This window comes from Saimiri boliviensis, chromosome 20 (genome assembly GCF_048565385.1).
Source record: "Saimiri boliviensis isolate mSaiBol1 chromosome 20, mSaiBol1.pri, whole genome shotgun sequence".
NCBI lineage: Eukaryota > Metazoa > Chordata > Mammalia > Primates > Cebidae > Saimiri > Saimiri boliviensis.
The window spans coordinates 5,813,230-5,940,077 of record NC_133468.1 but is presented as its reverse complement, the minus strand read 5'-3'; the positions used below and the strand labels follow the sequence as shown (position 1 = coordinate 5,940,077).

At 45.9% G+C, this 126,848-nt stretch overlaps 3 protein-coding genes, 3 long non-coding RNA genes and 1 pseudogene across 6 annotated transcripts; 1 reads left to right on the top strand and 6 right to left on the bottom strand.

The window, feature by feature from the left end:
• The first annotated feature begins 6,249 nt into the window (after window positions 1-6,249).
• Window positions 6,250-10,928, top strand: PROP1 (PROP paired-like homeobox 1). Its single transcript, XM_003936084.2, has 3 exons — window positions 6,250-6,673; window positions 8,493-8,725; window positions 10,105-10,928. Exons 1-3 carry the CDS (start codon window positions 6,565-6,567, stop codon window positions 10,441-10,443), a joined length of 681 nt encoding a protein of 226 aa, XP_003936133.1. The 5' UTR covers window positions 6,250-6,564; the 3' UTR covers window positions 10,444-10,928.
• An 18,146-nt stretch (window positions 10,929-29,074) lies between these two features.
• On the bottom strand, window positions 29,075-31,953 carry LOC141582507 (putative protein SPATA31J1). The gene is made up of 6 exons (XM_074390713.1): window positions 31,874-31,953; window positions 31,608-31,740; window positions 30,842-30,899; window positions 30,283-30,343; window positions 29,738-30,073; window positions 29,075-29,303 (listed from the first exon to the last, which is right to left on the bottom strand). Exons 1-6 carry the CDS (start codon window positions 31,951-31,953, stop codon window positions 29,075-29,077), a joined length of 897 nt encoding a protein of 298 aa, XP_074246814.1.
• Window positions 31,954-53,854: 21,901 nt separating this feature from the next.
• LOC120360419 (heat shock protein beta-1 pseudogene) lies at window positions 53,855-54,963 on the bottom strand (annotated as a pseudogene).
• An 851-nt stretch (window positions 54,964-55,814) lies between these two features.
• Window positions 55,815-58,905, bottom strand: LOC120360391 (uncharacterized). The gene is made up of 3 exons (XR_005576902.2): window positions 58,353-58,905; window positions 57,997-58,153; window positions 55,815-56,355 (listed from the first exon to the last, which is right to left on the bottom strand). It is a non-coding gene; the product is annotated as an uncharacterized LOC120360391 (long non-coding RNA).
• Window positions 58,906-59,448: 543 nt separating this feature from the next.
• LOC120360390 (uncharacterized) lies at window positions 59,449-72,703 on the bottom strand. Its single transcript, XR_005576901.2, has 7 exons — window positions 72,363-72,703; window positions 70,373-70,499; window positions 67,967-68,843; window positions 67,581-67,651; window positions 67,248-67,329; window positions 61,365-61,507; window positions 59,449-60,788 (listed from the first exon to the last, which is right to left on the bottom strand). It is a non-coding gene; the product is annotated as an uncharacterized LOC120360390 (long non-coding RNA).
• An 18,093-nt stretch (window positions 72,704-90,796) lies between these two features.
• LOC141582506 (uncharacterized) lies at window positions 90,797-118,428 on the bottom strand. Its single transcript, XM_074390712.1, has 24 exons — window positions 118,398-118,428; window positions 116,471-116,535; window positions 115,984-116,008; window positions 114,057-114,121; window positions 113,570-113,594; window positions 111,637-111,701; window positions 111,150-111,174; window positions 109,212-109,276; window positions 108,744-108,768; window positions 106,804-106,868; window positions 106,318-106,342; window positions 104,362-104,426; window positions 103,875-103,899; window positions 101,940-102,004; window positions 101,453-101,477; window positions 99,516-99,580; window positions 99,029-99,053; window positions 97,091-97,155; window positions 96,604-96,628; window positions 94,667-94,734; window positions 94,178-94,202; window positions 92,520-92,619; window positions 91,242-91,369; window positions 90,797-90,948 (listed from the first exon to the last, which is right to left on the bottom strand). The coding sequence occupies exons 1-24, from the start codon at window positions 118,426-118,428 to the stop codon at window positions 90,797-90,799; spliced, it is 1,314 nt and encodes a 437-aa protein (XP_074246813.1).
• Window positions 118,429-118,880: 452 nt separating this feature from the next.
• On the bottom strand, window positions 118,881-126,487 carry LOC141582467 (uncharacterized). Its single transcript, XR_012515320.1, has 5 exons — window positions 126,319-126,487; window positions 122,366-122,390; window positions 121,303-121,367; window positions 120,812-120,836; window positions 118,881-118,946 (listed from the first exon to the last, which is right to left on the bottom strand). It is a non-coding gene; the product is annotated as an uncharacterized LOC141582467 (long non-coding RNA).
• Window positions 126,488-126,848: the final 361 nt, after the last annotated feature.

The window sequence follows — 126,848 nt, the reverse complement described above, 5'->3', positions numbered from 1 at the left end:
GCCCATGTAGTCATCATGCTACAGAGGGTCGGCCTACTTGGTTCTCAGATGCTGGGACTGAAGGCAGCATCCCTAAGTCTTTGACCTCAATTCAGCCAGCATGTCCTTGTCAATGGCAGGGAGTCAATGGCAATTGGGATGGGCTCTCATCTAAAAGTGCCGACAGTTAGGGAGGCAGAGCCTGGTGTGAAAAGATGTTGGTAAACCCTCCCAAAGTGTCATGATGGAAGATGCGGCCAGCATGTGAAGGCCTGGAGCAGGCTTTACTGGCCGGAAACCTGCAGACTGTGCTGCTCAGTTCTATGTATGAGCCTTTTTCTAGACTGTCTGGGTTTTGGCCACCAGAAAATGTATGTCCCACAGCCTGGAGATGCTGTTCCCAGCCTGGCCTTCCCCACTGACCAGCTGTGTGACCTTGTCCTGCTCCTTCTCTACTCTGGGCCTCACTGTGTTGTCTGCAAAAGCTTTGTATACAGTGACCCTCAAAGTCCCCAGAGAGCCAGGCCTTCAGACTTTCAGGATTCCATCCTATGAAACCCAACAGATCAACCTTGCATGACCCTTGTCTTACATAGCAGAGTTTCGAGAACGCCCAGAATTACATCTGTCCACTTTGGTCCAAGATATCAGTCTCTTTCACCCAGGACACTACAGACATTGTTTCCACCCATACCCGGCTACTGGCTTTCCTCCCTTCAGCAGCTGGCATCATCTGCTAAAAACACAAAGGTGGCTGGGCACAGTGGCTCACACCTGTAATCCCAGCACTTTGGGAGGCTGAGAAGGGCAGATCACCTGAGGTCAGGAGTTGGAGACCAGCCTGGCCAACATGGTGAAGCCCCATCTCTACTAAAAATACAAAAATTAGCCTTATGTGGTGATGCACATCTGTAATCCCAGCTACTTTGGATGCTGAGGCAGGAGAGTCACTTGAACCCAGGAGGCGGAGATTGCGGTGAGCTGAGATGATGCTACTGCACTCCAGCCTGGGCAAGGGAGCAAGACTCCATCTCAAAACAAAACAAAAAAACTACAGAAGGAACCTGACACTCTTCTGCTCAAAACTCCCCAGTAGAAGTTCATCACACTCAGACTAAAGCCCAGCCTCCTGACCCCAGCCAGGCGGTCCCTTCTTGGCTTGTTCCCATGTACTCTTCCGATTGTATCTCCTGCCAGCCATTTGGGACATCAATCCCTCACTGCCCCGGGCCTTTGCACGGGATGTTCTCTCAGCTGGCATTTCTCTGCTCGACCTTCACGGGGCTGCTGCCTCTTTCCATCTGCTTTCACTCAAATAGTGCCTCCTTGGAAAGGCCTCTCTGTCCAATTCTGAGTAGCCCCTCCTCCCATAAGTCTCCATGGATCCTGTTTTACTATGTTTGGAGCATGTATCTCTGTGCAAGGTAATCTTGTTCACTGATTCTTTTATGGCCTATTTCCCCCTTGATGCTGTGCTCTCCTGAGAACAGGATTGCATCAGTCTCATTCACTGTTGTGTCCTCAGTGACAGGAAAAATAGCTGGCACATAGTAGGTGCTCACTAAATCCATCGAATAAAATAATAAGCTATTACAAAGGCATTATATATCAAAATCTACTTGTGTAAGATGCAGACATGGTGTTCAATGAGAAATGTTTGGGGCCAGGTGTGGTGGCTCATGCCTGCCCAGCACTTTGGGAGGCTGAGGTGGACAGATCACCTGAGGTTAGGTGTTCAAGACCAACCTGGCCAACATGGTGAAACCCTGTCTCTACTAAAAATGCAAAAATTAGCCGGGTATGGTGGTGGGCACCTGTAGTACCAACTACTCGGGAGGCTGAGGCAGGAGAGTCACTTGAACCCGGGAGGCGGAGGTTGCAGTGAGCTGAGATTGTGCCATTGCACTCCAGCCTGGGCTCCGTCTCAAACACACACACACACACACACACACACACACACACACACAACCAGAAAAAGAAATGTTTGGAATGCATTTAAGAAAATGATCACTGAAAGCACAAAGTGCAGCCCTTTCTAAGTGCGCAGAGGAGAGGGAGGCACTGTGCAGTCAGTGTCAGTGTGAGGAAGCCTGTGGCCACGTCGACAGGAGCGTCCGCAGCTGTACCTATGGGGAGGATGACCTGTGGGCTCCATATGATCCAGCACCTGTGGCCAGTGTAGACCACAGGGGCAAACTGGCTCCTGTGAGCCAGCCCTCTCTTGCAGGTGTATTTAGTTTGGACCCTTCATGTTTTACAAAACATCTCACATGGGCTGACATTTTAAAAAGCAAAGATTCCAGATAAAATCTGCTTTGCTGATTCTTGGTAAATAGGCAGACCTAGTAACACTGGACTCCTTCCCGCGCTGCAGTCAGCTGGAAAATACCCACTGATCGCTCACTATGCAAAACACAAGTGCTGGGCTTAGCTCTGTACGGAGTCCCAGTGTATCCCTTGGAGCCAGCCTCTGTGGGAGGTTACGATGCCCTCATTTTGCACAAGGCAGTGGAGGCACAGCAGGGTCCAGGGACTCCCCAGGGTCTCAGAGCTGCCATCCTCTCCAGAGTACCTGTACCGGCAGATTTTTATCAACGTGGTTACCCCTGGAATCACCCAGAAAAAGTTGACTCACTTTCCACATGGCTTCCTTTCTGGGATCTACTGGAAGCTATCATTGATTTCTTGAAATTTCCTTATCCCCAGAAAGTCTAAACTCTGAAGGATTTTTTGAAAGCTAGAATGAAGAATTTGTAGAGTTCAGTAAGTCAGGGAAAGCTTACTTCGACTTTAGACATGGAGTTGTTGACATTTACAATTTTAAGCAAAAAAAATAAAATAAAATAAAATACTCACCTGGAACCTTAACCTACTGCTGTCAGCATTCTGCCCCGTCCTCTCCCTCCCTCCTGCCCTCCTGCACTCTGAGGCAGTTCTTCATGTAGTGGACGAGTCAGAGTAGTTCATTGACCTATTTTGCTTTGAATGGTTTTTTTCAACCAAACTCTTATATAGAAATGATTTCTCGGTTGGGTGTGGTGGCTCATGCCTGTAATCCCAGCACTTTGGGAGGGCGAAGTGGGCAGATCATGAGGTCAAGAGTTCGAGACTATCCTGGCCAGCATGGTGAAACCCCGTCTCTACTAAAAATACAAAAATTAGCTGGGCATGGTTGCACACACCTGTAATCCCAGCTACTCAGGAGGCTGCGGCAGGAGGATTGCTTGAACCTGGGAGGCAGAGGTTGCAGTGAGCCAAGTTTGCACCATTGCACTCCAGCCTGGTGCCTGGCGACAGAGAGAGACTCTGTCTCAAAAAAAAAAAAGAAAGAAATGATTTCTCAAGACTGGGTTTTGTCTTGTTATGATAAGTGGTAAAGACACAGGCCAGGTGTGGCAGCTCACACCTGTAATCCCAGCACTTTGGGAGGCCAAGGCAGGTGGATCACCTGAGGTCAGGAGTTCGAGACCAGCCTGACCAACGTGGTGAAACCCTGTCTCTACTAAAAATACAACAACAACAAAAATAGTGAGGTGTGGTGCCAGGCACCTGTAGTCCCAGCTACTTGGGAGCGTGAAGCAGGAGAATCACTTGAACCCAGGAGGTGGAGGTTGCAGTGAGCTGAGACTGCATCACTGCACTCCAGCCTGGATGGCAAAGCAAGACTCTGTTTCCAAAAAAAAAAAAAAAAACTTAAAGACATAGATGAATTTTGAAATAATAGAATTTACTTGAGACAACTGGATCACCAGGCAGTTTTTGGTATCATCATGCTCTACAGGTAATTTGTGTTCTAATTATGCTTTTTTAGTGTGGGATTTGATTGGCACCACAGTGTGAATTTTCTTTTTTCTTTTTAAACAGGGTCTTGCTCTGTTACTCAGACTAGAGTACAGTGGCACAATCATAGCTCACTGCAGCCTCCAACTCCTGGGCTCAAGCAATCCTCCTGCCTCAGCCTCCTGAGTAGCTGGGACTGCAAGGGTCCTACTGACAACTCGAGGGCTGAGACTTCCAGAGCACACTGGCAGGTTGGAGATTTCTGGCCTTAAGACATCCCATGTGTTAAAGGCATATCGGATGGTCAGAGTGCTTTGCTCGGCCAGGATACGTCTTTACTTGGTCAGCACGTCCTGCGGGTCAGGCGAGTGTGGTCAGGGTATTTCCTGGCTTGGGAAAAACCACACTGAGTGGTTTTTCAGTGTCAGTATTCACTCTGGAAGATTCAAACAAACTGGGGGCTCTGAATCGGCAGGAAGGCAAGATGCCCTTGACTGTCTAGATTCTGTAAAGTCAGGAATTCCTTAAACGGTTAGAATTTCCCAAATCTCACCATTTCCTTGTGGTCTGGGTGTCTTAGAGGGTCATGGAGTCCATGTGAGCCCAAGCTATCATGCTGACTGTAAGGTACTGAGGTCAGTGTCCCTTGGAGGGTCTGTGTGTCCTAGAGAGTGAATGCATCCTCAGTGCTCTTGGGATTCAAGGACCTGACAGGGCAGTAGGGTGCATTGTAATTCAGTTTTCTCTTGTGAGTCCGAGCTGACTGCATGTCACTGGGTCTTGCTAGATTAGGACTGCCGTGGGATTCAGGGTGCTCTAGGGGGTCATAGTGTGTCCTAGGGTAGGAGGAGAAGGATTGGTATTAGAGCAATGCTTTTCAACTTCACTGTTGGTATGGACTGAACATTTGTGTCCCTCCAAAATTCATGTTGAAGTCCTAACACCCAATGTGCTGGTATTTGAAGGTGGGGATTTGGGGAAGTGATTAGGTTTAGATGAGTTCGTGAGGGTGAGACCCCATGATGGGATTAGTGTCCTTGCAGACAGAGGAAGAGAAACCAGAACTGGTTCTTTCTCCACCATGTGAAGGCAAGTGAGAAGGCAGCTACCTGCAAGCCAGGAAGAGAGCCCTCATAGGTGAGCCTAATAGGCCGACCCCTTGATCTTAGACTTCCCAGCCTCCAGAACTGTGAGCAATAAGTCTACTGTTTCAGCCACACCGTCTGTGCTATTTTGTCAAGGCAGCCCCAGCTGACTAGGATCCACGTACACTCGGTTCTCCTGGAGATCGTGTTACAGTGCAGACTGTGACTCAGTGGAGGTGGGGCCCTGGGTTGTGCATTTCCAACATGCTCCCGTTGCTGCTGCTGCTGCTGCTGATCCATGGACCACACTGAAAGCACTGAGATCCTCAAGGATTATGATTTCCTGTCTTGAATCATCAGGATGTTTCTAAAGGACATATATGACAGCGTGACTGTGGGAATCAGCCTGTCCTGTGGGCACAGTGTGTTCCAGGGGGGTCCATTTGTCCTCATCAGGTCAGTGTGGCCTGAGATGTAGAGGTGAAGTGTTAGGGTGTCAGCGTGTCCTGGGGGATCCTAAGGTCCTGGGATGTCACACTGTTCTTAAATGGTCAGGGTGTCCTGGGGATGTCAGAATGTACTTCCTGGGTCTAAGTAACCTCAAGGGGCAGAGGACTATGGGACTGAGCCATCCTGACTGCTCAGGGATTCCCGGTGTCAGGATTTCCTTGAAGAATCAGAATGTAGTGTGTCACGGGAATCTCAGTCTCTTCCCAAGTCCTGAAGTCTGAGGTGGGGTGGGGGTCAGGATGCATCTGGAATGCAGCTGTTCCTTAGGTCAGGGTTTTCAGAGGGTCCGGGTGACCTTGGAAGGTCATGGTGTCCCGGGGGTCCTGGGTGAATGAGGAGGTGGTGTTTGAGGGAGGAAATCGGAGAGAACTTGCGAGCCGAGGTGTCCTGGAGGCCCATTCTCCAGCGTGGGTTCAGGTTGGCCTGACGGTGGCTGGTGCATTCTGAACTATCAGGGGATCTGAGAAGGGCCGGCATGCAGTGGTGACTTCTCCTTTCTTAATTTCCTGGAAACAGGTCCTGGGGTGTCACCCCATGCTGAGATGCCAGGCAGGCCCCGATCCTGGGTCCCCTTCCCCCACTCTTTGTTCCTCTCCCCACAGTGGGGTTCTGAGGAGGGGTCTCAGGAGGAATGCATTTTCTCCTCTCCCTGCCTGCTCCCAGAAGGGGATTTAACAGGACAAAAGAAGCCGGTCCTCTGGGAATACGAGCCCTTGGCCTCAGTCCCTGGACCCTCCGACAGAACACCTTCCCTCATCCGGCTTGTGATCCTCCCTGAGCTAGGGGGCTCTGGTGACCGCGTGGTGATTGGATGGGCCCACAGGGGCGAGGAGGAGGTCACTCCTCCAAGACTGAGGGGTGGCATGGGAAAACAGGCAGCTGACAGAACAGAGCAGCAAGCCAGTGGAGAGAAGGGGCAGGCAGAGAAAAGGAGAGTCAGAAACAGAGCAACCGGTGAGGCCGAGCCAGGAGAATGAGATGACACTCAAGCCAAGGAATGGGGAATTAGGACATAATTAGAAAAGAAGCAGAGACAGTAAAAAAGTCAGAGATCGCTACCTGCACCTACACACACATTCAGAGACAGAGACCCAGGGAGGGGCATACCCAGAGGGAGAAGTGGGGAGAGAACGGGTGGGGGGGGAGGACCTGCCGAGGCAGAGAAATCTCGAGTCACAGATTCAGGGACACTTGGTCCCGGCGGTGAGCCATGGAAGCAGAAAGGAGGAGCCAGCCAGGGAAGCCGAAGAAGGGGCGAGTCTGCAGCAGCCTCTTGCTGGAGAGACACCTGGCCGCCGGGCCCCTGACCACCATGGTGGGTGAGTGACTGTCCCGGGGTGCATGGGTCCCTGAGGAGGCAGCGGATATGAGGCTCAAAGCACAGGCTCCGTGAAGAAGGTTAGGAGGAGAAATCAAAGACAGAATCTAGGCCGGGCGTGGTGGCTCACGCCTGTAATCCTAGAACTTTGGGAGGCCGAGGTGGGCGGATCACAAGGTCAAGAGTTGAAGACCAGACTGGCCAACATGATGAAACCCTGTCTCTACTAAAAAACTGACAAATTAGCTGGGCATGGCGGCTCGTGCTGGTAATCCCAGTTACTTGGGAGGCTGAGGTAGGAGAATTGCTTGAACCAGGACCCAGGAGCTGGAGGTTGCCGTGAGCCAAGATTGCACCACTGCACTCCAGCCTGGGCTACAGAGCAAGACTCCATCTCAAAAACAAACCAACCAACCCAGAATCTAGCATGTGAAAACTGTGGGAACCTTTGAAAGTAAGGGGCTGGAGCACCCCTTGGCTTCATAGACTGGGGAACTGAGCCTCTGGCAGGAGGGCGGCCGAACAGCTCTCATCGCAGTGGGGGTGTGAGACAGCTGCCTCTGTGCCCTGACTCCTGACCTCAGAGTGGGCTAGCCCAGGGCACTACCTTCTCTGATGAAGGGAGCTGGAGGGGCCAGGGTTTGGGTCCAGGGAGAGCGGGCTCAGTGTGTGTCCGCCCATGGTGGACAGGGAGCTTTAGGAGGGGCCGCACCCTGGGGTCCCCATGGGGATAGTGCCTCAGCTCCAGACATCTTTTCTTGGTGTGCCCTCCAGGTGTGTCCTTCTCCCTCCCCATTCTCTCCTCCCAGCCGCTCTCAGACTAATTAATGTGGGGGCTTAGGGAGCCTGCAGGGAGGAGAGGCAAGCCTTTCCCACGAGCTCAGGTTCCTGCAGCCTGGTGGCTGGGCCAGGTCAGGGCTAGGGAGAAGATGAAAAGTAAGCAGGGAGGGTGTGTCCGGGCAGAAGAGGGGGGTGCTCATCTTCCCAGGTGAGGGGTGCGGGAGGATGGCAGCAGTCTGAAGAAGGCGCGAGTTGAACATGAGCCTCGCCAGCAGGGGACAAGCGCTGGTGTCTTCCGTGAGCAGCTGGGATGGTTGCTGCATGCAAATCCAGGCAGCAGACCCGCAGAGTGAGCCTCAGGTGGTCGTGTGTGTCCAGACAGGTGAATGCACATGGCGGGGCATGTGTCTGGAGGTGCAATAGGAAGTGGGCAGATGACAGAGTTGCCAGGTAGACAGGGCATGAGGCCCTGGGGTCAGGAATGAGTCTGAGGGCGTGCCCTATGTAGACAGCACGGCCTGGTATCAGGGACTAAGAGGCAACCAGGGGCCGAGGCTGAGCAGGGTGCAGGAACCAGGCTATGGCAGTTAAAAGATTCCCGGCGGGGCAAGGCAAACGTAGGTGAGGCAGGGCTGGGTGTGGTGGTTCAGGCCTTCATCCCAGCACTTTAAGAGGCCGACATGGGAGGTCTGCTTGAGGCCAGGAGTTTGAGACCAGCCTGGGCAACAGAGCAAGACCCCATTCTAAAAAAATTGTTTTTAGATTGGTTAGGTGTGTTGGTGCGCACCTGTCGTCCCAGCTCCTCGGGAGGCTAAGGCAGTGGGATCACTGGAGCCTAGGAGTCTGAGGCTGCAGTATGCTGTGATCACTTCACTGCACTCAAGCCTGGGTGACAGAGTGAGACTCAGTCCCCAAAAAAGAGAAAATAAGAAAGTGGAGCTGCACAGGCAGCACTGAGCGGAATCCAGGACCGGCTTGTGTGGTCCAGCACCGAGGAGCGTCTTCCTCAGGAGCCGCTTCTCCCTTCTCTCCCTCCTCAGAGTCGAGGGCTCCACCCTCCAGGAAGCTCCCCGGTGCAGGAGTCGGGAGAGCAAGGTTCTCCCCGCAGGGAGGACAGAGGGGCCGCCCACACTCCCGGCGTCGCCACCGCACCACCTTCAGCGCAGTGCAGCTGGAACAGCTGGAGTCAGCCTTTGGGAGGAACCAGTACCCGGATATCTGGGCCCGAGAGAGTCTCGCCCGGGACACCGGTCTCAGTGAGGCCCGAATCCAGGTGATGCTCAAGATCCCTCCTCCCTTGGGGAAGAAATGCAGATTTCTTTGGTGCTATCATAGAATGTTAGGCATTCTAACCCTAAGCTAAATGGTCACCAGAACACAGGCCTCATCTGACCACCAGCATCAGAGCATCTGCATCGAGAATATCCCTTGAGTTAACCCTAGCTGTAAGCTAATCTAACTTGAATTTCAACACCTTCCCCCTATTTTTTATTTTTATTTTTATTTTTTTTTTGAGACGGAGTTTCGCTCTTGTTACCCAGGCTAGAGTGCAATGGCGCGATCTCAGCTCACCGCAACCTCCGCCTCCTGGGTTCAGGCAATTCTCCTGCCTCAGCCTCCTGAGTAGTTGGGATTACAGGCACGCGCCACCACGCCCAGCTAATTTTTTGTATTTTTAGTAGAGACGGGGTTTCACCATGTTGGCCAGGATGGTCTCGATCTCCTGACTTCGTGATCCACCCACCTCGGCCTCCCAAAGTGCTGGGATTACAAACGTGAGCCACGCGCCCGCCCCCCACCCCCAATTTTTAATAGTGATGCCAATTCCGGCTGGGTGACGTGGCTCACGCCTGTAATCCCAGCACTTTGGGAGGCTAAGGTGGGTGGATCACCTGAGGCCAGGAGTTCGAGACCAGCCTGGCCAACATGGCGAAATTCCATCTCTACTAAAAATACAAAAAACATTAGCCGGGCTTGGTGGTGGGTGCCTGTAGCCCCAGCTACTCGGAGGGCTGAGGCAGGAGAATTGCTTGAACCCATGAGGCTGAGATTTCGGTGAGCCGAGATCACGCCACTGCACTCCAGGCTGGGCGACAAGAGCGAAACTTCGTCTCAAAAGAAAAAAAAGAACCACAATAATGATGCCAATTCCAACAGAAATTCAATCCTAACTGTTCACACATATGGAACCTTGTCTCTAACCATAGCCTTGAAACTCATCCGGCCCAATGCTCCCTCAATCCTAACCACAGAGTTGGTTAGCCCGGTAAACCCTACCCTAAATCCAAACTTGTCTATAATAATTAGATTTATCCACAGTCTTAATGGCTAAACCTAACCCTAGGGGAAACTTCCCATTCTCTGAGGAAGGGAAACGTCATTGTTACGATAGTCATCTCCTTGCTGGAAGCTGACATTTCTTATTCGCCCAGAGTGGTAGAAATGGGCACATTTGGACGTAGGTTGGGGATAAGTCTGTGGGTTCCTGAATCAGCAGACCGGGCTCAGCCAGGCCTTGTGGAAGGGCTTTACTTCCTCTGGCCATGCTGGAGAGGCCTGCTCCCTGTCCCTGCACCTCTAGTCATTGGAGCCGGGTGTCTGTCACCACCTGTTTGAGTCATGGGCTCTGATGTGTTTGCTCACCCCTTTCAGGTCTGGTTCCAGAATCGCAGAGCTAAGCAGCGGAAGCAAGAGCGTTCACTGCTCCAGCCCCTGGCCCATCTGTCTCCTGCCACGTTCTCTGGCTTCTTGCCAGAGTCCCCTGCTGGCCCCTACTCCTACACAACGCCACCTCCACCAGTGACCTGCTTCCCTCACCCCTACAGCCACGCCTTCCCCTCCCAGCCCTCCACAGGAGGCACCTTTGCTCTGCCACACCAGTCTGAGGACTGGTACCCTACCTTGAACCCAACCCCTGCCGGCCATCTGCCCTGCCCCCCGCCCCCTCCCATGCTCCCCCTCAGCCTTGAGCCATCCAAGTCCTGGAACTAAGGTCAAACAAGCACCACTAACGTGATCCCCAGCCTGTGGCTCTCGTGAAAAAAAACAAGAAAATGGGGTGGCTTCCTTTTCTTCTATGGGTGAAGCAGATGTATGGTGAGGGTCAGCTCAGCAATTGGAAATTTAAAAACGGGAGATCATGGTGAATTCTCACTGCAGTGATTAATGGAGGAAATCTGGGGAGGTGAGCTACTGGAAGAGGCAGGGAAAGATTTCTCCGTGGAGCTGCCTGGTGAAGGGTGATATTGATGGAGACAGTTGCTGGTGAGTGGAGATGATTGAAGGGCTAGAATGTGGGGCCTTCATTAATTGAGATCATGATTGAAGAACATCCCAGCTCTTTCTGGCTGATTTCAGTAAGGCTTTTGACTTAGAGTCTACCTATATATCCCTTCCCCATCGCCCACCGGCCATCCCAATCAGCGACTCACTTTTGTTTATTCATCTCTTGAGTGTCCCCTCCTTTCCATTCCAGCAGACCCTTGGCTTTTTCTGGCTCTATATTTTCTGACGTATTGTCTACATCGATTCCCTTAGCTCTAGTCTGTCCTACTTCCAACAAACCTGTGGAATTTCTGAACATCAAGGAATGCTCTCCAATGTCTTATAAAAAATACATAAATAAGATTTGATTAGTTTGGCCTGTAGAAGTCTTCAGCATCTGCCTTCGACTAACTTTTTAAATCAGCGGCACATTTTAACATATGTGGTTTCCGACAGAGAAGAAACCATTCTATTTAGGGCAAACATTTCTAAGACCAAACCATCTGAGGCTGATAAGGGGTCATTCCCAGGAAGGGACCTGCCTTGTCTGGAAATGCCTTGGTCTGAGCCTTCTCAAAAGAAACACCATGGAGCCTAGTTCATGGCACAATTTATATACCATCTTGCTTATGATGCTCTTATTTTACTCATTATTTAGTTATTTATATGTAGGCTTACTTCTCTTATTGGCAGGTTCACAGAAGAATATTTTTAACATTTTTTCTTTTTTCTTTTTGTTTTTGAAATAGAGTCTCACCCTGTCGCCCAGGCTGGAGTGCAGTGGCAAGATCTCAGCTCACTACAATCTTTGCCTCCTGGGTTCAAGCAATTCTTCTGCCTCAGCCTCCCGAGTAGCTGGGATTATAGGTGTGTGCCACCATGCCTGGCTAATTTTTGTAATTTTAGTAGAGACAGGGTTTCATCGTGTTGGCTAGGCTGGCCGAACTCCTGACTTTAGGTGATTCACTCACCTTGGCCTCACAAAGTGCTGGGATTACAGGCGTGAGCCACTGCACCTGGCCAATTTTTAAATTTTTAATGTTCATTTCTTGTGTCTCTAGATATGATTTTTATTCTTGGGTCTTTTCCCTCCCCCTTGCATCCTTCTCCTCTCTTCAACTCCTCACTCCTGTCCCATCCCTGCTACCCATTTACTGGGAAGGAAGTTTCCCTGTGCCTGCAGCCTGGCTTCCCAACCCTCAGCAGGGTTACCTTCTGCAGAAGCAGGGCAAGGGGTAGGGGACAAGGGACCAGAAGACAGCTTGAAGGAGCTGCAATGGCGTGATATCGGCTCAATGCAACCTCCACCTCCTGAGTTTAAGCAACTCTCCTGCCTCAGCCAACTGAGTAGCTGGGATTATAGGTGTGCACCACCACGCCCACATTATTTTTTTATTTTTTATTTTTTTTGAGATGAAGTCTGGCTCTGTCACCCAGGCTAGAGTGCAATGGTGCAATCTTGGCTCACTGCAACCTCTGTCTCCTGGGTTCAAGCAATTCTCCTGTCTCAGCCTCATAAGTAGTTGGGACTACAGGAGCCTGCCACCATGCCCAGTTAATTTTTGTATTTTTAGTAGATATGGAGTTTCACCATATTGGTCAGGCTGGTCTGAAACTAGTGACCCAAGGTGATCCACCCACCTAGGCCTCTGAAAGTTCTGGGATTACAGGCATGAGCCACTGAGCCCAGCTTCACCTAATTTTTGTATTTTTAGTAGAGATGGGGTTTGACCATGTTGGCCAAGCTGGTCTCAAACTCCTGACCTCAGGTGATCTACCTGCCTTGGCCTCCCAAAGTGATGAGAGTACAGGTGTGAGCCACCATGCCTGGCCAATAGAAGAATCTTTAAACAAGCCTTTAGTGATGGATACTCAAGTTGTGTGTAGTTTTTAAACATATATTATTAAAAAGTCTGGAGTCACAACCCCTGTATTATACATTTGCACTCATACCTAATTATCTCCTTGGGCCAGACTGCCTTCTAGAAAGATTACACTGGTTTAAATTCCACCAAAAGAACCTGAGTATTGGTTTCAGCATATCCTTGTTAACCTGTACCATTTTTGACAATTTGTTAACTGAGAGTAATGTCTTCTTGTTGTTTATTTTAAAATGTTCATTAATTTCTACAGAGAGTTAAAACAGTTCATGTTTATTGGCAATATACATTTTTTCTTTCCTGTATTGCTTCTGAGTTATTTGTTTATTTGTATATCGATATAGTCATTTTTTATTAGCATTTAAGAGCTCTGTAGATTAGGGATACGAATTCCTATTCATACCTGTTGCAATAGTCTTTTTTTTTTTTTTTTTTTTCTTTTGAGGCAATAGTCTTGCTCTGTCATCCAGGCTGGAGTGCAGTGGCACCATCTCGGCTCACCGCAACCTCTGCCTCCTTGGTTCAAGCGATTCTCCGGCTTCAATCTCCCTAGTAGCTGGGGCTACAGATGCATGCCATCATGCCCCACTAATTTTGTATCTTTAGTAGAGATGGGGTTTCGCTATGTGGGCCAGGCTGGTCTGGAACTTCTGAGCTCAAGCAATCCACCGGGCTTGGCCTCCCAAAGTGCTGGGACTACAGGCGTGAGCACCGAGCCCGGCCACATATTGCAACTATTTTTGACAGTTGGCTATTTGTCTTTTAGCCTTTCTCAATGAAGGTTTCCTGAGAGAATTAGCACTAATTCCCTACACCTGTTGTATGTAAGGAATTAAATTCTGTCTTAAACATCTAGAATCGTACCTGTTTTGTAGAACTGGTAGATGTTTTAGAAATTAGTCACTCAGTTCATTTTCTGTGTTGTTCGGTTCAGATGAGGACACCCAGGTGGGAAATCTGTTTTTAGTGGTTTCATCTATCCCACTTTATTATTTTTATTTTCTTTATTATTTGGATCAAAATGTTATGCTTTGAATCACCTGAAATTTATTTTGCTATGTGCAGCAAAATAGTCATGGAATTTCCTTCAATCAGCTAAATAGTTATTCCAGTGTCATTTACTTAATAGTCAGACGTCACCCCATTGATTCATAAAATCACAATTTTTCATATACTGAGTTCTTGTATGTATGTATATATGGGACAGCCGAGGACTCCTCATTCTTTTTCATCAATCAGTTTCTCCTTTCCAGTTCCAGCACCACAGTGTTTTAATGATTGAAATGTAAGAATTATAGATACCTTTAAAATGTCTAATTTTCTTATCCAAACACAAGATGTGTCTTGTCGTTTCTTCCAGAATTCTCTTATGTCCTTCAGGAATTGAAAAAAAAAAAAGATTTTTTTGAGATGGAATCTTGCTGTGTTGTCCAGGCTTGAGAGCAGTGGCAAGGTCAAGGCTCACTGCAACCTCCTCCTCCCAGGTTCAGGCAAGTCTCTTGTCTCAGCCTCTAGAGTAGCTGGGTGCATGCCACCATACTTGGCTAATTTTTGTATATATATATATATATATATATATTTTAGTAGAGATGGGTTTCACCATGTTGGCCAGGCTGATCTTGAACTCCTGACCTCAGGTGATCCACCCCCCTCAGTCTCCCAAAGTGCTAAGATTGCAGGCATGAGCCACCGTGCCTGGCCAAAAAAAAAAAAAAAAAAAAAAAAAACCACATGTTAATAGGCATTTTTATAAATTGCAAAAGTCATATACAATCTCTGTAACAAGTCAACTCAGGAAAAAAAAATCATACATACACACACCTGGATTAATCACAAAAACCGCATGTTGAGAAGAATTTTTCTTTTCTTTCTTTTTTTTTTTTGAGACAGGGTCTCACTCTGGTACAACCTTGGCTTACCGCAAACTCTGCTTCCCAAGCTCAAGCAATTCTTCTACCTCAGCCTCCTGAGTAGCTGGGATACAGGTGTGCGCCACCACATCCGGCTAATTTTTGTATTTTTAGTAGAGACAGGTTTTCACCATGTTGGCCAGGCTGGTCGAAAACTCCTGAACTCAAATGATCCACCTGCCTCAGCCTCCCAAAGTGCTGGGATTACAGGTGTGAGCCACGGTGCCTGGCCAGAATTTTTCTTTAAAAAGCAACTTCAATATATCATACCCTTTATATAAGGTGTTTAAATGTGCAAAATAAACATTATTTAAATGTTTAAAAATGATTATATGTTTACTTTTGCATGGTATTGTTAGAGTGCTGTTTTGAGGTGGGCAGGCCTATGCAAACCCACTCTAAAGTCCGAGGAAGCTGAGAGGCCAAAGAAAGAGGCTGACAAATCCAGTTTCTTAGAAAGAAACATTAAACAGGGCCTGACAGCAGAAGCCACATCTGTGCCCCGAGCTGTGGCCAGGCAAGACGGTGCCTGCTCCTCAAGACTCAGGAGTTCTATACTGGAGGGGAGGGGTTCCCGTGTTTCAGAGGGAATGGGTAGGACTTTGCCCTAAGTGCATATTTACAGTAAGTACCCACTTACCTACTCTTGCACAAGGAACCAGCTCGGAGGCATTCCCAGAACGGGGTTAATCCAAAGTTCACTTGGTGGCTTAGCATCCGAAAGAGAACGTCTAGCCCCTCATCTGAGATAGAATTCCTTTAGCCTCCACCAATGCATGCGTAGGAAGTAAACTCACAAGGCACGCGCACAAACGACAGCACGTTTTAGCAGTGGAGAGCACAACGTGACACAGGAGCTGAGCCCAGGGGCACTCAGTGCTATCTGGGTGGCTTCGTGTTTTTACACTAGCCCATGCTAATAGCTTTTTCCTTTTTAAAATTAAAAATGGGATCTTGCCGGGCGAGGTGACTCATGCCTGTAATCCCAACACTTTGGGAGGCTAAAGCAGGCAGATCGCGAGGTCAGATGATGGAGACCATCCTGGCCAACATGGTGAAACCCCATCTCTACTAAAAATACAAAAATTAGCCGGACGGGGTGGCGCTTGCCTGTGATCCCAGCTACTCGGGAGGCTGAGGCAGGAGAACTGCTTGAACCCAGGAGGTGGAGGTTGCAGTGGGCCAAGATTGAGCCACTGCACTCCAGCCTGGCCACAGCCTGAGACTCCGTCTCAAAAAATAAATAATAAATAAAAATGGGATCCGGCTATATATATTAACTCCTTAATGTCTTTTTAAAATAACAACCTATGGACATCTTGCAAGTGGATCACACAGATTTTACTGTTTTTGTTGCTAAGTGGCTGTTCCATGTGCTGCTCAGCCATTCCTCTGTCAATCGAGTCAGAGTTTTGTTTGGTGTTTTGTTTTGTGCCTCTGCAGTTGTATTGGTAAAGGACTGGTTTTTGTTTGTTTGTTTGTTTGTTTTGTTTTGTTTTTTTTGAGACACAGTATCGTTCTTGTTACCCAGGCTGGAGTGCAATGGTGAGATCTCGGCTCACCACAACCTCCGACACCCAGGTTCAAGCAATTCTCCTGCCTCAGCCTCCCAAGTAGCTGGGACTACAGGCACGCGCCACCATGCCCAGCTAATTTTTTTTGTATTTTCACTAGAGATGGGGTTTCACCATGTTGACCAGGATGGTCTCGATCTCTTGACCTTGTGATCCACCCACCTCAGCCTCCCAAAGAAGGATTGTTTTTTTAAGGTAAAATCATGACTCACCTAGAGATGTAAAATAATTGTGTACTAAATACTTTACTCAATTCATTGTTAACGAGGCAATAATGTTACAGAATATCCAAGAGACCAGAGAGACCAATGGGTGAAACAGGAATATTTTATTAAGGTGGCCACTGGCTCAGAGGATTAGCACCCAAGTCTGAGCTGCGGAGAAATAAAATGGGGTACTTTTATACATCAGGATGACGTAGCAGCTGACAGGTTTACAGAAGTCAGAAAAAGGAGCTGTTAATTAATTTGCAGCATGTCTTGTGATGTACATTACATCTGAAAAATAGCATTTTGAGAAACACATTGTACATTCTTTGGGTATTATCTTGCCCTGTGACCTTGCAGCCGGTTAGCAAGAAAAACAGGAGTCTTGAGATGCCTGGGAACTTTGCTGAGAATATGGGGAGAATAGATAAGGTAGGTTTTACAGGGAGTTAGTTAATTTCAAGCAGAGCTAGGGGTTAGGTTTTATATTAAACAGCACATAACAGCAACATTTTTTATTATATAGCAACTACAAATTATAAGGTTTTGTTCGTACTAATATTGCTATTATTTCATTCCTTTCTTCAATAATGAAGATGTTTAAACCAAAGACAATTCAAAGAACAGACGCATTTATAGATGAATATCAAACTGAACATGTAAATGGACACAAAACTGGCATCTTTCACAGGTGGGGAAAATAGTCAACTAAACCTCCAAGGAACAGAATGCATGTGCTATCTTCGCATTGCAATCAATTAGCTGTAATGTTGTAAAACAGCCCAAAAGCCAGGAAGGCCCCAGAGACCCCAGAGTATCAAAACTGGAAAGGAGGGCCTTAAACAGTGCGGTTTTCCATCAAAACTCTCCACTACAGGCGCTTTCCTCTTACACAGGCGCTTTTATGTTTGTGAGACAGCTGTCCCAAGGTAGGATTGCGTGTTAAATGTTACGTGCATTTAAAATAGTAAGAGATATTGCCTGATTAGCTTGCCAAAATTGTAGTTTAGGATGTTGTCTCATCCAATAATAATAAAGCCAGAAAAATGCCCCCTAATATTTCTTTAATGACTAAAAGTAAAGCGAAACAAAAAAACTATAATAAATCTTGAACCAATTTTGTGTATACCGAAAACCAGAGGACTGAGTTTCTTCTAGATCCACAGCTGTATTAGCACTATTTATTAAACAAACTACCATTCTCACATTGAATCAAATTGAGCCGTTCATCACATACATTAAATTTCCACAGGTGTTACAGTCTCCGGGCTCTATTTTGGGGCTCGTTCTCCTGGCAACTTTTCAGGCTCACGCAGACCTGGGGTCTCCCGCGCCCTCCCGACACTGGCCCCTGAGCTGGCCCAGAAAGCGGAGGTCAAATTCTCTGCGCCCTTCCCTTCTACATTCCCTAGTCCTCACCTACCTCCTCTCCTGCGTTCCCGACCCTCCCACCCAGGGGAGAGGGCTACAGAAAGGGAGGGGCGCGCACTAAAGGGCACTTCTCGACGCCCAGGCGCCGGAGTTCTGGTGCCTGCCGTGCCCTGGACTGAACAGGCGGGAGGTTTTGGAGCTGAACGCTGCAGCCTGGCGCCCCAGCAACCTAGCTTAGGCGATAGGGCAATGCGCACCCTACCAACTCCCCCGTCTTCCCTTCTCGGGAGAGGAGATACTTTTAAAGTTTAAAACTGGTAGAGGGTTCGAAGTCGTTGCCCCATTTGCGATTAAAAAAATAAAACGACTCTCCAAGCAGCTCCACCCTCGCTCCATCCCATTCCTGCCAAGGGGAGAACGCAGCTCGGTTGAAGGTGAAGTCATGAAATCGACTTTGCGCTGGGAAATCGCAATCCCGGGTGTTGCAGTTAGGGCCTTTCCCAGCAGGATCCAACTTGGAGTTTAGAAAAGGAAAGACTTGGAGCTGGAAGTGGGTGTGCGGGGCAGGGGCTCTGAGTGGTCTGGCCGAGGGCACAGGTCCAGGGGATGCAGCGATCTGGGTGCCCCTCACCACCGAAGACCCCTGGACTGGGGCGTGGAGACCTGGCGGGGAGACGCGGTCCCCTGCGCGACCCTGCGGGCAGAAACCCTCTCATCTCGCGTTGCCAGATGTACGTTTCACGAGGGCAAAGCGGAGCCTTAAAATAGGCAGCTTCTGTGCAAGACCTCGCTTGCCTGGAACGTTCCGTCGAGGGTCCGGCTGGAACCCGCGGAGCCCCTCCTGCAACCCAGGAGACACCGGGCCGGCTTTATTACCCGCTCATCTCCACGGAGCCGAGGGCAGCGCCTTGCTGTGTGCTCCAGGCACTTCTCGGTCCCGTACTCCGGCCCATCTCCGCGCCCTCGGCCCAATGAAAACCACCTGGCAGCCCGCAGCTGAGACGAGCTCTCCTGGGCCAGAGCTAGCCCGGCTCTAAGCCGGTGCCTCCTGGGTCTCCGGGGAGATGCTTCCCCAACGCGCCACGTCTGACGCCCAGGTGTCCAGCTCGGCTCCCTGTGGTACCAGGAGAGAGCTCTCCCAGCTCCAGGGCGGACGGCAGTTGCAAGTTCCACAGCAGTCTACACTGCCCACCTCCGCAAACCGTACCCCCACTTGGTTCCCTGGGGACCAAGGCTTGGCCTGCCCTTGGGAAGATGGACTCGGGGAACAGCTGGATGGGCTAGAAGCGAGACCCTGGGCTGGAAGTGGGAGAAGGGGCTGCGGCTCCGGTGGCTTGTGACCTGGACCCTGAGAACTACCCACCCTGCTCCGGGCACCTTCCACCCCGATCCCCAGATAGGAGCTACTGCAGGAGGCCCAGGGCTCTCCAAGGCTGGCCTCAGAGCAGGGGCTCTGCCTGCTTTTGGGTGGGCATGACAACGGCTCCTTTTTTCCGGGTTTTATTGAAATTATCTGAACCTCTCCCCCGATATCGGAGCACCCACACCCTCTCTTATTAGCTGGAAGAAGCTGAACTCAAGAGGCTCTCTGAGACTCCTCTTTTGAATTTGAGCAAAATTAGCCTGGAAGTCTTCCAAGTTCCCACTCCACCAAGATCACCCCTCTCTCCAGCCTGCCCCTCAACTCACCCCCTCACAACTAGCATCTGGATGGCCAGGGGGCGCCTTCCTGCTGTCCCAGCACCCCACAAGCAGCCCAAGGTGGAGGAGGGGAAAGGGTCATCTGCACAGAATGGCCATTGCCCAGGTGTGCGGTGTCAGGGAGGTTGGGGTGAGAATGACTGTGCGTGTTTGGGGGAGTCTTCAGTATCTGTGGCCAGCATTTTCTAGAGCATATGGGCCCATGTTGCCCCAGGGTAAGGACGACACAGGAACTCCGGGAACCAGGACCCGAGGCCTAAGCGCTGGCGAGGTGAAGGGGGACAGGGTGGTAACAGCCAGCTCCCGACCATATCGGCTGTCCAGTTTCAGGGAAGGGACCAGCACCAGGGTGAAAGAAGTCAGGTCACCTCAGCCATCTCCAGAAGACAAAACTGACCCTGGGAAAAGCTACCTACTTGAGCAGCCGTGGACGAACTGTTCAGACTCCAGGTTCACCTTCCCTCCCCTCTCTTAACGTCTTCCGATTTTCTTTTTTTCTTTCTTTCTTTTTTTTTTTTTTTTTTTTTTTTTTTTTTTTTTTTTGAGACGGAGTTTCGCTCTTGTTACCCAGGCTGGAGTACAATGGCGCGATCTCGGCTCACCGCAACCTCCGCCTCCTGGGTTCAGGCAATTCTCCTGCCTCAGCCTCCTGAGTAGCTGGGATGACAGGCACGTGCCACCATGCCCAGCTAAGTTTTTGTATTTTTAGTAGAGACGGGGTTTCACCATGTTGACCAGGTTGGTCTCGATCTCTTGACCTCGTGATCCACCCGCCTCGGCCTCCCAAAGTGCTGGGATTACAGGCTTGAGCCACCGCGCCCGGCCCCTCTTCCGCTTTTCTGTCGAACTCCTCAGATAGCACAACTGGAATTCTGATTCTTACAGAATCCTGCAGATACTTATCAGGCACCTACCTAGTGCCAAGCAAGGAGCCAGAAGCTGGAGATTTGTCTTGGATGCGAGAAGTCCCTGCTGGACACTGGAACACGGCAGGGCAGGATCACGTGAGCCCAGGCCAGGCTTCTAGAGGAGATCCTCTGCCTCTCTCCCGCGTCGGAGACTTGGCTCCACTCTGCGGAGGTCCGCTTCTGAGCACACCTGCAGACACCGTGTTTTGTACATTGCAGGGTGTTGGAGGGGAAGGGAATGTGAGGATCAGAGAAGCCCTGGCCCAGGGCACCTGCGGAAGCCCATGGTCCTGGAAGACCTCCTGCTACACACTAATGGGCAGGGGACTTTGTGTGCTGACCATCCACAGCCACCACTCTGCAGATCCAACTGTTTTCTGCTTCCTGAGACGACATCCCAGCCAAGCTAAGCGTCCCCAGCAGCCTCGCTGTCCCAGATCCAGGTGGAGGGCAGCAGCAATGGACCCGCCGGGGAACTCTCTTGGCTGCTACAGGCAGTCCCTCCTTGTAGCCTTGGGTGGGGCCGAGGGCGCTGGCAGCTGTCCTTCCCTTGCAAAACCTTAGATCTGTGGCGCCTCCTGGCTGCTTCTTCCTTGGAGGCTGTGCAAAAGGTCCCAGGCACGCTTTCTTCCCCTCTGGGGACCATGTCAAAGGTGAGGGGTCAGATCCCAGGGGAGGTCCTGTGCCCTCGGGGTGGGAAAGAGAGTGGTGGTGTTGGCAGGAGAAACGGTGTGGTGGGCCAGAGACTGGGCTACTGAGCCCCGGTGGGGCGGCGGCTGTACGTTTCCCCGGATGCCTGAACCCCTTGCTCGTGTGGGACGGGGTTCAGGTGTCAGGTGGTTCAGGGAGGGAAGGATGGCAGGGCTGCTGCTCCCACCCTCTGACTTCTCTGGCCTTTGAAGCAACTTGTCAAACTTCCCATTCCCCTGGCAGAGCCATCGATCCATCCATGCACCCGTTTGTCCATCCATCCACCATCCGCCTGTCCACCATCCATCTTTTTATCCATCCATTCTGCAAATATAAATCGAGCCCCTGCCCTGTGCCAGTGTTGTTCTAGGCACAAGAGATACTTTAGCGAGCCATTCATTCTGTTTGGAGGATAAACAATAACTAAGCAAATAATGAAACAAAATAACGATAATGCTGTGCTGCAATAAATAATGGATCCACATCGCCCCAGGACAGCGCCACCCACACCATGATGTACAAAAGTGACAGAGCCCTGGCCCCTCCCACGTTCTCAGCTGTCCCCATGCCAGCACTGACATCCCGCTACCCACTGAGCAGTCCAGAGACCTGGGAGTCCCTAGACTCCCTTCCTCCTCACATACCTGCATGACCTCAGCAAGTCCAGGGCAGGTGAGGTCACGTCACACACCCAGTCTTCCCACTTCTCTCCAGCCTTCCCACCATGCCCAGCCCATGCCATCATCATGCCCACTCCTGCCACAACAAAGCCCCCTAACATCCATCTGCTTCAACTCGAACTTGCCACGGCAGCTGCCCACGTTTCTCAAGTATGACCAGGTTACACTGCTCTTGGGATTAAAACCTGCAGCCGAACTGGAATCTGAAGTGGCCACCAGAGCCCATGAGGCCTGGCCTGACCGGGCCTCTGGTCCAGCCCCACCCTGCCCCACTTCTCTCCACCCCTGGTTCTCCTCTCTAAGCCCCACTGAGGGGCCGCCTTTCACTCTCGGGGCTCTGCACCTGCAGCCGCCTGTGCTACGAACACGCTCTGCCCGGTCCTTTCACAGCGGGCTCCCTTACTCGTCAGAGGCTCTGGCCTCCTCCTCTAAGAGATCCTGCCCCATCTCTCTCCCCTCCTCAACCAGGAGAGCCACCCCCTTTCCAGTCTGGCTTCCACCAGCCACTGAGTCTTGGCAAACCAGAAACTCCCCACTGGCTGGGGAAACTGACTGTCTGATTGGCTGGGGGCAGGCATAGCCTGGCTAAGGCCTGGCTAAGAGTTGAGGAGCGTGTGAGAAAGAATGCCTTCCAGTAAGTGCTGGGAAGCCTGTAGTTTGGGGCAGCAGCAAGCTGGGGACACGCCAAGGCTGAGAATGGGACCGTAGGTATTAGGACTCAGTTGTGCCAGAGAACTTGGGTCCTGCGTGATCTTGCGTGTCCTCATCCCCCATCTGGAACCAGGGAGAAATGAGCCCCCATGTGCCCTGTGTCTCTGTCTCTCTCTCTCACATGCACATGCACACGCACAGAGGTCCGGGACCTCCCATGAGACTGACAATGGCTCAGGGCAGTCGGCGAGGTGGGCAGGAGGGCAGGGCAGGCTAGCGCAGCCAGGGAGGTAGAAGAACAGAGAACCCGGCTTCCTGTGTGCTCTCTAAATGCTCTCGAGCCGGCCAGAGCTCTGTAGGTGTCTTAACCTGTTTAATCCTCACAGGCCCTCGATGATGACCCCAGAAACTGCCCTTTCCAGAGCATGAACTCTGTGCTCGGCTGTTCGAGGTGTCGTCTCAGATCTCCACGGGCACTCCACTGATGGCGACGTGGAGCGCAGGGGTGGAGTGCCAGGCGGGGCAGGCTTACCAGCTGCTGCTGAGTGCTCGCGGGGCCCTGTGCTTTCCTCGCCTCCTGCCCCACCTCCTGCCTCCTGAAAACACTTCCCGAAGAAACAGCCTCAGTCGACAGACGTTTCGGTACTTTCCACTTTTTGACAACTGAATGGTGATGCTAATGAACCACTGGGTACCAACTTTCGGGTGAAAGCATTTCACTTCTGTTACGTAGAACGGTTGGGCGGCATGGCAATTCTGCTGACTGTCTGAAGGACTGCCACACTGTTTTCCAAAGCAGCTGCACCAACGTCCATTCCCACCAGCAGCGAGAGGGCTTGGGTTTCACCACGTCCTTGCCATCCCTCGTTAGCCCAGTGTGTGGTTCCAGCCATCCTAGTGAATGGGAAGTGGTATCTCATTACACCTTGGATTTGCATTACTCTGGTGCCTAATGATGTCCAGTGTCTTTTCATGTGCTTACTATGTATATCTTCCCTGGAAGTGGACATAGACATAAATATAGATTGTGTGTGTGTGTGTGTGTGTGTGTGTGTGTGTGTGTGTGTGTATGTGTGTGTGTGTATCACATCATGTGATTGTGGGGGCTGGCAAGTCTGAATTATGTAGAGCAGACCTGCAGGCTAGAAATCCAGAGGAGAGTTGTAGTCTTTTTTTTTTTTTTTTTTTTTGAGTCGGAGTTTCGCTCTTGTTACCCAGGCTGGAGTGCAATGGCGCGATCTCGGCTCACTGCAACCTCCGCCTCCTGGGTTCAGGCAATTCTCCTGCCTCAGCCTCCTGAGTAGCTGGGATTACAGGCACGTGCCACCATGCCCAGCTAATTTTTTGTATTTTTAGTAGAGACGGGGTTTCACCATGTTGACCAGGATGGTCTCGATCTCCTGACCTCGTGATCCACCCGCCTCGGCCTCCCAAAGTGCTGGGATTACAGGCATGAGCCACCACACCCGACTGAGAAAAGTGGGGAGAGCAGGAGCAGGGGAAGGGCTGGAAAACTACTTGCTGGGTACTGTGTTCACTATTTGAGTGACAGGTTCACTAGAAGCCCAAACCTCAGCACCACACAGTTCATCCATGTAACAAACCTGCACAGGTACCCGCTGCATCTAAAATTAAAAAAAAAAAAAAAGTGGCCGGGTGCAGTGGCTCACGCCTGTAATCCCAGCACTTTGGGAGGCCAAGGCAGGGAGATCATGAGGTCAGGAGTTCAAGACCAGACTGTCCAACATGGTGAAACCCCGTTTCTACTCAAAAAAAAAACAAAAATTCGTGGGGGCATGGTGGCTTGTGCCTGTAATCCCAGCTACTTGGAAGACTGAGGTAGGAGAATTGTTTGATCTGGGACCTCGGAGGCGGAGGTTGCAGTGAGGAAGATTGCACCACTGCACTCCAGCCTGGGCTACAGAGCAAGACTCCATCTCAAAAAAAAAAAAAAAAAAAAAAAAAAAAGCGATAAGCCATGTTAATAGCAGATACCCTTGGTGTGATGTGATGTGGTAAGGATGACATTTTCCCTGTGGGCTTCCTCCCCATGACACAGGGGCCACCCCAGCCGTGTTACAGCCCTGGCCCTGGATAGTATTGAGTCCCCGAACCCCCAGCACTTGTGTGTACAGCCCCTGTCCCTGGCCCACCATACCTGGCCAGCTCACCTTATTTTGACATATAGCTGAGCACGGTGCTGGGAGGTAACCATTGTACAGCCTGTAAGTAGGGCTGTAAATAGTCACAATGGGCCTGTACATAGTCCAGCCCCAGCAGCACGTGCTGGTCCAGCCAGCTGGCTGCAGGCAAGTTGTTTCTAGAACCAGAGTTTATTTAATGAGAAAAAAAGAAGGGTTAGAGCAGTATGTTCCCAGAACACACCTGCAGCTCCCACAGGCTGGGGCGGGGTGTCCAGGGCCCAGCGCTGTTGGTTCTGTCACTTTGCGTCTCCTCAAGTTCCCTCTGTGGGACTGCAGGCCACCAGCACGTGCTGCTGCGGCTGGACTACGTACAGGGCCACTGTGACTATTTACAGCCCTACTTACCGGCTGCACCATGGCCACCTCCCAGCACGGTGCTCACCAAACCATCTGCTCTCACGTCCACGGGGTGTTGCTGTCGGTGATTCTGTGGCCTCTCCTCCTAAGCTTTGACTGATTCGTTGTTCTTTTGCTGTATTTTTCTTTGTAGGTTTCAGAATTTTCTATTTACTAATCATAATTGAGCGAAAATAAATGAAATGCTCAATCTGCCAAGTTTCACTGGAGGCTCCACGGATCCTTCCACCGTGCTCAAAGCCTGCAGGAAATCTGGGGAATCATCTTTCCTACCCTAAGACCGGCCCTGAGGCCCCTGACAGGCATAAACGAATCAGCAAAAGTGCAGGGAAAATGCGGGAGCTGCAAGATCAAAGTCGGATTCCCAGTCTCCCTAAAGGCCTGGATTCCCCTAGAAACCCGTGGCCCCACTGCCTCGAAGGAGGGATGAGGACCCAAGGGAACAGCTCTGGGCATTAACTGGTCCAGGCGGGAGGCGGCTCCCCATATCCCACCTTTCCAGTGCCCAAGGGAGCTTCTCAGGGGACCCTCATCACCTTCCCCCACCATCACAGAGCAGCCCGTACCTGGCCTGTATCAAAACACTCGGGGGCGGCTGCTCTGGCTGTGTTTCCCTTGCGCTGATGCTCCCTAGAACTCTGGCGAGAGAGGCTCACCAGGGTCACCCAGAGAGTCCCTGAACCCACACTGTCCCAACACATGAGGCTTCACTCCGGAGGAAATAGGAAAAGGGAGTGAATCCCATGGGTTCCCCTCACACAAGGAAAGCTGTATCTGTCGCTTGGGTGCAAGGTAGGCTGTGAGGCTGGAGAAAAGCTCCCAAGGACCACGCCTCCTGGAGTCTTTTTGAGATGGCATCTTGCTCTGTTGCCCAGGCTGGAGTGCAGTGCTGCAATCTCAGCTCAGTGGAACCTCCGCCTCCCGGGTTCAAGTAATTCTCCTGCCTCAGCCACCAGAGTACCTGGGATTACAGGCGCGTACCACCATGCCTGATTTTTAGTGGAGATGGGGTTTCACCATGTTGGCAAGGCTGGTCTTGAACTTCTGACCTCAGATGATCTGCCTGCCTTGGCCTCCCAAAATGCTGGGATTACAGACTTGAGCCACTGTGCCCGGCGGCCTCCTGAAGTCTTTGCTGTAGAGGGGTTCATCCTTTTGTGGAGCCAGGAGGAGGAGATTCTGCCCTCATCTGCTGGCCAGTGCTTCCACTTCATTTTACTCAGGGGACGACAGCCCAGCCGGGAGAGGCTGGCCTGGGATGTGCCCACCACCTGGGGTCCTGTTGGAGGTAGGCACTCCTTCCTGGCTGGGCTGAGTACCAGTCTAAAAGACTTGCCTTATGGCAATGGCACCCTCTGGCAGAGTGAGAAACACTGAAAACCAGGGGTCCTTTCACATCCTTGCAGCTGGATAGCACCGTTGCCTCCTGCAGCTCCCATGGGGACCTGGGAGGTGGGCATGAGGCCACCAGGAAGCTGCTCTCCATCTGGGAAGCTGAGGCTTTAGGGGTTTACTTCCTTGCCCCAAATGCAATACCAATGAGGGACACCATGAACCAGGCTTGGCCTCCCCACCTGCTGCACCCACACCCAATGGCCTCAGGGATTTAGTCCTGCCTGGCCCTTTCCATCACCATCTGAATGATGGGCCTCCTTAGCAGAAATATGCACCGCTCTGTGGTTGGGGAGCCCTGCTGGGTGGGCAGCAGGTGCAGGGGAGGGCAGCTGAAGGGGTGCAGGGCGCTGATGGCACACCACATAGAGACCCCTGCAGGGCTGGGTATGCCCAAGGTGGTCTCCTGAGGAGCCCGGGTCTCAGGGGGCTGTGTCCTCTGAGAGTCCTTGGGATTCCCACTTTCAGGTGACTTTCAGATGCTAGACAGATGTGGTATTGTGGACCAGGGACCTCTTGGCATGTGGCCCCGGGCTCTGGGCTCTTCAAGTTCAAGCCAGGCATGGGACAAACCTGGCCCTTTTGTGGAGGTCAGCTGTCTGCATTCCAGCTTTTCAGCCACCACCTGATATGAACTGTGTCAGCTACTGTGCTGGGTTCTTTAAACCTTGCGAGGAAACTGCTCTCACAGCCCTGTTCTGTGGGTGGTGGGGGGTACTGAGGCTCATGGAGCGTACATAGTTTGCCCCAGGCCACAGTTATTGGAGTGTCTGAGTCAGATTTACAACCCAATGGTTAGATCCCCAGCCCAGGGGCCCTCTCTCCATAGCGGTGCAGGCTGCAGGGTCAGCTCCCTCAGCCCACAGCTGCCGACCCCACAGACCCCAAGTGCCGGCCAAGGAAGCACAGCCATCCTGCTCTCCACGAGAGGCCCTGCCTGGAAGCACAAAGAATGCAGATCCTTCCTGGGTGCCGAGGCCTCAGGCCATGCCCCTGTTTCAGGCTCTGGATTAGTCAGGGTTTTCCAGAGGAACAGAATCCATAGGATGCATGCGTGTTTATAAAAGGAGATGGACGGTAAGGAATTGCTTCATGAGACAGTGGCACTGAGAAGTCCCCAGATCTGCAGCTGGCCAGGTGGAGCCCCAGGAGAGCTGATGGAGTTTCCCCCAGTCTAGAGGCCGAGGGCTCGACACCCATGAAGAGCCAGTGCCTTGGTTCAAGTCCAAAGCCTGGAAAAGACCAAGTCCCAGCTCAGGGGGGCCAGGCAGAATGAATTCTCTCCTATCCAGCTTTTGTGTTCTGTTCAGGTCTGCGGTGGATGGGGTGGGGCCACCCACACTTCGGAGGGCCGTCTGCTTTGCTGTCCACTGGCTCAAGTGTTAGTCTCACCCAGAACCCCTCAGGCACACCCAGAATAATGTTTGGCCGAACGTCTGCCCCTCGTGAGCCAGTCAAGCAGACCCGGGAAATTAACTAGCACAGGCTCTGAGGCTCCAGGCACAGGAGACCTTCATCCTGCAGCTCCCACTGATGTGGACCGGGGGTCCCTGGGGACAGGCTGTGGCTGGGTGGCCTGGATGGGGAGGGGGTTACTCAGCAGCGTGTCCCCTGTGCATGTCCTTCATGCCTGAGCCTCCCTCCTCCTCTGTAAGTGGGCTACACAGCCCATAACTGATGTACTGTATGGTATGCTTTGATGACCTGCCCCAGTGATGGACGTGACACCAAGACCCTGCCCAGATGTGTCCCCGTTAGCTGCTACCAGATGAGGGCACTGGGGCTGGGAGGGGTCAGCTAGCTGCCCAGGGTTCCATGGCTGGTCAGAGGCATGGCCCAGGCAGTCTGGCTCCAGAAGGTGCACTCCCACCCCTAGACCACCCCGCTGCCTGCCCTCACAGGGATGGTGTGGTTTTTCCGACTCCTGCTGGTTCCTGGCTGCTTCTGAAGGTGGTGGATGGGCCCAGCAGTCGGGGTCCTGGGATTAGTCTAGGCTTTGTACCACGAAATTGAGGCAAAGCGGAGACCTCAGGGTGGAGAGGATGACCCTCTGCCATCGGGAGAGGACGTTGTCCTTTGCCAGGGCCAAACCGGGGCTTGTCATGGGAGGGGGTGCCCATGGAATGAGGTTGGAGGGAGTTGGATGGCGTTGAAGAAAGAAGGCTCCCTACGGCCTGGTGAGAGAATCCCCCACACGGAGACCCCACACTTAGTGTAGGATTCCAGACCGAATGGCCTTCCCATGCGGTTGATACAGACTCTTAAATACTGAAATAGTTCTGGGGAGTACTGAGATTTGTTGGACTGCTTAAAATCCTGGAACGTGTGCATGGGTGCGTGCATGCTCTGTGTGTGTGTGTGTGTGTGTGTGTGTGTGTGCATGCGTGTGTGTGTATTTGGACTGCTTAAAATGCTGGAACGTGTGCATGGGTGTGTGCATGCTCCGCGTGCGTGTGTGTGTGTGTATGTGTGCGTGCGTGCGTGTGTGTGTATTCGTGTGTGTGCGTATGTGTGTCGGGGGGTGAGGGTGCTGGTGAACTTGAAGAGACTGTAGTCTTAAAAAGGGGACTGGCCCTGAGAAGCTCTCCGACTGCAAGGGAAAGCCTGCATGGGACCGGAGGGTGGGTCTGGGATTCCTGCTTCCTCAACAGTCCCTGAGGGCTCAGGATTGAGGGATGAAGGCTTCTGGAGCGGGGGAAACGCCATGTCCCTGGAAATAAGTGGCTGTTGCTGTGAACCCCCAGGCCTATGGTAGCTTGTTACAGCAGTCATAGGAAACTAACACAGAGGTCGTATTTTCTCTTTAACTTTAATAAACTGCCCTGAACACTTTATCATGTGCACCAGGACGGGCCCGCTCTTGGCTTAGATGCAGCCAGTGTCTCCACAGGTTCCTCTCCCAATCCATGAGAACATGAGCTTCCGGTATCAGCGGGGTGCCCACACCAGGAGGGGAACGTGCCTCCAGGTTGTCCTGGGGAGAGCCCCAATTGATGTGCGGTGTTCAGGGTGGTGTCTGGGATTTTGGTGCCTTGTGTGTCCAGCAGCTTTGGCACGTCCAGGCTGAGGAAAGTGGGACCCCTGCCTTCCCCTGCCTGCATGTGGGGTCTCCCTCGAGGGAAGCCTTTGGTAGGTGGGTGGGAAGATTAGGGCACTGGAATGGGCACTGTGAGGAGGTGCAGAGGCACCAGGCTCTGGCAGCCTCCTGGCTCCAGGAGAGGTCCAGGTCAGGATCACTGCAGCAACCAACGCCTCGGATCACTCGAGCGCTGGAAGGCAAAGGCACCCACCGGCTGTGTAGACAAGAGCGCTCAGGGGCGCTGCACATCGGGCATGTTGTGGCGTCAGTCTGAGAATCAGCTTGGGTGGAGTCGGAGCAGGACGCCCAGCTGGGGCTCCGATGTCGGGGAGCGGAACGCCTACATGGCTTGTGTGAAGGATGCTTCAGGGGACGCAAAGGCTCTGGTGGCCGGGAGGAGCTCAGGGATGGCAGAGACCCCAAGGATTCTACGGAGGTGGTCGGGTTTGGTAATAGGGTGCCGGCATGTGGCGGGTGTGAAGGGTGCTTCAGGGGACGCAAAGGCTCTGGTGGCTGGGAGGTGCTCAGGGTTGACAGGGACTCAAAGGACCCTATGGAGGTCTTCAGGTCTGGCGATGGCATGGAGGCCAGAGGAGCCAGAGGAGCCTGTGGGGACAAGCTGGTGGGAGAAGCTTTCCCACACCTCCCATGTGGCCGGTGAACGCTACCCGGGCCTCGTTTGAATGACTCCGTCAGGCGGTCTCGGTTTAGAAGGCAATGGAAGCTGCCGTCCCCAGGGAGCTTCCTCAGGCGCCTGCAGCAGACAGGAGGCACAGGCTGCAGCCGGGAGCACCGGGCACCCGAGGCCCACGCCCCTCCAGAGCCCCCACGCTGACTTCACAAAGCTCTGCCTACCCCTGCCCCAGGGCTTTAGTGACATCCTGGCTGTGACCTCCCTCTCCCAGATCCACCCCAGGCCCTGGTAGGAAGGAGGACAGGAGGGAGGAGGGGGAAGAGCCTCACTTTTCCAGTAGGAGAGTGTGGTCCCTAGCGTTCTCCAAGTTTTTCAAGAGACTTCGGCAAGCTGGAAAGCAAGAGTGGGTTATGGTGGCGACGGAGGGAACCGGGACTTACAGGAGGCTGAGTGCACGTGCTCTCAGGGGAGACCCCAGGGAGAGGGTTAGACCCTGGAGCCCCAGCATCGGCGTCAAAGGTCACGTGGCCCAAGTGTGATAGCCAGGTGCCCGGTGGGCAGTGCTTTGTCATTTACTAAGTGCTTCCCGACACACCTCTCGTGGGGGTCACGCCGACCTCCTGGGCAGAGAGGACAGGGGCAGTCTCAAAGAGGACTCAGCCTTAGCTGAGTTAAACAGCTGCCTGCGTGGACCTGGAGCCCTTTCTGCACGTCCAGGCGGTCACTGGTCCCCGCCCTCCCCCCCCCCCCCCCAGAGTCCCTCTTGGCCTCATCCCAGCAGGGAATTAGAGACAGATCCCGGGTGAATTCCTAGGAGACTTGGTGCTTGTTCCTAGGGACAGGTGAAGCTGCCACCTCTGGGGGCTTTTGGGACCCTCAGAGCCTTACCTTTCAAAGTGATCTTTTTATTTCTGATCCTGAGCCAGCTCCTCACTTCAGCTTGACCCTGAGAGACAAGAAAGAGTGAGGGCACAGCCGGGTCTCAGGCTCCTGTCCCCCACAGCTGCAGACCCACAGCACTTGTGAACGTCACACTTTCTCAGCTCACGGAGCCCTGTGTGCTCTTTCCTTTCACTCATTTCTAAAGTGCATAACCACATTTTCTGGTTTCCTTCTTGGAACAGCACAGAGGGGTTTTCTGCATGAGACCCGCCCTGGGCGTCCTCAGTGCCTGTCCGCTGCTCGGGAAACACACACCCTTGTGTCCTGCAGGAGCCTCTGAGCTGGCAGGGAGGATTCTGCTTCCGAGGAGGCCAGACGTGACTCCAGTCTCAGGTGGGAGGCTCTCAGGGGCTCCGCACAGCCCCCAGAGCACCCCACACAGAGGCTGGGCCCCGAGGCACCTGCCCAGGAAGGCGGCTGATGAGCTGGGGCTCAGGGCCTGTCCTCCTGGAGACCTCACCCCTCTCATGGTCGGGTCCTCGCCGTGGAGTCCCGGGGTTCGTTTTTGCCCTGACGCCTCCCGTGCACCCCCACAGATGGTGTGGGAGCTTGGGATGGATGCTGTACCCACTCCAAACCCTGCCTGTCCTGCTCTCCCTAGAGGGATGATGAGACTTCCCATCACAGAAGCGCCTCTGGTTGATTTGGAAAGCGGGAAAGAGCAGGACAAATAGAATCATTCTGTGCTGGGTGTGGGCTGAGGGCTCCTTACCTTCCTGCCGTTCCTCTTTCTGGGAGGCGCTGAGGATGGTTTCCTGAAAATGTAGGAGCATAAGAAGGCCAGGATCACCAGGCTACATGCAACAATTAGGATGAAATGCATCATCCAGAGCATGGGGCTGGAGCTCAGGAGTCAGAGTCAGCGTTCTGGGATAGTGGTTCCCATTGAGGCTGAGGGCTGGCTGCAACCTTGCCCTTCTTGGGTGAGGACAGCTGCTCCCTCTTTGGACTATGTAGTCCAATTATCTATTATTTTGCCTAAGCCTAATGCTTTCCGGAGGAAAGACAATATCTATGTCAACTGCACTGCTGCCCTCAGGCAACTGAGCCCTGGGCATCCCCTTTGGGACTAGTTATTGGAGCTTAGGCCCACATCACAGAGCTGGGGCCTCCCCCTCACAAAGGGCAGCTGAGGGTGGGATGGGCAGTCCCACCCAGTGGGAGGAGGAGGCCGAAGCCGGCCCCACCCACCACCACCCACCTCTGCAGTTCCCTGTTCCCTCCTGGCCTTCCGGATCACTCCTTCCCACTCCACATACTCAACCTGTCAGAGACAGACCTGATCTGTTTTCTTTTTTTCTTTTTTGAGATGGACTTTCACTCTTGTTTCCCAGGCTGGAGTGCAATGGCGCTATCTCAGCTCACCGCAACCTCCACCTCCCGGGTTCAAGGGATTCTCCTGCTGCAGTCTCCCAAGTAGCTGCGATTACAGGCATGCGCCACCATGCCTGGCTAATTTTGTATTTTCAGTAGAGACGAGGTTTCTCCATGTTGGTCAGGCTGGTCTCAAACTCCCGACCTCAAGTGATCCACCCTCCTTGGCCTCCCAAAGTGCTGGGATTACAGGTGTGAGCCACCGCGCCAGGTCGACCAGGTCCGTCTTCTATCCTCCCATCCTGGCACACAGATAGCACCTGGTTCCTTGGAGATCCCTGCTCAGGCTCCATCAATTTCACAGTTTTTGAAGATCTGGACTTGTCCCTGAAATTTCTGTTTTCCAGGATTATTGCTCTCAGTGTCTCTTCTGCCTGCAATTCTAACTTTTCCACATAATATGTTCTTGGCTTGCATCAACATAGAGCTTCCTTTTTTTTTTGAGACTGAGTCTCACTTTGTCGCCCAGGCTGGAGTGTGATGGTGCAATCTTGGCTCACTGTAATCTCTGCCCTCTTGGGTTCAAGCAGTTCTCCTGCCTCAGCCTCCCGAGCAGCTAGGACTACAGGCATGTACCACCATGCCCGGTTAATTTTTGTATTTTTGTAGAGCTGGGGCTTTGTCATGTTGGCCAGGCTAGTCTTGAACTCCTGACCTCACGTGATCTGCCCACCTAAACCTCCCAAAGTGCTAGGATTATAGGTGTGAGCCACTGTGCCCAGCCAAGCTTATATTTTTTATACTTATTTAGTATTGTGAATTTTGAATAAAACTTTTATAATTTTTATTTCAATTAATCTTTATGTAATCTTCAGCTAGAGAGACTTAATAAAAATTAACTCAGTTTTTATTATTAAAATGTATAGGGCTAAATAAGTCATTTTATAAAAATTGAAATAAAAATTTAAAAATCCTTCAAAAGATTTTTAAATATTTGCTATATTTTTACTTCTAAAATCAATTAAAGTGTATAAGAACTTTTGGAAAATTCAGTACACGCACACAAACACAGACACCCTGTGACAAATCAATCTGGTGCTTTTAAATTTAAAAATCAAGTATTTCTGTTTAAAAGCTTTCTTTTAGTATTTCTTGTAAGGTAGGAGTGCTGGCAGCAAACTTTCTATCTGTTTATCTGGGAATATCTTAATTTTTGAAGGAGAGACGGAGGTTGCAGTGAGCGGAGATCATGCCATTGCACTCTAGCCTGGGTGACAGAGCAAGACTCCACCTACAAGAAAAAGAATACCATGAGGATGATCAACACATACTACTCTCCTGGATGAGGATTATTACCATCAACTCCATTTTTCAGATGAGAAAACCGAGACTTAGAGAAGTGACATAATTTTCTAAAGGTCACTCCCTATTACATGTTGGAGCAGGGATCTGACAGCCACCTAATCGCACCCAAGAGCAGCATTCTCTGCTCCGCTCTCCTCCATGGCCGCCTCTGACTCCCAGGAGACCTCCCCAGCTCTGCGGTCCTCAGTGTCCATAACCCAAGAAAGGGGAAGGGGACATGAGATCTTGAGCTTTTCTCACTCGCTGAAAACGAGCAACTGAGAACGAGACTTCGTTTTGCTTAGAAGTAAAAATAAAAGTGACATGTATTGCCTATCGAATATTAGAAGCAATTTATCTATGTAACGTGCGTTAGTGTCAGTATCCCTTGCTATCCAAACTCTCCTTATTGAGCTCAAGAATCAAATAAAGTCAGATAACTTTGTCAATAAATCCCTTGCTCTGTACACCACCCTTGCTACTCACTGTCTCAAGACCCAAACTCACTGGGACAAGGTGCTGTCCCCTCCTGATTCAAGCCTGGTGTCTGAGTCTCACCATGAAAAGCAGGAGCCAGGAACCAGAAAGCAGAGGAGAGGGGCAGCTGTGAGTGCAGAGAGCATGCCCATCCTTCCAGTCCCCCCCACCCACCACCCCGTCCTCATTAGCTCTGTGGGTATGATGATGAGAAACTCACTTTTCTAGTAAATTACTGTGCTGCTTTGACTTTCACGAGCGTGTTGGCTTGATGGATTTTTGTAAATATAGTCATCAGTGGATGCCTCCTGTCCCCATCTCAGGAATCATAACCCAGATTCCTGAAGGGGAGCTTGCCCACATGGGTGGAAACTGAGGCCCTCAGAGATGCCATCAGCCTCGATTCCTTGCTCTGTTCAAAGATCTCAGCATTACGGAGCCTTCCTTGGGGCAGCTGGACATTCCTGTGTTGAGGAAGCATCCACTCACATGCCTTGGGAATTTTGTAGATTTTACTGTGATGCGAACAATTTCCTATGAGGCCCTCAGTGCCCCAGGGTTCATTGTTGGGTGCTTTTGAGGGTGGGAGCTGGAGGTGTTTCCATTTTGCTTGGGGGATCATCTGCCTTTCTTTCTCCTTTTCCTTTGAGCTGGTGCTCAGATGATGAGAGCACTGTGCTGATGAGGTAGGTGCTGGGGTGGTCTCCCAGGAGACCAGGCCGGCTGCAGCAACCTCCATCGATCAGCAGAGGGACAAGAGAGGAGCAGACGTGGAGGAGCAGACCTACTGGGGGGTCCTGGAGGAGTCGCTCCACCTGCGGACAGCAGCTCAGGGCTTCAGCTGCTTCTGGAGACGAAGAGCCTCTTTCTAGACTGAGGCATCGTTTTGGTAAAAGAAAAAATGTTTATTTTTACACCTTGGTGTAAATTTTTGTTTGTAACAATACGTTAGCTGTGACAGTTACCACTATTTGTTTTTCTTCTCTTTTCTTTTTGCATTTTAAAAAACTAGTCATAGATATGGGCTCTTGCTATGTTGCCCAGGATGGTCTCAGACTCCTGGCTTCAGTGATCCACCCACCTTGGCCCCCCAAAGTGCTGGGACTACAGGTTTGAGCTGTGGCACCTGGTCTGTTTTTCTTTATTACTACAGGTATTATCCGGAGCATTAAAGCCTCCTGGAGTGAGAAGCTAGTCCATAAACACGCTGTTTGGAGAGAAGGAAACTACCTGGAATTCCTGTTCTCTAAAGATGTGTAAGTATCATCCCAACAACAGCCATCCTTCGATCGGTCCTGGGCACACTCAGGTGTGGTCCATCCATCCACTAGTGTTTCCTTCTGTCCTGGGGACCCTCAGGTGTGGTCTATCCCCTTCGTGTTAACCTCCCACTCCATTTCCAATCTTCCCACACAGGTGGAGAGAGGAGGAGACCCCATTGCCTGTGAGGAGGACACGGCTGCTGAGTGGGCCCAAAGACGGTGAAGTTCAAGTCCCAGATCCTGGGAAGGTCCCTGTGTGTAAAGATCGTGGGGGCGAGACAGATGCAGGGACCACACTCTGCCCTGCCCCGCACCTCTGAGTCGTTTTAGCTGCCCTGTGACCAGGACGCTTAGAAGAACCATGAATCCTGCAAGAGGGCATGTTTGGAGAGAGAGATGAGCATGCTTGAGTGATTAAAGTGTAACGTGAACCCCTGCCTTTGCAAACTGCACCAGGGCATGCACGTGTGTGTCTGTGCGTGTGTGTGCTGGGAGGATGTTTAGCAGCCTCACAGAGGGATAGCGGACATACAGTAAGCTGCATAGACTGAAAAAAGACAACTTGATCAATCTTGACACACGCACACACCTGCAAAACCTTGACCATAGTCCAGACGGAGCATCACGACTCCCAAATCTTCCTGGTGTTTCTTTGGAATCCCTCCGTGCAGCCCCTCCAACCCCACCCCATCCCAAGAAGCCACTGATCTTCTTTCTGTCACAATCAGTAGATTTGAAGTTTCTTTAAAGCATTTCTGAGCCCAGGTGCTAACAGCTGGCCTCCTGGGGGCCAGCACAGCTGCCCACAGCTGGCCTCATCAGGGCCACCCCAGGTGTTCACAGCCATAGCCCATGGGCCAGCCCAGGTGTTACCAGCCATCCTCACCTGGGCCAGCCCAGGTGTCCACAACTGACTGTATCAGGGCCAGCCACGGTGTCTGCAGCCATTCTCACGGGGCTCGGCACAGGTGTTTGCAGCTGTCTTGGTGGAGGCCAGCCCAGGTGTTCACAGCCAGAGCCCATGGGCCAGCCCAGGTGTTCAAGTGCATCCTCATGGGGCAAAGACCAGGTGTTCACAGCTGTCCTTATGGGGCCAGCCCACTTGTTCACAGCTAGCCTCATGGGATACAGCCTTCACACAGCCATCCTAGGGGTCCAGCCCATGTGCTCACAGCGGTCCTCAAGGGCCCCAGCCCACACGCTCAGAGTTGTCCTCATGAGGACCAGCCCAGGTGCTCCCAGCCATCCTCATGGGGCCTAGACCAAGTGTTCACAGCCATTTTTCTGGGGCTCAGCCTAGGGGTTCACAGCTGTCCTCCTGGGGCCAGGCCGGGTTCTTACAGCCTTCCTCCTGGGTCTGAACCCAAGTGTTCATGATTTGGTGGTCGTGAGGTCCAGCATGGGGTTTCACAGCCATCCCTACGGGAGCCGGCCACGTGCTCACAGCCATCCTCTTACCGTCGTTTTCGTGGGGCCCAGCCCAGGTGGCCAGCCCCGTCCTCGTCTCTCCTTGAGGGGGAGGCCAGCCCGGGAGACCACGGAAAGGCAGAGCTTGCCGTCCCCTTCTTCGGGCGCATTCTGAGTGGCGGCTGTCATCTTTCTGCTTTTCTTACCACTGTGTCTCCCGCTGTTTCCTGTCCTCTAAAAATCTGTGATGAACTCTGGTCTCCTGATGGCATCCACCCTCCCTGCTCCCTTCTACCTCCTGTAGGCTTTTCCTCCCGGTCTCAATGCACAGAGTTGGAATTACTGCAGTCATTCATGACAACACGTTTCCATCATTGAGGATGCGATGAAATGGCCATTTATTTACTGGAATAATGTATAAAATCCCAAGACGAAGTTCAACAAGGAAGTGGAATTATAGCAACAATCCAGCCCAGCTGTATGATCCTCCCCCTCCCATCCCCTTTCCTCTTTCCCAAATTCATGTTTGCCATTTCCTTCTTTCATTTTGTGTATAGTTTTGCTTATCTGCATGTATTTCAAAAAAAGTATGCGTTTCTTTTTTTTTTTTTTTTTTTTTGCTTTAGTTTCAGTTTGAAATAATTATGGTTTCAGAGGAATTTTTAAAACAGAGCACAGAGACTTCCCATGTCATACCTTACAGCTCCAGTGGTAACAGCCTGAATAGAGTGCAACATCAAAACCAAGGAAGGGACATTGCTACAACCACAAGCTTTTTCAGATGGATGCAGTTTTACTTGTACTTGCACAGATGCATGCGTGAGAGTGTGTGTGTGTGTGTGTGTGTGTGTGTGTGTGTGTGTCTGGTTCTATGCAATTTGATCACGTGCAGGGCCAGGTGCTCACCAGCACAGTCAAGATACAGGACTGCCTCCACCGCCATGAAGACCCCTCAGGTTGCCTTTTATAGCCACACCCATATTCCTTTCTCCTCTCCTTCCTCCTTCCAACTCCCGTCTCCAATCCCTGGCAACCGCTAATCTGTTCTCCATTTCTATAATTTGGTCATTTCAAGAATGTTATATAGATAGGATCATACATTAAGTTGCCTTTTGGTATGGGCTTTTTTCACTTGGCATAATTTCCTTGCAATCCACTCAAGATATTAGGTACATCAAGAATTTGTGCTTTTCATTGTTAAGTCATATTTCACGGTGTGGATGCACAGTTTGTTTAACCATTCACTCATTGAAAGACACGTGGGTTGTATCTGGGTTTTGGCTATCAAAAATAAAGTTCCTACAAACATTGGTGTACAGATTCTTATATGAATATAAGTTCATTTCCCTGGGACAAATGCTCAAAAACGAAATGACTGGATTGCATGGTAACTGCATATTTGCCTTTCTAACATACGGGCAAACTGTTTTCTAGAGTGGTAGTGACATCATGTGTTACCACCAGCCATGTATAAAAGATCTCGTTACTTGGCATCTTTGCCAGAATTTGGTCTCATCATTCTTTTTTAACTGTTCTAGTACATGTATAATGATGACAAACATCTTTTTTATTAGCTTATGTGCAATCATAGACACTCTTGGCTGAAACATCTGTTCATATGTTTTCCATCTTTTTTTTTTTTTTGAGATGGAGTCTCCCTCTGTCACTACTAGGCTGGAGTGTGGTGGCGCAATCTCTGCTCACTGCAACCCCCACCTCCCAAGTTCAAGCAATTCTCCTGCCTCAGCCTCCCAAGTAGCTGGGATTATAAGTGCCCGCCACCACGTCCAGCTAATTTTTGGACTTTTAGTAGAGATCGGGTTTCACCATGTTGGCCAAGCTGGTCTTGAACTCCTGGCCTCAGGTGATCTGCCCGCCTCAGCTTTCCAAAGTGCTGGGATTACAGGCGTGAGCCACTGTGTCCAACCTTTCCCTCTTTCTAATTGGATTGTTTTATTATTTTTCAATTGTGGAATGTTCTTTATATATTCTGAACATAAATCCTTTATCATTAATCTACTGATAGATCTTATTGGCAATGCCATGCTGTCTTGATTACTGCAGTTTTATTAATTCTTGAAAAGGGAATGTTACTTCTTCAAAGTTACTCTCTTTCTGGCTAATTTTTTTCTTTTGTTTGTTTTGGGCTATTCTAGGGTCCTTTGCAGTTCTACAGAAATTTTCGAATTAGCTTGTCAATTTCCACCAAAAGGGTAGCCTGTTGGAATTTTCATTTGGGATTATATTGACTGTATATTGAAATTATATTTTGGGAGTATAACATCTTAACAAAAATAAGCCTTCTTTTTGTTTGCGTGTGTATGGCAGTTTCACTCTGTCACCCAGCTGGAGTTCAGTGGCATGATCTTGGCTCACTGCAACCTCTTCCTCCTGGGTTCAAGTGATTCTCATGCCTCAGCCTCCTGAATAGCTGAGATTATAGGCACACACCACCATGACTGGCTAATTTTTGTGTTTTTTAGTAGAGACAGGGTTTCACCATGTTGGCCAGGCTGTTCTCAAATTCCTGACCTCAGGTGATCCACCCACCTTGCCCTCCCAAAGTGCTGGGATTACAGGTGTGAGCCATCACTCCCAACCGAGTCTTCTGATCCACGAACAAGACGTATTTACCCATTTATTTAGGTCTTCCGTAATTTATTATAGCAACGGTTTGTAGTTTTCAGTGTACAGGCTTTTCACCATTTTTGTCAGATTTATTCCTAAATACTAAAACACTACATATTTTTATGGATTGTTAATGTTTTGATTTATTACAATTTCTAATTGTTCATTGCTAGCATATACATATACTACTGATTTTTGTTCATTGCTTTGTGTCCTGAAGCCTTGAGAAACTTGCTGACTAGCTTGTTTTTAGATTCCAATACGTTTTCTACATAGTCATTTAATCTGTGAATAAAGTTGTTTCCTTCTTTCCAGTCTGGATATCCTTTTACTTCTGTCTCTTGTCTAATTGCAGTCTAGCAATTCCAGTGCAATGTGGAATCGAAGTGCAGACAGCAGTCACCACTCATTTGTTCCCAACATTAGGGGAAAAGTATTTAGTCTTTTACAATTAAGCATGATGTTAGCTGTAAGGTTTTTGTAAATGCCCAATACAGAGTGAGGAAGTTCGCTCTATTCCTAGTATGCCTGAGTTTTTATCATAAATATTTGTTGGATTTTGTCAAATGCTTTTCCTGTATGGATTGAGATGATCATGTGATTTTTCTTTTTTAGTGTGTTTGTATGGTAAACTGCATTGATTGATTTTTTAATGTTAAACTGCACTCCTGGAATAAATCTCACTTGATGCCTTTTCATTATATTGTAAGATTCAATTTGTTTAACTTTTATTTAGAATTTTTGCATCTATATTCATGAAGAACGTTGGTCTATAGCTTTTCTTTCTCTTTTTTTTTTTTTAAGACAGAGTTTCACTCTTGTCGCCCAGGCTGGAAGTGCAATGGTGTGATCTCGGCTCACTGCAACCTCTGCCTCCCAGGTTCAAGTGACGTTCTTGCCTCAACCTCCCAAGTAGCTGGGAATACAGGTGCCCACCACCATACCCAGCTGATTTTTGTATTTTTAACTAGAGACAGGGTTTCACCATGTTGGCCAGGCTGGTTTTGAACTCCTGACCTCAGCTGACTCACCTGCCTTGGCCTCTCCCAAAGTGCTGGGACTAGAGTTGTGAGCCACTGTGCTCAGCCTATAGTTTTTCTTATACTATGTTGGTCTACCCAGGGTAATGGTAATTTTGGTACTGGAATAATGTTGACTTCATTGAATGAATTAGAAAGTATTCCCTCCTCTTCAATTTTTGGGAAGAATGTGTGAAGAATTGGTATTATTTCTTCCACAAGTATTTAGTAAAATTTACCTCTGAAGATTTTCTTTACAGGATGGTGTATTAACTGCAATTTCAATTTCTTTAATAGATACAGGACTATTCAGGCCATTTCTTCTTGAGTGAGCTTTGCCAATTTGTGCCTTTCCAGGCATGTGTTGATTTCAACTCTGCTGTTGAATTTATTGGTATAAAGGTGTTCTCTTTTTGTTATTTTTTGAGACGGAGTCTTGTTCTGTCACCAGGCTAGAGCACAGTGCTGTGATCTTGGCTCACTGCAACCTCTGCCTCCTGGGCTCAAGCAATTCTGCTGCCTCAGCCTCCCAAGTAGCTGAGACTACAGGTGCGTGCCACCACGCCCAGCTAATTTTCGTATTTTTAGTAGAGATGGGGTTTCACCATGTTGGCCAGGATAGCCTCGATCTCTTGACAATGTGATCCACCTACCTCAGCCTCCCAAAGTGCTGGCATTACAGGTGTGAGCCACCGCACCCTGCCCGTGTTCCTTTTAATAGCTGTAGAATCTTCAGTGATGGTACCTCTCTTATTCCTTACACTCGTAATTTATGTCTCCCTTTTTTTTTCTGATCAAGCCGGCTGGAAATTTGTCAATTTAATTAATTTTTTTCAGAGAACATGCTTTGGGATTCATTGATTTTTCTCTATTCTTTTTTTTTTTTTTTTTTGGTTTTTATTTCATTGATTCTCACTTTGATTTTATTATTACTTTTGTCCTGCTTACTTTGAATTTACTCTCTTTTTGTAGTTTCTTTTTTTGGGAACAGAGTTTCACTGTTGCACAGGCTGGAGTGCAGTGGCGCAATCTTGGCTCACTGCAACCTCTGCCTCCCGGGTTCAAGCGATTCTTCTGCCTCAGCCTCTTGATGAGCTGAATTACAGGTGCATACCACCACACCCAGCTAGTTTCTGGGCTTTTTGTTTGTTTGTTTGTTTGTTTGTTTTGAGGCAGAGTCTTACTTTGTCGCCAGGCACCAGGCTGGAGTACAGTGGCACAATCTCGGCTCACTGCAAACTCCATCCCTGCACTTCAAGCGATTCTCCTGCCTCAGCCTCCTGAGTAGCTGGGTTTACAGGCACCTGCCAGTGTGCCCGGCTAATTTTGATATTTTTAGTAGAGACGGGGTTTCAACATCTTGGCCAGGCTGGTCTTGAACTCCTGACCTCTTGATCCAACCACCTTGGTCTCCCAAAGTGCTGGGATTACAGGCATGAGCCACTGTGCCTGGCCAATTTCTGTATTTTTAGTAGAGACGAGGTTTTAATATTTTGGCCAGGCTGGTCTCAAAACTCCTGACCTCACAAGATCCGCCCACCTCAACCTCCCAAAGTGCTGGGATTACAGGGCACCAGGCCCGGCATTCTTTCTGTAGTTTCTTAAAGTGAAAACTAATGTGGCTGGTTTGAGGCTTTTCTTCTTTAAATATTTCTAATATAAGTGTTTGATGTTATATATCTCCCTCTCAGTACTGCTTTAGTGGCAACCTTATATATTTTTTTTCAATTTTCATTAATTTCAAATTTTTTAAAATTTTCCTTTAGATTTCTTCTTTTCTTCTTCTCCTCCTTCCCCTCCTCCTCCTTTTTTTTTTTTTTTTTTTGAGATGGAATCTTGCTCTGTCATCCAGGCTGGAGTGCAGTGGCTCTATCTCAGCTTACTGCAACCTCTGCATTCTGGATTCAAGTGATTCTCCTGCCTCACTCTCCCGAATAACTGGGATTACAGGCGTGTGCCACCACACCTGGATAATTGCTGTAATTTTTAGTAGAGATGGGGTTTTACCATGTTGACCAGGATGATCTCGAACTCCTGACCTCATGATCTGTCTGCCTTGGCCTCCCAAAGTGCTGGAATTACAGGCATGAGCCACTGTGCCTGGCTTAGGTTTCTTCTTTTACCTATGGGTAAATTAGAAGGGGGTTAATTTCCAAATATTTGGGGATTTTTAAAGATATTTTTAATTTTTTTTTCTAATTTAATTCCACTGTGGCCAGAGAATATACTTTATATGATAAATCCTTTTCAATGGATATTTTTAATGGTTCTTAATGTGACCTATCTTCACAAATGTTCCACATTCACTAGAGAAAAAAAATGTATTTTGTTGGTATCGGGTTGATGTTGATAAACATCAGTCAGGTCAAGTTGATTGATAGTGTCCCTGAAGTCTATTAAATTTTTGCTAATTCCCTGCCTACTTGTGCTAAGAAGTATTGAGAGAGGGCTATTAAGATATCTGATAATTATGCTTTTGTCTAATTTTCCTTGCAGTTCTATCAGTTTTTGATTCATGCATTCTGAAGTGTTATTAGGTGCACATTTAGAATTTTGTCTTCTTCATTAATTAACCACTTTGTCAGAATTAAAAAAAAAAACTTTGCTTAATACCTAGTATATGTTTTTTGCTCTGAAATCTATTTTAATATTAATATAGCTGCTCTAGCTATTTTTTGACTGGTGTTACAATGGTGTACCTTTTTCCATTATTTTACTTTTAGCCTATTTGTATTTTTATATTTAAAATTTTAAAATAAATTTATTTAATGAAAGATAAGAGATTTATACTCAATCTGTACTACAGGGCGGCAGCAACCAAAACAGCACCTTACTGGTATAAAAATAGACACATAGGCCAATAAAACAGAATAGAGAACCCAGAAATAATACTGCACACCTACAGCTGTCTAATCTTTAACAAGCCTGACAAAAACAAGCAATAGAGAAAGGAATCCCTATTCAGTAAATGATCCTAAGATAACTGGCTAGCCATATGCAGAAGATTGAAACTGGACCCCTTCTTTACACCATATACAAAAATTAACTCAAGATGGATTAGAGATTTACACACAAAACCCAAAACTATAAAAACCCTGGAAGACAACCTAGGCAGTACCATTCAGGACATAGTTACTGGTAAAGATTTCATGATGAAGATGCCAAAATCAAAGAACTTTTGCACAGCAAAAGAGTAAACAGACAACCTACAGAATGGGAGAAAATTTTTGCGAACTATGTATCTGACAAAAGTCTAATATCCAGCATCTATAAGAAACTTAAACAAATTTACAAGAAAAAAACAACCCCATTCAAACTGGGCAGTGGACACGAACAGACACTTTTTAAAAGAAGACATACATTCAGCCAACAATCATATTAAAAAAAAAGCTCAACATCACATTTCACACTAGTCAGGATGGCTATTCTTAAAAAGTCAAAAAACAACATGCTGGTGAGGTTGTGAAGAAAAAGGAATGCTTATACACTGTTGGTGGGAGTATAAATTAGTTCAGTCATTGTGGAAGACAGTGTGACAATTCCTCAAAGACATAAAGAAACATCATTCAACCCAGCAATCCCATCACTGGTATATGCCCAAAGGAATAGAAATCATTGCATTATATAGACACATGTACACATATGTTCATTGTAGCACTGTCCACAATAGCAAAGACATGGAATCAATCTAAATGCCCGTCAATGACAGACTGCATAAGAAAATGTGGTGGCCAGGTGCGGTGGCTCATGCCTGTAATCCCAGCATTTAGGGAGGCCAAGGCAGGAGGATCATGAGGTCAGGAGATCAAGAGCATCCTGGCTAACATGGTGAAACTCCATTTCTACAAAAAAATACAGAAAAAAACTAGCTGGGGCATTGTGGCATGTGCCTGTAGTCCCAGCTACTCAAGAGGCTGAGGCAGGATAATCATTTGAAACTGGGAGGCACAGGTTGCAGTAAGCCTAGAACGCACCACTGCACTCCAGCCTGGGTGACAAAGCAAGACTCTATCTCAAAAAAAGAAAAGAAAAGAAATGGTACCTATACACTATGGAATGCTATGCAGCCGTAAAAAGAACAAGATCATGTCCTCTGGAGGGGAAATGGATGGAATAGGAGGCCATTATCTTTCGCAAACTAACATAGGGACAGAAAAGCAAATCCTCCATGTTCTCACTTATAAGTGGGAGGTAAATGATGAGAACATACGCCCACATGCAGAAAACAACACTCACTGAGGCTTTTCAGAGGGTAAAGGGTGCGAGGAGGAAGAGGATCAGGAAAAACAACTAATGGGTACTAGGCTTACTGCCTGGGTGATGAAATAATCTATCCAATAAACCCCGTTGATGCAAGTTTACCTATGTAACAAATCTGCATGTGCACTCCTACACTTAAAAATTAAAAACGGATAAATGAAAGTGCACTTCCTGTATACAGGATGTAATTGTGGCTCAAAGTAAAGATGAGACCCTCACCACTCTGAGCACATCACTAATTTTCCCTCCTGCCTGCATAGTCCCAGGTGGAGGGAGATAGATCATGTCACAAGAGAATGATGAGATGGTCACAGCCAGGGGCTGGGCCCCCAAAACTGATTCCTTCTGTCTGACTGGCTGGCAGGAAGTACTGGGGATTTGCAGGCACTCAAGACCTAGGTTAGACTGCTACAGCCCTGTGTGTATGCAGGGTCATGTGTCCTTTCCTGGGGCCAAATCAACTCTGTCCAACACAGCAGTGTCTGCCCTCTCTGTTCCCTCTCAGCACAGCCCAAGTCAGCCAGGATGAGCTTTCCAATGTCCACTTCCCAGACATGGTTCGTTTCCTCTTTTTTTATTCGAAGTCACATCTGTCTCTTTCACACCCACATGAGATGTAGGTACATGCACGTATAGATATACCAAATATTTATGATTTTTCATTCATGCACATATACACATGCAAGCGTAATCTATTCCCATGTATGCTACTTGCTGAGCACCTACTGTCACCCAGGCTGGAGTGCAGTGGAGCCATTTTGGCTTACTGCACCCTCCGCCTCCCGGGTTCAAGAAGTTCTCTGCCTCAGCCTCCCGAGTAGCTGGGATTACAGGTGCCTGCCACCCCACCTGGCTAATTTTTGTATTTTCAGTAGAGACAGGGTTTCACTGTCTTGGCCAGGCTGGTCTTGAACTCTTGACTTTGTGATCCACGGCCTCAGTCTCCCAAAGTGCTGGGACTACAGGCGTGAACCACAATGCCCAGCCCTGTGCCCAGCTATTTAAAAAAAATGTTGTAGGCCAGGCATGGTGGCTCATGCCTGTAATCCCAGTAGTTTGGGGGCTGAGGTGGGTGGACCACCTGAGGTCAGGAGTTTGAGACCAGCCTGGCCAACATGGTGAAACCCTGTTTCTACTAAAACCACAAAAATGAGCCGGGCATGGTGGCACATGCCTGTCATCCCAGCTACTTGGGAAGCTGAGGCAAGAGAATTGCTTGAATCCAGGAGGCGGAGGTTGGAGTGAGCCAAAATCATACCATTGCACTCCAGCCTGGGCAACAAGAGTGAGACTCTGACTCACAAAAAAAAAAAAAAAAAAAAAAAAAAAAAAAAGAAAGAGAGAGAATAAGTCATGTTCCCTGGACTGCAGAAGCTTCTGCCAGGCTTTTTTTTTTTTTTTTAAATCACTTACTAATATCTTAATTAATTCTTTCTACTTCCCAGGGTACTCAAAGAGTAAAATGCATACATTAGCATTTCTTGCCAGTTTACTCAGCATTTTGGAATAGAGGGTCTTTAATTCTAACCTGTGCAAACTGACTTAGCTTCCTGCAAGCTACAAAAAAAAAAAAAAATTCTGCTTACTTTCTCATAAAAATAATTACTGATTAATAGATATAGTGTGTTGTTTATTTCCAATTGATGTACCATGCGCATTGCATTAGATAATTATTAATCAGTTTCTGACATTGGAACTGTTTTTATGAGTAGATATTCGGTCTTATAACTGAAGCTTTTGTGACTACAGATAGGTAGTGGCTTTCTCAGCATTTTACTAACATCATCATTAAGCATGGCATGGGCTCATGTGAGGCCAAGGAGACAGATTTTGTTTAGAAAACCAACAAACAGGCTGGGGGCGGTGGCTCACACCTGTAATCCCAGCACTTTGGGAGATCAAAGTGGGCAGATCGCAAGGTCACGAGTTTGAGACCAGCCTAGTCAACGTGGTGAAACCCCATTTCTACTAAAAATACAAAAAATTAGCTGGGTGTGGTGGTGAGTGTCTGTAATCCCAGCTACTCGGGAGGCTGAAACAGAATCACTTGAACCTGGGAGGCAGATATTGCAGTGAGTGGAGATTGCACCACTGCAGTCCAGCCTAGGGGGCAACAGAGCTAGACTCCATTTCAGAAGAGAGAGAGAGAGAGAAAAAGAGAGAGAGAGAGAGAGAGAGAGAGGGAGAGAGAAAGAGAATGCACATTCATATTACAGTCTTCATATTTTCTTATAAAATATTATGTGCATATATGGCCCAGTGCCAAGGAACACAAGTTTGGGAAACAGACTGCCAGGGTCCAATCATGGCTATACTACCTAATGGTATTGTGATCTTAAGCAAGTAACTTGAGTGTCTGTAAAATGAAGATAATTACTTTAGAGGATTGCTTTGAGGAGAAAATGAGATAAAAATGTGTGAAATGCTTAGAAGAAAACCTACCACACTAGTGATGCTTCAAAATATGTCAATGATTATTGGGGAGAATGTCCACCTAACCCCATAATTGGTCCTAGGTACTAGCCTTGTTATTATGATTTGCAGATAAGGAATAGGTACAGAGAGGATAGTATCTATGTGCTTTCCACATGTTACTTAATATTATTATTCTTTTTTTTTTTTTTTTTTTTTTGGTCAACCAAAGGGACACTTTACTGAGGGTCCAGGGCCATGGGGCCTGGGCTATTATTATTATTATTTTTTTTTTTGAGATGGACTCTTGCTCTGTCACCAGGTTGAAGTACAGTGGTGTAATTTTGGTTCACTGCAGTCTCCGCCTCCTGGGTTCAAGTGATTCTCTTGCCTCAGCTTCCCAAGTGGCTGGAATTACTGGTGCTCACCACCACACCCAGTTAATTTTTGTAGTTTTAGTAGAGACAGAGTTTCACCATGTTGGCCAGGATGGTCTTGATCTCCTGACCTCATGATCTGCCTTCCTTGGCCTCCCAAAGTGCTAGGATTACAGACGTGAGCCACAGCGCCCAACCATTTAATATTTTTAGGTAGGGTTTTTCAATTCGGACTGAGGTCTTCTTTCATTCAAAGCTCATACTCTTAATCTCCCTGCAATACTCTTTTCCTAAAGCATAACATCTTGAGGAAGGGAACGGGGACACAGGTTTCCACTCCCATTAAATTTTCCAGGGAAAATGCTTTCAATTGTCAAGAGCTTAATAGAACTGTCAAAACTACCTAATAGCAGCTCTGAAAATTGTATAATTCAGTATAAATCACAGGAATGTGTGTGTGTGTGTGCGTGTGTGTGTGTGTGTGTGTGTGTGTGTACATATATACATATACACATATGTACATACAGATACCATATATATAGTAAAGGAAAAGTTCAGTTTGGCTCCGTGTAGACAGTAGTGTCCTGGAATGAGAGAATGAACAATGGTGTTTCAGAACCATGGAGAGCAACACCACTCCCACGAATAAACATTCACATTTGCAGATTTTTCTGCCTTGGTAACCTTGTGCTGAATGTTAGTCATTTGTTGGTCCTTAATTGAGAAAACAGACAGGATGATAATTACAGAACTTGCTTGAATGAGCTTTTCTTCTAAACACTGATTTTTTTCTTTTGCCAGGAGCATTCTGGGATCTAATTGTTGGACCTGTGAAGGTTGGACTTGGGCCTTCTTTGTATGATTGCAGTTTGCCTATGGAACAGAGAGTTGCTTGGCTGGCAGTGACTGTCCCAAGATTACCTATGGAGTTCCCTCACTGTCTGTACTTGCCCGTCGTTCTCTCTCTCTCTCTTTTTTTGTTTTTGATCCATACTGGATATACAGGGAATTTTCCTTTTTTTTTTTTTTTTTTTTTTTTTGAGATGAAGTCTCACTCTGTTGCTCAAGCTGGAGTGCAGTGGCATGATCTCAGCTCACTCCACCTCTCAGATTCAAGCAATTCTCCTGCCTCAGCCCCCTGAGTGACTGGGACTACAGGCATGTGCCACTATGCCCAGCTAAATTTTTTTTTTTTTTGAGACAGAGTTTCACTCTTATTGCTCAGGCTGGAGTGCAATGATGTGATCTTGGCTCACTGCAACCTCTGCCTCCCAGGTTCAAGCAATTCTCCTGCCTCAGCCTCCCAAGTACCTGGGATCACAGGTGTGTGCCACCATGCCTGGCTAATTTTGTATTTTTAGTAGACAGGGTTTCACCATGGTGCCCAGGCTGGTCTCCAACTCCCAACCTCAGTTGATCTGCCTGCCTTGGCCTCCCAAAGTGCTGGAATTAGAGGCGTGAACCACTTTGCCCAGATGGTTATTCACCTTATTTCTTAATAATGGTTTAAAAATGTTCACTTTGATAGGAGGAGTCCTTTGACTCTCTTCTGCCTTTCCCTCCTCATTAAGCTAATATTTTTATTGGCATCTGTAAGACGCATGAGGGGAAGCTGACCCAGCAAATTTGATAAGGCTTCTTGGACTGTTCCCCAACTTTGCAGCAGTAAGTTAATGTGGGAAATCCCACTAAAGGGGTGCCCTTATTAACTGAATTTACCGTGACCTGGTTATGGGCATTTTCAGTGCGTGAATGTCCTGATTATCATAAAGCCAGTCCCACGTGTCTTGCATACAAAACATATCAGTTGCTTCATCTGGCCATTGATAGTGGGAGACAGGACCATCCTTCTCAGAGTAAACAGATCTTGCAGTAGCCTTCATCCAGTCCAGTCCTGTATTATGTTCAGTACCATGGAATCTGTCCATCGAAATGGATGCTTAACATTAAAGGTCCAATTAAAGTATTTCCAGAACTTAAAAAAGAAAACAAATATTTTTTTCTTGCAGTTAAGTTCTACAGTAGAAAAAAAGACAAATACAGTTAAATTTTAATGTATATAATGAAATAATGTGTTTATAGCATTATTTCAAACATACCATTGTCTAATAAAATGTTAATAATTGTGTAAGAGATTTTAGCTATTCTTGCACTTAGTCTCAGATTATTAAGATAAGCACTTTTTAGGTTTAATAAATAACATTAAGGAATGTCTGTAAGAACTTATTTTCAGAATTAATATAAATGATTTATATCACTTCCATGCTCATAAAATTAAGAAACTCTCAAATGTCAATTCTAATTAAATATCAAAAATTACTCATAAAAATGCCATAATTTGGAAACTGGGAAGTTACTGGATTTTATAACCAAAAAAAATAAGCTCCTCTTTAAAAATCAAAATAAAATATACTATACTTATTCCAGGGTATACTTAAAGAGCAATAAACTGAAGCAATATAATAGCAAATAAATTAGGAAGTCAAAACAAGACTATCTGGACATTATATTAAATTATGTGTCTATTATTTTAGCTCATTCAGAATACAGTAGTGCAGGCATTTTCTAGAAGCTGTATATAATACAATACGTTTCTGTTATTTTTCTGGACTAAATGGGATTTGCTAGTAGATGAATAATATTGACTTACTTTATATAATGACTCAAATATAATTTAATCTTTTATATTTAAAAATATAATTTTATATATAATTTTAACTTTACTATGTCTGAACACAGTGTACAAAATCTGCATAGGTAAAAATGATGCAGCTTAATTTTAAGTAGTGAAGCAAAGCTACCTGTATTCTGCTCGGAACAAAGTTGTTTTTCTTTAAATGCATTAAACATAAAGGAAATATTAGTAGGACTTGGTGAACAACAGTTGATAGTGATACTTGAAACCATCCAATCACCTACCCATATACTATATTACAGTATATGCCATTTATCATATAGGAAACGTCATCAAAGTGCTACACTGTGTAAAATAAAACATGCTGCCTGATTTCTTTAGGTCCCTTAATCTTTATGGAAGAATTTCAACCTAAACCAACATTTAGAAAATGAATTCTGTTGAAACTTGAAAAATTGTGAAATAGTTAGATCTCCCTAATCAGGAAGCAGGGATAGACACTTAGTTACCAACCGGCTTCCTACGGGCCAGGGCTGACAGGAAAGGCAAAGCCCTTTCTATATAATGGAGCTGATTTTACAACTCAGATTGTTACCCATCTTTCAGTAAGCTGGGAAGAAAGGCAAAGAAATATTCCTTTCTTTTTTAATGTTAAAAAATATTAAAATGGTATGTATTTACCATGTAGGACGTGATGCTTTGAAGTACACATACCTTGTGGAGTGACTACATCTAGCTAATTAGCATATGTGCTACTGCACGTTTGCATCATTTTTGTGGTTGAAACACTTAACATCTCTTAGCGTTTCTCCAAAGTACAACATGTTATTAAGTATAATTCACCGTGTAAGGCAGATCCACTGAACTTATTCCTTCTATCCACCTGGAATTTTATATCCTTTGATTAACACATATGCAGCCCTCCCCTATCTCAACCACCCCAGCCTCGGGTCACCATGATTCTACTCTCTGTTTCTTTAAGTTCCATCATTTTAGCTTCCACATGTAAGTGAGAATTGCGGTATTTGATTTTGTGCACCTGGCTTATTTCACTTATTATAACGTCCTGAAGGTTCATCCACGATGACAAGGATTTCCTTCATTTTATGGCTGGATGGTTCTCCATTGTGTATATTTACCACATTTTTTTTTAATAAACAAAAGAGGTTTAATTGAATCACAGTTCTTCATGGCTGGGAAGGCCTCAGGAAACTTATAATCATGGTGGGAGGTGAAGGGGAAGTAAGGTACATCTTACATGGCAGCAGGTGAGAGAGAGCGCACTGGGACGGAGGGGAACTGCCAAACACTTTTAAAAACCGCGAGATCTTATTCAAACTCACTGTCATGAGAACAGCATGGGGGAAACCATAATCCAGTCACCTCCCACCAAGTCCTTCCCTTAACATGTGGGGATTGCAATTCAAGGTGATATTTGGATGGGAACACAGAGTCTCACCACATCAACCCAGGGTTCATATGGGAATTATGTTTTTTGGGTTTTTGAGAAACATTCATATGATTTTCCATAATGGCTGTACTAATTTACATTCCTACCAACAGTATGCTAGTGTTCTTTTTTCTTTATATCCTCACCAACTATTTACCACATTTTTAATCCATTCATCTGTGGATGGGCACTTAGCTTGATTCCATATCTTGCTATTGTGAATAATGCTGAAATGAATATGGGAGTGAAAAATACTGATTTCACTTATTTCGGATATAGATCCAGTAAGAAAATTGCTGGATCACATGGTAGTTCTATGTTTAATTGTCTGAGGAACCTCCGTACTGTATTCCATGATGGCTGTACACATTACGTTCCCAAAACGCACAAGGGTCCCCTTTACTCCACATCCTCACCAACACGTATCTTTTGTGTTTTTGATAACAGCCATTCTAACAGGTATGAGGAGATACCTTGTGGTTTTGATTTGCATTCTCCTGATTAGTGATGTTGAGCATTTTTCCAGACATCCGTTGGTTATTTGCATGTTGTCTTTTGAGGAATGTCTATTCAAGTCCTTGCCCATTTTCTTTTTTTTTTTTTCCTTTTTTTATGAGGCAGAGTCTTACTCTGTTGCCAGGCTGGTGTACAGTGGCGCAATCTCGGCTCACTGTAACCTCCACCTTAGGCAATTCTCCTGGCTCAGCCTCCCGAGTAGCTGGGACTGCAGGTGCACACCACCATGCCCAGCTAATTTTTATATATTTAGTAGGGATGGGGTTTTGCCATGTTGGCCAAGCTGATCTCGATCTCTTGGCCTCATGATCCACCCACCTTGGCCTCCCAAAGTGCTGTGATTGTAAGTGTGAGCCACTGTGTCCAGCCTCAAATTTCTTTGTTTCTTGCTAGTGAGTTGTTTGAATTCTCTGTGTATTTTGGATAGTAGCCCTTTGTCAGATGTGTGATTTGCGAATATTTTCTCCCATTCTGTAGGTTGTCTCTCCACTCTGTTCACTGTATCCTTTGCTGTGCAGAAGCTTCTCAGTTTGCTGTAATATCGTTTGTTTATTTTTGCTTTTGTTGTCAGTGCTTTTGGGGTATAATCCAAAATGTCATTGCCCAGATCAATGTTATGGAGCTTGAGCTCAGGAGTTCGAGACCAGCCTAGGCAACACAGACCACGTCTCTACACACACACAAAATTTTAAAGCCATTCGTGGTGGCATATGCCTGTAGTTCTAGCTACTCAGGAGGCTGAGGCAGGAGGATCACTTGAGGCAGGGAGGTGGAGGCTGCAATAAGCCATGATCATGCCACTGTACTCCAGACTGGGTGACAGAGACTGTCTCAAGGGAAAAAAAACATGTCACCTGCAAATGGACAATTCAATGTTTTTCTTTCCAATTTGGATGCCCTTTGTTTCTGTTGCCTGATTGTTCTAAGACCTCCGGTACTATACTGAATAGAGGTGGTGAGAGTGGGCATCTTTGTCTTGTTCTGGATCTTTATCTGCTGATTATGATGCTAGCTGTGGCTCTGTCATATGCGGCCTTTATTGTGTAGTTGCACATTCTTTACATACCTAATTAGTTGCGAGTTTTTTATCATTAAAAGCTGTTGAATTTGTCAAATGCTTTTTTCTGCATATATGTGAAGGCTCACAGAGTCATGTGGTTTGATCTCTGTCTCCCTACCCAAACCTCACCTTCAATTGTAATCCCCGGTATTGGAGATGGGGCCTCCTGGGAGGTGATTGGGTCATGGGGGCAGTTTCTCATGGTTTAATGCCATCATGGCAATAGCAAGATATCGTGAGATCATGTTTAAAAGTGTGAGCACCTCCCCTCCCTCCTGCTCCAGCCATGTGAAGTGCCAGTTTTCCCTTCGCTGTCCACCGTCACTGAAGCTGAGCGGATGCTGCCATGCTTACTGTACACCCTACGGAACCATAAGCCAGTTAAACCTCCTTATTTTCTTTCTTTCTTTTTTGTTTTTGAGACAGAGTCTCACTCTGTCACCCAGGCTGGAGCGCAGTGGCATCCTGGGAGTTCACTGCAACCTCTGTCTCCTGGGTCCAAGCAATTCTCCTGCCTCGGCCTCCTGAGTAGTGGGATTACAGGTGCCTACCACCATGCCTTCCTGATTTTTAAAATTTTTTGGTAGAGGTGGGGTATTCCCATGTTGGTCAGGCTGGTCTCAAACGCCTGATCTCAGGTGATCTGCCCACCTCAGCCTCCCAAAGTGCTGGGATTACAGGCGTGAGTCACCATGCCCAGCCTAAACCTCTTTTCTTTGTAAATTAACCAGTCACAACCTTTTTTTTTTTTTTTTTTTTTGGTTGCTTAGAAATTTATTTGAGAAAAAAAACAGAAGATAAACGTATCAAAAGAACACACAGGTGGGTGGGTGGGGGCACGGCCAGCGGCGGCGGCAGGGGTGGGCATCCGGACTAAGGCTTTTACGTGGCTGCAGACTGGCCGGATTTCGCAGCTTCTGGGCCCCCGAGCTGGGCCCGCGACTCGAAGGTGACGGGGATGCTGACCTCGTGGGGCTGTGTGGCCGGCTTGGGCGTGGGGGCCTCCACGGTCAGTGTGCCCTCAGGGGACAGGGAGGAGGAGACCTGGGTGGGGTCCACGCCGGGGGGCAGCGCGTATTTCCGGGTGAAGCGCCGGGAGGTGAACCCGTGCTCATCCTGCCGCTCCTCGTGCTTGCCGGTGATCTCCGCCGCGCCGTCCTTGGTCTAGACCGTCAGCTCCTGGGGGCGAAGTGGTTGACGTCCGGGGACACGCGCCAGCGGCCCGCCGTGTGCCGGATCTCCGAGCCCCCGCTGCTGAGCGCGCGGCTGTAGGCGGGCGCGGCCACCTCGGGGCCCCGGACGGCGGCGGGGGCAGGGGGCGCACGGAGCCCGGCCAGCTGCTGGTGCCGAACCGCTGCGACCACTCCTCCGGCAGCCGGGGCGTCCCGAAGGCCCGGTGGAAGAGCCGGCTGTGCGGGGACCAGTCGCGGAAGGGGTCCCAGCTGGGGCTCCGCAGGAGCGAGAAGGGGACGCGGCGCTCGGTCATGCTGGCCGGCTCTGCTCGCGACGTCTGCTCGGAGAAGTGCCGGCATTTCTTTATAACAATGCAAGAATGAACTAGTACCAAAAATTGGTACTGGGAGTGGGACATTGCTATGAAGATACTTTAAATATGGAAGCAGCTTTGGGACTGGGTAGTGGTCAGAGGCTGTAACAGTTTGGAAGGCTCAGGAGACAGGAAGATGAGGAAACAATTCAAACTTCCTAGATGTTCCTTAAACTGTGATAGGTAAGTCATGTGGACAATCAAGTCCGGGCTGATAGATAGGCATGTGAACTAAACATGCAGACAGTCATGTGGACAATGAAGTCCAGGCTGAGCGGGTTTCATATGGAAATAAAAACCTTATTGGGAACCGCACTAAAGGTCACTCTTGTATGCGTCAGCAAAGAGACTGGTGGCATTGTGCTCCTGCTCTAAGAATCGGTGGAACTTTGAACTAGAGACAGTTTAGGGTATCTTGTGGAAGAAATTTCTAAGCAGCATAGTATTCAAGACTTGACCCAGTTGCTTCTAAAAGTCTATGTTCGTATGCCTGAGTAAAGAAATGGCCTGAAACTGGAACTGATATTTAAAAGAGAAGCAGAGCTTAAACATTTGAAAATTTTGCAGCCTGGCCATGCAGTAGGTAAGAAAAATCCGTTTTCAGGGGAGGTATTACAAGCAGGTTGCCGAAATTTGCCCCAGTAAAGAGGAGTCAATTGCTAATAGACAAGACAATGGGAAAAAGGCCTCAGAAGCGTTTCAGAGCCCACTGTGAGAGTCCCTCTCATCACGGGCCTGGAGGCCTGGGAAGACTGAAAGGCTTTATGGGCCAGGCTCAGGTCCCTGCTGCTCTGTGCAGCCTCAAGACAGGATGCCCTGCATTTTGGCCACTCCAGCTCCAGCCATGGCTAACAGTGGTGAAGGTACAACTTGGGCTGCTGCTTGCGAAGGTGCCAACTGTAAGCCCTGGCAACTTCCACCTGGTGTTAAGCCCGCAGGTGCACAAGGAGGCTTAGGAACCTCCACGTAGATTTCAGAAAATGTCTACAAAATCCAGAGAACCTGTAACTGGGATGGTGTGGAGGGGAGAAGGGGGGTTTGAGCCTCCATATAGAGTCCCCACTAGGGCACTGCTGTGAGAGGAGAGCTACCATCCTCCAGACCCCAGAATGGTAGAGCCACCTGATACCAGAAAGGAGTCCAAATCCAGAGCCCAAGAGAGGGTTCTTGGATCTCGTGCAAGGAAGAATTTGAAGCAAGTCCACAGTGCAAAATGGATGCAACTTTATTAAAGGGGTGCAGGAATAGCGACCCCATAGACAGGGTGGGGCATTTCCAAAAGTAAGAGGAGACAGGCATCCATCCTAGGTACAAAGCATATTTAAAGCTAGAAATGCTTTTGTTCTCAAGGTACCAGGAGATTCTGGGTCTGTCAAGGCAAGAGTCTGTTTAGGAAACATCATTAATCTGTTCCCTGAATGTTGACATCTGGAGGCTAGGAATGCTTGACCTCCTGGGAATGCAGCCCAGCAGGGCCCAGCTTCATTTTTCTTGGCCCATATTCGAAACAGAGTCACTCTGGTTTGAATGCTTCTAACCTATCCCCCCCACCCTTTTACAAGAGGACCCTTAATTCTAAGGGTTGCAGAAGGATGAAGGTCCGTCTTCTGTAACTTCTTCATGCTGAACAGGGGCGATGATATTTCCACGTATCTATTAGGGTCTCTTGTATTCAGGGTAGAGAGGAGTCAGTCAGAAAGCGTTGGTACATTAAGCGTCATTTGTACCTCTGTGTTCCAGCAAAAGGTGAAACCTGGAAGATTAAGAGGTGTCCAATTTAAGAAAGTATTGAGTAAGCTTACCCTGTGTTTCTACACAAAGAGTACAACAACAATATATTCAACAACAGCAAAGCAAAATAAGAAAGATGATCCCAGGTAAGCTAACAGGAAGGCTTTCCGAACACTGGGCAGTTGTTGGAGCCAAGCCACCATGGAGGTGCCTGCCAGTGCGTCGATGGCAGAGACAGGAGTGCCTCCAGCTTTCTCAGCTGGGGTAATGCTGTGTCAGTAGTCTGGAGCATGCAACATTTGGTTTTGATCAAAGCACAAGTTTCCCCTTGAGCTGCTGTTAAAATGGCTTTGCCATACAGTTTGTTAAGGCCACCTGCCTAATCTGAGAGGCGTCCTCAGGAGGGTAAGGGCATGGTGCGTGCTATTCAAAGCTGCAGCCGTGTGTATGGCCAAGGCTTCAACACTGATTGTGGCTGCCTGTGAAGAAAGTATAGCCATCTGGTAGAAGCAGATGGCTTCTAGAGTGAGCCCTTACAGTTTCCCAGTTAGATGAAGACAGTCCAATTTGGTGAGGATACATCCCAGAGGATAAAGATGACCCCACGTACACCTTCCAGTCCACTTATAAGATACATATGACCAGCTGAGTTCCACAAGGCCCTAACAACCTTGAAAAAGAAGAGACACTGTTTTTCTGTGAATTACATTGCCATCTCATCCACATTTTGTTCTTCTTTTAGAAGGGTCTTACTCGAATTTTGGGAAAATCAGCAGCTAATAAATTATTTAAGCTGTGTGTCCATGCCTCCTCTGCCTTGTATTAAAAGAGAAAGCTGAGACCCTTTGCTACTGGCATCTCTGGCAAAGCCTTCCACAGGTACAATGACTGGAAAAGACTTAACCTGAAAGAAACATTACTCACAGTTTTCATTTTTTTTTTTTTTTTTTTTTTTGAGATGGAGTTTTGCTCTTGTTACCCAGGCTGGAGTGCAATGGCGCGATCTCGGCTCACCGCAACCTCCGCCTCCTGGGTTCAGGCAATTCTCCTGCCTCAAGCCTCCTGAGTAGCTGGGACTACAGGCACGCGCCACCATGCCCAGCTAATTTTTTGTATTTTTAGTAGAGACAGGGTTTCACCACGTTGACCAGGATGGTCTCGATCTCTTGACCTCGTGATCCACCTGCCTCGGCCTCTCAAAGTGCTGGGATTACAGGCGTGAGCCACCGCGCCCGGCCCACAGTTTTCATTTTTATTTATTTACTTTTTACCAAGTAAAAAACTATGGTCATTATTTTAAAGTAGTAGCACTACCAAGTGGCAATGGGAGAGGCTGGGCTTCCGTAGAGTCAGATAACCAGTTAAACGCCCTCAGAGGTTAAGAACTAACTAGCTGCTGCTTGAGGGAAGGGGAACTATTCCTGCCACAGGCTTCTGAGAGCTGTTCCTTCCAGAGGTCCTTTTAAAGATGAATTTGTCTAATACGGGGAGTCTCAAAAGCCCAATTTTACAGTAAATACTAAATCCCATTTCCTAGGGTCTGCTCCTTTGAGGTGCTCCATCTGGTATGGTCAGGAAGTGTGACTCCTAAGGCTGGTGCCTCAAATTCACTTCTGTGGGTTTTGCTAACTCATGGGGTGACCGATTGAAAAATGTAGCTCACCGAGAGGCTGAATGGGCTGCATGTTTTCTGCACAGCTCTCTGCAAATCTTTCTCTTGGCTGGCTTTTGAAAATACCAAGTGGCCATGAGTTTGAGGTGATAAAACTCCCTCTTCAGCAGGCCCCGTGCTGTGGTCGTGTGTCAGGTGCTCTTTGCAGCTGGTGAAGGCAGAATCAGGATTGGAATATATGTTAAACAAAGGCCGAATCTAGACACGTGCACATCTAGAAGGCTTTCCCAGTTCTTTACAATGGAGCTTCATCAGTGTCTGTTACAACAAAATTGTCCTCCAAACATTAATCTGGGATCTTCTCCAGTACCTGTACAGAGTGGACTGTTCGTCTGTCCGACACTTACTGTGTTCCACCAGGAAGGACACCTTCCAAAGCAAGAAGCTGTTGGACAAAATCAACAGACTGTCCGGGCGTGATCCACGTGGCAGAGGTTTACTTCCCGAAGAACGGACTTCACCTTTTATCACCACTTCACACTGAGGTCCAAATGGCTGCACAGACATTTTTTAGATCCTAATAGAGAAAGAAAGTCTGAGTTGAAGATTCTAAATTCAATTCTTTTGTCAACTATTTCCTGTATTTCCTTTGTCCAAAAGACTAAGCTAGGGAATACAATGGTATCCCACCCTTAGAGCTTATGCTCCAGAGAAGAACGTAGGGAAGGAGAGAGACGATCACAATACCATCTGCACAGCGGGTGTGAGCAGCCCCGGTGCTACAGCATGCTACTCATGAGAAACCTGGGGAGAGGAGAGCAAAGCTTCCCAGAAGGAGCCAGCCCAGGGAAGTTGAGGACCAGCAGTCCAGGCACAGGTATTCACTCACGCTGGGGCAGGCAGGACTCTTGCCTCCTTCTGTTAGGTCCTAATAGCAGCCTGAGCACACAAGAGAGTTCTGTAACCCAGGCAGGAGGATTAGCCATGTGTGACTCAGAGGAGAGTGCCCTTTAAGCAAGGGTCACACAAGCAAGACTGATACTCTTGACAGGGGAACTCTGGCTGTCAAGTTGATATTCACTTAGGATTTGGAAGCCCAGAATTCATGGGCCCATAGAAGACATGAAGGAATATAGCTCAACAGCTGACAAAATCCACTAGTAGCTTCTGGAAGAATAAGAAAAGTGAATGAAAAGCCGGGCATGGTGGTTCGTGCCTGTAATCCCAGCACTTTGGTAGGCCAAGGCGGGTGGATTACGAGGTCAGGAGTTTGAGACCAGCCTGGCCAATATGTAAAACACCGTCTCTACTAAAAATACGGAAATTAGCTGGGTGTCGTGGCGTGCGCCTTTAGTCTCAGCTACTTGGGAGGCTGAGGCAGAAGAATTTTTGAACCCAGGAGGTGGAGGTTACCGTGAGCCGAGATCATGCCACTGCACTCAGCCTGGCCAGCAGAGTGAGACTCTGTCTCAAAAAAAAGAAAGAAAACGAAAAATGAATGAGAAAAATCAATATTGTTGTTTCATTATTTACTTTTGTCAGAATATACTTAAAAATAATGATTTCTTAATATATACTCAGCTGGTTTCAAAGGAGATTATCAGTCACAAAAAGAAGAAAATCTGAAGCTAAATTAAAGAGTTTACACTGATTCACAGCATCTATTCACGAAAGTAAGATGTGGACTTTGTCATTCAAATTGTGGATCTTGAAGCACATCCCAGCGAGTGGCTGTTTTGAGAGATGAGTAAAACCTTGTCATAATAAACGTATTTATGTTACCCTTCCTCCCAAACTTTGGATCCTTTGGAGAAAAAGAAAACTATAACCTCATGTTCCTCTCCAGGTTTCACAGATAGATTCTCTAGATCCACTGAGAGGGACGTCCTCATCCTGGAACCTAAACAGTCACGGAATCATAATGAAATGCTGACTCACAACATGCAGCTCTCGCTCAGCGACTCCTGCCTTTGGTTCCTTCCTCGTTTACTAGGAGAGGTGACTTTTCGTGTCTCCTAGTCCCTCACAGTCTCAGCTCATCCTGGTCCCTTGGAAAGCGCCTCTTTTCCGTCTTCTTCTTCCATAACAAACCTGACCTCCCACAAACTGCACCCCCAATTTCATGTCACTAACACCCTCTCATGCACCTTCACGTCACAGAAAGAGGTCAAAGTGTGTGGGTCACTCTTTTTCAACTCCAACCGCAGGCTGACACGCACATTTTTCAGAAATCAATTCAGCACTTGGTTTTCCTATTCAAGACATTGGGCTCTACACTGAGAGCACCACAGCATACATACACTTCAGGCTAGAGAAACATCCAGCTTTTCAAACTCTCAGCAATGCCACCAGCTGCTCCTCAGGGCACCCTGAAGGGACAGGCAGCACCAGGGCCCTGAGAAGGCAGGGAACTCTCACAGTCTCAGGAAAGATGAGTTGATGGTGCTCTGACAGAAATTCATAAAATCCATATGTTGATTATCTAAACTTCGATGTTCCCAGCATTTCTCGGAGGTAAGGGCAGCTTTATGGATGAGGCCACGATGGCCACCAAATGCATCATCCAGAAGATGGAGCGAGACAGACTTTCAACAATCTGTCACCATTAAAGTGACATCAGTCTGAATGCAAGACACTGACGGCAGAGGACAGGACTGAGAGGACCCGTAAGTGCCTGGGAGCATGAATTTTAACTCTTTCTGCGCGTTCTTGGATATCAACACTTCTCAGAACTGGCGTAGGCTTTGGGCCGTCAACTTCTATGTCAACTCTTGCCACGAAGTCTCCTCCTGAGTCTTGAACCTCTAAAATTAAAAAAGGCCATTCCTTCTGCCAATTTTTTTCTAGAAGAAAAAAAAAAAAAAGGTTATTCTTTTAGTTCAGAGACCAGAGCATCAGCACTCCAACACAATGCCCTTAGGGGCCACACAAAAATGTAGGCAAGAAGATTTTTTAAAGACTTAAAAGAGGACTGGAAATGAGTGCGGAAGCAGAAAAAGCAAGAGCACAGTCAGCTGGTAAGTGAGATGAGATCAGTGTAGAGAAAGTATCCCCATAGGCCCTCGGAGGTACTTGCTGTGGTCATGACCCAAAACAGTAAGCCCTCTACCTCACTGTCAGACCATTAGATACTTGACAGATGACTGGGAGTGTTCACACTCACTGACAGAGGAAATCAGTCTCAAATTTGTCGTGTATTCAGATATAGAGAAAAGCAATTTCCAGAAAATATTAACATGATATCTAAAGAGCCAAGCGGCTTCTGGAAAAGAACTGAAATTATCAGAAATTCTGGACCTTATGAGAAAAAAAATTAATATGTACTAGTATTGTTTCCAATATGAATGAAAGAAAAGCAGTTTGGAAAACCTTATCTTTTTTTGTTGTTGTTTTTTAATGGAAAGCCCACCCTATCCTACCTGTCCCTCATAAATGGCAGGTATCACGTGGTTGACCACAAAGCAGCCTGCCAGCCAAGGGACCACTCAGTGCAGGGAGCAGCTCCCACAGGAGCTCAGCCGGGTTCCTTGGAAAATGTCAGACTCTGCCAGACCACGGTGTTCTGTTCAGAAAGAGAAGACTCAGTTTCAGTAAAGCCAATAGCAGTAAGAATGTGAAATGTGTTAACAAATCTTTAACAAAAGCATTTCTGTTCATAGAAATGACATATTCTTGGAAGAGTATTTTTCGCTGTACATTTGTATTCACAACACTGAGAATCAGCTTGACTAGTACAGTGGTGTATATCTGGTTCATTGATTTTTTTTGGCAGGGACTTTCCAGACTTCACAACTTCAGTCACCAAAATCAAGAATGTCTTTCTGTTCTGTTTCTACCTAATTACAAAAAAGGAAGTGATTTATGAAAAGCAATATATTAATAAATAGCATTACTTATGTTCACATTACTGCCATTTCTAGCCACAAATTAAGAGTCAGGATTCAGGAGTTTAAGAGCAACCTGGCCAACCTGGTGAAACACAGTCTCTACTAAAAATACAAAAATTAGGTGGGCCTGGTGGTGTGTGCCTGTAACCCCAGCTACTCAGGAGGCTGATGCAGGAGAATCACTTAAACCCAGGAGGCGGAGGTTGCAGTGAGCTGAGGTCACACCATTGCACTCCAGCCTGGGCAACAGAATGAAGACGCCATCTCGAAAAAAAAAAAAAAAAAAAAAAAAAAAAAAAAGAAAAAAAAAAAAAGCGGATTAAGGAGAACTTTTCAATTGCTTTTCTACAAAGATAAATGTTAAATTCTTTTTGTGAGGTCATCTCTCTACCTAAATAGGCCAGAGAATTAAGCTGCTGCAGCCTGGAAGAGACTAATCTTCAGTTGAAGTGACAATCACATAAATCATACAGACCTCCTTTCTATTGTCAGGAAGTTTTAACAATAAGTTCTGCTATTAGAATAACGACTTCTCCATTCCCTTCAAAAAGTCACTAATATCTTGGCATTTTCAGATTTTATTTTAAAATGTTAAAAATTATATAAAGTTCACAACAAGTGTCTATGATCATGATGAACTGAATTCCTTCATCGGAGGCGACCAATATAACTGAGACCGCTGAGGCCCCCACGTGTGGAAATACTTGAAGCTATGGGAGTCCCACTGGACATCACCATCCGTGCAGGTCCCTGACATGACATGGCACCGTGCTTGCGTGCAGCCGAGGCACATCCTCCTTCATACTTCGAATCACTCCTAGATTACTCATAATACCAAACAGGGTATAAATGCTACGTAAATAGTTGTACATTATCAGGTAGAGAATAAGAACAAGGAAGAAACGCCTGCACACGTTCAGTACAAACGCAGCCGTCTTTTTTATGGGAGGGGCGTGGATATTTTTGATCCAAGCTTGGTAGAGCGTGAGGATGCAGGACGCACAGATACAGAGGGCTGCAGAGATTCCACACACACACACATTTTCCTTTGCCCTATTCAACCATAAAATGAAGGGAACTCAAAGGCCGCCTGGCAGGAGGGAGCTGACTTGCATGGCGGCCAGAAAAGTCTGGGGTCCAAATTCACCCTCAAGGTGGTAAAGCTTTAATGCCTTCCAGAGAACAACTGATGTGACTTCAAGTTTGTTGTGGACAGGACGAGGCTAAAATAAAACCTGAATTCTACACAAAGTCCAGAAATTCAAAGAAGTGCCCTTTCTAGAAATAAAAAGAAAACTGAAAAAAGTCTGACGGCATGTCTGTGAGGGTAACAACGAGCCTGTCCAGAGGTGGGTGGCATCGAAGACTGTTAATAGGAGCGGAAAGCCTGGGCCTAGGTCCCACCAGGCGTGAGAGCCCCAGGCTGAAAATCACCGAGGCTTTCAGTGCCTCCAGCATTTCTGCAAAAGGCTCTCTAGGGACATTTCCAAAGACAAGGACACATGGGATTCCTAGAGCAAAAAAGCCTCAGTCAATGTGCGCTTGCATGAAACAATTTTAAATATATATTTTAAAAAATGGAAACCACTCAAAGAAAGTCAGGACGAATCAACAAAAGTAACTGGTGGAAACATTAGTATCTCAAGAAACAGAAATCTGAAATAAACCACACAATGAGTTGGTTTTAAATACAGACCATGAAGTCTATAAACAGAGGAAAAGGCAAAATATTCATGAAGTAATGGTGAGCACCAAGAAGTATCAATAACTTGGTCAATCTCTAAAACCTTTTTAATGTTGGGGTTTCAAAAAATGTTTACAACTAAAATATCGGTCAAAGGTAATATGGAAGGAAAAGATGAGCATTTAAATGAAGAAAGCGACTGTGTTGCTTGAGAATCGAACAGAGCTCCTGATTCACTTTAGATTTGGGTAAGCAATATGTGATGAGTGGAAATGGAAACACAGGCGGGTGCAGTGGCTCAGGCCCGAAATCCCAGCATTTTGGGAGGCCGAGGCAGGTGGATCACCTGAGGTCAGGAGTTCGAGACCAGCCTGGCCAACATGGCAAAACCCGGTCTCTACTAAAAACACAAAAATTAGCCAGGCGTGGTGGGGAGCACTTGTAATGCCAGCTATTCAGGGGACTGAGGCAGAAGAATCACTTGAAACCGGGAGGCAGAAGTTGCAGCGAGCCGAGATCGCACCACTTCACTCCAGCCTGACAGAGTAAGACTCCGTCTCAAAAAAAAAAAAGTAATAAAATAAATAAAAAATAATTCTTTTTCTCTCTTTTGTCTTAGAGTCAATTTTGTCTGGTGTTAATATTGTGCATCATGTTTCTTTTGCTTTCTTTCTTTTTTTGGGGGGGGGATGGAGCCTTACTCTGTCACCCAGGCTGGAGTGCAGTGGCACAATCCCAACTCTCTGCAACCTCTACCTCCTGGGTTCAAGTGATTCTCGTGCCACCAAACCTGACTAATTTTTTATATTTTTAGTAGGGACGGGGTTTCACCATATTGGCAAGGCTGATCTTCAGCTCCTGACCTAGTGATCTGCTCACCTCAGCCTCCCAAAGTGCTGGGATTGCAGGCATGAGCCACGGCACTCAACCCTATTTTATGAGTTTTAAACTTTTTTAGGGTCAGAGTCTTGTTCCGTCACCATTCCTGGAGTGCAGCAGCACAATCATAGCTCACTCCAGCCTGGACCTCCCGGGCCACCACAACTGGCTGATTTTCCAAAACTTTTTTAGAGACAGAGTCTCACTGGGTTGCCCAGGCTGATCTAAAGCTCCTGGCCTGAATGAAGTGGTCCTCCCTACCAGGCCTCCCTAAGTGCTGGAATTACAGGCATGAGCCGCCAAGTCTGGCTAAGAATTCTTAAAACGAACCATTGCACATAGAAGACAAAACAATCTTAAGCCTAAACATATGTAACAATATAGCTGCGTAATACCCAAGAAAAAAATGATAGGATGTATAATTCCCCTTGTAAGAGAAATTTCAGATCTACAACCATCTCTCAGAAGCTGAAAGGCTAAGCAAAGAAAAATATGAGGAATGATTTCGAAGATTTGAACTACAGAGAAATAAACCAGAGCCGAGTACACGTAAGAGCGCTGCACCTGAGAGACAGTCCTTCTGAGCTCACAGGAGACGCCGACATCAGCTGAACACACCCTAGGCTACAGAATCAACCCACCTGCCTCCATCCCACACTCTGGCCGTGAAGGGGGATGTGGTTGCTGGGGAGAAAGCGGCCAAGTATGATAAAGACTCATTTACAAGTTCTCACCTTCATAACAGGACTCCCCACAGTAACAGAGTGACACTAAATGCTGGCTAGACCGGATTTAACCTTTTAACACCACTTCACACTGAAGTCCAAATGGCACAAATATTTTCCAGACCCTAACAGAGAAAGAAATCCCAATGGAAGGTCCTTGTATCTAATTATTTTGGCAAGTATTTTCTACATATTTCCTTTGTGCAAAAGACTGAGCCAGGTGCTGAGGATATGAAAGATATTCCCACCTTTAGAGCTTATGCTCCAAAGAATATAGACAAGGAGAGAGACGATCACAATGCCACGTGCACAGGGGGTGTGAGCAGCCATGGTGCTACCGGAACGCGGTTTATAGGAAGTCTGGGAAGAATGGAGGAAAGTGTCCCAGAAGGAGCCAGCCCAGGGAAGCTAAAGACAAGCAGTCCAGGCAGAGGCACTCACACTGGTGCGGGCAGGACTCGTCTTCTTCTGTACGGTCCTATGAGCAGACTGAGTACACAAGAGAGTTCTATAACCCAGGCGCGGGGAGAAGCCACGTGTGTCTCAGAGCAGACTGTGCTTCAAGCGAGGGTAATACAAGCAAACTCAACACCTTGGCAAGGGAGCTCTGGCTGTAAGTTGATATTCATTTATGGTTTGAGGGCCCAGAATTCACGGGGCTGGAGAAGAAATGAAGAAATATATCTTAACAGCTGACAAAGTCAACTAGTAGTTTCTGGGAGAAAAAGAAAAGGTGAATGAGAAACATCAATACACGGTGCGGTGGGAACAAAGAGCCAGGCTCATCACTGAGGTCCCGCAGCCCCACGCCACCCCGGCTGTGACGACAACTCTGGCCACCCCTCCCTTGTCACTCTCAGTGGGGATCTTCTCTTCTGCTCCCAACTTCCAAAGACATCACTGCTCCATTCACAGACTCCTGGACACCCCTAAAAAGTCTTCCCAGCCCACCTTTCACCTCAACCCTTTCCTTCAATCACCGGCTTTTCATCCAAGCTGAGGATCTGAAAGTAGAGGGGAAAAGCCAGGACAGGGGAGGTGGGGAGGGCAATCTGATTTTACCAGGTAAACAAGGGCCACTAAGAGGCACAGGCGAGGATTAAACCTCTCCACCAATGCTGGTTTGCAAGTAGCGGTCACGAAACTGGGACACTGAAAACCAGCAGCTGCTGACCCTGTTCCCTGCCCCGCTCCCTGCCATTCAGATGGTCGTCGTAACCAGGAAAGATGTGGAGTCTGGAATCACAGCAGCTGCAGTTGAGCATGTGGGAGACTCTTGCCTTCAGAGTTCATGCTAAAACTGCATTTCCAGGTATTTCAAAAGCTTATGTAAGGCAACTGTCAGATAAATGAGTAAAAAGGACTCCCCTTACCAAGTGAAGGCAGAGCCCCAAGATTGACTTGTTTCTCTCCTTCTTTCTTTTGATAAATGACAATAAGTTACATTCAGTCCCATTTTACAAAATTAATGAGTAGAGGGACCAGGATCTCTGAGCTTTCAGTGATTGTAATAATAGGGCTACAAACAAATTTTTATGATTTTATAAATAAATAACAATGAAATATAAATAATGACACAAAAAGTAAAATATTCAGATTTCAGTGTACACTGGAACATGTACTACGACAAAATGAGGAGAAGCTCCGTGGCGGTGCCGGTGTGAGGTGGAAAGGGGCAGGGAGCGCCGGGCCCTGAGAAAGGAGAAATCACGCGCTGATGCCCAGTGCAACTGTTACATCAAAGAAGGGCACCCGGGAAGGCTGCCTTCTCCCCACGGGCATGGAGCTGAGGACCTCGAGGCCAGCTGCACTGAGCACAGGAAGGCGGGTCTGGGAAGCTGTCCCAACACAACAGCCATGGGGAAGCGTCCCCTCCTCAGGCACTCGGACACTCCCTGGGTGAGAATAAGGCACAAAGATGCAAGTGACAGCAGACCTGACCAGAGCTCAATCGGTTCAATGACAACGAGTCTATGAGACGGCCTGTGTGTTGCTCAGAGCTACAGCTCAAAGTGCTCCAGAGGCAGGAGTCCTTGTCCCTGCCTGAGCCTCAGCAGAGACCTACCGACAATTTTTTCCTGCCTCCATCCAGCCCGGGAAAAACAAGTAAGATTACATCGAACTCACCATTATAGCTACTGAATTCTTCGGTGTCACTGCCAGTCATGTCTTCCTGTTTTCTCTCACAAATCCTAAGCCACTGCTTAACCTAAAAGAAAACCACAGAGGCTCTAACTTTCCAGATGTGGAGCCTATCCGACTCCAATACTACCACCCGTCTCTGCCCCATCCTCACGCAGTTGCTCTGGAGGGCAGAGAAGACAGCACCCCAGTAGCATGTGTGCCATGTCAGGAAAAGCACCACTCCCAGCTATGGGGGTGCGGTGCAAGAGAGCGGCTGCCCCACAGCTGCGCCCGAGGCGGCTGCCTCTCCACCGCGACAGCCACCCGGAGACTCACAGGGGGAAGCGCTCGCTCGCTCTGGGATTCAACTCTAAACGCGACGTCTCCTAGGTGAAATCATCACAAACCTGCAACAACAGAGCAAAAGAGAGGTGAGGAAGACAAAGCCACAGGCAGCCTGTCACCTGCACGGATGCTTGGGGTGTTCTAAGCCATCTTCAAGAACGCTTGCACACAAAAAAAAATAAAAATAAAAATAAAAAAATAAAAAAAAGAACGCTTGCACAAAAATATGTTGTGGTGCTCTCAGTTGAAGACAAAGCACAAAGCTTACAAGAAGTGAAGGCCAACCAGGAACTCCATGAAACAAACTAGCTTTGTGGGGTCATTTGAAAAAAATCCAACTATTAAATAACAACAACAACAGAGCAAAAGCATCTCACCCCATCCTGATGTCACTCTTGAATCCCGTGGTGCATTTCCGCAGTTTGAACCAACAGACTGCACAGGAAAGGGTTTCGCTGCACTCAGCGGGTTCCTATGTAAGGCATTAGAATCTGGGTTGCAGATGGAAGAGGAACCCGTCCATCCGGAGCCAGTATTTGGTCCCAGATTCCCAGCCACAGAGTTCTGCACATGTTCCCCCAGGACAGCTGGACAGAGACAGCCTCCTGAGAAGCCACAGACTGTGGCACTGCCAGCCTGGCACTGAGACAAGGTGACACTTTCAGCTGAAGGGAATGTTCTTAAATTCCTCTGAGTGAAGGAAGCTGTGCCGGGAGGGGTCACATCAAGAGTGCAGGCACCGCAGCGGGCAAGTTCCGCATCTCAGCTGCAGAGCCGTGAATGGTGCCGCTGGGAACAGGTCCTGGTCTCCGAGCTCACTACTTGCAGCTGACAGAGCTGTAAAGATGATTCCTTGATCTTCATCCACCGTCCCCCGGTAGGACACAGGGAGGTGTGAGTGGCTGATCCCGTCTGATGATTCAGACCTGACTTGCTCAGGAGAGCCAGCCTGACTGGGTCCACTTCCTTGAGGCAGGAGGTCAAGTCCACCTCACTGGGTTCCAACAGATGTCCACTTTTGGAGGAGGGATCTTCACATGATCGAAGGTTGGGCTCTCCATCTTTAGGCTGGCTACTCAGAGAAGCGGTTTGTCATTATTTCATAACAGAGTTGTTTGGATCATAGATGGCAATGTTCCTTTTCCTGTGTTCTGAAATCAAATCTTTTCTCTCAGTTTCTCCACAGCCTATTCCTCCGATGGGGCTGGGCTGGCTGGAACAATTGTGCTCGTCTCACTGGTGATATCACTCTGACTGTGACATTTTAAAAAATAATCAAGATAAACAGAATATCACAAATTCAAGTCATGCTGGTATAAACTCAGATAATGTAATAAAGAAATCTACATGGGTTATTTTTCTGAAATAGATGTGGTCTACACAAAAGAGTTATCTTGCAACTGGGAAAGCAGGCTATTAGAAAGTTTACATTTGTTTCTTTGCAAAAAATATATGAGGAAAATAAACAGGACATATACACCAGTTGCATCTGAAATTTACATAGATAAAGGATGAGAGGCAAGTAAGTTTTTGAAAATTTAAGAAACTTGTGTAAACTTTATAATGAAAATCTAAATACATTAGTCATGGGGGGAGTGGGGATCAGAGGGGCAGCTGGCTTGCGGCTTGCGGGGCCCGCCCGCCATCTGTCCCTGCTGCTGCCTGTGCTTGAGGGCACTCATCCCTCTCCTGTGTCTAAACGTGTGTGGCTCTATTAATGCATGACTTATCGCTGTAATTCCACACCACTGGACATTTGGGAGAAGCTTAGTACAAGCGGTGGATAGAATAATGTCTCCTCTGGCTCCTTCTAAGCCTGTTCGCGTTAAGGCTGGGCTTGGCATGAGCACCGTGGCTCCTTCCAGTTACGGAGGAGCCCAGGCCCTGGGGGTGGCAGCACAGCATCTTCACAGGCTGAGGCTCCAAACGCCGTGACCTGCCGCTCTGCAGACCGAAGTCAGGCTATACTTTCACCGTCAGAGGCTATGCTGATCAGCAAGCTCACTGCTTCCTTTAAATGCTCTTATTCCTTCAGATTTCATTTCTCTCTTTTGTCACTTTTCTTCCATCATTTCTATCACACTTCTTAGTCTTTACTCTCAAACAGGCTGGTATTTATCATGACTCATTTATCAGAACATTTCTTTTTTTTTTTTTTTTTTTTGAGACGGAGTTTCGCTCTTGTTACCCAGGCTGGAGTGCAATGGCGCGATCTCGGCTCACCGCAACCTCCGCCTCCTGGATTCAGGCAATTCTCCTGCCTCAGCCTCCTGAGTAGCTGGGACTACAGGCATGTGCCACCATGCCCAGCTAATTTTTTGTATTTTTAGTAGAGACGGGGTTTCACCATGTTGACCAGGATGGTCTCGATCTTTTGACCTTGTGATCCACCCGCCTCGGCCTCCCAAAGTGCTGGGATTACAGGCGTGAGCCACTGCACCCGGCCCTATCAGAACATTTCTTTTGCTCAGGACAGAATTTTTAAAGTGGACAAGCAAAGCCTAACATCCCTTCCAGCCCTGCAATACTATGCAGTCTACACAGAAGTAGAAGAGTGCTCTTCTCACTCATTGGCTTTGCTTCAAGAAATGGGCCGGCTTCTGTAATGATGAAGACCAGCTCACTCAAACCTTGGTTCCCATGAAATAACTGAAGAGCTTACAGAATACAATGATAGTCCCAAAGGGATCTGATGTGACTGACCAACATACACAAGGCAACCTCAGAAACACCATCAGGAACAATGAAAATGGTACAATCAATGTGCTCATCCATATACGTACAGCCAGATCTCAAGTTTCAGTCATCTCTTCACATTTTGTTTGCACGTAAAAGATGTGTCACAGGCAAGGTCCATGACCCCTCTGCCCTCCTCATTTTCATAAGCCACATTCCGTGTGAGATTCATTTCTAAAAAACAAAATTCCAAAACTATCCATTGACACATACAATGACTCAAATGATAAGACATTCTCACATAATTGTTTTATCTAGATGACTGCCTTAGTTATCAACAGTATTGAAGTCTGCCCAAAATTTGTTGGAAAAAGAAAAATCCATTTCCCCAAATAAAACCTCTCTTTGATGGCAGAGAAGCCAACCGTGCTCATAAAAACAAGTCAATAATTGAGAATGAGAAAGAAAGAAAAAGAATGCTAAGACATAGAAAGGTACATTTCTGCTAGAACTCTGATGAAAGATACTATTTCTGAGCAATTCTCCTTCCACTAGTATGTTTGAAATTTTGTTTGAACTATGGAACACATATTTTAACCTAAAAGATTGACAGAGGCCACATGAATATATATCCTATTCAAAATGTACAAATACTTCTTTTTTTTTAATAGTTATAATGACAGTTTATTATAAAGGATACAAGTGACCCGCCAGATGAAGATACACAGAGCAGCAAGGTGTGGAGGGGTGCTGGGTACAGAGCTTTCGTGCCCTCGCAAACTGGCCTTTCTAGTATTTCAATACATTCACCAAGCAGGAAGCTCTCCAAGCCTTATTGCTGAGAGATTTTATTTACGTTTCATTTTATAGGTATAATTGGTTAAATCAGTGGTCATGTAATTGGGCTCAATTCTAACCGCCTTCATCTCCCCAGAGATTGAGAGGGCAAAAGTTCCTACCCTCTAATTACATGATTGGTTTTTCTGGCAAACCTCCTTTATCCTGAAGCCATCCAGCCAGTCTTCCAGCCCCACATCCATGAACCGTCTTGCTGGCATAAATTCAGGTGTGGTCCAAAAGGGGTTGTATGAACAGCAAAAGACACTCTCATTCAGGAAATGCCTAGGGTTTGTGAAGCTCAGTGCCAGGAACTCGAGACAAAACCCAAATGTACTTTTAAATTATACCACAAACTTGGAATTTGAGAATGGTTAGTACCCATTGGAAGTGGCTGGTACCTATCTAAAAGCCTCAGTCCAAAGTGAGAGGTGAAGAATATTATTTTAACATCCTATTACAGAGTGAAGGTGCAGCAGAACTACTGCAACGTCACATGAGTTCAGATAGGACAAACATGGTCTTTAAATTGGGGTGTGATTAGTTTTAAATATTCTTAGATTTTTTTTCACCAAGTTAGGTCATTTTAAGTGAAAGAAAATGATGGAGATCAAAGAAATTGTCAAAACTTTGCCTCCCTGATAATTAGCGACACAGTTTTAATATTTGTTATAAACACCCCGTAGCGACTGCCTTTAGTGAACCAATTTAGATGAGATTCCCTGCGTTATCGAAGCCATGAGAACAATGGCATATAATGAGAAGGATATTTTCCTATTTTGAAAGGTTTGTGCTTAGAATCTATGTGCTTATAAATCTTAACAGAGGTTTGGAAAGGAATGATTTATCAGTTAAAAGGAATACTTGAGTCATCAGCGCTTCTGGTGGGGGAAAGGAAGTGACCAGAAAACCACTTAATAAAAGCGAAAAAACTAATACTGTTCCTCTGAGACACATTTTTACTAAAATTATATTTTCTTTTCATTTCAAGATCAGAATCAAAGGCAAATTTAACTACAGTGAAAATAGCTGTTTTCAATAATTGAGTCTCTCAAATATGATGTTATGCATGTAGATAACATAATACGGTTTCTTTAAAGTAATATAAACCTAACCATATTCACATAGTTACAGATGAGCAAAGGTGTTTTAGCATCTAGTGACACGTTTAGGTAGAAGGTACCTATTCTTTAACTGTATTACTTTAATTATGATCTAAATAAAAACGTTTCCTTTATTCTGTTTTTCAAGCCCACTTACCGTCTTTTTTCAATGGACTCATGACATTCACATGTTCTGTTTTCATAAGTTGGTGATGAAAGCGTATTAGGTGAAATTAATTCTATGGTCACTAATGGGATTCAGAGATGCTGTGTCCACAGTTTCTCAAAGGGACACTGTAGGAGTCTCAGTTTGTAAACATCCATCCGTGTAAAAAACTGTCTCTGCATCTGATGCCACATGCTCATGCTGATGAGGAGACTGTGCCTCCTCGTACAGGGTCAGTCAGGTCAAAACCACTTTTGTGGGCATTTGCATCATGAAAATTACAGAGATGAGTGTCACACTAGCAGCCTGAGGGTCTTCACTGGAACATCTTCTCTTTCATTTTCCTTTAAAAAAAATCAGTAACAGATTCAATAGTAAATTTTATGTTTCATAACTCATTATAACATTTATGGGAAAACTCAGTTGATATAAAAGGTTTCTTATATGAAGAAACAATATACAGTACTTACCGCATTCCAGACTACCTGTGAACCAAAGATAAGCAGTTGACCAAAACCAAAATCTGTGATGTGGTCAGGAGAAATACACAAATCAACAGATTCAGATACTCCTGGGCCCCAGACACCAACAGATTCAGAGATCAAAAGTGGGTCCTGTGTATCCATTACACGAGAGAATGATAGAAATGACAGCTTAACTTTTGTCATTACCAATCCATGTCTCCACAAGGGTGGCCAGCCCATTAGTGTGACCAGCTTCCTAAAATTAATATGGATAGCAGCCCCTGAAAACATAGATATCAGTACCTTTTAATAGGAGTAAAATAGTGGATACTACAAATGCCCCTGAAAAGTCCAGTAAAATTTGTATCAGACACAGCAAATTTATCCAGTGCCTTAACCTTATGGTCCCTGTCACATTTTTCAAAGTGGCACATCTTATTCTCTCCTAAAATTGTAACTGCTGAAAAGGGGCTCAGATGTCTTCAATACTGCTTGTGGACATTGGGCTGCCACCATGGTGTCGAGGACAATAAAACCCCAAAACAGCAGTTTCTTCTGCTGTAAGATGAGCAGCAAGGAGAGTAACCTGATGAGGCCCTGCTTTCTAAAGTTACAACACCAAATTTTTGAATAAAATATGCTGAAAGACTTAGATGGGAGGCTACTTGAGGTGGCTCACACCGGTAATCCCAGCACTTTGGGAGGCTGAGGCAGGCGGATCATGAGGTCAGGCGATCGAGACCATCCTGGTCAACATGGTGAAGCCCCGTCTCTACTAAAAACACAAAAATTAGCTGGGCATGGTGGCTCGTGCCTGTAATCCCAGCTACTCAGGAGGCTGAGGCAGGAGAATTGCCTGAACCCAGGAGGCGGAGGTTGCGGTGAGCCGAGATCGCTCCATTGCACTCCAGCCTGGGTAACAAGAGCAAAACTCCATCAAAAAAAAAAAAAAAAAAAAAATTGCAAACCTTGGAGGAAAGTAAGGATCTGACTTCCTGAGTTGCCACATTTTAACTTTAAAATGTCCAGTTTCCAACCAAAACCAATCCAAGGCATGCAAAGTAACCAGAAAGCACAACCTGTCAAAAAGAACTAAGTAAGTGAATACAAAATGTGCCTGAGGGCGGGGCGCGGTGGCCCTGCCTACAGTCCCAGCACTTTGGGGGCCCTGCCCAGCGGATCACAAGGCCAGGAGATCAAGACCATCCTGCTAACATGGTGAAACCCCATCTCTACTAAAAATATAAAAAATTAATAGCCGGGCGCGGTGGCTCAAGCCTGTAATCCCAGCACTTTGGGAGGCTGAGGCGGGTGGATCACAAGGTCAAGAGATCGAGACCATCCTGGTCAACATGGTGAAACCCCGTCTCTACTAAAAACACAAAAAATTAGCTGGGCATGGTGGCGCGTGCCTGTAATCCCAGCTACTCAGGAGGCTGAGGCAGGAGAATTGCCTGAACCCAGGAGGCGGAGGCTGCGGTGAGCCGAGATCGTGCCATTGCACTCCAGCCTGGGTAACAAGAGCGAAACTCCGTCTCAAAAAAAAAAAAAAAAAAAAAAATTAGCTGGGCGTGGTGGGATGTGCCTGTTGTCCCAGCTCCTCAGGAGGCTGAGGCAGGAGAATCGCTTGAACCTGGGAGGCAGAGGTTGCAGTGAGCCAAGATCAAGCCACTGCACTCTCCAGCCTGGTGACAGAGTGAGACTCTGCCTCAAAAAAAAAAAAAAAAAAAAAAAAAAAAAGCCTGAGGATGCCCAAACATGAGACTCACTAGACAAAACTCTGTAAAATGTGCAAAGAGCTAAAGGAAGAAACGGACAAGGATGGGAAAATGATCTTCGTCCAAAATGAGAATGTCAATGAAGAGGTAATAGTTAAAAGGAATCCCAAAGAAATTCTGCAACTGAAAAGTAGAATAACTGAAATCAAAATTTGCTAGAGAGATTTAAAAGCAAATTTGACTACATAGAGAAAAAAACTAGCAAATTTGAAGACAGAACACTTGAAATGATCGAATGTCCAGAAGAGAAAGAAAATGGCTAAAGAAAAATCAACAGAGAATGATGGTTTCCAGGTTCATCCATGTCCCTGTAAAGGACGTGAACTCATCGTTTTTGATGGCTGCATAATATTCCATGGTGTTTATGTACCACATTTTCCCTATCCAGTCTATCATCGTTGGGCATTTGGGTTGGTTCCAGGTCTTTGCTATTGTAAACAGTGCTGCAATGAACATTCGTGTGCACGTGTCCTTGTAGTAGAATGATTTATAATCCTTTGGATATATACCATCATTCTCAGCAAACTGACACAAGAGCAGAAAATCAAACACCGTATATTCTCGCTCATAGGCGGGTGTTGAACAATGAGAACACATGGACACAGGGAGGGGAGCACTACACACTGGGGTCTGTTGGGGGGAAATGGGGGAGGGGCGGGGGGGTGGGGAGGTGGGAAGAGATAGCATGGGGAGAAATGACAGATACAGGTGAGGGGACGGAAGGCAGCAAAGCACACTGCCATGTGTGTACCTATGCAACAATCTTGCATGTTCATCACATGTACCCCAAAACCTAAAATGCAATAAAAAAAAAAGAAAAAAAAAAAAAAAAAAAAAAGAAAAATCAACAGATCCTAAGGGACCCGTGGGACACCATGAAGTGGACCAACGACAGTTTGTGAGAATCACGGAAGAACAGACAAACAATGAATATTTCAAGAAATAATGAAAATTTCCCCAATTTTATTTAAAACATTAATATAAATATCCAAGCTGGGCACAGTGGCTCATGACTATAATCTCTGCACATTGAGAGGCTGATATAGGAGGTTTGCTTGAGGCCAAGGAATTTGAGATCAGCCTGAGTAACATAGAAAGACCCTGTCTAGACACACACACACACACACACACACACACAAACAAACACACAAACTAAAATTAAAAATTAGTGGCCAGGAGCGGTGGCTCACACCTGTAATCCCAGCACTTTGGGAGGCTGAGGCAGGCAGATCACCTGAGGTCAAGGGTTCTATACCAGCCTGGCCAACATGGTGAAACCCAGTCTCTATTGAAAATGCAAAAATTAGCTGGGCATGGTAGTGTGCACCTGTAATCCCAGCTACTCAGGAGGCTGAGTCAGATGAATCACTTGAACCAGGGAAGGGGAGGCTGCAGTGAGCCGAGATTGCTCCACTGCACTCCAGCCTGGGCAACAAGAGTGAAACTCCATCTCAGAAAAAAAAAAAAAAAAAAATTCTTGAAGCTGCTGAATAGGCAACTTCTAGATAAGTCATGCATTTCTGTCCACAATAAAGTACTATACTGTAGAATACAATTATTACAATAGGAGTCAGATATAGTCTAATATTAATAAAAAGTAACTCAGGACATGACCTAAGACTGGCAAGATGGTTATATTTTGGATAAGGGACAGAAGGGAAAAAATGTAGAAAGTAAATGAGACAGATAACATGGGCCAGATGATACGGTACCTTAAGAAGTATTAATTTGAAACATAGGAAGATAGAGAATATTACACACAAAGAAAGCCACTGTAACAAGATTAATCTGGTGGTTTCAGGCTTGACAGAAGTGAGATACTGTAGATGGGGCAATGAATCAGATGCAGTCATTAGCACCTTGAACTCGAATTGGTGTAAAAGAAATAAACAGGAAAGAACAAATCTAAGATCCAGGCTTGGTGCTGGATGGACAGGACTCAGGTCTCTGAACCTCATCTCCCCTAAGACGACAATCTCATCTCTTGCTGCTTTAGTACACTCACAAAATTTTTGTGAGGATGGAATGACTGTTTCCATAGCACACACACCCCTCCAAATAGTACCATTCCACAATCCTGAGTCATACGTTATTTACAAAGGGCATAATGAATCGGTAAGGGTCAGAAATGACAGCCACGTTTCAAACACAGAAAAAATGAGGTCCTACTAACAAACAGAAAAAAATAGAAACAACGAAAAACAAAGATGCTTGAGTGAGGTAAAAGGTCTGTTTGCTTTTTCTTTAATGACTTGACATTGAGCAAAACAACTTTCCACATGAATAATCTAAATGCAAGTCATTAAATATTCAAATGCAAGAAAATATATACAATTATATGAAAGATACTTACAAACATACAGAAGCATTATTGGTAGTAATTTTTATACATTTCTATATTTTTCAGATGTCACCAGTAATTGCTTCTATGGAAAAAAAAAACCTGATATACAAACACAAAAGTCTCCTTATTCCCTTTCATAGGACATCTAAGGAAAACACATAACGTACTCTGCTAAGATCTGGAAATACCCTTCACATTTTTCTGCCATTTCTTTCTCAATTCTCCAAGTACTAGAGGAAAATGGCATGATCTGTGTGCCTCCAGTACCTACAGAATTATCTGGAAATACAGTTAATGGAGCAGTATCTAATCTCGGCAATCTAATAACTGTATCTTGCTCATCAAATTATTATTTTATGTAAACTTAATACTTAGCATTTGCATGACAAATTTCACAATTTGCATAGAGAAAAAATGAGCAACAGTAAGTGACAATAATAAACATAAGAAGCTGCTACCAAATGAGAGCGTTCACATCTCATTTCCGATGTCTGGGTAGAATACAATCATTCATAATATTTAACCCAAGAAGTACATACTATGGGTTTTCTAATAACACCAATTTACTCAGGTATTATTAAAAGTTCTTTTGAAAAGCTTTAGACTTAAGGGACTGGAAAAGTTAATAGACACTAAATCATATCAAAGAAATAATTTTTTAAAGGTAAAGTCAAACTTAGAATTTAAGAACAAAAGAAACATTTCAGCACTTACTAGTCCCAGGGAGACGAATAACCTGGCCCCCATCTGAGTGAGAACCGCTTCCTCAGGCTCTCCGAGTTGTTTCAGAAGAGTGTGAGCCACAGAAAGCCGAGGGCTGTTGGCTTCTGATCGAAACTTAGTTGAAACTGTGGTTTTCATTTGCCTGTTGAAAGAGTATCTTGGCTGTATTAATCTTTCAAGTTAAAATCAAACATTTTGAAGAGGAAAATGGAGGGAACGGTCAATGTCTGCTTCAGTGAAAAACGCAGGCAAAGTCGAAGGAATCAGAGGAATCACCACTGCTACCGTGAATGTCATCAGTGCTCCCCAGGGGCTTCAGCGATGGCACTGAAAGCAGCTCTGAAGGGTCTTCAGGGAACAGGATGTTCACAGGGCCTAGACGTCTCATCCCACAGACGCCTGACCGATAACAAAGGGGAAAGGCCACCTTCACAAGGAGACGCCTCGCCGGCTCCACCTTAGCCAAAGTCACCAAATAGAGCATCACAAATCACAAGACAGACGGACTCGAACGTCTCCTGGTGTGAGGTCATGAGACACACATCACGCTGCCAGTGTGCAAACTGAATCCACTCATGAGAAAACAGTTTAATCTGTATTCTTGCAAAAACACTTAATCTAATCTAGTCACCCGGGGAGCAATCAGATGTATCTAGATTATGAGTCACTCTTAAAAAAACACAAAAAGCCTGGATTTTACAAAAGGATTCATGTCATGAAAGGAAGACTCCAAATTAAAAGAGCATGCAGAGCTATGACAACCCAAGGCAGGGCTGATCTTTAGACGGTGGCTCTAAAACAATAAAAACGAAGGACACTGGGGAGAGAACTGGGCCAATTTGAATGCGGATGTGCATTAATTCATTGTATCGAAGTTAGAGAGTAGAATTGGGATTATGTAGAAAACTGTCCTTACTCACAAGCAATAGATGCTGAAGTGTTGAGTAAAATGTCATGTTTCTGCAACGTACTTTCAAATGATTCAGGGAAGAATGTCTGAAGACGGAAAAAATGCAAAGATGGCAAACACCAGCAACCGGTTAACCTGGGTGAAGAATACGTGGTTCTCCATTGAGTTAGCCTTTTAATTTTCTGTAGGTGAGGGAGAGTTAGGAAGAAGGAAGGCGCTCCTCATCAATTCATACCTGGCAACAATGGAGTCCAGAGAAAACCAGAGGCTTAAATTTCATGTGAATATCCAATGACAACAATAGTAATTTTGTAATGTCAAATTTTGGAAAAGCCATGAAGACTGGAACATTGCTGACTAGGAGCACTTGCAGGTGACTTCCTATCCTTTTCTGGAGGCTCCAGTCCTTCTAGATCTTCATAGGTTTAGTTTCATCATTCTCGGAATTGTCAGTTGTTCAAAGTAAGCCTTCAAAGGATCACCATCAAACATTTCATCATCAATATCATGTATTGATAAAATTTAGGAAAAAATAGTCACATTTTAAAGTTGTGACTAAAACATGAATAATTTGTAATAAAAAAGTTGGAGACATAAATGAGTCAATGAACTATAAGATTTTGCTGTTATATTTGACATGAAAAACTTGTCAGTTATAACTCAATATGAAAAAAATATTTCTCTCCCTTTGAGAGAACAGTAAAAAATGATCCTGGCATGTTGTCAAAAGTTAGGATGCAACTGGGCAGAGTGGATCACATTTGTAATCCCAGTGCTTTGAAAGGCCGAGGAGAGTGGGTCACCTGAGGTCAGGAGTTTGAGACCAGCCTGGCCAACATGGAGAAACCCCGTCTCTACGAAAAATACAAAAATTAGCCAGGCATGGTAGCAAATGCCTATAATCCCAGCTACTCGGGAGAATTGTTTGAATCCAGGATGTGGAAGTGGCAGTGAGCAGAGATCGTGCTACTGCACTCCAGACATGGCAAACAGAGTCAAATTCTGTTAAAAAAAAAAAAAAAGTTAGGATGCAATACATGTGGCATCACAGATAAATGGGAAGAGAGTAGGAGGCTCTTTAAAAAATGATATATAAATATATACATAAATTTATATTTTTTATTTGTTTATATTTATATATTTTTAATATGTACTTTTAATTTTTATATATATTTTATTTTTATATATTTTTAAAAAATATATGAAAATATTTTTTAAATGATTTTTTGAAAATAAAATAAATATTTTATTTATATATTTTACATATATAAATATATAAAAATATATGTAAAATATATCATATATAAATATATTTCATTTATAAAATCTGTAATATATGATATATTTTACATATATCATGTATATGTAAAATATATCATATATAAACATTTTATATATAAAATATATTTTTTATTTTCATATATACTTTATTTTTATATATTTTTAAAAAATATATGCAAATATTTTAAAAATATTTTTTAAAATAAAATGTACATTATATTTATATATTTTACATATATATTCATATATATGTAAAATATATATGTATATATAAAATATATACATAAAATATACGTGTATATATAAAATATATACATAAAATATACGTGCATATTCTATATATATAAAATAGACGTGCATATTCTATATATATAAAATAGACGTGCATATTCTATATATATAAAATAGACGTGCATATTCTATATATATAAAATAGACGTGCATATTCTATATATATAAAATAGACGTGCATATTCTATATATATAAAATAGACGTGCATATTCTATATATATAAAATAGACGTGCATATTCTATATATATAAAATAGACGTGCATATTCTATATATATAAAATAGACGTGCATATTCTATATATATAAAATAGACGTGCATATTCTCTATATATAAAATAGACGTGCATATTTTATATATAAATATATAACAATATACACATTTATATTATATATTATATATAAAAATATATATTTTATGTATTTATATATTATATAAGCATATATTATAAATACATATTATAATATAAGCATATAATATAAATATATATTATGTAATACATATAATATATATTTATATATCATATATTACATATAATATAAATTATATATAATTATATATAATATCTCTATACAATATATATTATATATAATATACAATATATAATATTATGTATTATATAATATATAATTATATATTATATATTACATATTTATTATATATTATATAATTATATAATTATATTACTATTATAATTATATATTATATATATTATATAATATACAATATATGATATTATATTATATAATATATATACAATATATAATTATATAATATATATAATATATATAATATATAATATTATATATATATTATATAATTTAATATATATAATATATACAATATATAATATTATATATAATAATATTATATAATATATAATATACAATATATATAATATATATTATATAATATTATATAACATAATATATACAATACATATACAATATATATTATAATATATATACACTAATATATATACTATATATACACTAATATATATACTATATATATACACAATATATATACAATATATATACAACAATATATATACAATATATATACAATAATATATATACAATATATATATTATATTATATATAATATAATATTATATAACATAATATAATATATATATAATATTATATATTGTATATATATTAGATTATATTATATAATATTAATTATATAATTTTATATTATATAATATATAATAATAATATAATTATATAATATATAATAAATATATAATATATAATAAATATTATATAATATATTATATATTATATAATATATAATTATAAAATATATAATATATAATATATATTATATTATATATTATTACATAATATATAATATTAATATGTAATAATAATATATAATATATAACATAGAGATATTATATATGATATATTATATAATGTATAATATAATATATATATAATTTTATATATTGTATATATATTATATTATATTATATTATATTATATATTGTATATTATATAATATATAATATATAATAATAAAACTATAATTATATAATATATAATAAATATGTAATATATAATATATATTATATAATATATATTATATATTATATAATATATAATTATAAAATATATATTATATATTATATTATATATTATTACATAATATATAAATATATAATAATAATCATATATAATATATAACATAGAGATATTATATATGATATATTATATAATGTACTATATATGATATATCATATATTATGATATATTACCTATAATATATATCATATACATAATATATAATACTATATATGATATTATGTATGATATATAACATATATATCATATAATATAATATGTAATATTTTATATCATATATTATTATATATGATATATCATATACAATTCTATATATTATATGTCATATATGGTATATATAATATATATTTATATATATTATACATTATATATTATATATATAATAGATTATATAATATATAATAAATATATCAAATATCTATATATTATATATCATATCTGATATATATAATGTATATATATCAGATATGATATATATCTGATATATATAATGTATATTGTATAGATATACATTATATCTGATATATATAATGTATATTGTATAGATATTATATATAATTATATATTATATGTTATAGGTTATATATTATATATAAATATACATTATATTATATTACATATATTACATAATGTATATTTATATTATATGCTTATATTATCATATATATTTATAACATAAGCTTACCAAATATATTATTATATTTTATATATTATATATGATATATAATATATAATATATATTTATAATATATGCTTATCTAATATATTATATATTATATATTATATATGATGTATATGAAATATATAATATATAATATGAGTAACATATTATATTATATATAATATATATTATATATTACTCCTATTATATTACTCATATTATATATATCATATGAGTAATATATTATATATGTATTATACATAATATATGATATATATGATACATATATGATATATATGATATATATTACATATGTATATATGTATGTATATATCATATATGATATATCATATATGTATATATTTATATATTATACATTATATATTATAAATAATATATATTAAAATATATAATATGTATGATATATAATATATATTATACATAAATATATTATATATATAATTTTTATATTTATATATAGTTTTTATTTATTTTATATAAAACGCAAAGTATGTATTATATAAAATACATATGAAAATAAAGTATATATTATATATATTTCATATATTATATATAAAAACATAAAATATATGTAAATATATAAAATATATTTAAAAATATATAAAGTACATATATTATATATTTTATACATTTTTATATATAGTATGTATTAATTTTTATATATAATGTAGAAATATATAAACTATTGGTATATATATTTTATATATAGGTCATAGATTTTGATATATATTTTATATGTATTAATATTTATAGTATGTAAAATCGATATACATACTTATGTATTTTTATATAAAATACATATAAAATACATAAAGTATATAATATATATTATATGTTATATTACATACATTATATAAAATATATATTTTTCATATGTAAAATACATTATATATATTATATATTATATTATATATATGAACAATATATATTTTATAAATAATATATATGACATAATATATAATAGATATACTTTATGTATTTTATATGTATGTTATATAAAAATACATAAGTATATATCATAAGTATTTTACATATTATATGTAAATATTAATACACATAAAATATACATCAAAATTTATAACACATATAAAAAATACTACATATAGTTTATATATTTCTACCTTATATATAAAAATTAATATGTACAATATGTTAAAAATGTATAAAATATATATGTACTTTATATATTTTTAATATATTTTATATATTTATATATATTTTATAAGTTTTTATATATAATATATGAAACATATAATATATACTTTATTTTTATATGTATTTTATGTACTTTGTTTTTTATATAAAATAAACATAAAATTATATATAAAATAAACATAAAAATTATATATATTATATATGCTTTATGTATTTTATTAAAAATACATAAAACATATAATGTATATATATTATATATGGTTTTTATATTATATGTAAAATATATAAAAATATATAATACATATTTATATGTATTTTATATATTTATATATTTTTATATATATTAATTTTAATATACAATATATAAAGTATGTATTAAAATTTATAAAGTATATATTATATATGCTTTGTTTTTATTTATATATTGAGATATAATTATATATATTAATATATACCATATATACTTTAAATATGTATAATTATGTATATTAAGATATATAGTTTACATAAATATATATGATTATATATACTTATATAATATATACTTATCTAAATATATAATTATATAATATTAAATTATATAATATATATCTTATATAAATATATATAATATATAAATATATTATACTTCATATATTTTTTGTATTTTTATATAAAATGCATTTAAACATATGTATAAAGTATATATAATATATATTTTATTTTTATATGTATTTTATATATATACTTTAGATTTTTTAATATATATTATATGTAAAAATACATTTAAAAATATACATGTTATATGTATTTTTATATATAATATATTTATTATATATACATTAAAATCCATAAAGTATATGTTATATATATAATATGTATGCTTTATGGATTTTTTATGAAATACATATAAAAATATACACAGTATATATGTTATACATGTTTTATATATTATACATAAAAATTATATCTAAAATATATATAAATGTATAAAAAATATATAAAACTAATCCATATACTTTACTTTTTATATATTTTGTATATTTATATATATTTTAGATACATTAATTTTTATATATAATGTGTGTAAATATGTAATATATATTTTAAGTATTTTTTTATATTTATGCTATATATAATATATACTTTATGTATTTTACATAAAATAAACATATATGTTATACATATACTTTATATATTTTTATATAAAATACATAGAGTATATATATTTTATATAAAAACATATGTATATATAATAAATATACTTTATATATTGTACATATTTTTATATATTTCATATATTAATTTTTATATATAATATATAAAAATATATAATATATATACTTTATATTTTATTGTATTTTAGGTTTCGGGGTACATGCAAATAACATGTCAGATTGTTGCATAGCTACACACACGGCAGTGTGGTTTGCTGCCTTCTTCCCCGTCACCTATGTCTGTCATTTCTCCCCATGTTATTCCTCCAATTCCCTACTCCCCGCTGTGCCTCCCCTAGTTCTTCCCCATAGACCCCAGTGTTTGAATGATGGTTTCCAGGTTCATCCATGTCCCTTCAAGGAACACGAACTCATCATTTTTTATGGCTGCATAATATTCCCTGGTGTATATGTGCCACATTTTCCCTGTCCAGTCTATCATCGACGGGCATTTGGGTTCCTTCCAAGTCTTTGCTATTGTAAACTGTGCAGCAAGGAACATTCATGTGCATGTGTCCTTAGAACGATTTTTATTCCTTTGGATGTATACGCAGTAATGGGACTGCTGGGCCAAATGGAATTTCTATTTCCAGGTCCTCGAGGAATTGCTACACTGTCTTCTGTAATGATTGAACTGATTTACCCTGCCACCAACAGTGTAAAAGTGTTTCTATTTCTCCACATCCTCTCCAGCATCTGTTGTCTCCAGTTTTTTTAATGATGGCCATTCTAACTGGTGTGAGATGGTATCTCAATGTAGTCTTGATTTACATTTCTCTCTCTCTTTTTTTTAATAACTGCATTTCAGGGCATATGATGTGGTGCTCTAACAGATACAGATATAGCATTAGAGTTCAAAAGTAGGAATGGAGTTCTGGCTAGTGACAAGTGGGAGACTTCCTCTGCCTTCATACTTGATTCATTTCCAGGCAGTCATCTAGAAGGTTCCTAGTCATACTGGAGATGGCATACATTCTTCTAACAAGCAGATTGAAAATCTACATTTCTCTAATGACCAGTAATGATGAGCATTTTTTCATATGTTTGTTGGCCTCCTGTATGTCTTCTTTTGAAAAGTGTCTGTTCATATCCTTTGCCCACTTTTGAATGGGCTTGTTTTTTTTTTTTTTTTCCTGTAAATCTGTTTCCGTTCTTTGCAGATTCTGGATATCAGCCGTTTGTCAGATGGGTAGTTTGTAAAAATTTTTTCCCATTCTGTTGGTTGCCGATTCACTCCAAAGACTGTTTCTTTTGCTGTGCAGAAGTTGTGGAGTTTGATTGGGTCTCATTTGTCTATTTTGGCTTTTGTTTCCAATACTTCTGGTGTTTTGGTGATGAAGTCCTTGCCTATGCCTATATCCTGAATGGTTTTGCCTAGATTTTCTTCTAGGGTTTTTATGGTGTTAGGTCTTATGTTTAAGTCTTTAATCCATCTGGAGTTAATTTTAGTGTAAGGTGTCAGGAAGGGGTCCAGTTTCTGCTTTCTGTACATGGCTAGCCAGTTTCCCCAACACCATTTATTAAACAGGGAATCCTTTCCCCATTGCTTGTTTTTGTCAGGTTTGTCAAAGATCAGATGGTTATAGATGTGTGGCATTGCCTCTCAGGCCTCTGTTCTGTTCCATTGGTCGATAGCTCTGTTTTGGTACCAGTATCATGCTGTTTTGATTACTGTAGCCTTGTAGTATAGTTTGAAGTCAGGTAGCGTGATGCCTCCAGCTTTGTTCTTTTTGCTTAGAATTGACTTGGCGATGCAGGTGCTCTTTCGGTTCCATATGAAGTTTAAGGTGTTTTTTTCCAGTTCTGTGAAGAAAATTGTTGGTAGCTTGATGGGGATAGCGTTGAATCCGTAAATTGCTTTGGGCAGTATGGCCATTTTCACGATATTGATTCTTCCTAACCATGAGCATGGAATGTTTCTCCATCTGTTTGTGTCCTCTCTTATTTCGTCGAGCAGTGTCTTGTAGTTCTCCTTGAAGAGGTCCTTTACGTTCTTTGTTAGTTGTATTCCTTATTTTATCCTCTTTGTAGCAATTGCGAATGGCAGTTCATTCTTGATTTGGCTCTCTTTAAGTCTGTTATTGGTGTACAGGAATGCTTGTGATTTTTGCACATTGATTTTGTATCCTGAGACTTTGCTGAAGTTGCTTATCAGTTTCAGAAGATTTTGGGCTGATACGGTGGGGTCTTCCAGATATACAATCATGTCGTCTGCAAATAGAGACCATTTGATTTCCTCATTTCCTAATTGAATGCCCTTTATTTCTTTTTCTTGCCTGATTGCTCTGGCTGGAACTTCCAATACTATATTGAATAGGAGTGGTGAGAGAGGGCATCCTTGTCTAGTGCCAGATTTCAAAGGGAATGCTTCCAGTTTTTGCCCATTCAGTATGATATTGGCTGTTGGTTTGTTGTTAATAGTTTTTATTATTTTGAGACACGTTCCATCAATACCTAGTTTATTGAGGGTTTTTAGCATAAAGGGCTGTTGAATTTTGTCAAAGGCCTTCTCTGCATCAATTGAGATGATCACGTGGTTTTTGTCTCTGGTTCTGTTTATGTAGTGAATTACGTTTATGGACTTGCGTATGTTGAACCAGCCTTGCATCCCCGGCATGAATCCTACTTGATCATGGTGGATGAGCTTTTTGATACGCTGTTGCAATCGGCTTTATGTATCTGGGTGCTCCTGAATCGGGTGCGTATATATTTAGGATCATTAGCTCTTCTTGTGGCATTGATCCTTTTACCATTATGTAATGTCCTTCTTTGTCTCTTTTGATCTCTGTTGGTTTAAAGTCTATTTTATCAGAGATGAGAACTGCAACTCCTGTTTCTTGTTTTGTTTTGTTTCTCTCCATTTGCTTGGTAAATCTTCCTCCATCCCTTTACTTTGAGCCTTTGTTTATCTTTGCGTGTGAGATGGGTTTCCTGGATACAGCACACTGTGTTTTGGCTTTTTATCCAATTTGCCAGTCTGTGTCTTTTGATTGGGGCATTTAGCCCATTTACATTTAGGGTTAATATTGTTGTGTAAATCTGAGCCTGCCATTTTGATGCTAGCTGGGTTTTTTTTTTTTTTTTTTTTTTGCCTGTTTGTTGATGAAGTTTCTTCACTGTGTCGATGCACTTTACCATTTGGTATGATATTGGCTGATTTCCAATTCTTGGGCTCAAGTGATCCTCCTGTCTTGGCCTCCCAAAGGGCTGGGATTACAGGTGTGAGCCACCACGCTTGGCCACTGACACTTACATATGTGAAAATATGTACAGAATATAAATTACTAAAAAACATAAAAATACTGTGTCTTACTATAACTTACTGTACCATGGATTTGTTAAAAACTAAAGTAAAAGTCATTTAAGAAAATAATACAAAGTATAAAACATCTATCAAAATTACAAAAATTCCAGAAGAACTGGACAAAAATCCAAAAACACTAATAAAACAATTGAACAATTTCTTAAGCAATAAAATGTAAGCTACAATGACATAGTGACAGCTTGTGTCTTACAAAAAGCATATTAAAGTAGATTTTTTTTTTTTTTTTTCGAGATGAGAGTCTGGCTCTGTCATCAGGCTGGACAGCAATGATACCATCTGGGCTCACTGCAATCTCCATCACCAGGGTTCAAGTGATTCTCCAGTTTCAGTTTGCCGAATACTGGGATAACAGGTGCCTGCCACCACACCCAGTTAATTTTTGTATTTTTAGTACAGATGTGGTTTCACCATGTTGGCCAGAATGATCTCAATCTCTTGACTAGTAATATGCCTGCCTCAGCCTCCCAAAGTGCTGGGATTACAGGCATGAGCCACCATGCCCAGGTATGAGCCACTATGTCCGGCCTAAAGTAAGAATATTTTTTTTTCTTTTTTTTTTTTTTTTTGAATATTAAAAAAAAAATTAAATGGGAGAATATAGAAGTCCAAAGAGTGTAGCGCAATCCCCCAAACTCTCACGATCCAGATGGTCACTGGGCCATGGTGAGGTCTTGTGTCTTGGCCCTTCCAGATGTCCAAAAACTCTGCAACACAGACAGAGGTGTGAGGGTCACTGGGGGGCGCAGAGGAGGAGGGAGGAGGGGCTCCCTGGGGTGGGTGTGCAGGTCTCAGAGGGCTCCTCTGGCCCTGGAAGGTGACCTTGGGCCCCCGGTCTCCCCAGAGTCCGTCCACAGGGCTCTGAGGCCTGCGTGCTGCTCTCTGTGAGGGGGTTACCTGTGCACAGAGAGTGTCTATAAATGTCCTGCAGGAGGCACTGAGCCCAGGCACACACACAGGCACCTTTGGGGGCTGGACCCCTGATACTGAAACAGATGCAGAGGGACGGGGAGGCTCAAGGATCCACAGGCAGAGTCCCATGTCTCATGACACAGGGCGGGGTGGTGACCTGCCCCTCCCCCTGGACCCTCCGTGCCGTCCAGATGGAAGAACTGCATGTTAAATGCGTGCAGCTTCCTGGAGCACGTCACTGTTACTGCCTAAGAAGACTTGGTCCTTCCAACACCCCACCATCCCTGTCTGTGCATTTTCGTTTAGGAAATCATTAGGCTTTGGCAAACACACATTTCCCACTTAATACATTCCAGCATAAAAGGATTGCAGAAAACACTACTATTTAAAGAATAAAAAACGGTGTGTGTGTATAATGTATAATATTATATATATATGTAAAAAACACACATTCATATGTATATGTTAATTTGGAATAGGAAAATACATTTAAAACAGTGGCTCCCTGAATCGTGCCCCTCAACTCCTCCCAACTGACCACAGCCCTGACTTGTCTTCAGGGGTTTCTTTGGTTGGCATCTGACAGACACAGAACTATCGATGCCCAAGCCAGTGCTCTCTACACATAGAAGCCTCCAACCTCATCTTGAGAAATGGGGCCAGGAGGCCACCCCAGGCCCCAGGGCTGCATGGAGGCTGAGGGGCCGCTGGGACTGGGCACACCCCAGGGGGTCCTGGATCCTGGTTTTTCCCCTGCTTGACGTGAGGACCTACTGAGTGCCTGTGGGTGCCCAGTGCTGGGCTGGGTGGGCTGCCTGCTGGCATGGCAAAGCCGGGGGGTGCCTCCCTCCCTCTCACACCTTTCCCAGGAGGCGTGAAACGTGGGGGTTCATGGTCAACCCCAATGTCTGCTCATGACAAACTGGTGATGCTCCCTATTGGCTTCAGGGGGCTGGGAGGGCAGGGCTGGGTCCCCTCAAATGAGCTTCAGTGGCACTGCAGACAAGAACACGGTGTGTGGCCTGCACGTGGGAGCCTGACCAGCGCCTCAGCCTCTCCCTCGTGACAGCAGCCTGTGGAGGGCTGAGCCCGGCAGGCTCACGGGCTGCTGTGGACAGGGTGTGCTCCCTGGAGGATGTTCTCTGGGCATCCTTCACTTGCCTGCAGGGATTTCCAGCATGACACACAAAGGTCACAACAGGGCAGGCAAGCCTCTTCAGCATCCTCGTCCTCCTTGAACTCGTCGGATGTCCTGATGGGACAGCAAGAGAGTGGGGCAGACACGGGGACACAAGCACCGTCTGCCTTCCCCTGGTCACGCCGCCCCGGCACACTCACATTTCTTCTGCCTGTTCCGGCTTTGTCTCTATTGCTTTTTCCACAGGTGCCTGGAGAGGACTTGCTGGCATCTGAGAGAAAGAAAACAACTGTGCATGTCCAGAGTCCCCAGTGCAGCTTCGGGGGGTGGTCCCCAGAGCAGACCCAGATGTCACTGGGAACCCCTCCAGTAGGGTGGGGCCCCAGCCCGGCTTCCTGCCTGGACCCTGTGGGGTCGCTCAACAGGATTCAGCGCTGCAGCCTGGGGGCCAGGAGTCGGGGCAAGGGCGAGACCGTGGGCGGGAGGGCTGCAGACGGACTTTACAGGCACTGAAGACCCAGAACATGGACTGCCACGATGAGACCAGGTCCCTCAGGAGGATGATAAGAGAGGAGAAGGGGGAGAGGGCCGGAGCAAGAGGAGCTCAGGAGTCAGGGGTGAGAGGGGAGGAAGGAGACAATTACATGCTGATGGCCGTCTGCACTCTTGGACTCTTCCACATCTGCTCCAGAAGCTTCAGGGTGTTGGGAGCAGCAGCCGTGATGGGGCGGCCATGGGAAGGAAAGGGGAGAGTGAGAGTCGAGCAGGCACTGGGGCCCTGCCGTCCTGAGGCTGCGGAGCCAACCCCACAGGCTCCAGTGTGCTCATCTCCAGAGCTTCTCCGCAGCCCGGGTCACTTCCTACAGCGAGGGAGGAGCCCCCGTCTTCCACACACTTCCCCAGCCCTCACAGCCTGTAACTGTGCCCAGACAGGGAAGGCCAAGGCCGTGGCATCTCATTCCTCCAAGAGGCGGCCACCATCTCCAGGACGTCGTGCACAGCATGTGATTCCCTCCCTCCCTCCTCCTCCAGGGCCTGCCTCTGCTCTTCTGATGAATCCCGTGTCTTTTCTCCCTGTTGATCACCAATCCCGCTGCTCTCCAACAAAAAACACAGGAGGGAAGGGCAGGGCTGCGCCGCCAGGCCCTCCATAAACCCGTGGGTCGCACCCTCGGTCGGCGGCACCTGCCGCAGGCCTGGGGCCGAGTGGGGCCTGTGGGACAGGTTGACAACCGATGTCACAGATTGAGTGACTGCTGTATGCCTGGGCTGACCTTAGGGACCTGGAAAATGCTGAACCCTCACAAGAATCCCACAAGCTTCTGAAAGCTTAGAAACGCTGTCACGGGACTCCAGGGAAAGCCCCTTGTCCCACTGCCTTAATCCTCAAGTGAGGCTGCGGTTGTCAGCACGTGAATGAACGGGCCCTGCCAGGTTTTGCCTGAGCTGTGGGAGGACTGGGCGGGAGGGCATCTGGCAGGCCTGAGACAGGGAGCAAGCTGGGCCTGACTGCAGCGTGGGGTGCAGGACAAGGCTGTCAGGCCACAGCGGAGGGTGTGACAAGACAAGTGACCCCGATGCCAGCTGCCCAGCAGCTCTGTCCTGGGCCCAGTGGATTCCAGGAACCAGGTTATAAGGAGAGTAAGAGCCACTGCCCACAGCAACACAGCAGCCACTTCACACACACACCCTAGGATTCCTGTTGGACACCAAGAGTCTTGGTGACAACTGGATACTGAATTCTCAAAACCAATTCAGCTTCCATTCCTAGCTCAAGGATTTGGGACTGGGTGAGAAGTGGAGGCCAGAGCCGTGCTCGAGCATGAGATTCCCACTTGGGTCTCTAGGACGGGGGCACACAGTAATCCCAGAGGAGGATTCTCTGCCTCAGGAGACCCAGGGAGTGCCCTGTGACCAGGAGCAGATGCTGGACAGGAAGGTGCTGCTGCAGGTCCCCAGAGTGCAGAGGGAGAGGGTGGACTCCTGCCACCTTCTGGCACACGCATGAAGGACTCTGTGTCCAGGGTCACAGAGCAGCTGTGAGGGGCTGTGTCCCACCTCACTCCCCGTACAGCACTCAATGCCACACCTGCATACTCATCTCTTGTTCTCCATTCACAAAGGACACTACTCGCTCCCCTCAACACACACACAAAACCCAGGGCTTTGGTGTTCACTGTGGCGGCACAGGCAGGAGAGATCTGGTCTTCTGGAAAAGGTCATCTTGCCCATGGAAACAAAACTCCTTCCATTTCTCATTAACATGCAGAAAGAACAAACCACACCCCTACACCTATTTCCTTTTATATTTACTGACTTCGCAGCTCCCAGCCGAGGTGCAAAAACCACAGGTGTAACCCAACTGTCCCCAAGAACCCTGTGCCCCAGCCCCACCTGGAGTGTCTCCGCTGCTGGCAGAGTCTTTGTCATCACTGGTTTCAGGACTGCTGTCCTCAGAGCTACCTACAGAGACACAAACATCAGAGAAGGGTGACTTCAGAGTGACTGGAACAGCACTCCTGCTCCACGCACAGCCACACTGGGTGACACCAGGTGCCCTGCTCCACCCTCTGTGATCTCAGACTCTCCCTGCGCTCTGTGGACTCAGCTGGGAGCCTTCAGATGAGACAGAAAACCTGAAAAAAATCCCCCTTCACCCATTCACCTCAACTGGGCCATTATGGCTGTCAGCTCCCCTCTGAGAACCCTGAATTTCCAACACAGATGCACGCGTGTTGAGTTAGGTGAGTGCAGTGGACAGAACGTGGGACAGGCTCATGACGGCTGGCCCGGAGAACGTTCTGACAGGACGGCACTGCTCTCTGCAGTGTGAGCATTGAAATACTGGGTACTTGAAGCATGGCTCTTGAGAGGAGGTTCTGAATTGTTTACTTTTATTTCTTGAAATTAATTTAAATTAAATATAAATAAGCACAGATGCCTGCCAGGTGCCTTTCCACCCAATTGTGCCACAGCTCAGGCAAAACCTGGCAGGGCCCCTTCATTCACGTGCTGACAACCGCAGCCTCACCTGCGGATTAAGGCAGTGGGGCAAGGGGCTTTCCCTAGGGTCCCGTTACAGGGCACATAGATGGGTCGTGGAGGGTCAGTTCTGAAGGCTTTAGTAAGAAAGGCTTGTGGAGGAGGGAACTGAAAACACTGAGGTGTCAGGACCACTCCAATGGCAGGAGGAAAGAGGCAGGCCTGCTACCAGATGAGACTTATTAGAAAAACGAGGTTTAGAAGCGGATTCCCAGTGAAAACAAATGAGTTCGGAGAGATAATGGAAACAGTTTTGTTCTGTTACTACCCAGTGAACGTTTGCCCAGGCGTTGGCAGGATTTCCTTTAGGTTAACCAAAGTGTCCTTAGCGTGGAATCAACTGCATTCTTTGGTAAGATTATGCTTTCCTTTTTTTTTTTTTTTTTTTTTTTTTGAGACCCAGTCTGGGACTGCCGGCCAGCCTGGAGTGCAGTGGCCCAATCTTGGCTCACTACAACCTCCACCTCCCAGGTTCAAGCTATTCTCTTGCCTCAGCCTCCCAAGTAGTTGAGATTACAGGCACTCACCACCATGTGCAGCTAATTTTTGGTATTTTTTAGCGGAGACAGGTTTCACTATGTTAACCAGGATGCTCTCAAACCCCTAACCTCGTGATCCATCTGCCTGGTGCTCCCAATGTGCTGGGATTACAGGCATAAGCCACCATGCCGAGCCAAGATTGCACTTTCAGTGACAACTACCCCACACACACCCAGGCACACTGAGCACCACAGCATATGCATTTACACAGATGCACGCCAGCCCTGTGCACACAACTCCATCCCAACTACAGAACACAGAGCTGCTCCCAGGGACTGAAGAATGTGGCCATCGTCCCTTATCTCAAAACAATATTTCTCTCATTGACAAAAGGAAGCTCAATTCAGGCTTTCTGTCTACAAAAAAGCAAGTGAGACAGTACCACGTTCCTCATCATGTAAAATACTCATCCACACTGAGGAGGGTCCCCAATACGTACCGTTCTCCAAGACTCCTGAGGCCAACTGTAAGAAATGGAAACATATTGCTGTTAGCAACAGACCATGCTGGATCCTGTGTACACAGATGTCTTGTTCACTTACTGACATTAGAAAAGCAAATTGGAAAAAGGCAAAGTAACTCATAATGGAAACAGGACAAAAAACATCATGTGAAAAGCATAAGTCTTTCTTGGAGGATGTTTCCTCCAAGTTTATGTGGCTTGGCAGTTAAGTAATTTTGCTCCAAAAAGACAATCAAGCAACTGAGGAATAAAACAAGTGCCCCTCAGTGCATGGCTGGTGCTGCCATTTTCTCCTCCTGCCTTAAATCAAACCTCAGTGGGGAACAGACGCTCACTCAGAATTCTCCCCACCAAGGACACTGTATAAATCACCTATGATACATGGGGTCAGAGTCTCCTACCTTACTGAAATACGAAAGGAGAAAGTTAAGAAACGTTTTCTCCAACCAAACCAGGTGGACTGACCTTCCATTGCGGTGGCTCCTCCTCCTCATCAAAGGAACGGTGCGGGCTGACTTCCACCACCGCATATTCTGCAGAAAGTAGGGGAACACAGAGTGACCGTCAGCAGGTGCAGGGGAGCAGCAGGGAAGAGGGGTTTTCTAGCCCCAGGTCACCTCATCAACGTGAAATAGCCCATCTCAAACAGGGCACCCCACCCAGGGCCGGCTGTGTGTCCCGGCAGCCTCCTCAGGGCTCCTGTCCTGCCTCCTCATCTGACCTGAGCTCACTTGACCTCCCTTCCTGAGTCCTTCCAAGCTCATTTCCTCCCTAGAATCTACGTCTGGTGCTTCTGTGTGTGTCAGTCATTCTGCGATATGTTATACTCGGTAAAAAGCAACCTTTCTTCTGAGATATCTCGTTCTAGCCAAAATATATGGAATATTCACTAATCTTTTGTGTTGAGGACAACACATTTTTGAAAATACTTAGTTATCCTCTCCTTTCAAGGTAGCCCCTATGCAGCAAGTGCGATCTGTCCTTGCACTCGACCTTCCCAACGCAATGTCTGCGTGTGTCGGGAGTCCTTGCTGCTCACACTGACACTGGCTCTGACACTGGAACAGCCCATCATGGGGGCAGCAGGCGGGCACTGACCCTCTCCATCCCAGATGTGCCGGAGGTTCCCGCAGGGAAAGTGGGTGGCGGCCCAAAACCCAAGTGGTTCTTTGAGATCATAGTCAGTGCTGTGTCTTGACTGTGTTCACTACTCAACTAAAGCATTTTTCCACTTATTCCTTTTATTTCTTCATTTGGCAGATAGCCAGTGTTACCGAAGCTGGAGTGGTGTGACATGATCTCTGCTCACTGGAACCTGCACCTCCAGGGATCAAGTGATCTTCCCCACTCTGTCATCCAGGTAGCTTGCACAACAGGTGTGCCACCACACCCAGGTACTTTTTGTATTTTTAATCGATATGAACTTTCACCACGTTGCCTAGGCTGATCTCCAACTCCTGGACTCAAGCAATGCACTGGCCTTGGCCTCTCAGAGTGCTAGGATTAGAGGCATGAGCCACGCACCCGGCGCACCTCAGCACGTCAAATGCTGGTGAAAATCCGGTTATAAAACACAATAGAGTACGTGCCTGATTATCTCTCTGCTTTAGACCACGAGCTGAGAAATGATGCCACCACTACCGCCAACCACCTGTGAGCTCGCTTCTCTGTGTTTCACATTAATAAATACACATAGAAAACTCCAGTGTAAAATGAACCTCCTCATACTCTGCGTCAGGCAGCCCTTGAGACCTCCCTAAAATGACAGACAGTGTTTGAGACCTGTCAAGACTCTTATCCTTCCACATGCACAGATGCCAGAACTGCCTGGCATAATGACGAGTTATACCAGGGCCACCTGGTGAATGCACAATAGTAACCCACTGCATCAGTCCTCCTGTTCCTGAGTTCAAATTTCTCTCTTCCATTTAGGAGATTGAGAGCCTGGGAAATCCATCTCTGCACCATCTCTATGTGAGGAGTGAGGATATTACATTTACCTTCAGGTACAGCTGAGGTGGAGGATGAATGGGTTAATTTACATGAAATGTGCAGTAGCGATTCAATGTTTTAGAAAGTTTTTCTGAATTTCTAGTTAAATGCACATACACTCCCAAAGACATTCCCAATCACTCCACACGGCCGTCTCCTCCATACCTCATGGCCCTCATGCACACCGCCCTATTCCATCTACATGGCGACTCTTCCTCCAGGGACCCCAGGGGATGGTCACGGTTCTTTACTGGATGGACTGAGGGTTTTTTAAACGAAACTGCCCCTATCTGCTTTCGGTCAAGAAGCTAAAACCAAAACAGCTGTCCAGCAAAAGCAGGAGAGTAAGTGCCACCTGTTGCCACACTGAAGATCTTTCCTTAGCCAAGGGGCGCTTCCAGAATACACACCTTTTTCCTTGGTGGGTTCCTCTGCCTGCATGGAGAGAAAGAAAAACACCGTGAGCTTCAGCCCATCCTGAGGCTTGAGTGTACAGGGCTTTTCTTCACTTGTTGACATTACAAGACCAGATGGGAAAGAGAGTTCAAGTCAAAGGAACGCAGAAGAACAGGACAGCTGACTCATGCTAAAGTCGGTCTTGCAGGATATTCCCTCTGAAGGTCCTGGGGCTTGGCAATGAAGTGATTTTGCCCCAAGCACAGAATCAAGCTGCTGGGGAGGAAGCTCACTGCCCCTCAGTGCGTGGCTGGTGCTGCCATTTTCTCCTCCTGCCTTAAATCAAGCCTCAGTGGGGAACAGACGCTCACTCAGAATTCTCCCGACCAAGAACACTGTATAAACCACCTATGATACAGAGGGTCAGATTCTCCTACCTTACTGAAATTCAAAAGGATAAAGTTAAGAAACATTTTCTCCAAGCAAACCAGGTGGACTGACCTTCCACAGTGGTGGCTCCTCCTCTTCTGAGGATTCGTACGAGAACGGTTCCACCAGGGTATATTCTGTGGGAAGTAGGAGGACACAAAGTGACCGTCAGCAGGTGCAGGGGAGGAACAGGGAAAAGAGGTTTTCTAGCCCCAGGTCACCTCATCAACGTGAAATAGCCCATCTCAGACGGGGCACCGCACCCAGGGCCGGCTGTGTGTCCCGGCAGCCTCCTCAGGGCTCCTGCCTCCTCATCTGACCTGAGCTCACTTGCCCTCCCTTCCTGAGTCCTTCCAAGCTCATTTCCTCCCTAGAATCCACGTCTGGTGCTTCTGTGTGTGTCAGTCATTCTGCGATATGTTATACTCGGTAAAAAGCAACCTTTCTTCTGAGATATCTCATTCTAGCCAAAATATATGGTATATTCACTAATCTTTGGTGTTGAAGACAATAAAACTTTGAAAATACTTAGTTATCCTCTCCTTTAAACGCAGCCCCTATTTAGCAAGTGCTGTCTGTCCTTGCCCTCGACCTTCTCAACACAATGTCTGCGGGTGTCGGGAGTCCTTGCTGCTCACACTGACACTGGCTCTGACCCTGGAACAGCCCGTCATGGGGACAGCAGGCGGGCGCTGACCCTCTCCATCCCAGATGTGCGGGAGGTTCCCACAGGGAAGGTGGGTGGGAGCCCAACACCCAAGTGGTTCCTTGAGATCATAGTCAGTGCTGTGTCTCGACTGTGTTTACTACTAAACTAAAGTACTTTTCCACTTGTACCTTTTTTTCTCTTTCGGCACATGGTCTCTGTTACCGAAGCTGCGGTGGTGTGACATGATCTCTGCTCACTGGAACCTGCACCTCCAGGGATCAAGTGATCTTCCCCACTCTGCCATCCAGGTAGCTGGCACAACAAGTGTGCCACCACACCCAGGCAACTTCTTGTATTTTTAGTCCATATGAACTTTCACCACATTGCCTAGGCTGATCTCCAACTTTTGGACTCAAGCAATCCACTGTCTTCGGCCACTCAACATGATAGGATTATGGGCTTGAGCCATGCACCCGGCCCACCTGCGCATGTCGAATGCTTGTGAAAATCCGGTTATTAAACACAATAGAGTATGTGCCTGATTATTTCTCTACTTTGGACCAAGAGCTGAGAAATGCGGTCACCATGACCGGCAACCACCCGTGAGCTGGCTTCTCTGTGTTTCGCATTAATAAATGCACATAAAAAAATTCCAGCATAAAATGTACCTATTGATTCTCTGCGTCAGGCAGCCCTTGAGACCTCCCTAAAACGACAGACAGTGTCTGGGACCTCTCAAGACTCTTATCCTTCCACATGCACAAACAGATGTCAGAACTGCCTGGCATAATGACGAGTTATACCAGGGCCACCTGGTGAATGCACAATAGTAACCCACTGCATCAGTCCTCCTCCCGTTCCCAAGTTCACATTTTCCTCTTCCGTTTAGGAGATTGAGTGCCTGGGAAATCCCATCTCTGCACCATCTCTATGTGAGGAGTGAGGATATTACATTTACCTTCAGATTCAGCTGCGGTGGAGGATGAATGGGTTAATTTATGTGAAATGTGCAGTAGCGATCCAATGTTTTAGAAAGTTTTTCTGAATTTTCTGGGTAAATGCACATACATTCCCAAAGAAATTCCGAATCACTCCGAACGGCCGTCTCCTCCACAACTCATCGCCCTCATGCACACCGCCCTATTCCATCTACATTGCAATGCTGCCTCCAGGGACTCCAGGGGACGGTCACGGTTGTTTACTGGATGAACTGAGCCTTTTTAAAACCAAACTGCCCGTATCTGCTTTCAGTCAAAAAGCTAAAACCAAAACGGCTGTCCAGCAAAAGCAGGAGAGTAAGTGCCACCTGTTGCCACACTGAAGATCTTTCCTTAGCCAAGGGGCCCTTCCAGAATACACACCTTTTTCCTTGGTGGGTTCCTCTGCCTGCATGGAGAGAAAGAAAAACACCGTGAGCTTCAGCCCATCCTGAGGCTTGAGTGTACAGGGCTTTTCTTCACTTGTTGACATTACAAAACCAGATGGGAAAGAGTGTTCAAGTCAAAGGAACGCAGAAGAATAGGACAGTTGACTCATGCTAAAGTCGGTCTTGCAGGATATTCCCTCTGAAGGTCCTGGGGCTTGGCAATGAAGTGACTTTGCCCCAAGCACAAAATCAAGCTGCTGGGGAGGAAGCTCACTGCCCCTCAGTGCGTGGCTGGTGCTGCCATTTTCTCCTCCTGCCTTAAATCAAGCCTCAGTAGGGAACAGACGCTCACTCAGAATTCCCCCCACCAAGGACATTGGATAAACCACCTATGATACATACGGTCAGATTCTCTTACTTTACTAAAATTCAAAAGGAGAAAGTTAAGAAAGCTTTTCTCCAAGCAAACCAGGTGGACTGACCTTCGGCTGTGGTGGCTTCTCCTCTTCTGAGGATTCGTACGAGAACGGTTCCACCAGGGTACATTCTGTGGGAAGTAGGAGAACACAGCGTGACCGTCAGCAGGTGCATGGGAGGAGCAGGGAAGAGAGGTTTTCTAGCCCCAGGTCACCTCATCAACGTTAAATAGCCCATATCAAACAGGGCATCCCACCCAGGGCCGGCTGTGTGTCCCGGCAGCCTCCTCAGGGCTCCTGCCTCCTCATCTGACCTGAGCTCACTTGCCCTCCCTTCCTGAGTCCTTCCAAGCTCATTTCCTCCCTAGAATCCACGTCGGGTGCTTCTGTGTGTATCAGTCATTCTGCGATATGTTATACTTGGTAAAAAACAACCTTTCTTCTGAGACATCACATTCTAGCCAAAATATACGGAATATTCACTAATCTTTGGTGTTGAAGACAATAAAACTTTGAAAATACTTAGTCATCCTCTCCTTTAAACGCAGCCCCTATTTAGCAAGTGCTGTCTGTCCTTGCACTCGACCTTCTCAACACAATGTCTGCGGGTGTCGGGAGTCCTTGCTGCTCACACTGACACTGGTTCTGACCCTGGAACAGCCCGTCATGGGGACAGCAGGCGGGCGCTGACCCTCTCCATCCCAGATGTGCCGGAGGTTCCCACAAGGAAGGTGGGTGGGAGCCCAACACCCAAGTGGTTCCTTGAGATCATAGTCAGCGCTGTGTTTGACTGTGTTTACTACTCAACTAAAGCATTTTTCCACTTATTCCTTTTTTTCTCTTTTGGCACATCGTCTCTGTTACCGAAGCTGCGGTGGTGTGACATGATCTCTGCTCACTGGAACCTGCACCTCCAGGGATCAAGTGATCTTCCCCACTCTGCCATCCAGGCAGCTGGCACAACAGGTGTGCCACCACACCCAGGTAACTTCTTGTATTTTTAGTCCATATGAACTTTTACCACATTGCCTAGGCTGATCTCCAACTTTTGGACTCAAGCAGTCCACTGTCTTCGGCCACTCAACATGATAGGATTACGGGCATGAGCCATGCACCCAGCCCACTTGTGCATGTCAAATGCTTGTGAAAATAAGGTTAGTAAACACAATAGAGTATGTCCCTGATTATTTCTCTACTTTAGACCAAGAACTGAGACATGAGGTCACCATGACCGGCAACCACCCGTGAGCTCGCTTCTCTGGGTTTCGCATTAATAAATGCACATAAAAAAATTCCAGCGTAAAATGTACCTATTGATTCTCTGCGTCAGGCAGCCCTTAAGACCTCCCTAAAATGACAGACAGTGTTTGGGAACTCTCAAGACTCTTATCCTTCCACATGCAAAAACAGATGCCAGAACTGCCTGGCATAATGACGAGTTATACCAGGGCCACCTGGTGAATGCACAATAGTAACCCACTGCATCAGTCCTCCTCCCGTTCCTGAGTTCACATTTCCCTCTTCCGTTTAGGAGATTGAGAGCCTGGGAAATCTCATCTCGGCACCATCTCTATGTGAGGAGTGAGGATATTACATTTACCTTCAGATTCAGCTGCGGTGGAGGATGAATGGGTTAATTTATGTGAAATGTGCAGTAGTGATTCAATGTTTTAGAAAGTTTTTCTGAATTTTCTAGTTAAATGCACATACATTCCCAAAGACATTCCCAATCACTACACACGGCCGTCTCCTCCATACCTCATCGCCCTCATTCACACCACCCTATTCCATCTACCTGGCAATTCTGCCTCCAGGGACCCAAGGGGATGGTCACGGTTCTTTACTGGATGGACTGAGCCTTTTTAAAACCAAACTGCCCCTATCTGCTTTCGGTCAAAAAGCTAAAACCAAAACGACTGTCCAGCAAAAGCAGGAGAGTAAGTGCCACCTGTTGCCACACTGAAGATCTTTCCTTAGCCAAGGAGCACTTCCAGAATACACACCTTTTTCCTCGGTGGGTTCCTCTGCCTGCATGGAGAGAAAGAAAAACACCGTGAGCTTCAGCCCATTCTGAGGCTTGAGTGTACAGGGCTTTTCTTCACTTGTTGACATTACAAGACCAGATGGGAAACAGTGTTCAAGTCAAAGGAACGCAGAAGAACAGGACAGCTGACTCATGCTAAAGTCGGTCTTGCAGGATATTCCTTCTGAAGGTCCTGGGGCTTGGCAATGAAGTGATTTTGCCCAAAGCACAGAATCAAGCTGCTGGGGAGGAAGCTCACGGCCCCTCAGGGTGTGGCTGGTGCTGCCATTTTCTCCTCCTGCCTTAAATCAAGCCTCAGTGGGGAACAGACGCTCACTCAGAATTCTCCCCACCAAGGACACTGTATAAACCACCTATGATACATACAGTCAGATTCTCCTACCTTACTGAAATTCAAAAGGAGAAAGTTAAGAAAGCTTTTCTCCAAGCAAACCAGGTGGACTGACCTTCCGCTGTGGTGGCTTCTCGTCATCTGAGGATTCGTATGAGAACGGTTCCACCAGGGTATATTCTGTGGGAAGTAGGAGGACACAGAGTGACCGTCAGCAGGTGCAGGGGAGGAGCAGGGAAGAGACATTTTCTAACCCCAGGTCACCTCATGAACGTGAAATAATCCATCACAAAGTGGGTACAACTTAGGGCCGGCTGTGTGTCCCGGCAGCCTCCTCAGGGCTCCTGCCTCCTCATCTGACCTGAGCTCACTTGCCCTCCCTTCCTGAGTCCTTCCAAGCTCATTTCCTCCCTAGAATCCACGTCTGGTGCTTCTGTGTGCATCAGTCATTCTGCGATATGTTATACTTGGTGAAAAAGAAAACCTTTCTTCTGAGACATCTCATTCTAGCCAAAATATATGGTATATTCACTAATCTTTGGTGTTGAAGACAATAAAACTTTGAAAATACTTAGTTATCCTCTCTTTTAAAAGCAGCCCCTATTTAGCAAGTGCTGTCTGTCCTTGCCCTCGACCTTCTCAACACAATGTCTGCGGGTGTCGGGAGTCCTTGCTGCTCACACTGACACTGGCTCTGACCCTGGAACAGCCCGTCATGGGGGCAGCAGGCGGGCGCTGACCCTCTCCATCCCAGATGTGCCGGAGGTTCCCACAAGGAAGGTGGGTGGGAGCCCAACACCCAAGTGGTTCCTTGAGATCATAGTCAGCGCTGTGTTTGACTGTGTTTACTACTCAACTAAAGCATTTTTCCACTTATTCCTTTTTTTCTCTTTTGGCACATCGTCTCTGTTACCGAAGCTGCGGTGGTGTGACATGATCTCTGCTCACTGGAACCTGCACCTCCAGGGATCAAGTGATCTTCCCCACTCTGCCATCCAGGCAGCTGGCACAACAGGTGTGCCACCACACTCAGGTAACTTCTTGTATTTTTAGTCCATATGAACTTTTACCACATTGCCTAGGCTGATCTCCAACTTTTGGACTCAAGCAGTCCACTGTCTTCAGCCACTCAACATGATAGGATTACGGGCATGAGCCATGCACCCAGCCCACCTGCACATGTCGAAAGCTTTTGGAAATCAGGTTAGTAAACACAAGAGAGTATGTCCCTGATTATTTCTCTACTTTAGACCAAGAGCTGAGAAATGTGGTCACCATGACCGACAACGACCCGTGAGCTGGCTTCTCTGTGTTTCGCATTAATAAATGCACATAGAAAATTCCAGCATAAAATGTACCTATTGATTCTCTGCGTCAGGCAGCCCTTAAGAGCTCTCTAAAGTAACAGACAGTGTTTGGGAACTCTCAAGACTCTTATCCTTCCACATGCACATACAGATGCCAGAACTGCCTGGCATAATGACGAGTTATACCAGGGCCACCTGGTGAATGCACAATAGTAACCCACTGCATCAGTCCTCCTCCTGTTCCTGAGTCCACATTTCCCTCTTCCGTTTAGGTGATTGAGAGCCTGGGAAATCCATCTCTGCACCATTTCTATCTGAGGAGTGAGGATATAACATTTACCTTCAGGTACAGCTGAGGTGGAGGATGAATGGGTTAATTTATGTGAAATGTGCAGTAGGGATCCAATGTTTTAGAAAGTTTTTCTGAATTTTCTAGTTAAATGCACATACACTCCCAAAGACATTGCCAATCACTCTGCACGGCCGTCTCCTCCACAACTCATCGCCCTCATGCACACCACCCTATTCCATCTACATGGCAATTCTGCCTCCACGGACGCCAGCGTATGGCCACAGTTCTTTAATGGATGGACTGAGCCTTTTTAAAACCAAACGGCCCCTATCTGCTTTAGGTCAAGAAGCAAAAACCAAAACAGCTGTCCAGCAAAAGCAGGAGAGTAAGTACCACCTGTTGCCACACTGAAGATCTTTCCTTAGCCAAGGGGCGCTTCCAGAATACACACCTTTTTCCTTGGTGGGTTCCTCTGCCTGCATGGAGAGAAAGAAAAACACCGTGAGCTTCAGCCCATCCTGAGGCTTGAGTGTACAGGGCTTTTCTTCACTTGTTGACTTTACAAGACCAGATAGGAAAGAGAGTTCAAGTCAAAGGAATGCAGAAGAACAGGACAGCTGACTCATGCTAAAGTCGGTCTTGCAGGATATTCCCTCTGAAGGTCCTGGGGCTTGGCAGTGATGTGATTTTGCCCCAATCACAGAATCAAGCTGCTGGGGAGGAAGCTCACTGCCCCTCAGTGCGTGGCTGGTGCTGCCATTTTCTCCTCCTGCCTTAAATCAAGCCTCAGTGGGGAACAGACGCTCACTCAGAATTCTCCCCACCAAGGACACTGTATAAACCACCTATGATACATACAGTCAGATTCTCCTACCTTACTGAAATTCAAAAGGAGAAAGTTAAGAAACATTTTCTCCAAGCAAACCAGGTGGACTGACCTTCCGCTGTGGTGGCTTCTCGTCATCTGAGGATTCGTATGAGAACGGTTCCACCAGGGTATATTCTGTGGGAAGTAGGAGGACACAGAGTGACCGTCAGCAGGTGCAGGGGAGGAGCAGGGAAGAGAGGTTTTCTAGCCCCAGGTCACCTCATCAACGTGAAATAGCCCATCTCAGACAGGGCACCGCACCCAGGGCCGGCTGTGTGTCCCGGCAGCCTCCTCAGGGCTCCTGCCTCCTCATCTGACCTGAGCTCACTTGCCCTCCCTTTCTGAGTCCTTCCAAGCTCATTTCCTCCCTAGAATCCACGTCTGGTGCTTCTGTGTGCATCAGTCATTCTGCGATATGTTATACTTGGTAAAAAAAAAAAAAAAAAAAAAAAAAAAAAAAAACCTTTCTTCTGAGACATCTCATTCTAGCCAAAATATATGGTATATTTACTGATCTTTGGTGTTGAAGACAATAAAGCTTTGAAAATACTTAGTTATCCTCTCCTTTAAACGCAGCCCCTATTTAGCAAGTGCTGTCTGTCCTTGCCCTCGACCTTCTCAACACAATGTCTGCGGGTGTCGGGAGTCCTTGCTGCTCACAGTGACACTGGCTGACACTGGAACAGCCCGTCATGGGGGCAGCAGGCGGGCGCTGACCCTCTCCATCCCAGATGTGCGGGAGGTTCCCACAAGGAAGGTGGGTGGGAGCCCAACACCCAAGTGGTTCCTTGAGATCATAGTCAGCGCTGTGTTTGACTGTGTTTACTACTCAACTAAAGCATTTTTCCACTTATTCCTTTTTTTCTCTTTTGGCACATCGTCTCTGTTACCGAAGCTGCGGTGGTGTGACATGATCTCTGCTCACTGGAACCTGCACCTCCAGGGATCAAGTGATCTTCCCCACTCTGCCATCCAGGCAGCTGGCACAACAGGTGTGCCACCACACCCAGGTACCTTCTTGTATTTTTAGTCCATATGAACTTTCACCACATTGCCTAGGCTGATCTCCAACTTTTGGACTCACGCAGTCCACTGTCTTCGGCCACTCAACATGATAGGATTACGGGCATGAGCCATGCACCCAGCCCACCTGCGCATGTCGAATGCTTTTGGAAATCAGGTTAGTAAACACAAGAGAGTATGTCCCTGATTATTTCTCTACTTTAGACCAAGAGCTGAGAAATGAGGCCACCATGACCGGCAACCACCCGTGAGCTGGCTTCTCTGTGTTTCGCATTAATAAATGCACATAGAAAATTCCAGCATAAAATGTACCTATTGATTCTCTGCGTCAGGCAGCCCTTAAGAGCTCTCTAAAGTAACAGACAGTGTTTGGGAACTCTCAAGACTCTTATCCTTCCACATGCACATACAGATGCCAGAACTGCCTGGCATAATGACGAGTTATACCAGGGCCACCTGGTGAATGCACAATAGTAACCCACTGCATCAGTCCTCCTCCTGTTCCTGAGTTCACATTTCCCTCTTCCGTTTGGGTGATTGAGAGCCTGGGAAATCCATCTCTGCACCATTTCTATCTGAGGAGTGAGGATATAACATTTACCTTCAGGTACAGCTGAGGTGGAGGATGAATGGGTTAATTTATGTGAAATGTGCAGTAGGGATCCAATGTTTTAGAAAGTTTTTCTGAATTTTCTAGTTAAATGCACATACACTCCCAAAGACATTGCCAATCACTCTGCATGGCCGTCTCCTCCACAACTCATCGCCCTCATGCACACTACCCTATTCCATCTACATGGCAATTCTGCCTCCACGGACCCCAGGGTATGGTCACAGTTCTTTACTGGATGGACTGAGCCTTTTTTAAACAAACGGCCCCTATCTGCTTTAGGTCAAGAAGCAAAAACCAAAACAGCTGTTCAGCAAAAGCAGGAGAGTAAGTACCACCTGTCGCCACACTGAAGATCTTTCCTTAGCCAAGGGGCGCTTCCAGAATACACACCTTTTTCCTTGGTGGGTTCCTCTGCCTGCATGGAGAGAAAGAAAAACACCGTGAGCTTCAGCCCATCCTGAGGCTTGAGTGTACAGGGCTGTTCTTCACTTGTTGACATTACAAGACCAGATGGGAAAGAGAGTTCAAGTCAAAGGAATGCAGAAGAACAGGACAGCTGACTCATGCTAAAGTCGGTCTTGCAGGATATTCCCTCTGAAGGTCCTGGGCTTGGCAGTGAAGTGATTTTGCCCAAAGCACAGAATCAAGCTGCTGGGGAGGAAGCTCACTGCCCCTCAGTGCGTGGCTGGTGCTGCCATTTTCTCCTCCTGCCTTAAATCAAGCCTCAGTGGGGAACAGACGCTCACTCAGAATTCTCCCCACCAAGGACACTGTATAAACCACCTATGATACATACGGTCAGATTCTCCTACCTTACTGAAATTCAAAAGGAGAAAGTTAAGAAACATTTTCTCCAAGCAAACCAGGTGGACTGACCTTCCGCTGTGGTGGCTTCTCGTCATCTGAGGATTCGTATGAGAACGGTTCCACCAGGGTATATTCTGTGGGAAGTAGGAGGACACAGAGTGACCGTCAGCAGGTGCAGGGGAGGAGCAGGGAAGAGACATTTTCTAGCCCCAGGTCACCTCATCAACGTGAAATAATCCATCACAAAGTGGGTACAACTCAGGGCCGGCTGTGTGTCCCGGCAGCCTCCTCAGGGCTCCTGCCTCCTCATCTGACCTGAGCTCACTTGCCCTCCCTTCCTGAGTCCTTCCAAGCTCATTTCCTCCCTAGAATCCACGTCTGGTGCTTCTGTGTGCATCAGTCATTCTGCGATATGTTATACTTGGTAAAAAGCACTTTCCTCTGAGACATCTCATTCTAGCCAAAATATACGGAATATTCAGCAATCTTTTGTGTTGAAGACAATACATGTTTAAAAATACTTAGCTATCCTCTTTCTAAAATGCAGCCCCTATGTAGAAAGGGCGATCTTGCTAAATATCTTTGCATGTCCTTGCACTTGATCTTCTCAACGCAATGCCTGCGTGTGTCGGGAGTCCTTGCTGCTCACACGCACACTAGCTCTGACACTGGAACAGCCCGTCATGGGGGCAGCAGGCGGGCGCTGACCCTCTCCTTCCCAGCTGTGCGGGAGGTTCCTGCAGGGAAGGTGGGTGGGAACCCAACACCCGAATGGTTCCTTCAGATCGTAGTCAGCGCTGTGTTTGACTGTGTTTACTACTAAACTAAAGCACTTTCCCACTTATTACTTTTTTTTTTTCATTTGGCAGATGGCCTTTGTTATCCAAGCTGGAGTGGCGTGACATGATCTCTGCTCACTGGAACCTGCACCTCCAGGATCCAGTGATCTTCCCCACTCTGCCATCCAGGTGCCCCAACAGGTGTGCCACCACACCCAGGTACTTTTTGTATTTTTAGTCGATATGAACTTTCACCACGTTGCCTAGGCTGATCTCCAACTCCTGGACTCAAGCAATCCACTGGCCTTGGCCTCTCAAAGTGCTAGGATTAGAAGCATGAGCCACGCACCCGGCCCACCTGAGCATGTTGAATGCTTGTAAAAATCCAGTTATTAAACAAAATAGAGTATGTCCCTGATTATTTCTCTGCTTTAGACGAGCGGAAAAATGATGCCACCACTACCGCCAACCACCCGTGAGCTCGCTTCTCTGTGTTTCCCATTAATAAATGCACGTAGAAAAGTCCAGCGTATAATGAACCTCCTCATACTCTGTGTCAGGCAGCCCTTGAGACCTCCCTAAAATGACAGACAGTGTTTGGGACCTCTCAAGACTCTTATCCTTCCACATGCACAAACAGATGCCAGAACTGCCTGGCATAATATGGAGTTATACCAGGGCCACCTGGTGAATGCACAATAGTAACCCACTGCATCAGTCCTCCTCCCGTTCCTGAGTTCACATTTCCCTCTTCCGTTTAGGAGATCGAGAGCCTGGGAAATCCATCTCTGCACCATCTCTATGTTAGGAGTGAGGATATAACATTTACCTTCAGGTTTAGCTGTGGTGGAGGATGAATGGGTTAATTTAGGTGAAATGTGCAGTAGCGATTCAATGTCTTAGAAAGTTTTCGGCATTTTCTGGGTCAATGCGCATACACTACCAAGGACATTCCCAATCACTCCACACGGCCGTCTCCTCCATACCTCATGGCCCTGATGCACACCACCCTACTCCATCTGCATGGAAATTCTGCCTCCAGGGAGTCGAGGGGATGTTCACGGTTCTTTACCGGTTGGACTGAAGGTTTTTTATACCAAACTGCCCCTATCTGCTTTCTGTCAGGAAGCTCAAACCGGAGCGGCCCTCCAGCCATAGCAGAAGAGTAAGTGGCACCTGTTGCCACACTGAAGATCTTTCCCTAGCCATAGAGCACTTCCAAATACACACCTTTTTCCTTGGTGGGTTTCTCTGCCTGCATCGAGAGAAAGAAAAACACCGTGAGCTTCAGACCATCCTGAGGCCTGAGTTTACAAGTCTTTTTTTCACTTGTTGACATTAGAAGAGCAGATGGGAAAGAGAGTTCAAGTCAAAGGAACACAGAAGAGCAGGACAGCTGACTCATGCAGGATATTCCCTCTGAAGGTCCTGGGGCTTGGCAATGAAGTGATTTTGCCCGAAACACAGAATCAAGCTGCTGGGGAGGAAGCTCACTGCCCCTCAGTGCGTGGCTGGTGCTGCCATTTTCTCCTGCCTTAAGTCAAGCCTCAGTGGGGAACAGACGCTCCCTCAGAATTCTCCCCACCAAGGACACTGTATAAATCACCCATGATACATGGGGTCAGATTCTCCTACCTTCCTGAATTCAAAATGAGAAAGTTAACAAAGATTTTCTCCAAGCAAACCAGGTGGACTGACCTTCCGCTGTCGTGGCTTCTCATCATCTGTGGATTGGTACGAGAACGGTTCCACCAGCGTATATTCTGTGGGAAGTAGGAGGACACAGAGTGACCGTCAGCAGGTGCAGGGGAGGAGCAGGGAAGAGAGGTTTTCTAGCCCCAGGTCACCTCATCAACGTGAAATAGCCCATCTCAGACAGGGCACCCCACCCAGGGCCGGCTGTGTGTCCCGGCAGCCTCCTCAGGGCTCCTGCCTCCTCATCTGACCTGAGCTCACTTGCCCTCCCTTCCTGAGTCCTTCCAAGCTCATTTCCTCCCTAGAATCCACATCTGGTGCTTCTGTGTGTATCAGTCATTCTGCGATATGTTTTACTTGGTAAAAAGCAACCTTTCTTCTGAGACATCACATTCTAGCCAAAATATACGGGATATTCACTAATGTTTTGTGTTGGGGACAATACATTTTTGAAAATACTCAGTTATCCTGTTTTTTAAACGTAGCTTCTATGTAGCAAGTGCTGTCTGTCCTTGCACCCCACCTTCTCGATGCAATGTCTGCGGGTGTCGGGAGTCCCTGCTGCTCACACTGACACTGGCTCTGACCCTGGAACAGCCCGTCATGGGGACAGCAGGCGGGCACTGACCCTCTCCATCCCAGATGTGCCGGAGGTTCCCACAGAGAACGTGGGTTGGAGCCCAACACCCGAGTGGTTCTTTGGGATCATTGTCAGCGCTGTGTTTGACTGTGTTCACTACTAAACTAAAGCATTTTCCCACTTATTCCTTTTTTTTTTTTTTTTTTTTCATTTGGCAGATGGCCTGTATTACCCAAGCTGGAGAGGTGTGATATGATCTCTGCTGAGTGGAACCCGCACCTACCACGATCAAGTGTTCTTCCCTACTCTGCCATCCAGGTAGCTGGCACAACATGTGTACCACCACACCCAGGTACTTCTTGTATTTTTAGTCGATATGAACTTTCACCACGTTGCCTAGGCTGATCTCCAACTCCTGGACTCAAGCAATCCACTCACCTTGGCCTCTCAAAGTGCTAGGATTACAGGCATGAGCCACGTACCCGGCCCGCCTGAGCATGTCAAATGCTGGTGAAAATCCGGTTATTAAACACAACAGAGTATGTGCCTGATTATTTCTCTGCTTTAGACCACGAGCTGAGAAATGAGGCCTCCACTACCGCCAACCACCCATCAGCTCGCTTCTCTGTGTTTCACATTAATAAATACACATAGAAAACTCCAGTGTAAAATGTACCTACCGATACTCTGAGTCAGGCAGCCCTTGAGACCTCCCTAAAGTGACAGACAGTGTTTGGGAGACTCTTATCTTTCCACATGCACGAACAGATGCCAGAACTGCCTGGCATAATGACGAGTTATACTAAGGCCGCCTGGTGAATGCACAATAGTAACCCACTGCATCAGTCCTCCTCCCGTTCCTGAGTTCACATTTCCCTCTTTTGTTTCGGAGATTGAGGGCCTGAGAAATCCATCTCTGCACCATTTCTATGTGAGGAGTGAGGATATAACATTTACCTTCAGGTTCAGTTGCGGTGGAGGATGAATGGGTTTATTTAGGTGAAATGTGCAGTAGCAATTCAATGTTTTAGAAAGTTTTTCTGCATTTTCTGGGTAAATGCACATACACTCCCAAAGACATTCCCAATCACTCCGCACGGCCGTCTCCTCCACACCTCATCACTCTCATGCACACCGCCCTATTCAATCTACATTGCAATGCTGCCTCCAGGGACTCAGGGAGATGGTCACGCTTCTTTACTGCATGGACTGAGTGTTTTGTAAGCCAAAACTGTCCGTATTTCCTTTCTGTCAGGAAACTCAATCCAAAGCGGCCCTCCAGCTATAGCAGGAGAGTAAGTGGCACCTGTTGCCACACCAAAGATCTTTCCTTAGCCAAGGGGCGCTTCCAGAATACACACCTTTTTCCTTGGTAGGTTTCTCTGCCTGCATGGAGGGAAAGAAAAACACCGTGAGCTTCAGCCCATCCTGAGGCTTGAGTGTACAGGGTTTTTCTTCACTTGTTGACATTACAAAACCAGATGGGAAAGAGTGTTCAAGTCAAAGGAACGCAGGAGAACAGGACAGCTGACTCATGCTAAAGTCGGTCTTGCAGGATATTCCCTCTGAAGGTCCTGGGGCTTGGCAATGAAGTGATTTTGCCCGAAACACAGAATCAAGCTGCTGGGGAGGAAGCTCACTGCCCCTCAGTGCATGGCTGGTGCTGCCATTTTCTCCTCCTGCCTTAAATCAAGCCTCAGTGGGGAACAGAGTCTCACTCAGTATTCCCTCCACCAAGGACACTGTATGAATCACCCATCATACGTAGGGTCAGATTCTCCTACCTTACTGAAATTTAAAAGGAGAAAGTTAAGAAAGCTTTTCTCCAAGCAAACCAGGTGGACTGACCTTCCGCTGTCGTGGCTTCTCATCATCTGAGGATTCGTATGAGAACGGTTCCACCAGGGTATATTCTGTGGGAAGTAGGAAGACACAGAGTGACCATCAGCAGGTGCAGGGGAGGAGCAGGGAAGAAAGGTTTTCTAGCCCCAGGTCACCTCATCAACGTGAAATAGCCTATCTCAAACAGGGCACCCCACCCAGGGCCGGCTGTGTGTCCCGGCAGCCTCCTCAGGGCTCCTGCCTCCTCATCTGACCTGAGCTCACTTGCCCTCCCTTCCTGAGTCCTTCCAAGCTCATTTCCTCCCTAGAATCCATGTCTGGTGCTTCTGTGTGCATCAGTCATTCTGCGATATGTTATACTTGGTAAAAAGCAAACTTTCCTCTGAGATATCTCATTCTAGCCAAAATGTACAGTATGTTCACCAATCTTTCCTGTTGAATACAATAAAACTTTGAAAATACTTAGTTAACCTCTCCATTTAAATCTAGCCCTTATTTAGCAAGCGCTATCTCCCCGTACATTCGACCTCAACACAATGTCTGCGTGTGTCGGGAGTCCTTGCTGCTCACACGTACACTGCCTCTGACACTGGAACAGCCCGTTATGGGGGCAGCAGGCGGGGCGCTGACCCTCTCCATCCCAGATGTGCCGGAGATTCCCGCAGGGAAGGTGGGTGGGAGCCCAACACCCAAGTGGTTCATTGAGGTCATAGTCAGTGCTGTGTCTCGACTCTGTTTACTACTAAACTAAAGTACTTTTCAACTTATTCCTTTTTTTTTTTCTTGTGGCAGTTGGTCTCTGTTACCAACGCTGGAGTGGTGTGACAGGATCTCTGCTTACTGGAACCTGCACCTCCAGAAATCAAGTGATCTTCCCCACTCTGCCATCCAGGTAGCTGGCACAACAGGTGTGCCACCACACCCAGGTACTTTTTGTATTTTTAGTCGACATTAACTTTCACCACATTGCCTAGGCTGATCTCCAACTCCTGGACTCAAGCAATCCACTTGCCTTCGCCTCTCAAAGTGCTAGGATTACCGGCATAAGCCATGCATCTGGCCCACCTGAGCATGTCAAATGCTTGTGAAAATCGGATTATTAAACACAAAAGTATATGTCCCTGATTATTTCTCTGTGCCAGATCACGAGCAGAGAAATGATGCCACCACTACCGCCAACCACCCGTCAGCTCGCTTCTCTGTTTCACATTAATAAATGCACATAGAAAAGTCCAGTGTAAAATGAACCTCCTCACACTCTGCGTCAGGCAGCCATTGAGACCTCCCTAAAATGACAGACAGTGTTTGGGACCTGTCAAGACTCTTATCCTTCCATTACACAAAGAGATGCCAGAGCTGCCTGGCATAATGACGAGTTATACCAGGGCCACCTGGTGAATGCACAACAGTAACCCACTGCATCAGTCCTCCTCCCGTTCCTGAGTTCACATTTCCCTCTTCCGTTTAGGAGATTGAGAGCCTGGGAAATCCATCTCTGCACCATCTCTATCTGAGGAGTGAGGATATAACATTTACCTTCAGATACAGCTGAGGTGGAGGATGAATGGGTTAATTTATATGAAATGTGCAGTAGCGATTCAATGTTTTAGAAAGTTTTTCTGAATTTTCTAGTTAAATGCACATACACTCCCAAAGACATTCCCAATCACTCCGCATGGCCGTCTCCTCCATACCTCATCGCCCTCATGCGTACCGCCCTATTCCATCCACATGGCAATTCTGCCTCCAGGGACTCAAGGGGATGGTCACCGTTCCTTAGTGGATGGACTGTATGTTTTTTATACCAAACTGCCCCTATTTCCTTTCTGTCAGGAAGCTCAAACCAGAGCAGCCCTCCAGCAAAAGCAGGAGAGTAGGTGCCACCTGTTGCCACACTGAAGATCTGTCCTTAGCCAAGGGGCGCTTCAGGAATACACACCTTTTTCATTGGTGGGTTTCTTTGCCTGCATAGAGAGAAAGAAAAACACTGTGAGCTTCAGACCATCCTGAGGCTTGAGTGCACACAGCATTTCTTCACTTCTTGACATTAGAACAGCAGATGGGAAAGACTGTTCAAGTCAAAGGAACGCAGAAGAAGAACAGGACAGCTGACTCATGCCAAAGTCGGTCTTGCAGGATATTCCCTCTGAAGGTCCTCGGGCTCGGCAATGAAGTGCTTTTGCCCCAAGCACAGAATCAAGCTGCTGGGGAGGAAGCTCACTGCCCCTCAGTGCGTGGCTGGTGCTGCCATTTTCTCCTGCCTTAAATCAAGCCTCAGTGGGGAACAGACGCTCACTCAGAATTCTCTCCACCAAGGACACTGTATAAACCACCTATGACACAGAGGGTCAGATTCTCCTACTTTACTGAAATTCAAAAGGAGAAAGTTAAGAAAGCTTTTCTCCAAGCAAACCAGGTGGACTGACCTTCCGCTGTGGTGGCTTCTCGTCATCTGAGGATTCGTATGAGAACGGTTCCACCAGGGTATATTCTGTGGGAAGTAGGAGGACACAGAGGGACCGTCAGCAGGTGCAGGGGAGGAGCAGGGAAGAGACATTTTCTAACCCCAGGTCACCTCATGAACGTGAAATAATCCATCACAAAGTGGGTACAACTTAGGGCCGGCTGTGTGTCCTTGCAGCCTCCTCAGGGCTCCTGCCTCCTCATCTGACCTGAGCTCACTTGCCCTCCCTTCCTGAGTCCTTCCAAGCTCATTTCCTCCCTAGAATCCACGTCTGGTGCTTCTGTGTGCATCAGTCATTCTGCGATATGTTATACTTGGTAAAAAGGCAACCTTTCTTCTGAGACATCTCATTCTAGCCAAAATATACAGAATATTCACTAATCTTTGGTGCTAAGGACAATACATTTTTGAAAATACCTAGTTATCCTGTTTTTTAAACATAGCTTCTGTGTAGCAAGTGCTGTCTGTCTTTGCACCCCACCTTCTCGATGCAATGTCTGCGAGTGTCAGGAGTTTGTTGCTGCTCACACGCACACTGGCTCTGACCCTGGAACAGCCCGTCATGGGGACAGCAGGTGGGCGCTGACCCTCTCCATCCCAGATGTGCCGGAGGTTCCCACAGAGAAGGTGTGTGGGAGCCCAACACCCAAGTGGTTCCTTGAGATCATAGTCAGCACTGTGTTTGACAGTGTTTACTATAAACTAAAGCATTTTTGCACTTATTCCTTTTTTCCCTTTGGCAAATGGTCCCTGTTACCCAAACTGGAGTGGTGTGACCCGATCTCTGCTCACTGGAAACTGCACCTCCAGGGATCAAGTGATCTTCCCCACTCTGCCATCCAGGTAGCTGGCAGAACAGGTGAGCCACCACACCCAGTTACTTTTTGTATTTTTAGTCGATATGAACTTTCACCACGTTGCCTAGGCTGATCTCCAACTCCTGGACTCAAGCAATCCACTCACCTTGGCCTCTCAAAGTGCTAGGATTACAGGCATGAGCCATGCACCCGGCCCGCCTGAGCATGTCAAATGCTGGTGAAAATCTGGTTATTAAACACAATAGAGTATGTCCCTGATTATTTCTCTGCTTTAGACCGCGAGCTGAGAAATGATGCCACCACTACCGCCAACCACCCGTCAGCTCGCTTCTCTGTGTTTCACATTAATAAATACACATAGAAAACTCCAGTGTAAAATGTACCTACCGATACTCTGAGTCAAGCAGCCCTTAAGACCTCCCTAAAATGACGGAGAGTGTTTGGGACCTGTCAAGACTCTTATCCTTCCACATGCACAAACAGATGCCATAGCTGCCTGGCATAATGACGAGTTATACCAGGGCCGCCTGGTGAATGCACAATAGCTACCCACTGCATCAGTCCTCCTCCTGTTCCTGAGTTCACATCTGACTCTTCCATTTAGGATATTGAGACCCTGGTAAATCCATCTCTGCACCATCTCTATGTGAGGAGTAAGGATATAACATTTACCTTCAGGTACAGCTGAGGTGGAGGATGAATGGGTTAATTTATGTGAAATGTGCAGTAGCGATCCAATGTTTTAGAAAGTTTTTTTGAATTTTCTGGGTAAACGCACATACACTCCCAAAGACATTCCCAATCATTCCACATGGCTGTCTCTTCCATACCTCATCGTCCTGATGCACACCACCCTATTCCATCTACCTGGCAATTCTGACTCCAGGGACTCAAGGTGATGGTCACGGTTCTTTTCTGGATGGACTGAGGGTTTTTTAAACCAAACTGCCCCTATCTGCTTTCTGTCAGAAAGCTCAAACCAAAGCGGCCCTCCAGGAAGAGCAGGAAAGTGCCACCTATTGCCACACTGAAGATCTTTCCCTAGCCATACAGCGCTTCCAGAATACACACCTTTTTCCTTGGTGGGTTCCTCTGCCTGCATGGAGAGAAAGAAAAACACTGTGAGCTTCAGATCATCCTGAGGCTTGAGTATACACAGGATTTCTTCACTTGTTGACATTACAAGACCAGATGGGAAAGAGTGTTCAAGTCAAAGGAACGCAGGAGAACAGGACAGCTGACTCATGCTAAAGTCGGTCTTGCAGGATATTCCCTCTGAAGGTCCTGGGGCTTGGTAATGAAGTGATTTTGCCCCAAGCACAGAATCAAGCTGCTGGGGAGGAAGCTCACTGCCCCTCAGTGCGTGGCCGGTGCTGCCATTTTCTCCTCCTGCCTTAAATCAAGCCTCAGTGGGGAACAGACGCTCACTCAGAATTTTCCCCACCAAGGACACTGTATGAATCACCCATGATACATGGGGTCAGATTCTCCTACCTTACTGAAATTCAAAAGGAGAAAGTTAAGAAAGCTTTTCTCCAAGCAAACCAGGTGGACTGACCTTCCGCTGTCGTGGCTTCTCATCACCTGAGGATTGGTACGAGAACGGTTCCACCAGGGTATATTCTGTGGGAAGTAGGAGGACACAGAGTGACCGTCAGCAGGTGCAGGGGAGGAGCAGGGAAGAGAGGTTTTCTAGCCCCGGGTCACCTCGTCAACGTGAAATAGCCCATCTCAGACAGGGCACCCCACCCAGGGCCGGCTGTGTGTCCTTGCAGCCTCCTCAGGGCTCCTGCCTCCTCATCTGACCTGAGCTCACTTGCCCTCCCTTCCTGAGTCCTTCCAAGCTCATTTCCTCCCTAGAATCCATGTCTGGTGCTTCTGTGTGTATCAGTCATTCTGCGATATGTTATACCTGCTAAAAGGCAACCTTTCTTCTGAGACATCTCATTCTAACCAAAATATATGATATATTCACCAATCTTTTGTGTTGAAGACAATAAAGCTTTGAAAATACTTAGTTATCCTCTCCTTTAAAGGTAGCCCTTATTTATCAAGCGCTATCTCTCCATACATTCGACCTTCTCAACGCAATGTCTGCGTGTGTCGGGAGTCCTTGCTGCTCACACACACACTGGCTCTGACACTGGTACAGCCCGTCATGGGGGCAGCAGGCGGGCGCTGACCCTCTTCTTCCCAGCTGTACCCGAGGTTCCCGCAGGGAAGGTGGGTGGGAGGCCCACACCCAAGTTGTTCCTTGAGATCATAGTCAGCGCTGTGTTTGACTGTGTTTACTACTAAACTAAAGCATTTTTCCACTTATTCCTTTTTTTTATTATTATTTGGCAGATGGCCTGTGTTACCCAAGCTGGAGTGGTGTGACATGATCTCTGCTCACTGGAACCTGCACCTCCAGGATCAAGTGATCTTCCCCACTCTGCCATCCAGGTAGCTGGCACAACAGGTGTGCTACCACATTCAGGTAACGTTTTGTATTTTTAGTCGATACAGACTTTCACCACGTTGCCTAGGCTGATCTCCAGCTTCTGGACTCAAGCAAGGCACTGGCCTCGGCCTCTCAAAGTGCTAGGATTAGAGGCATGAGTCATGCACCCGGCCCACCTCAGCATGTCGAATGCTTGTGAAAATCGGGTTATTAAACACAATAGAGTATGTGCCTGATTATTTCTCTGCTTTAGACCATGAGCTGAGAAATGATGCCACCACTACCGCCAACCACCCATCAGCTCGCTTCTCCGTTTCCCATTAATAAATGCACATAGAAAAGTCCAGAGTAAAACGAACCTCCTCATACTCTGCGTCAAGCAGCCCTTAAGACCTCTCTAAAGTGACAGACAGTGTTTGGGAGACTCTTATCCTTCCACATGCACAAACAGATGCCAGAACTCCCTGGCATAATGACGAGTTATACCAAGGCCGCCTGGTGAATGCACAATAGTAACCCGCTGCATCAATCTTCCTCCCGTTCCTGAGTTCACATTGGCCTCCTCCGTTTGGGAGATTGAGAGCCTGGGAAATCCATATCTGCACTATTTCTATGTAAGGAGTGAGAATATACCATTTACCTTCAGGTTCAGCTGTGGTGGAGAATGAATGGGTTAATTTATGTGAAATGTGCAGTAGCGATTCAATGTTTTAGAAAGTTTTCTGAATTTTCTGGGTAAATGCACATACACTCCCAAAGACATTCCCAATCACTCCGCACGGCCGTCTCCTCCACACCTCATCGCCCTCATGCACACCGCCCTATTCCACCTACATGGAAATGCTGCCTCCAGGGACTCCAGGGGATGGTCACGGTCCTTTACTGGATAAATTGAGTGTTTTTTAAACCAAACTGCCCCTATTTCCTTTCTGTGAGGAAGCTCAAACCAAAGCGGCTGTCCAGCAAGAGCAGGAAAGTAAGTGGCACCTTTTGCCACACTGAGGATCTTTCCTTAGCCAAGGAGCACTTCCAGAATACACACCTTTTTCCTTGGTGGGTTCCTCTGCCTGCATGGAGAGAAAGAAAAACACTGTGAGCTTCAGACCATCCTGAGGCTTGAGTGTACAGGGCTTTACTTCGCTTGTTGACATTAGAAAACCAGATGGGAAAGAGAGTTCAAGTCAAAGGAACACAGAACAGGACAGCTGACTCATGCTAAAGTCGGTCTTGCAGGATATTCCTTCTGAAGGTCCTGGGGCTTGGCAATGAAGTGACTTTGCCCCAAGCACAGAATCAAGCTGCTGGGGAGGAAGCTCACTGCCCCTCAGTGCATGGCTGGTGCTGCCATTTTCTCCTCCTGCCTTAAATCAAGCCTCAGTGGGCAACAGACGCTCACTCAGAATTCCCCCCACCAAGAACACTGGATAAACCACCTATGACACAGAGGGTCAGATTCTCCTACCTTACTGAAATTCAAAAGGAGAAAGTTAAGAAAGCTTTTCTCCAAGCAAACCAGGTGGACTGACCTTCCGCTGTGGTGGCTTCTCGTCATCTGTGGATTGGTACGAGAACGGTTCCACCAGGGTACATTCTGTGGGAAGTAGGAGGACACAGAGTGACCGTCAGCAGGTGCAGGGGAGGAGCAGGGAAGAGAGGTTTTCTAGCCCCAGGTCACCTCATCAACGTGAAATAGCCCATATCAAACAGGGCACCGCACCCAGGGCCGGCTGTGTGTCCCGGCAGCCTCCTCAGGGCTCCTGCCTCCTCATCTGACCTGAGCTCACTTGCCCTCCCTTCCTGAGTCCTTCCAAGCTCATTTCCTCCCTAGAATCCACGTCTGGTGCTTCTGTGTGCATCAGTCATTCTGCGATATGTTATACTTGGTAAAAAGCAAACTTTACTCTGAGACATCACATTCTAGCCAAAATATACAGAATATTCACTAATCTTTGGTGTTGAAGACAATAAAGCTTTGAAAATACTTAGTTATCCTCTCCTTTAAACGCAGCCCCTATTTAGCAAGTGCTGTCTGTCCTTGCACTCGACCTTCTCAACACAATGTCTGCGTGTGTCGGGAGTCCTTGCTGCTCACACTGACACTGGCTCTGACCCTGGAACAGCCCGTCATGGGGACAGCAGGCGGGCGCTGACCCTCTCCATCCCAGATGTGCCGGAGGTTCCCACAGGGAAGGTGGGTGGGAGCCCAACACCCAAGTGGTTCCTTGAGATCATAGTCAGCGCTGTGTTTGACTGTGTTTACTACTAAACTAAAGCATTTTTCCTCTTATTCCTTTCTTTTTCTTTTGGCAGTTGGTTTCTGTTACCCAAACTGGAGAGGTGTGATATGATCTCTGCTGAGTGGAACCCGCACCTACCACGATCAAGTGTTCTTCCCTACTGTGCCATCCAGGTAGCTGGCACAACAGGTGAGCCACCACCCCCAGGTAACGTTTTGTATTTTTAGTCGATATGAACTTTCACCACGTTGCCTAGGCTGATCTCCAACTCCTGGACTCAAGCAATCCACTCACCTTGGCCTCTCAAAGTGCTAGGATTAGGGGCATGAGCCACGCACCCGGCCCGCCTGAGCATGTGAAATGCTTGTAAAAATCCGGTTATTAAACACAATAGAGTATGTCCCTGATTATTTCTCTGCTTTAGACCACAAGCTGAGAAATGAGGCCACCACTACCGCCAACCACCTGTGAGCTCGCTTCTGTGTTTCACATTAATAAATACACATAGAAAACTCCAGTGTAAAATGAACCTCCTCATAGTCTGCGTCAGGCAGCCCTTGAGACCCCTAAAATGACAGACAGTGTTTGGGACCTCTCAAGACTCTTATCCTTCCACATGCACAAACAGATGCCAGAACTGCCTGGCATAATGACGAGTTATGCCAGGGCCACCTGGTGAATGCACAATAGTAACCCACTGCATCAGTCCTCCTCCCGTTCCCGAGTTCACATTTCCCTCTTCCGTTTAGGTGATTGAGAGCCTGGGAAATCCATCTCTGCACCATCTCTATGTGAGGAGTGAGGATATAACATTCACCTTCAGGTACAGCTGAGGTGGAGGATGAATGGGTTAATTTATGTGAAATGTGCAGTAGCGATTCAATGTTTTAGAAAGTTTTTCTGAATTTTCTGGGTAAATGCACATACACTCCCAAGGACATTCCCAATCACTCCGCACGGCCATCTCCTCCATACCTCATCGCCCTCATGCACACCGCCCTATTCCATCTACATTGCAATGCTGCCTCTAGGGACTCAGGGGGATGGTCACGGTTCTTTACCAGATGGAATGAGTGTTTTTAAACCTAACTGCCCCTATCTGCTTTCTGTCAGGAAGCTCAAACCAAAGCGGTTCTCCAGCAAAAGCAGGAGAGTAAGAGCCACCTGTTGCCACACTGAAGATCTGTCCTTAACGAAGGAGCGCTTCCAGAATACACACCTTTTTCCTTGGTGGGTTCCTCTGCCTGCATGGAGAGAAAGAAAAACACTTTGAGCTTCAGACCATCCTGAGGCTTGAGTGTACAGGGCTTTTCTTCAGTTGTCGACATTAGAAGACCAGATGGGAAAGAGTGTTCAAGTCAAAGGAACGCAGAAGAAGAACAGGACAGCTGACTCATGCTAAAGTCGGTCTTGCAGGATATTCCCTCTGAAGGTCCTGGGGCTTGGCAATGAAGTGACTTTGCCCCAAGCACAGAATCAAGCTGCTGGGGAGGAAGCTCACTGCCCCCTCAGTGCGTGGCCGGTGCTGCCATTTTCTCCTCCTGCCTTAAATCAAACCTCAGTGGGGAACAGATGCTCACTCAGAATTCTCCCCATGAAGGACACTGTATAAACCACCCATCATACATAGGCTCAGATTCTCCTACCTTACTGACATTCAAAAGGATAAAGTTAAGAAACTTTTTCTCCAGCCAAACCAGGTGGACTGACCTTCCGCTGTTGTGGCTTCTCATCATCTGAGATTTGGTACAAATAGGCTTCCTTTGGGGCGTGTTCTGTTGGAAGTAGGAGGACACAGAGTGACCGTCAGCAGGTGCAGGGGAGGAGCAGGGAAGAGAGGTTTTCTAGCCCCAGGTCACCTCATCAACGTGAAATAGCCCATCTCAAACAGGGCACACCTGCCGGGGCGGCAACCTCTTCAGGGCTCCTGTCTCCTCATCTGACTTGAGCTCACCTGCCCTGCCTTCCTGAGTCCTTCTAAGCTTATTTCCTTCCTACAATACACCTCTGGTGCTCCTGTGAATATCTTCTCTTTTAGAGGTTTTCTACAAAATAGCAAGCAGCCTTTTTTTTAAAAAGAAGACTGAATTCTTATCCAAATATTTTATTCATTCACTAACCATTTTTAAGGCTATACTCTGTTTTTGTATGCACACACACATGCTCAAACTTCCTGGCGTGGTCAGAACTTCCAGCACTGCTGTCTGATTAATGCAGTTTCAGCCCATCTTTCCGCTCTGCACCACCCATTCTTGAGATCACTTTGCCTTTTTCATTCAGGAAACTGACAGCCTGGATAATTCATCTCCCAACCCCCTCCAATCTCAGGGCTCAGCATATTAAATTCCCCTCCGCGTATAGCTGTGGCTAAGTATGAGTGTTGACTGATGTGATGTGTCCAGTGAGGATGGACTTTTGTTTCTACAACACTGATTCTAATATTTTGCTTTGAACAGGGTATCCTCCTTTTTAGAGAAATTCACACACACTCCCACAGACATTCCCCATCACTCCGCACGGACTCTCTCCTCCATGCCCCCCACCCTGATGCACCCCTGTTCCTATTTCAGTGACATCGCTGCTTCTGGGAACTAGAGTGGAAGGCCACAGGTGTTGACTAAACTTTTCATTTTTCTTACACCAAATTGTCCAAACCTCATTTCCAGCAGGAAGCTCACACTAGGTGGCTCTCCAGCAAAAGAAGGGAGAAAAGTGTCACCTTTCTAGACAGGAAGATGTTTCCTTAGCGAAGGGGTGACCCCAGAGTACGTACCCCATGGCCCAAGTGGCGAGTCCCTCTGCAGAGAGAAAGGAAAACAGTGTGAGTGTCACACCATCCTGTGTCCTGTGTGCACAGGCCTTTCATTTGCATGATGGCATTAAAAACCTAGACAGGAAATAGTGCTTGAGGCCATGGCCCGAAAATAAAGCCTAAAGGACACTTGCGGAAAGGCACAGAGTTTTGGGAAGATTTTCAAAATGATTTTGGTTGCAGAGTCACCATGATTTTCAAGAAGAATGCATTTCCCAAGAAGAACATGTGCTGCCATGCAGTTTGTCAGTAAAGCTGGCATCTACGGGTGCCATCTTCAATCAGTTCTTAGTTGGTAATGGACTCTTACATTTGCCCACCAAGAAATTCTGCAATTCATCTATAAATTCCATGGTGAGATTTGCATATCATAATTCAAATGAAGTGGAAAGAAACCAAGAGAAATAAAATTCCCATCTCAGAAAAAGAATAAAGACTTTACCCCGCGAAGAGAGAGAACAATTTCCTGGGTCCTTTCGCTAGATTCTGACATCAGGTTAATTCTGAAATCTAGGAAACACAGAGTCACTGTCAGCCGTGGGAGCTGCTGAAGGCCGTCTGGCAGCCCTGGGTGCTGAGGACACAGGGCTGGCGTGTGCAGAGGAGGTGGAGTAAGAGCAGGGGCTGAGCTGCTGCTGGGCCACCCTCCTTGGTGGTGAAGGAAGGCAAAGGACACCATCAGGAGAGCCCTGGGGGACAGAGCCTCGGGTCTCTGGCTAAGCCACCGTCATCACTGTGAAGTAGGCAGTGTTCACCTAGACAGCACACAGGTGCACGGCGTGACTCCAGGACAGGGTCTGCTCACAGACAGAGGCCTGGTAAATATCCTCTTTTTTGTAAAAATGTTACTATGTCACTTAACTTTCCTAAATAAACCTATGCTCCTGCTGCAGTGAACATCCATTTCATTGGACTTTAAACCATGATGGTGAGCTATACACAGTATGGATTATTTTCATCCTTAGTTGCACACTTCAGGAGCAGACGGCACAACAGCAGCAAACACGGAGGGAGCCCACGCACTTCTCCCTGACCCTGCATTGTGGGCAGCAATAGCCGCCATTTTGTGATCTGCTCAGCCATGTTGTGGTTTGCGTAAGTTTCAGTTTAATGTTTCCTGTTGACAAGTTTCAGTTTCTGTTCCCCCCCCATAAGTTTCAGTAATGTTTCAGTTTCTGTTTCCCCTCTGATAAGTTTCAGTAAAGTTTCAGCTTCTGTTTCCTGCTGATAAGTTTCAGTTTCCTGAAACTTAGGTAGGCCCTAATTTCCCAACCGCAAGCTACCTTGCCCCGCCTCCCTGCCTGGCCTATTTAAGCTGTGAGCTTAGCAACAATAACCAAGACTTGCTCAGACTCCTGTCTTGTCTCCATTCTTCGCGTCTCCTGTTCCCATCCGTCCCCACTCCCTCCCTTCGAGCTCCTGTTGTTGTCCTGCAGGTCGGGACCCTGCATCAGCATCCACACAGGAACCTGCATTTGTGTGGGACTCGGCAGACTGCGGAGGGTGAGCAGGAAGCCTTTTCACACTCGTGCCATCTCAGTACACGGCTGTGTGCATCAGAACGTCACTGGGGCACCCAAGACGGGCTGCCCGGGGCTGAGCTCTGGGATGAGAAGGAAGAAAAAGGACACAGCCCCTGACCTCACGGGGACCAGCCAGGGCCAGAACCCTTCCACCCAGGAACGGCCGGTCACAGGCTGTGAGACTGACGATTCCAAGCCCATCTTAGAGAAACCAGCAAAGTGATGTCTTATGGGTCAGAAGGGAGACGTGCGAGAGGAATTCCTGGGCTCCGGGGCAGCCCCTCCCGTTGCTGAGCTCCCCTGCCCTGGAACTGGCTCCCCTCCCACCTCTGCTGCAACTAGTGTGACTCAGCTGCCCTGGCCAGGGGCTGTGAGCTTCCTATGGTGAAATGGGATTCTGGGCTAGATCAACCTTGGCCAACAGCATCTACACAAGGACCAGCTGTCAGGAGACTTCCAGAAGCTGGTGAAAAGTAGATGCTGTTCTCTGTCCCAGCCACAGGGAGAGCAGGCCTGGGGATGGTGCTGTGACTGACCTGACCCTGATGTCCACCCCTGCTCATCATATCCCCTCATCTGAGTCAGACATTTTGGGAACTCCCTCCTCTTCTTGGCCTCTCACTAATTTCTGATTGTGTTATTGACATCAACACAGAAAGATGGAGAAGACAAATGAAAAAGCAGCTCCTCTCTCCAGGCTCTTAGAACGTTGGCCGGGCAGTGCCCATGCCAGCCCTGAAGTCCAAGCTCCGCTCCTTCCCCATCAGAAGGGGCCTGAACATCCTGGCTGCACCCAGGGCATGACATTGAACTGACTCTCCTGACTTTCCAACCTTGGCTTACCCCCATGGTGTGGATGTCCTCATGCCTTCTTCCTCTAAATCATGTTTAGAGGCTGTGCCCTGCTCTCTCATGGAGCACACTGTGTGGCTGACCATGAATTTTTAGAACCCCCGATGTTGGTAACACTGATTTGTACCTTTAATCACACACAGTAGAAGGCCACCTAGGTGTCACAGAAAAACTGTACTCTAGAGATTAAAGATGACTAGGGGAATTTGGTTATGAGGACATACTCTCAAGGGGAACAAGGGACATTTTAAAAATCACATGGCATCATTATACTGAAAAGTAGGGGAAGTATTGTCACCTACGTAGCAATGCAAATTGCATACAACAAGCTTCCACCAGATGCGCAATCCAAAAAAGCTCAAACCATAATTTGGCTCATTTTATATGCACATGGACTGAAATCAAGCAGCTTGACTTGTTTTTTCACAGGGCTCTGAGGCAAAGAAGGACGTTTGTCAACGGGAGCACCGTGGAGCCTCTGCTGCCCCGCAGCCGAGTCTGTCTTGCTCACCTCATGCATGAGCTTCCCACACCCTGCTAGGAGGAAGGCAAGGGCTCACCCTGCCTCTCAGGCCCTCGGGCAAAGCCCTTGGTCCCCTTGTCCTCGTGTTGCGTTTCCTGGGCTCAGCACACAGAAACCATGACTGGGCTGAGTGCTGGAGGCTGGGCCTCTGCATGAGCCCGGCATCGTCTATTCTGGGCCACATTAGCTGATGGTCAATATGAGGCCGCACTGGGGAGCGTCCTCAACCCTGCCTGCAGGCTCCTCTTTCCTCAGTCTCCTACCAAAACGGGTCACAGCAGGGGGCCGCCCCAGGGTCTCCCTGCACAGGAAGGAGCCCCGCCCCGCTCTGCATGCTGAAGACGGTCGTGGAGGATCAATTCTGAGGGCCTTAGCAGAAAAGCCTGGAGAAGGAGGGACGTGGCAACGGTGAGCTGTCCTGACCACCCCAACGCCAGGAGGAAACGGGAAGGCCTGTTGCCAGGTGACATTTACTGAAAAATGAGGTTTAGAAGCAGATTCCCAATGAAAAAGTAATGAATGAGTAGGGATCCTGAGACAGTTTTGTTCTATTAGCACCCAGCGAACATGTGCTTCGGTGTTGACAGGATTTCCTGTGGGTAACTGAACTGTCCTTTGCAGCCAATAAACTATACACATCATAAGCTGACATTTTCACTAATAATTCCCTAGACCTCCTGTCAGGCTATGAGATGGAGGCATTTTGTATTAAGAATGTGGACACTAATAAGGGGAGACATGTATGTAGGGAAACCCACACACAACCAGGCACAGTCAGCGTCACACTACACACATTCACACAGACACACGCCAGTCCCGTGCACACAACCCCGCCCCACAGACAGAGAATGTGCCCCTTAATCCTTATCTGGAACAGCCGCTTGTCCCATCACAGCTAGGTCCTCATTCACAACAGGAAGCTCAACTCCGCTGCCTGTCTACAGGAAATCCAGCGAGACACACATTCCTCATCGTCTGAATTATTCATCCACACGGCAGGATTCCCCCATACGTACCACTTTGCAGGGCTCCCCAGGTCCCCTGTAACGACAGAAAACATATTGCCATGAGCACCAGACCGTGCTGCATCCTGTGTGCACAGATGTTTTCTTCAGTTGGTGACATTAGAAAACCAGATGGCAAAAGGTGATCAACTCAAAGGAACCCAAAAGCAGAACAGGACAAACTGACTCATGCTGAAGACACAAGCTTTTCTTGGAGGATGTTTCCTCTAAGTCCGTGTTGCTTGGCAATTAAGTGATTTTGTTCCAAGGAGAGAATCAAGTTGCTAAGGGAAAAGGTCACAGCCACTTAGTGCCTGGCTGGTGCTGCCATTTTCTCCTTCTGTCTAAAATTGAGCCTCAGTGGGGAACACTCTCACTTGAAATTCTTCCCACCAAAGACACTGTATAAGTCAGCCATAATACATATAATCATATCTTATTTTAATTCAATAAGATAAAGTTAAGAAAGTAACTTTTTGTCAGACAAAACCAGGTGGCCTCACCTTCCAATATGATGGGACATCCTCTTTTGAGCTTTGGAT

Coding starts and splice junctions, on each gene's coding strand:
- PROP1 (XM_003936084.2), top strand. CDS start 6,565: ATGGAAGCAGAAAGGAGGAGCCAGCCAGGGAAGCCGAAGAAGGGGCGA. Junction 6,674..8,492: donor GCCCCTGACCACCATGGTGG/GTGAGTGACTGT, acceptor CTCCCTCCTCAG/AGTCGAGGGCTCCACCCTCC. Junction 8,726..10,104: donor TCAGTGAGGCCCGAATCCAG/GTGATGCTCAAG, acceptor CACCCCTTTCAG/GTCTGGTTCCAGAATCGCAG.
- LOC141582507 (XM_074390713.1), bottom strand. CDS start 31,953: ATGCCCAGGGCTCAGTTGCCTGAGGGCAGCAGTGCAGTTGACATAGAT. Junction 30,344..30,841: donor TAAAAAGATCACTTTGAAAG/GTAAGGCTCTGA, acceptor CTTGCTTTCCAG/CTTGCCGAAGTCTCTTGAAA. Junction 29,304..29,737: donor ACCTCCGTAGAATCCTTGGG/GTCTCTGCCATC, acceptor CACTTTCCTCAG/CCTGGACGTGCCAAAGCTGC.
- LOC141582506 (XM_074390712.1), bottom strand. CDS start 118,428: ATGCAGGCAGAGGAACCCACCAAGGAAAAAG. Junction 114,122..115,983: donor GGAACCCACCAAGGAAAAAG/GTGTGTATTCTG, acceptor TACTTCCCACAG/AATATACCCTGGTGGAACCG. Junction 104,427..106,317: donor GGAACCCACCAAGGAAAAAG/GTGTGTATTCTG, acceptor TACTTCCCACAG/AATATACCCTGGTGGAACCG.